Source organism: Oncorhynchus kisutch, linkage group LG18 (genome assembly GCF_002021735.2).
Source record: "Oncorhynchus kisutch isolate 150728-3 linkage group LG18, Okis_V2, whole genome shotgun sequence".
Classification (NCBI taxonomy): Eukaryota; Metazoa; Chordata; class Actinopteri; order Salmoniformes; family Salmonidae; genus Oncorhynchus; species Oncorhynchus kisutch.
The window spans coordinates 73113326-73250825 of record NC_034191.2 but is presented as its reverse complement, the minus strand read 5'-3'; the positions used below and the strand labels follow the sequence as shown (position 1 = coordinate 73250825).

General features: G+C 43.4%; 1 protein-coding gene across 1 annotated transcript; it reads left to right on the top strand.

Moving 5' to 3' along the window:
* Nucleotides 1-62400: 62400 nt before the first annotated feature.
* On the top strand, nt 62401-116314 carry LOC109909823 (activin receptor type-2B). Its single transcript, XM_031796750.1, has 11 exons — nt 62401-62841; nt 94468-94675; nt 97356-97462; nt 103460-103608; nt 106059-106205; nt 106288-106431; nt 110008-110156; nt 111439-111553; nt 113221-113359; nt 113569-113699; nt 113864-116314. Exons 1-11 carry the CDS (start codon nt 62790-62792, stop codon nt 114056-114058), a joined length of 1536 nt encoding a protein of 511 aa, XP_031652610.1. The 5' UTR covers nt 62401-62789; the 3' UTR covers nt 114059-116314.
* Nucleotides 116315-137500: the final 21186 nt, after the last annotated feature.

The following is a 137500-nucleotide window of genomic DNA, read 5'->3' as shown; positions in this document are numbered from 1 at the left end:
GAAGTCACATGAACATTTGTTGTGTGCTGCAATCCTTATTGGTTAGGTAAGAGAAAGACACTGACAAATGTGTTTTCTCATAAGATAGAAATAACACCAGAAACGCAAATCACATATTTTTTTGTGGAATTATTAAATATGTTCTGTTTGAATTCCTATCTAATTGAAGTGTATAAATCATCATATTTTACCATCAGGTTAAGAGCAGTGATATCATCTTCTGTCTCGTAGACCTAAATCATCTTTATTAACAATAATTTGAAGCCAACTCATAAAAAGACAGAGTGATATTGTGAAAGTACCGTATGTGTGGACAAATCTCAGAGTAGATCATTGCAATGGTGGACACCACAGGAGGTTGGTGGGCCCTCAACTGGGGAGGACGGGCCCATGGTAACGGCTGGAGTGGAATAGTTGGAATGGCATTAAATAGATTAGACACATGGCTTCCATTATAATGAGCAGTTCTCCCCTCACCAGCCTCCTGCCCAAGCCCCTGCTCATCTCTCATGAGAGCTTTATCTGATGTGGAGTCATGGACCAGTAGACATGTGCTTCTACTATGTGCTATCAGATTATGTCATGGGATCTTCTCATGTGTGGGGACAGACATCCACCATAATGACAAATGACATCTCCATGAGTGATGACCCGGGCTCAGTGAAGCTGCTGCTCATTCCTCATCATTCGCACCCATTAACAGAGCATGTCTGTGACTCACGTCGCACAGCCCAGTCACCTGGCTGATGTGTACTGTACAGGCATGACACCCCTGTCATATAACGAGCCCTTAACATGTAGGGTTGGCCGCCGGTTCTCCAACACGCTGACGATTGCTGTGAATGTAAATCTTCCTCACTACTAAGCCCCGCATTTCTCCGTTTCACCGTCGTGCCTTCTTTTTATGAGTCAACGGTGTGGTGTCGATGACTCTCGGGATGCGGGCGCGCCGGGGCATGAAACGCCAAGCACTTCATTACGTACCATCACTATTCATCTGTGATAGGGTTTCCATCACACACTTGGCCACGAAGTAAAGCGGTCCCTGAGGGCTACCTGGTGTAAGTCAATCTATATTTGACTGCTGTATTAAAAGCATAGAATGGGCACCATTCATAGCCAGTAGACACCATTGTATCTATAAAGAGATCTAAGGACCATATAGAACAAACCCCACTTAGAGACTCACTCTACTGACCAATCACAATGCTCCTACCCCCCTTTGTAGAATCAGATCTGACAGGGTTTCATAAGCCAGGGCTCCCGAGTGGCACAGCGGTCTAAAGCACTGCATCTCTAGTGCTAGAGGCATCACTACAGACCCTGGTTTGATTCCAGGCTGTTTCACAACCAGCCATGATTGGTAGTCCCATAGGGCCGTGCATAATTGGCCCAATGTCATCCGGCGTAGGCCGCCATTGTAAATAAGAATTTGTTCTTAACTGGCTTGCCAAGTTAAATAAAGGTTCAATTAAATATCTGTAAGCAATATGGTAAAAACTCCCCTTATTGAAATATTTCTTATAGATACTGTACCTGATATTCTATAAAATATATTGCTGACTGTCTAGTATTCATGCTGACTATTTACAAAATATTGTGTCGTTGCCATGTGTGTTCCGCTGTGTTGCAATGTCTGTTCTTGTACTCTGACTGTTCTGTATTGAATTTGTGTTTGTCATCAGGCCCTGTCCTTCTGGGTTGTCATGTCTATCTTGTCCTGTGATTTCAATGATTATTTGTTATTTAATTTATTGCACCACACTTCCCAGTCGTCACTGGCCAGGCCCTCATTGTGAATAAGAATTTGTTCTTAATTGACTCACCTCTAATTACAGGTAAAATAAATCCAAAATATTAGAGGGCATGGGGGAAGAATATTACAATATAGTGTATAGCTATCCATTCCTCCCAGATCTCCACAAGTGCATAGGGGCTAGGGGCTAGGGGCTAGGGGATAGGGGATAGGGGATAGAGGGTAGGGGATATGGGGTAGGAGGTAGGGGTAGGCGGAATAGTGGCTAGGGGCTAAGGGATAGGGGTTGCTTTGAGATTGGACGTACAGTACAGAGGTAAAAGAGAGAGAAAGGAAGAGGGAAGGAGAAAGAGGGGAGGAGAAAGAGAGAGAGTAAAATAGAGAGAGGAAGAGGGGAGGAAAAAGAGAGAGAGTAAAATAGAGAGAGGAAGAGGGGAGGAGGAAGAGGGGAGGAGAAAGAGAGAGAGTAAAATAGAGAGAGGAAGAGGGGAGGAGAAAGAGAGAGAGTAAAATAGAGAGAGGAAGAGGGGAGGAAGAGGGGAGGAGAAAGAGAGAGAGTAAAATAGAGAGAGGAAGAGGGGAGGAGAAAGAGAGAGAGAGAGAGAGATGTTTCTATGGCATGGGAACAGTGGGAGGTGGGCAACCCTATTAGGAGCTCCTCCATGCTTATGAAACAGCCCCGATATACCTGTCTGTACATTCTCGCCATTTAGGTTTTTTGCATCAGCAAACCTTGTAAGCACTGACATTGTTTTCGTTTCCCCTTCAAGGCTTGATAAATAATGAATTTTCAATCATGCGCTGGACAGGAATGTGACTGCAGGGAATGTGTACTTGACCCTCAGACCTTACATACAGCATGTGCTGAGCTGAGCTGTTAACAACATAGATCTGTCTGTGCCTCCTCCTCTTGCCTCTGCACTCAGTGCACACTGTACTGTACACATTCTCCATGTCCCTGTCACTGGGCCCCAGCAGCACATCTGGGTGCTATTCATTTGGCACCAAATGAGACGAAAAAGCACTGAAACACAAATGAACTACCTGGATTTTTCCAAAAAGAAACACAAATGTTACTTTTCTTTACAAAACCTTTTTAAATGTTAAAAAAAATGTCTGCTGCATTCTCTAATGAATACAACCATGGTTTTGGCACCCATGTTCGTTACCACATGAAGTGTTGTTATAAATTGGTAGGAACATAGAGGGATGAGAGGGTGGGTCAGAAGGGAAGAGTGTGGTGACACGTCACCATAACATGTTCGCAGGAAGTGTCTCTCACCATTTAACATTTTTTATTTCACCTTTATTTAACCAGGGAGGCAAGTTGAGAACAAGTTCTCATTTACAACTGCGACCTGGCCAAGATAAAGCAAAGCAGTTCGACACATACAACAACACTGTAACGCTCCGGGTGTCGTGGGTGTGGAGTCAGATGCAGGAAACAGAGAGTTCACTACTGTGCTATTTAATGCACTCACGAAACACTGGGTGCTCCAAAACAAATGCCCCAAACACGGGGGACGAAAACAGTACAGCAGAATACACGACCAGGAACAAACACGTTCGTCTACTACATACACGAAGGTTACAATAATTAATCCCGCACAAAGAAACTGGCGGGCCGGCTGTCTAATAAAGCCCAACTAATTACTAACTAACAGGTGCTACAATAAACATACAAGGAGGGGAGGAAAGAAAATCAGTGGCAGCTAATAGGCCGGCGACGACGACCGCCGAGCGCCACCCGAACGGGAAGGGGAGCCACCCTCAGTCGGACTCGTGACAAACACAGAGTTACACATGGAATAAACAAGCATACAGTCAATGAAACAGTAGAAAAAAAGTATATATACAGTGTGTGCAAATGAGGTAAGATAAGGGAGGTAAGGCAATAAATAGGCCATAGTGGCGAGGTAATTACGATATATATATAGTTACCGTGACATGTTAGCAGGAAGTGTCTCTCACCATGGTGGTGTGCATGACACGTTATCGTGACATGTTAGCAGGAAGTGTCTCTCACCATGGTGGTGTGCATGACACGTTATCGTGACATGTTAGCAGGAAGTGTCTCTCACCATGGTGGTGTGCATGACACGTTATCGTGACATGTTAGCAGGAAGTGTCTCTCACCATGGTGGTGTGCATGACACGTTATCGTGACATGTTAGCAGGAAGTGTCTCTCACCATGGTGGTGGGGCGTTCTCCCGTTTGCATGGTGAGGTTGCCTGGGTACGTGGAAGTGAAAGTGGACCATGACACCTTCCCCGTGTATCTTTCTAACACAGGTCCGAGACCTTATTCTGGAAATGTTCAAAAAGTTCTTCAAGATGATATATACACATCCATCCAATATATTCCACAGTTGTAGGATGCCAGTCATATTCTGAGAACCCCCCCCCCCCCCCACCACCCATGAATAATTTGTACTTTTTAAAATGTATTTAACCTTTATTTAACTAGGCAAGTCAGTTAAAGAACAATTTCTTATTTACAATGACAGTTTACCAAAATGGCAAAAAGACAAAATAAAAATATAGGACAAAACACACATCACAACAAGAGAGACAACACTACACCACATAAAGAGAGACCTAAGACAACAGCATGGTAGCAACACAACACCACATAAAGAGAGACCTAAGACAACAACATAGCAAGGCAGCAACACATGACAACACAGCATGGTAGCAACACAACATGACAACAACATGGTAGCAACACAACATGACAACAACATGGTAGCAACACAACATGACAACAACATGGTAGCAACACAACATGACAACAACATGGTAGCAACACAACATGACAACAACATGGTAGCAACACAACATGACAACAACATGGTAGCAACACAACATGGCAGCAGCAGAACATGACAACAACATGGTAGCAACACAACATGGTAGCAACACAAAACATGGTACAAATATTATTGGCATAGACAACAGCACAAAGGGCAAGAAGGTAGAGACAACAATGAATCATGCAAAGCAGCAACAACTGTCAGTAAGAGTGTTTGATTGAGTCTTTGAATGAAGAGATTGAGATAAAACTGTCCAGTTTGAATGTTTGTTGCAGCTCGTTCCAGTCGCTAGCTGCAGCGAACTGAAAAGAGGATAATAATAATGAAGAGTATAGTTCATTACTGTATGCCAGTGTATAGTTGTTTTCTAAACCAATATATTAGAATGAATGTCATGTAGGTCTATAGTATATGTTTATATAGGATTTATGATCATGGTTGCATGTTTGGGAGGTTCCAGAGCTATTCGACGTACTAGATTTTTGTTCCGAGAAACTCGGGGCCGGGAACCCTTTTTCATGATTTTTTCATCACGTGGCCATCGGTGACGTCACACCGGAGTAGCCAGGTTATATCCAATAGCTCCACAAGGCTCCCGAGTGGCGCAGCGGTCTAAGACACTGAATCTCAGTGCTAGAGGTGTCACTACAGATACCCTGGTTTGAATCCAGGTTGAATGACAACCGGCCGTGATTGGGAGTCCCATGGGGCGGCGCACAATTAGCCCAGTGTCGTCCGGGTTTGACCGGTGTAAGCCGTCATTGTGAATAAGAATTTGTTCTTTACTGACTTGCCAAGTTAAATAAGAAAAACAGAACTCTGTATCTTCTCCCGGCTAGCACATTAGTGCACGTGTCTGGCAGCTTAGAAATAGCCAGAAGGAACAGTGCATCACTCCCTTTTCTTCATAGAGCCAGTTTCTGTTTCTCTGTTTGAGGACTTATAGCTACTGTGTGATCCTTCATGTGTAAAAGCAAGGCGAAGGAGAACACACACAGAGGCCAAGCCCTACTGCCCTAGTCATTATGTAGTCACAATAGATGCAGTTTGCAGGAAAAACTACATTTCCAGTAGATTCCTCCTTGGTTCAAGGGAATTATGGGAGATTTCCCTAGGGGGCTGTTCTAGGCCTATCATCTAAGGGAGGAGGAGAAATATGGATATCTCCCCCATAAACCTTGATTGTTATTTTTGAGCGAATGGGGACAGCGATTAAAATGGTTGACATTTCAAAAGCATAATTACAATGTGGCCATGATTGACTGTGACTGATCTGTGACGGGCATGCTGTTATTGCTACTTGACGGCTTACTAGAACCTGGGAGAATGATATGTACTGATATTTCATATTTCCCTGTTGGAATAGTTGTTTGTTTTTTTGTCACAAATGTAACCAGTATGATATGAACATAAATGAGTTACCTGATCCTTAGTGCCACTTCAATATCTATATTGAAGGAGTTTTCCCCCTTCCATTACACGTCTGAAATGCTATCATGTAGACTCCTTGTTTCAGTGGAGTGCTGCTATCTCTCTATGGGAAGATAAGAGATCCCCTGAAACCCTTATCTGCTCAGAGGGAGGACTGTCCCTTAATGAAGTGCACTGCACACACACACACACACACACACACACACACACACACACACACACACATACGCACACAAATACTTGTTTACTTGATGTCTTAATGCCTTTATTCAAGTTGTAATCTGAAAGGCAGGTGTATTGAGGGAGGAGGGAGCACTTTGTAAAAGGTTGGAGCAGAGGGGCCCCAGCTAGTTTCATGGATGAATGGACAGTTCTTATTTGTGTCTTTATAAACCTGTCAAGAACCCGTTAGGAATCGTTATGGCTAATAGAGGAAACAGAAAAAGAAATGAGTAAGATGTCATTTCAATTTATGTTATTGTAGCCAGTATTTACCTTGTATTTAATCAGGCGTGTCTCTTGAGGAATGGATAAAAACTAAGTATATCAAACGTTAGGAACACATTCGGAATATTGAGTTTGCCCTCAGAACATTCTCCATTTTCCGAGGCACGGACTCTACAAGGTGTCGAAAGAGCTCCACAGGGATGCTGGCCCATGGCTAGAGCAGGTGTTCCTAATGCTTTGTCCATATATATATAAAATGAGCAAAAAAGAAACATCCTCTCACTGTCAACTGCATTTATTTTCAGCAAACTTAACATGTACAATATTTGTGTGAACATAACAAGTTTCAACAACTGAGACATAAAGACACAAGTTCCAGACATGTGACTAACAGAAATGGAATAATGTGTCCCTGAACAAAGGGGTGGTCTAAATCAAAAGTAACAGTGGCCACCAGCTGTATTAAGTAATGTAGTACATCTACTCCTCGTGGATTGCACCACATTTGCCAGTTCTTGCTGTGAGATGTTACCCCACTCTTCCACCAAGGCACCTGCAAGTTCCCGGACATTTCTGGGGGGAATGGCCCTAGCTCTCACCCTCCGATCCAACAGGTCCCAGACGTGCTCAATGGGATTGAGATCCGGGCTCTTCACTGGCCCTTGCAGAACACTGACATTCCCGTCTTGCAGGAAATCACGCACAGAACAGGCAGTGTGGCTGGAGGAATTGTCATGCTGGAGGGTCATGTCAGGATGAGCCTGCAGGAAGGGTACCACATGAGGGAGGAGGATGTCCTCCCTGTAACGCACAGCATTGAGATTGCCTGCAAAGACAACAAGCTCAGTCTGATGATGCTGTGACACATCGCCCCAGACCATGATGGACCCTCCACCTCCAAATCGGTCCCGCTCCAGAGTACAGGCCTCGGTGTAAAGCTCATTCCTTCAACGACAAACGTGAATCTGACCATCGCCCCTGGTGAGACAAAACCATCACTCCTCAGTGAAGAGCACTTTTTGCCAGTCCTGTCTGGTCCAGCGAGGGTGGGTTTGTGCCCATAGGCGACGTTGTTGAAGGTGATGTCTGGTGAGCATCTGCCTTATAACAGGCCTACAAGCCCTCATTCCAGCCTCTCTCAGCCTTTTGCGGACAGTCTGAACACTGATGGAGGGATTGTGCGTTCCTGGTGTATCGGGCAGTTGTTGTTGCCATCCTGTACCTGCCCGCAGGTGTAATATTCGGATGTACAGATCCTGTGCAAGTGTTGTTATACGTGGTCTGCCACTGCAAGGACAATCAGCTGGCCGCTCAGCAAGGAAGAAGCCACTGCTCCAAAACCGCATAAAAAAGCCAGACTACGGTTTGCAACTGCACATGGGGACAAAGATCGTACTTTTTGGAGAAATGTCCTCTGGTCTGATGAAACAAAAATAGAACTGTTTGGTCATAATGACTATCGTTATGTTTGGAGGAAAAAGGGGGATGCTTGCAATCAGAAGAACACCATCACAACCATGAAGCACGGGGGTGGCAGCATCATGTTGTGGGGGTGCTTTGCTGCAGGAGGGACTGGTGCACTTCACAAAATAAATGGCATCATGAGGAAGGAGAATTATGTGGATATATTGAAGCAACATCTCAAGACATTGGCCGCAAATGGGTCTTCCAAATGGATAATGACCCCAAGCAGACTTCCCAAGTAGTGGCAAAATGGCTGAACAAAGTCAAGGTACTGGAGTGGCAATCACAAAGCCCTGACCTCAATCCTATAGAAAATATGTGGGCAGATTTGAAAAAGCGTGTGCGAGCAAGAAGGCCTACAAACCTGACTCAGTTACACCTACTCTGTCAGGAGGAATGGGCCAAAATTCACCCAACTTACTGTGGGAAGCTTGTGGAAGGCTACCCGAAAAGTTTGTGGGTTCGATTACAGGCTCAAATTGGCCAGAAACAAATAACTTTCTCCTGAGACTTGTCAGTCTGTTCTTGTTCTGGGAAATGAAGGCTATTCCATGCAGAACAGCGCAAACTGGCTCTAACCAGAATAGAAAGAGAAGTGGGAGGCCCCGGTGCACAGCTGAGCAAGAGGACAAGTACATTAGAGTGAGAAACAGACACCTCACAAGTCCTCAACTGGTAGCTTCATTAAATAGTACCCGCAAAACAACCGTCTCTACATCAACATAGAAGAGGCGACTCCGGGACGCTGGCCTTCTAGGCAGATTTGCAAATAAAAAGCCATATCTCAGACTGGGAAATAAAAATAAAGCTTCACTATGGCCAAAAGAACACAGACACTAGACAGAGGAAGATTGAGAACAAGTGTTATGGACAGACTAACCTAAGTTTGAGGTGTTCGGATCACAAAGGAGAACATTTGTGAGATGCAAAAAAAATGAATGAATGCTGAAGGAGTGCTTGACGCCATCTGTCAAGCATGGTGGAGGCAATGTGATGGTCTGGGGGTGCTTTGGTGATGGTATAGTGGGAGATGTGTACAGGGTAAAAGGGATCTTGAAGAAGGAAAGCCATCACTCCATTTTGCAATGCCATGCCATAGCCTGTGGACGGCGCTTAATTGGAGCCAATTTCCTCCTACAACTGAACAATGACCCATAGCACAGATCCAAACTATGCAATAACTATTTAGGGAAGAAGCAGTCAGCTGGTATTTTGTCTATAAGGGAGTGGCCAGCACAGTCACCAGATCTCAACCCTATTGAACTGTTGTGGGAGCAGCTTGACCATATGGTACGTAAGAAGTGCCCATCATGCCGATCCATCTTGTGGAATGTGCTTCAGGAAGCATGAGGTGAAATCTCTTCAGATTACCTCAACAAATTGGCAACTAGAATGCCAAATGGAGGATTCTTTAACGAAAGTAAAGTTTGAAGGTCAGATGTATTATTTCAATTAAAAATCATTATTTATAACCTTGTCGACATTTTGACTATATTTTCTATTAATTTTGCAACTCATTTCATGTATTTTTTCATGGAAAACAAGGACATTTCTAAGTGACCCCAAACTTTTGAACAGTAGTGTATATATGTATATGGACCTGGCAAGAAATCTAGTACTATAGGAATATATTTACAGTTGAAGTCGTAAGTTTACATACAGTTGAAGTCAGAAGTTTACATACACCTTAGCCAAATACATTTATACTCATTTTTTCACAATTCCTGACATGTAATCCTTAGGTCAGTTAGGATCACCACTTTATTTTAAGAATGTGAAATGTCAGAATAATAATAGAGAGAATTATTTCTTTCAGCGTTTATTTCTTTCATCACATTCCCAGTGGGTCAGAAGTTTACATACACTCAATTGGTATTTGGTAGCATTGCCTTTAAATTGTTAAACTTGGGTCAGACATTTATAGATGTTTATACATTTATAGATTTCTATCCTATAGAAAATATTTGGGCAGAACTGAAAAAGCGTGTGCGAGCAAACCTACAAACCTGACTCAGTTACACCAGCTCTGTCAGGAGGAGTGGGCCAAAATGAACCCAATTTATTGTGGAAAGCTTATGGAAGGCTACCCGAAATGTTTGACCACCCAAGTGAAACAATTTAAAGGCAATACTACCAAATACTAATTGAGTGTATGTCAATTTCTGATTCACTGGGATTATGATGAAAGCAATACAAGCTTAAATAAATTATTCTCTCTACTATTATTCTGACATTTCACTTCTTAAAATAAAGTGGTGATCCTAACCTAATAAAGTGGTGATCCTAACCTCACCTAAGACAGGGAATTTTACTAGGATTAAATGTCAGGAATTGTGAACAACTGATTTTAAATGTACTCGGCTAAGGTGTATTTTAACTTGCGACTTCAATGTTATATTCTGGGCAACAAAATACTTCACAAAAATTATCTTAGCTTCTTGGCATCCTAACTGAACCCTAGTGACTTGTGTCAAAACAGTCCGCACATATTTTAATGTGAGAACGTGCTCTATGTCAAATGAATGTAGTGAAATGGTAAGAATAAACTGTCAAATATGCCCATCGTCAGTGCTAGAAGTCGCTATTGAATAACGCACTCTTATTCAATGTCTTGCAGTCAAGTCACACCATATCCTTCAGTAGGAGCCAGCTCCTTGAAAATATAACTCTAGCTGGACCAACACACGCTATAACGCCTCAGAAAAAGCCAACCACTGTTTTCTCCAGCATCGTGATGTCGCAAAAGGCAGACCCTGCTTTGCTAACATTGTATTTATAGAGCCAGTAAGCAGACCACATTCGATTGCTTACATCCTAGCATACATCTTAAACATGTTACGCAATATTGCGGTTATGTAACAATTCTGGGAACATAGGGGTTAGCGGGTGCAGCCCATCTATGAGCCTACTGTGATGCACGGGCATTCTGGGTTTTACCGGCAACCTCTGATACCTCGGGATGGAGAAAGGAAGGAAGACAATATCAGCATAAACCCCTGCGGTGTAAACACATGTAAATCCATATGGACCAACCGTTTATTTATAGGCTCATATAAGGACATATGGAGACTAGGGCGGCAGGTAGCCTAGCGGTTAGAGCTGGTTCAAAAACCCGAGCCAACAAGGTGAAATAAATCCCTTAGATGTGCCCTTGAGCAAGGCACTTAACCCTAATCTGCCCCAGGAGCGCCGTAGTATTATGGCTAAACCTGTAAAACAACACATTTCATCTATCTGGTGTATGTGACAATAAAACATTTATACAGTACATATATCATTTTTTAGGGACTATCTGATTCTGGCAATAATATGGAGGAGATGACTGCAATATGTTCATGTGTTTGTCAGTGCGTCTGTATGCGATTTCACTGGCACACAACCAACCCGAGGTGTCTCAGATGATAGAGCACGATAAAGTCATGTTGGAACTGATATACTGTATGAGCAAAACTATGGGTTCGAAAGTAATATAATTATGCCTGCTAGGATACGAGAGACCCTATTCAATAAAAAGCCGGATTAAGTCAACAATAATATTTACCTGGTGATATGAGGGAGGGTTGTTCTATATTTCTAGTGGTAAACATTGTTTTGTAGAAAGCATAACTCCATTGTGCCAAGCACAAACAAATGCTCCCCTGCAGCACATGAAAAAATATCTCATTAACTTTTTTCCCTGAAGCCCAACTCTGCCGATTGATTGAATAGGGCATTGTCTATTTTTAATTCCTCTTCTCCATTTCATAGGCCTACTAAAAAAGGTGCCTGGAGGACGCAAAGCGGCTCTCGATTCCTTAACCCTCCCCAGTATTAAATATTCAATCAATCAGGCAGTCGGGCAGAAAGTATGTCCTACCAATTGAATGAGATTAGGAGGAGGACAAGGAGAACTGGGGAAGCCATTATTTCACAAGGCAGGCAGGGTCAAATAAACACTCTCACATATGAGTTTCAGGCCCCGTTATATTAAAAGTGTATTTTGGGTATGATGGTGAGGAGGGGGGTGGCTAAGCCTTTGTTGTATATACAGATTATCTTTATAGCTCCTCACAAGGATGATGAAGCTGTCTCATCAAATGTGGAAGAAATTCAAGACTACACACACATACACACACACAAACAAACAGACACACACACACAACCAAACACACTTACTATACACACACACACACACAAACACAAACAAACACACATACTGTACACACACACACACACACACACACACACACACACACACACACACACACACGCACACACACACACACACACACACGTATCCTAGAGGTTAGAGCATTGGGCCAGTAACCAAAAGGACATTGGTTCGAATACCCAAGCTGAGAAGGTGAAAAAATCTGCCGATGTGCCCTACTTAACTCTAATTTGTTCCAAGGTTGCTGTACTACTAAAACAACACATTTTACTGCCCCTATCTGGTGTATGTTACAATAAAACATATATGCACGCACACACAGGCACAGACAAGACTTACTGTCTCTAAGAATGATGGGGAATGGATATTTTGAATGTTAGACGACACCTTCCCTTATGAAAGAAGATTCATAGTGAGGTTATAAAATGAGGAGTACGTGCTGCTGTGTGGAGACTGCATTAGCATAGCCATTGAGTGCATCTCACCTTCATTCTAATGCAATTCCTCCTCATAAATCGTTCTTTTTTTACCCTTGTGCAGGCGTAGTACAAAAACACATACGTCCCCTCTTATGAAAGTCTAAAACATGCCCTATCCACTCTCCCTTGACTCTCGGTGAATATTTAACCTTTGAGAAGGTCATTTTATAGGTCACATTATCTGAAAACTGATCAACCCACCGTGACGCAAGAAAAGGAACACATATGTTTTATATCCAGTAGGTGTCACTACATGGAACACAAATTAGTTTGATTCTGTAGTTCTTTTTGAATGGGAGAGTTCTGAGGTGTGTTCGTAATGATCACAGATTACTGCACCTGTATATAGCCCATCTATAATTTAGCCCAAACAACTACCTCTTTCCCTACTGTATTTATTTATTTATTTATTTATTTTGCTCCTTTGCACCCCATTATTTGTATCTCTACTTTGCACATTCTTCCACTGCAAATCAACCATTCCAGTGTTTTACTTGATATATTGTATTTACTTCGCCACCATGGCCTTTTTTGCCTTTACCTCCCTTATCTCACCTCACTTGCTCACATTGTATATAGACTTATTTTTCTACTGTATTATTGACTGTATGTTTGTTTTACTCCATGTGTAACTCTGTGTTGTTGTATGTGTCGAACAGCTTTGCTTTATCTTGGCCAGGTCGCAATTGTAAATGAGAACTTGTTCTCAACTTGCCTACCAACTTGCCTACCTGGTTAAATAAAGGTGAAATAAATAAAAAATAAAAAAATAAATAAAAATGTGAAACGTTCTGAAAGTTGCAGATAGAAAAATAATGAATAGAGCTGTTTTACCCCATTCCTCCTGAACTGGCCCCAGTTTCAACTCTGTGTTCATGTGAGATACTATAGTGTCTCCTTTTAGTTTCAAAATGAGCCTCTTTGTACTTAGTATGTATGTTTCAATTGGGATAAAGGGGATATAAACTGAACAATATCGGGAAAATACATCAACTTTAATTGCCCAAACAATATGAGACACATACGTAGGATAGCTATACTCTTAGGTGCCTTTTTTACACAGCAATACATAACACAGAATATATTAACATAATACCTGCATTCTATGTTATGGCTTGTTTTCTAGCAGACTCAACAGAATACATCACCTGTACCATCAAACCCCCTAAAACATCAAGTCTCTAACGCTTTACTTCAACCTTGCAGGCATAATGCTTTATAACTTGTTAAAAGCATGAATAAGTATTTATAATGGCTTATGATATGTCCTTCTATTAATGTAGGTGTTATTTAGTCAGGCTATCACAACTCAGGATATGACAGATGCAGACACAGGAGGCAGATTATTATAACAAAGGGGCAGGCAGAGGTTCTTAATCCAAGGCAGAGTCAATCAGGGACAGAACGGCAGGCGGGCTCAGGGTCAGGACTGGCAGAAAGGTCAAAACCAGGAAGACTAGAAAACAAAACTTGGGAACAGGAGAAACAGGAAACACCCTGGTAAGACCTGACAAAACAAGACAAACTGGCAACAGACAAACAGAACACGCAGATATAAATACACAGGGGATAATAGGGAAGAATAGGACACACCTTGTGGGGGGTGGAGACAAGCACAAGACATGTGAAACAGATCAGGGTTTGACACAGGATCATTATAAGATGACTGATTATAAGACATAAGGAGGCGATACATGCTTATGACAAGTCAATGCGTTACAACTGCAACAGGTTATCTACAAGTCTCTGCTCGGTAAAGCCCCGCCTTATCTCAGCTCACTGGTCACCATAGCAGCAGCCACTCGTAGCACGCGCTCCAGCAGGTATATCTCACCGGTCACCATAGCAGCAGCCACTCGCAGCACGCACTCCAGCAGGTATATCTCACTGGTCACCATAGCAGCAGCCACTCGCAGCATGCGCTCCAGCAGGTATATCTCACTGGTCAACATAGCAGCAGCCACTCGCAGCACGCGCTCCAGCAGGTATATCTCACTGGTCACCCCCAAAGCCAATTCCTCCTTTGGTCGTCTTTCCTTCCAGTTCTCTTCTGCCCATGACTGGAACGAATTGCAAAAATCTCTGAAGCTGGAGACTCACATCTCCCTCACTAGCTTTAAGCACCAGCTGTCAGAGCAGCTCACAGATCACTGGACCTGTACATAGCCTATCTGTAAACAGTCCATCTATCTACCTACCTCATCCCCATACTGGTATTTATTTATTTTGCTCCTTTGCACACCATTCCAGTGTTTAATTGCTATATTGTAATTACTTCGCCACCATGGCCTATTTATTTCCTTAACTTACCTCATTTGCACTCACTGTATATAGACTTTTGTTTTCTTTTGTTCTACTGTATTATTGACTGTATGTTTTGTTTATTCCATGTGTAACTCTGTGTTGTTGTATGTGTCGAATTGCTACGCTTTATCTTGGCCAGGTCGCAGTTGCAAATGAGAACTTGTTCTCAACTAGCCTACCTGGTTAAATAAAGGTGTTCTCAACTAGCCTACCTGGTTAAATAAAGGTGTTCTCAACTAGCCTACCTGGTTAAATAAAGGTGAAATAAAAAATAAAATAAATAAAACAACTGCATCACAATGCATTATACCTGAAGGCTTGAAGTAATTACCAAGTTACCCAAGTTTTTTCCCCATACTAAGTCACACGGCAGTCTTTACAGTTTTTCCCAATTGCTAAAACACAATTTTGCAAACTAGGCTGGTTTTATCAAAATACTTAACACAACTCACAAACCCCCCCCCCCCAAACTGCAAAATACCTCTTATATCCTACAACATGAAGCACTGCAACCAAAACTACAGATAGCATTATCAAAATCAAACATTAGCATGAAATGGCCCACACTTCATTCATATTACCAGATGTTTGTCTAACCAACTACACACTGTTGGGCATAATGAAAAGCACTCTCATCTTTGGTATGCTTTGCCATAATACTACAATAGTTCAAATTGTCAAAAATTCTTCAGATGCACAGAAATATTTGCAGATACACACACTGCTGTTGAAAAATGTATTTCTTTATTTTTCACCAAACAAGGCAGCATATGCACAGCAGATATATTTACATTGGACTGAACAAAAATATGCTCACAAAAAACAGTAAACTGAAAAAGAAAATAGCTGAAAAAAATGTGCAGAAAAAATATATAGAAAAAAAGAGGCAAGAAAAATAATTAGGCAGCATCTTGCCGCACAGCTGGGTCTGGCCACAACGCCTCGTCCACATCACAGGCAATATCTTCCCTTGCCAGACATCGAGGGAAGAAGCGCCTTGAGTACCTTAACCATCCCTGAATCACGCCCACATCAATCTCATCACATGCCTCTTCCATAGCCTGCACAAGAGGCACAAGGGCGCACAAAGGGCTGCCGGTCGTATACCTTCCACCGCCATGCCGAAAATAACTCTTCTATGGGGTTCAGAAATGGTGAGTATGATGGGAGGTATTGCACAAGAAATGGTGGGTGGTCAGCAAACCAGTTTTGGACTGGGGCTGCACGATGAAAGCTCACGTTGTCCCATACTACAAAGTACCGGGTTCTTTGATGGTCTGCATCATTCATACGCTCTGGTGGTATGCAAATGTTGTGGAGTCTGACCAGAAATGTGAGAATATGGGCTGTGTTGTATGGTCCAAGGTTGGCATGACGGTGGAGGACACCATGCGTATTGGAGATGGCAGTGCACATTGTGATGTTCCCACCACGTTGGCCAGGAACATCTATAATGGCTCTGTGGCCAATGACGTTTCTCCCCCTTCTTCCGGTCTCTGCTAGGTTGAACCCAGCCTCATCTATAAAGATGAACTCATGTAGGATTGCATGAGCATCCATTTCCAGTACTCCCTGAAAACAAAGAACAAAAGCAGTCAATATGGTGTTATCCAGTACACTGGGAAACAATGTTGTGTGTAGTGTACTGCAGTCAATATGGTGTTATCCAGTACACTGGGAAACAATGTTGCAGTCAATATGGTGTTATCCAGTACACTGGGAAACAATGTTGTGTGTAGTGTACTGCAGTCAATATGGTGTTATCCAGTACACTGGGAAACAATGTTGTGTGTAGTGTACTGCAGTCAATATGGTGTTATCCAGTACACTGGGAAACAATGTTGCAGTCAATATGGTGTTATCCAGTACACTGGGAAACAATGTTGCAGTCAATATGGTGTTATCCAGTACACTGGGAAACAATGTTGTGTGTAGTGTACTGCAGTCAATATGGTGTTATCCAGTACACTGGGAAACAATGTTGTGTGTAGTGTACTGCAGTCAATATGGTGTTATCCAGTACACTGGGAAACAATGTTGTGTGTAGTGTACTGCAGTCAATATGGTGTTATCCAGTACACTGGGAAACAAGGTTGCGTGTAGTGTACTGCAGTCAATATTGTACTTACATCCACATATGCTCGTCTGACCTCTTTGTTTCTTTGAGAGTTTCTCTCAAACGGCACCTTATAAAGTTGTTTCATTCTGATTTGGTTCAGCTTGAGAATGCGAGCCAATGTGGACAGACTGACTCGTTGAATGTGGTTTATTATGATGTTGTCTTGGATGATGTGGCTTTGAATTTCTCATAATCTGAATCCATTCTTTTCCAAAAGTTTACAATGGCAGCTTCCTGTACCCCGGTGAACATTTGGCCCCTTCCTCCACCATGGTTGGCCCCTTCCTGTACCCCGGTGAACATTTGGCCCCTTCCTCCACCATGGTTGCCTCTCTCAGACCTTTAGAAAAACAAAAAAACTAAAATATAGGGCTTGGACAATGCAGCCTAAAGATATTTCCCCCACAGTAGAGAAAATTCTACAGGAAATTTGTGCAGTTAGTGTATGACATCAGCCATTCATGAAGTAAACAGGTGTCACCCAACTGATACACTATGACATGGGGTGTACTACATAGTGTGAAAGAAATGTTGGTTACATACCTGTACTCCAGTCTAAATGTCCGGATGACACAGGCGACAGTACAACGGCTCAAGTTGGGCTGCACTCTCTGTCCAGCCTCTCACATTGTCAGCCCATGGTTGATGACATGATCAACTAAGGTTGATTTCCTTTGAAAGTTGTTGTCTTCTTTGGCCATGAACTCCTCTACCAGCTCTACCCCTACCTCTCACTCTTCCTCCCCCTCTCATTCTCATTCTCTCCCTCCCTCTTCCTCTTCCTCTACCTCTCTCTGCAACGGCTTCCATTGTTGTTGTAAACCAAAAGGTGCTCACCTGTGGTCTTTTCATAGTGCTTACTTCCTGATTGAAGTGGTAACAATTAACCATTGAAGTGTTTGGCCAGGTGGCACATTTGGCCAGGTGGCACAGGTGGCCATTCAAAATGTAGTGTAATTTTGAATGGCAGTGTTTTGAAATGGCAAACATGTGACTTTATGTCAGATTGTTGTGTTATGCAGAGAACCGTGTGCAGTACATTTTAAAAGTGCCATTTTGAATTGCAAAATGTGTGTAAAGCAGAAAATGTGTTTAGACTTTTGGAGACTCGAGAAGAGGTTTTGCTCTCTGTGTGTCAGTTTACAGTTTTTTCCAACTGCTTACACACTTTTTCAAAACTGTCTCCTTTTTTTCAAAACTCTACACACAATTCCCAAAACTGCACACACAAAATGCAAAATGCCTCACATCTCCTTCAAAATGTAACACTGCATTCAAAATGCCATAAACATGTGTCAGAATGAAGCATTTGCATCAAATGGCAAACACTGCTTTCATAATAGTACATTTTTGGATATACCATGTAAACACTGTTGTTCTAAATCTAAAGCTCTTTGGTCTTTCATAGGCTTATATCTACATTTCAATACAATGTTCTACAGTGAAAGTAATCTGCTGAGAGGGGTAACAAGTGCACTGTAAACACCAATGCAATGTAGAAACAGAAAATATTTATTAGGCCAAACATTACTGTTGTATACGGTAGCATACAACACAACCATAAACATATGTAAACCAAAAGTATATTCTTTAGAATAGGGTAAAGAACATAATTGTGTGTGAATGGGGTCCCGGGGGAGCAGTCCAGGAATTGGTAGGGCCGCTTCTCTTCTCCGGCCTGGGTCTGGCCACAATACTTCGTCCACATCACATCACGTTTTCTCTTGCCAAACATGGAGGGAAGTATCTCCTAGCATGGCGTATCCAACCTTGGACAGAGGCAACCTCTATGTCCCCACATGCGTCCTCCATTGCCTGGAGAAGCGGCATGCGGGCATAGGGGTTGGCGATCATACACTTTCCAGCGCCAGGCTGAGAACAATTCCTCTATGGGCTTTAGAAAAGTGAATATGGGGGTAGGTACAAAACTACAAATTGTGGATGGGTGGCAAACCAGTTTTGGACCAGAACAGCCCGGTGAAAACTAACATTGTCCCATAAAACCCCAAATCTAGCAGGCTCCTGATCTGGATCAGGGACAAGCATTGTGTAAATTGCATCCAGAAAAGTGAGCATATGGCCAGTGTTGTACAGACCCAGTGTGGCATTGTGATGGAGGACTCCGTTTTGAGTGATGGCAGCACACAGTTATATTACCCCCACGCTGTCCAGGGACATTGGTAATTGTCCTCTGTCCTATTACATTTCTTCCGCGGCGCCTAGTTTTGGTGAGGTTGAAGCCAACCTCATCCACATAAATAAATTCATGGCGAATTACATGGGCATCCAGCTCCAATACTCTCTGTAACAGACAAAAGGATATACAGATGAGTAAATATAGTATGTCTGAAGTACTGGAAGTAGTGTTGCATACATACCTCTACAAAGTCATGTCGCATATTCTTGACTGTCAGAGTATCTCTCAAATGGCACCTTGTAAAGTTGTTTCATCATCACTCAGTGCCGTTGAAGGATGCGTTGTATGGTCGACAGGCTTACAGCATTGATGTTGTTACATAAGGCGTCATTATTCAAGATATGCTCTCTTATCTCTCGAATCCTTATTGTATTGTTGGCCAAAACGTGGTTGATAATTGCAGTCTCTTGTACATCTGTAAACAAGTGTCCTCGTCCTCCATGATGTCTTTGCCTTTCCACTCTGTACAGACTTCAAACACAGTATGTGTTCAGCAACAATGTACAAAAAAATGTAGTACAGCATGATAACCAACCTCATTCATTCAATGCAGCACAGTAAATGGATGGCTTAGAGTTACAAATGTTTATGCAATACTATGGAGTCATAAGTATTTTACACTACATTACTGTAATGCTAAAATAGTCATTAGATAGTTGCATAACTGTTCTCATGTCTGAAGGTTCGAATTATGGACGCCACTGTAAATCGACTCAAGTTGGGCTGGACTCTCAGTCCAGCCTCTCTCATGGTCAAACCGTGGTTGATCATATGATCAACAAGTGTTGCCCTAATCTCATCAGAGATGGCTCTCCTTCCTTCTCTTCTTTGCCCTCGTCCTCTTCTTCCACTTCCTCTCTATTAGTGTTTGCACATGTGAGGAGTGTGTGTGTGACCTGCTGAATAAGTGTAGCATTTTGATTGGTTGTGTTTGGAAAAGGAAAGCAAGTCACTTCCTGTTAGATTTTTGTGTTTTAGGTAGAGAATTGTGTGTATTGTTTTGAAAAAAGTGTTTTATGCAATTGACAACTGAGTCAAAGGCTGAGAAATAGCTTATGGTTTTAGATATTTGGTGTGTAGTTTTGCACTTTGAGTGAGAGGTTTCAAAAATCGTGTGACATGAAAAGATTTTGTGTGTAAGCAGTTGGAAAAAACTGTAATGGCTAAATCATGTAGCCTCCTCTAACAGTGCACACGGCAACGGCCAGGCGTAAGCAGCATTAGCAGTTAATTAGAACATTAATGAAGGGAAGCCCATCAAACCGTGTCTGGGCCAGGGTCGGTGAACACCTCTCCACCCATATCAAAATGGGATTCATTGCCTGAACTTTCCTGGTCCTGACACATCGGCTTCTGCCGCTGTCTACCATGACAGCAGGTTACATGCCTGTTGCCTGGGGGCTTTCAGAAGTGTGTGTGCTGGAGGGGGTAATGTGTGTGTGTGTGTGTGTGTGTCAGTGTGTGTGTGTGTGTGTGTGTGTGTGTGTGTGTGTGTGTGTGTGTGTGTGTGTGTGTGTGTGTGTGTGTGTGTGTGTGTGTGTGTGTGTGTGTGTGTGTGTGTGTGTGTGCGTGTGCGTGCGTGTGCGTGTGTGTGTGTGTACGTGTAGAGTGTGTGATGTTAGTAGAAATACCTTAGATATATACAGTATAGTATGTGTACCACCTCCAGTACTACCCTTCACTCCTACATTCCTGCCACCACCCTACGGAAATTAGTCTCCTTGATGACTGGTGTCACATACAGTAAGTCATGAATGGTGATTCTGTGCTCATGTACCTTGTGTCATTCCTCGTTGACATTGTCAAAGGAGCAATTTTGAAGGGTTAACATAGGAGGGATGATGGTGTGTCTGTCTCTGTTCTGATGGGGTTGGTGATGGTGTTACCAAGGAGGTGAACTGTTGTTTAGAATAGACCATTTCTCCCAGCTCCTTCCAGATCAGATGTCATGGAGGACACACAGACGATTAGTGAAATGATGACTGTTGTGAAGGTTGCTGTAGATCCCTCACTCTCTCTCGTTCTCTCTCTCTTTCTCCCTCTCAGCCTCCAAATGGATGATGTATGGGCAGCGGTCTCGGCTGATTCCTACCTTCTGCTGAGGAGAGATGGATTGGACAGCCTGTTGTGCGGGAGCCAGATGTGTGTGTGTGTGTTTGTGTGCGGTGTGTGGTGTGTGGTGTGTGTATGTGTGGGGTGTGTGTGTTTGTGTGTGTGTGTGTGTGTGTGTGTGTGTGTGTGTGTGTGTGTGTGTGTGTGTGTGTGTGTGTGTGGTGTGTGGTGTGTGGGGTGTGGTGTGTGTGTGTGTGTGGGGTGTGTGTGTTTGTGTTTACAACAGAGACACTATGTATCCCAGTCCTTCTCCACTGTGGAAAACATGCAAACTGTGGTATGGAGATACAGACACAGTCTCTATTGCTGGGCTCCCCGGCCATTCTTGTCCTCTGCCATTCATCCACTGCCATCCAAAGAAAAAGAAAAGGTTGGGATGTGATTTAAGGGTGGGTTATCTAGGTGACTTATATTTCTATGTTGGCCTAATATGGTTCCCAATCAGAGGCAGCTGTTTATCGTTGTATCTGATTGGGGATCATATTTAGGTAGCCATTTTCCCATTGTGCTTTGTGGGATCTTGTCTATGTTTAGTTGCCTGAGAGCATTATTTATAGCTTCACATTTCGTCTGTTCGTTTTGTTGTTTTGTTCTTTGAACTTTTCTATTCCATAATAAAGGATGGAAACATATCACGCTGCATCTTGGTCTACTCCTTATGACGAACGTGACAACTTCCTTATTTAAATAAAGGTTAAATAAAAATAAATAAATAAATCACTATACTCTGATTCTGAGATCTAACTGCTTGTTTTTTTCTGTCAACCATGTCCTTGGCTGATACTGAAAGAGAAAGAGGAGCGTACTGCATCTCCGGAGAATGTCAAACCACAGAAGTAATTGCATTTATCATAGCAACGGATCATTGATTGGCAACCTTTTTTCCTTTTGTTCTCCTTAGCAGATGAATGTGGAGGACAGGTTGCATAGCAGGCCTTTAATAAACTATCCTTCTCATTCATGCTGACAAAGGAAGCGTCAGCTCCGGCGTGAGAAAGGACGGATATTTATTGACAAGCTGAAGAAGAATACTGAGAAAAACGACTGGGTTTTCGTTCTACTGCAGCCATGGCAGATCTGTCTGGTCGTCACAAACATCACTTTAAAGAATATTACTGTCTCAATCTAAAATATATATGGATGACGTCTAAGATATACAGCAGAATATCTTCTCTATTGTACTTTATTCAATAACTCTTTCCCTTTTTTCCCTTTCTTAAAATTCTCTAACACCATGGAATAAGCATCAAGTTTGTATATAATGGAGTGTTATTCAGTGTTTTGTTGCAACTGCGGAAATATGGAGCAAATAAAACTGAAAAAAAGTAAGAAATGTAAGGACTCTCTTGACAGTTTTAAGTTACAAGTTATAACCTGCTTCACTATTTACTTGTTTTTGTAACAGAAACTGCAACATATCATATAAATATAATAAAACTACATATCACATAAATATAATAAAACTACATATCACATAAATATAATAAAACTACATATCATATAAATATAATAAAACAACATATCATATAAATATTATAAAACTACATATCACATAAATATAATAAAACTACATATCACATAAATATAATAAAACTACATATCACATAAATATAATAAAACTACATATCACATAAATATAATAAAACTACATATCACATAAATATAATAAAACTACATATCACATAAATATAATAAAACTACATATCACATAAATATAATAAAACTACATATCACATAAATATAATAAAACTACATATCACATAAATATAATAAAACTACATATCACATAAATATAATAAAACTACATATCACATAAATATAATAAAACTACATATCACATAAATATAATAAAACTACATATCACATAAATATAATAAAACTACATATCACATAAATATAATAAAACTGTCACAACTTCCACCGAAGTCAGTGCCTCTCCTTGTTCGGGCGGCGCTCAGCGGTCGGCGTCGCAGGTCTACTAGCCATCGCCGATCCACTTTTCTTTTTCCTTTGGTTTTGTCTTTGTTTTCACACACATGTTTTCCCTTTCACAATGATTTGTTTCTGTTTTTAAACCCTCTGTTTCCCCCATTGTGCTGTGGGGATTATTACATGTTCAGTTAGGTTTATTATGATGGCTGAGTTTTGGTGCTGTGTTCACCCGTGCGTTATCTTTACCGTCTTGTTTTGGTCAAGGGTAATTGTTTACCTTGTGCCTTGTTGAGTAAAGTACGTTGCTCACTGATTCTGCTCTCCTGCACCTGACTTCATGCACCAACTACACTCACCTTCTGACAAAAACAACATATCACATAAATATAATAAAACAATATATCACATAAATATAATACAACTACGTTCAACCGTCACAACAGGAGTAAAATACCAGTTGAAGTTTAATTTCTGAGAATCAAGGCATCAATGTATTTGTCCAATATGTCATTAGCAATTGTTTGGTGACACAAAAACATCTTCCCACCAGCCCTTTGTTTTCTTTCAACTACTTTCGCTCAACGATACAAATCCATTGGTGTGTGGGCTGAGCATTCTCCATGCATTCTCATACCAAGTGACCAGTCAAGACTGTCTGATTGCTCACATTCAACACGCCATGCCTTTCAGTATGTTGTGTCACTTAGCAGCTTAATGGTTTCACCATTGCCACGCTACAATGGCAGGCTGGATGGACGGGCTAAACATAGGTACCGTGGCTGTCCGATGGGGATATCAGCAGAGGTGTAATTCCACTATTGATTTCACACACTGAAATGAAAGACCATCTCCTCCAGGTGTTAAGCAACATGCTTAATGGATGTGTTATTCGTATCAATCACTGAATACCACGCACATGCTTGTATGTACATACACTCACATGTACATACAGTGCATTTGGAAAGTATTCAGACCTTAGTTTTCCCCCCTCATAAATCTACACACAATACCCCATAATGACAAAGCAGAAAGCGATTACAGCCTCGAGTCTTCTTGGGTATGACTCGAGGCTGTATATGAGGAGTTCCTTCCCATTATTCTCTGCAGATCCTCTCAAGTTCTATCAAGTTGGATGGGGAGCGTTGCTGCACAGCTACTTTAAATCAAATCAATACACATGTTTAGCAGATGTTATTGCGGGTGTAGCGAAATGCTTGAGTTTCTAGCTCCAACAGTGCAGTAATATCTAACAAGTAATATCTAAAAATTTCACAGAAAGTAAAGGAATGGAATTAAGAATATATGAATATTTAGACGAGCAACGTCGGAGCAGCATAGACTAAAATACAGTCGAATAGAATAGAAAACCAGTTGAAGTTTTTTTCTCGTTTTTTTAAAAAGGAATTTTCTTAAAATTGCCTTGTTGGATAAGGGTTTGTAAGTAAGCATTTCACTGTAATACCTGTTGTATTCAGCGCCAGTAATATATAACATTTGATTAGTATTCCAATTATTAAAGTGTCCAGTGACTTCAAGTCTATGTATATAGGGCAGAAGCCTCTAACGTGCAACTGATGGCTATTCAACAGTCTGATGGCCTTGAGATAGAAGCTGTTTTTCAGTCTCTCTGTCCCAGCTTTGATGCACCAGTACTGACTTTGCCTTCTGGACAATAACGGGGTGAACAGGCATTGGCTCGGGTGGTTGTTGTCCTCGATGATCTTTTTGGCATTCCTGTGACATCGGGTGCTGTAGATGTCCTGGAGGGCAGATAGTTTGCCCCTGGTGATGCATTGGGCAGACCGCACCACCCTCTGGAGAGCCCTGTGGTTGTGGGAGGTGCAGTTGCCGTACCAGGCGGAGATACAGCCTGACAGAATGGCCTCAATTGTGAATCGGTAAAAGTTTGTGAGGGTTTTGGGTGACAAGCCAAATTTCTTCAGCCTCCTCAGGTTGAAGAGGCACTGTTGCACCTTCTTCACCACACTGTGTGTGGGTGAACCATTTCAGTTTGTCAGTGATGTGTATGCCGAGGAACTTGAAGCTTTCCATCTTCTCCACTGCTGTCCCATCGATGCTCCCTCTGCTCTTTCCTGAAGTCCACGATCAGCTCCTTAGTTTTGATGACGTTGTGTGAGAGGTTATTTTCTTGGCACCACACTCCCAGGTCCCTCACCTCCTTCCTGTAGGCTGTCTCGCCATTGTTGGTAATCGGGCCTACTTCTGTTGTGTCGGCTGCAAACTTGATGATTGAGTCGGAGGCGTGCGTGGCCAGGGAGTGAACAGGGAGTACAGGATGGGGCTGAGAACGCACCCTTGTGGGGCCCCTGTGTTGAGCATCAGCAAAGTGGTGTTGTTTCCTACCCTCACCACCTGGGGGGGGCGACCCGTCAAGAAGTCCAGGACCCAGTTGCACAGGGCTGGGTTCAGACCCAGGGCCCCAAGCTTAATGATGAGCTTTTAGGGTACTATGGTATTGAACGTTGAGCTGTAGTCAATGAACAGCATTCTTACATAGGTATTCCTCTTGTCCAGATGGAATAGGGTAGTGGATCTATTGGGGCAGTAAGCAAACCGAAGTGGGTCTAGGGTGACAGGTAAGGTAGAGGTGATATGATCCTTGACTGTTCTCTCAAAGCACTTCATGATGACAGAATTGAGTGCTACGGGGAGATAGTCATTTAGTTCAGTTGCCTTTGCTTTCTTGGGTACAGGAACAATGGTGGACATCTTGAAGCATGTGAGGACAGCATACTGGGATAGGGATAGATTTAATATGTCCATAAACACTCTAGCTAGCCGGTCTGCGCATGCTCTGAGGACGCGGCTAGGGATGTCGTCTGGGCCGGCAGCCTTGCGAGGGTTAACACGTTTAAATGTCTTACTCACGTCGGCCACGGAGAAGGAGAGCCCACAGTCCTTGGTAGCGGGCCGTGTCGGTGGCACTGTGTGATCCTCAAAGTGGGCAAATAAGGTGTTTAGCTTATTCAAAAGCAAGACATCTCTGTCCGCAAAGTGTCTCTGTACTGACGTTTTGCCCGTTTGATTGCCTAAGGGAGGGAATAACTACACTGAGAGGTGTTTAGTCCCAGGGTCCTTAGCTTAGTGATGAGCTTTGCGGGCACTATGGTGTTGAACGATGACCTGTAGTCAATGAACAGCATTCTCATGTAGGTGTTCCTTTTGTCTAGGTGGGAAAGGGAAGTGTGGAATGCAATAGAGAAGGCAGTGTGCAAGGGCAGTGTGGAATGCAATAGAGATTGTGTGTGTGAGAGAGAGAGAGAGAGAGAGAGGGGGGGGGGGGGAGAGAGAGCGAGAGAGAGAGAGAGAGAGAGAGAGACTGATGTGACCAACTGGTCTGGACCGATACACTGGTTTTTGTGCATAGTTAATAATTTACCATTTCAAACTTCTTTCTCTTTTGAAACTTTTGTGGTAACTGTTAGTTTGTATTTGTTTATTTGCCTTGCTTTGGAAATGTTAACATATTTTTCCCATGCCAATAAAGCCTGAATTGAATTGAGAGAAAGAGAAAGATCGTGAGAAAGATCAGAAGGTATATCAAATTCGACATCCCAATTAGGATCTGGATAAAAATACTTGAATCAGTTATCGAACCCATTGCCCTTATGGTTGTGAGATCTGAGGTCTGCTCCCCAACCAAGAATTTACAAAATGAGACTGCATGGAAAATTGTGCAAAAACATCCTTGGTGTACAACGTAAAACACCAAATAATGCTTGCAGAGCAGAATAAGGACAATACTCGCCAATTATCAAATTCCAGAAAATAACTCTTAAATTCTGCAACCAACAAAAATGAAGCGATTCCCAGACCTTCCATAACAAAGCCATCACCATACAGAGAGATAAATCTAGAGAAGAGTCCACTAAGCAAGCTGGTCCTGGGACAAACCCCACAGAGCCACAGCACAGCAACACAATTAGACACAACCAAATCATGAGAAAACAAAAAGATAATTACTTGACATATTGGAAAGAATGAACCAAAAAACAGAGCAAACTGGAATGCTATTTGGTCCTAAACAATGTGCACAGTGTCAGAATACCTGACCACTGTTACTGACCTAAAATTAAGGAATGCTTTGACTATGTACAGACTCAGTGAGCATAGCCTTGCTACTAAGAGGCCGCTGTAGACAGACCTGGCTCTCAAGAGAAGAAAGGCTATGTGCACACTGCCCATAAAATGAAGTGGAAACTGAACTGCATTTCTTAAACTTCCTGCCAAATGTATGACCATATTCAGTGGTGAAAAAAGTCCCCAATTGTCATACTTGGGTAAAAGTATAGATACCTTAATAGAAGTGACTCAAGTAAAAGTGAAAGTCACCCAGTAAAATTCTACTTGAGTAAAAGTGTATTTGGTTTTAAATAAGCTTCAGTAACAAAAGTAAATGTAATTGTTAATATATATTGTTATATTGTTAATATAATTAAGTATCAAAAGTTAAAATAAAAGTATAAATCATACCACATTCCTTATATTAAACAAACCAGACGGCACCAATATCTTTTTTATTTCTTATTTACGGTTAGCCAGGGGCACTCTTCAACACTCACACTGTTTAGAGAGTTCTCCAGATCAGAGGCAGGGGATGGCCAGGGATGTTCTCTTGATAAGTGTGTGAATTAGACCATTTCCTGTCCTGCTAAGCATTCCAAATATAACGGCCACTTTTGGGTGTCAGGGAAAACATATGGTGTAAAAACACATTATTTTCTTTAGGAATGTAGTGAAGTAAAAGTTTAAATAGTAAAGTAAAGTAAAGTACAGATACCCAAAAAACTACTTATTAAGTAGTACTTTAAAGTGTTTTTACTTACTGTAGGTACTTTACACCACTGAACAAATTAGAGACACATTTCCCTCTGATTACACAGACCCACAAAGAATTTGAAAACAAATCCAATTTTGAAAAACTCCCATATCTACTGGGTGAAATACTACAGTGTGCCATCAGAGCAGCAAGATTCGTGACCTGTTACCACAAGAAAATGACAACCAGTGAAGAATAAACACCATTGTAAATATAACTCATATTTATGTTTATTTTGTTTTTACTTTTCTACTTTAACTATTTGCACAATGTTACAACACTGTACACAGCCATAATATGACATTTGAAATAAATAATAATAATGATACAAAAATAGTGACATGAGAGGAATAAAGAATGGAGCTAGATACAGGAAGTACCAGATCACTGTCCAGGGGTACAGTATATACAGGGAGTACCAGTACAAGATCACTGTCCAGGATACAGTATATACAGGGAGTACCAGTACCAGATCACTGTCCAGGGATACAGTATATACAGGGAGTACCAGTACCAGATCACTGTCCAGGGGTACAGTATATACAGGGAGTACCAGATCACTGTCCAGGATACAGTATATACAGGGAGTACCAGTACCAGATCACTGTCCAGGGGTATAGTATATACAGGGGCTACCAGTACCAGAACCCTGTCCAGGAGTACAGTATATACAGGGACTAGCAGATCACTGTCCAGGGATATAGTATATACAGGGACTACCAGATCACTGTCCAGGGGTACAGTATATACAGGGAGTACCAGTACCAGATCACTGTCCAGGATACAGTATATACAGGGATAACCAGTACCAGATCACTGTCCAGGGGTACAGTATATACAGGGAGTACCAGATCACTGTTCAGGGGTACAGTATATAAAGGGAGTACCAGTACCAGATCACTGTCCAGAGGTACAGGATATACAGGGAGTACCAGTACCAGATCACTGTCCCTGGGTACAGTATATACAGGGGCTACCAGTACCAGAACCCTGTCCAGGAGTACAGTATATACAGGGACTAGCAGATCACTGTCCAGGGATATAGTATATACAGGGACTACCAGATCACTGTCCAGGGGTACAGTATATACAGGGAGTACCAGTACCAGATCACTGTCCAGGATACAGTATATACAGGGATAACCAGTACCAGATCACTGTCCAGGGGTACAGTATATACAGGGAGTACCAGATCACTGTTCAGGGGTACAGTATATAAAGGGAGTACCAGTACCAGATCACTGTCCAGAGGTACAGGATATACAGGGAGTACCAGTACCAGATCACTGTCCCTGGGTACAGTATATACAGGGGCTACCAGTACCAGAACCCTGTCCAGGAGTACAGTATATACAGGGACTAGCAGATCACTGTCCAGGGATACAGTATATACAGGGATAACCAGATCACTGTCCACGGGTACAGTATATACAGGAAGTACCATATCACTGTCCAGGGGTACAGTATATACAGGGAGTACCAGTACCAGATCACTGTCCGGGATACAGTATATACAGGGAGTACCAGTACCAGATCACTGTCCAGGATACAGTATATACAGGGAATACCAGTACCAGATCACTGTCCAGGGGTACAGTATATACAGGAAGTACCATATCACTGTCCAGGGGTACAGTATATACAGGGAGTACCAGTACCAGATCACTGTCCGGGATACAGTATATACAGGGAGTACCAGTACCAGATCACTGTCCAGGATACAGTATATACAGGGAATACCAGTACCAGATCACTGTCCAGGGGTACAGTATATACAGGGAGTACCAGTACCAGATCACTGTCCAGGGGTACAGTATATACAGGAAGTACCAGTACCAGATCACTGTCCCTGGGTACAGTATATACAGGGAGTACAAGATCACTGTCCAGGATACAGTATATACAGGGATAACCAGTACCAGATCACTGTCCAGGGGTACAGTATATAAAGAGACTACCAGATCACTGTCCAGGGATATAGTATATACAGGGACTACCAGATCACTGTCCAGCGGTACAGTATATACAGGGAGTACCAGTACCAGATCACTGTCCCTGGGTACAGTATATACAGGGGCTGCCAGTACCAGATCACTGTCCCTGGGTACAGTAAATACAGGGGCCACCAGTACCAGATCACTGTCCGGGATACAGTATATACAAGGAGTACCAGTACCAGATCACTGTCCAGGGGTACAGAATATACAGGAAGTACCAGATCACTGTCCAGGGGTACAGTATATACAGGGAGTACCCGTACCAGATCACTGTCAAGGATACAGTATATACAGGGAGTATGGTGTAAAAACACATTATTTTCTTTAGGAATGTAGTGAAGTAAAAGTTTAAATAGTAAAGTAAAGTAAAGTACAGATACCCAAAAAACTACTTATTAAGTAGTACTTTAAAGTGTTTTTACTTACTGTAGGTACTTTACACCACTGAACAAATTAGAGACACATTTCCCTCTGATTACACAGACCCACAAAGAATTTGAAAACAAATCCAATTTTGAAAAACTCCCATATCTACTGGGTGAAATACTACAGTGTGCCATCAGAGCAGCAAGATTCGTGACCTGTTACCACAAGAAAATGACAACCAGTGAAGAATAAACACCATTGTAAATATAACTCATATTTATGTTTATTTTGTTTTTACTTTTCTACTTTAACTATTTGCACAATGTTACAACACTGTACACAGCCATAATATGACATTTGAAATAAATAATAATAATGATACAAAAATAGTGACATGAGAGGAATAAAGAATGGAGCTAGATACAGGAAGTACCAGATCACTGTCCAGGGGTACAGTATATACAGGGAGTACCAGTACAAGATCACTGTCCAGGATACAGTATACACAGGGAGTACCAGTACCAGATCACTGTCCAGGGATACAGTATATACAGGGAGTACCAGTACCAGATCACTGTCCAGGGGTACAGTATATACAGGGAGTACCAGATCACTGTCCAGGATACAGTATATACAGGGAGTACCAGTACCAGATCACTGTCCAGGGGTATAGTATATACAGGGGCTACCAGTACCAGAACCCTGTCCAGGAGTACAGTATATACAGGGACTAGCAGATCACTGTCCAGGGATATAGTATATACAGGGACTACCAGATCACTGTCCAGGGGTACAGTATATACAGGGAGTACCAGTACCAGATCACTGTCCAGGATACAGTATATACAGGGATAACCAGTACCAGATCACTGTCCAGGGGTACAGTATATACAGGGAGTACCAGATCACTGTTCAGGGGTACAGTATATAAAGGGAGTACCAGTACCAGATCACTGTCCAGAGGTACAGGATATACAGGGAGTACCAGTACCAGATCACTGTCCCTGGGTACAGTATATACAGGGGCTACCAGTACCAGAACCCTGTCCAGGAGTACAGTATATACAGGGACTAGCAGATCACTGTCCAGGGATATAGTATATACAGGGACTACCAGATCACTGTCCAGGGGTACAGTATATACAGGGAGTACCAGTACCAGATCACTGTCCAGGGGTACAGTATATACAGGGAGTACCAGATCACTGTCCAGGGGTACAGTATATACAGGGAGTACCAGTACCAGATCCCTGTCCAGGATACAGTATATACAGGGAGTACCAGTACCAGGTCACTGTCCAGGGGTACAGTATATACAGGGAGTACCAGATCACTGTCCAGGGGTACAGTATATACAGGGAGTACCAGTACTGTCCCTGGGTACAGTATATACAGGGAGTACCAGATCACTGTCCAGGGGTACAGTATATACAGGGACTACCAGATCACTGTCCAGCGGTACAGTATATACAGGGAGTACCAGTACCAGATCACTGTCCCTGGGTACAGTATATACAGGGGCTACCAGTACCAGATCACTGTCCCTGGGTACAGTAAATACAGGGGCTACCAGTACCAGATCACTGTCCGGGATACAGTATATACAAGGAGTACCAGTACCAGATCACTGTCCATGGGTACAGAATATACAGGAAGTACCAGATCACTGTCCAGGATACAGTATATACAGGGATAACCAGTACCAGATCACTGTCCAGGGGTACAGTATATAAAGGGACTACCAGATCACTGTCCAGGGATATAGTATATACAGGGACTACCAGATCACTGTCCAGCGGTACAGTATATACAGGGAGTACCAGATCACTGTCCCTGGGTACAGTATATACAGGGGCTACCAGTACCAGATCACTGTCCCTGGGTACAGTAAATACAGGGGCTACCAGTACCAGATCACTGTCCGGGATACAGTATATACAAGGAGTACCAGTACCAGATCACTGTCCAGGGGTACAGAATATACAGGAAGTACCAGATCACTGTCCAGGGGTACAGTATATACAGGGAGTACCCGTACCAGATCACTGTCCAGGATACAGTATATACAGGGAGTACCAGTACCAGATCACTGTCCAGGGGTATAGTATATACAGGGAGTACCAGATCACTGTCCAGGGGTACAGTATATACAGGGAGTACCAGTACCAGATCACTGTCCAGGGGTACAGTATATACAGGGAGTACCAGATCACTGTCCAGGAGTACACTATATACAGGGACTACCAGATCACTGTCCAGGGATACAGTATATAGAGGGATAACCAGTACCAGATCACTGTCCAGGGGTATAGTATATACAGGGACTACCAGATCACTGTCCAGGGGTACAGTATATACAGGGAATACCAGATCACTGTCCAGGGGTACAGTATATACAGGGAGTACCAGTACCAGATCACTGTGCAGGATACAGTATATACAGGGAGTACCAGTACCAGATCACTGTCCAGGGGTACAGTATATACAGGGAGTACCAGATCACTGTCCAGGGGTACAGTATATACAGGGAATACCAGTACCAGATCACTGTCCCTGGGTACAGTATATACAGGGTCTACCAGTACCAGATCACTGTCCAGAGGTACAGTATATGCAGGGACTACCAGTACCAGATCACTGTCCAGGGGTACAGTATATACAGGGAATACTAGTACCAGATCACTGTCCAGGGTACAGTATATACAGGGAGTACCAGTACCAAATCACTGTCCAGGGGTACAGTATATACAGGGAGTACCAGTACCAGATCACTGTCCCTGGGTACAGTATATACAGGGAGTACCAGATCACTGTCCAGGGGTACAGTATATACAGGCAGTACCAGATCACTGTCCAGGGGTACAGTATATACAGGGAGTACCAGTACCAGATCACTGTCCAGGATACAGTATATACAGGGAGTACCAGTACCAGATCACTCTCCAGGGGTACAGTATATACAGGGAGTACCAGTACCAGATCACTGTCCAGGATACAGTATATACAGGGAGTACCAGTACCAGGTCACTGTCCAGGGGTACAGTATATACAGGGAGTACCAGTACCAGATCACTGTCCAGGGGTACAGTATATACAGGGAGTACCAGATCACTGTCCAGGGGTACAGTATATACAGGTAGTACCAGTACTGTCCCTGGGTACAGTATATACAGGGAGTACCAGATCACTGTCCAGGGGTACAGTATATACAGGGAGTACCAGTACCAGATCACTGTCCAGAGGTACAGTATATACAGGGAGTACCAGTACCAGATCACTGTCCCTGGGTACAGTATATACAGGGGCTACCAGAACCAGATCACTGTCCCTGGGTACAGATTATACAGGGGCTACCAGTACCAGATCACTGTCCAGGAGTACACTATATACAGGGACTACCAGATCACTGTCCAGGGATACAGTATATAGAGGGATAACCAGTACCAGATCACTGTCCAGGGGTATAGTATATACAGGGACTACCAGATCACTGTCCAGGGGTACAGTATATACAGGGAATACCAGATCACTGTCCAGGGGTACAGTATATACAGGGAGTACCAGTACCAGATCACTGTGCAGGATACAGTATATACAGGGAGTACCAGTACCAGATCACTGTCCAGGGGTACAGTATATACAGGGAGTACCAGATCACTGTCCAGGGGTACAGTATATACAGGGAATACCAGTACCAGATCACTGTCCCTGGGTACAGTATATACAGGGGCTACCAGTACCAGATCACTGTCCAGAGGTACAGTATATGCAGGGACTACCAGTACCAGATCACTGTCCAGGGGTACAGTATATACAGGGAATACTAGTACCAGATCACTGTCCAGGGTACAGTATATACAGGGAGTACCAGTACCAAATCACTGTCCAGGGGTACAGTATATACAGGGAGTACCAGTACCAGATCACTGTCCCTGGGTACAGTATATACAGGGACTACCAGATCACTGTCCAGGGGTACAGTATATACAGGCAGTACCAGATCACTGTCCAGGGGTACAGTATATACAGGGAGTACCAGTACCAGATCACTGTCCAGGATACAGTATATACAGGGAGTACCAGTACCAGATCACTCTCCAGGGGTACAGTATATACAGGGAGTACCAGATCACTGTCCAGGGGTACAGTATATACAGGGAGTACCAGTACTGTCCCTGGGTACAGTATATACAGGGAGTACCAGTACCAGATCACTGTCCAGGATACAGTATATACAGGGAGTACCAGTACCAGATGCTGTCCAGGATACAGTATATACAGGGAGTACCAGTACCAGATCACTGTCCAGGGGTACAGTATATACAGGGAGTACCAGATCACTGTCCAGGGGTACAGTATATACAGGGAGTACCAGTACTGTCCCTGGGTACAGTATATACAGGGAGTACCAGATCACTGTCAAGGATACAGTATATACAGGGATAACCAGTACCAGATCACTGTCCAGGGGTACAGTATATAAAGGGACTACCAGATCACTGTCCAGGGATATAGTATATACAGGGACTACCAGATCACTGTCCAGCGGTACAGTATATACAGGGAGTACCAGATCACTGTCCCTGGGTACAGTATATACAGGGGCTACCAGTACCAGATCACTGTCCCTGGGTACAGTAAATACAGGGGCTACCAGTACCAGATCACTGTCCGGGATACAGTATATACAAGGAGTACCAGTACCAGATCACTGTCCAGGGGTACAGAATATACAGGAAGTACCAGATCACTGTCCAGGGGTACAGTATATACAGGGAGTACCCGTACCAGATCACTGTCCAGGATACAGTATATACAGGGAGTACCAGTACCAGATCACTGTCCAGGGGTATAGTATATACAGGGAGTACCAGATCACTGTCCAGGGGTACAGTATATACAGGGAGAACCAGTACCGGATCACTGTCCAGGATACAGTATATACAGGGAGTACCAGTACCAGGTCACTGTCCAGGGGTACAGTATATACAGGGAGTACCAGTACCAGATCACTGTCCAGGGGTACAGTATATACAGGGAGTACCAGATCACTGTCCAGGGGTACAGTATATACAGGTAGTACCAGTACTGTCCCTGGGTACAGTATATACAGGGAGTACCAGATCACTGTCCAGGGGTACAGTATATACAGGGAGTACCAGTACCAGATCACTGTCCAGAGGTACAGTATATACAGGGAGTACCAGTACCAGATCACTGTCCCTGGGTACAGTATATACAGGGGCTACCAGAACCAGATCACTGTCCCTGGGTACAGATTATACAGGGGCTACCAGTACCAGATCACTGTCCAGGAGTACACTATATACAGGGACTACCAGATCACTGTCCAGGGATACAGTATATAGAGGGATAACCAGTACCAGATCACTGTCCAGGGGTATAGTATATACAGGGACTACCAGATCACTGTCCAGGGGTACAGTATATACAGGGAATACCAGATCACTGTCCAGGGGTACAGTATATACAGGGAGTACCAGTACCAGATCACTGTCCAGGATACAGTATATACAGGGAGTACCAGTACCAGATCACTGTCCAGGGGTACAGTATATACAGGGAGTACCAGATCACTGTCCAGGGGTACAGTATATACAGGGAATACCAGTACCAGATCACTGTCCCTGGGTACAGTATATACAGGGGCTACCAGTACCAGATCACTGTCTAGAGGTACAGTATATACAGGGACTACCAGTACCAGATCACTGTCCAGGGGTACAGTATATACAGGGAATACTAGTACCAGATCACTGTCCAGGGTACAGTATATACAGGGAGTACCAGTACCAAATCACTGTCCAGGGGTACAGTATATACAGGGAGTACCAGTACCAGATCACTGTCCCTGGGTACAGTATATACAGGGAGTACCAGATCACTGTCCAGGATACAGTATATACAGGGAGTACCAGTACCAGATCACTGTCCAGGGGTACAGTATATAGAGGGACTACCTGATCACTGTCCAGGGATATAGTATATACAGGGACTACCAGATCACTGTCCAGGGGTACAGTATATACAGGAAGTACCATATCACTGTCCAGGGGTACAGTATATACAGGGAGTACCAGTACCAGATCACTGTCCGGGATACAGTATATACAGGGAGTACCAGTACCAGATCACTGTCCAGGGGTACAGTATATGTATCTCACTGATCATCCCTAAAGCCAACACCTCATTTGGCCTCCTTTCGTTCCAGTACTCTGCTGCCTGTGACTGGAACGAATTGCAAAAATCGCTGAAGTTGGAGACTTTTATCTCCCTCACCAACTTCAAACATCAGCTATCTGAGCAGCTAACCGATCGCTGCAGCTGTACATAGTCTATTGGTAAATAGCCCACCCTTTTCACCTACCTCATCCCCATACTGTTTTTATTTATTTACTTTTCTGCTTTTTTGCACACCAATATCTCTACCTGTACATGACCATCTGATCATTCATCACTCCAGTGTTAATCTGCAAAATTGTAATTATTTGCCTACCTCCTCATGCTTTTTGCACACATTGTATATAGACCCCCCCTTTGTTTTCTACTGTGTTATTGACTTGTTAATTGTTTACTCCATGTGTAACTCTTTGTTGTATGCTCACACTGCTATGCTTTATCTTGGCCAGGTCGCAGTTGCAAATGAGAATTTGTTCTCAACTAGCCTACCTGGTTAAATAAAGGTGAAATAAAATAAAAAAATATACAGGGAGTACCAGTACTGTCCCTGGGTACAGTATATACAGGGAGTACCAGATCACTGTCCAGGATACATTATATACAGGGATAACCAGTACCAGATCACTGTCCAGGGGTACAGTATATAAAGGGACTACCAGATCACTGTCCAGGGATATAGTATATACAGGGACTACCAGATCACTGTCCAGCAGTACAGTATATACAGGGAGTACCAGATCACTGTCCAGGGGTACAGTATATACAGGGAGTACCAGATCACTGTCCAGGGGTACAGTATATACAGGGAGTACCAGTACCAGATCACTGTCCAGGATACAGTATATACAGGGAGTACCAGTACCAGATCACTGTCCCTGGGTACAGTATATACAGGGGCTACCAGTACCAGATCACTGTCCCTGGGTACAGTAAATACAGGGGCTACCAGTACCAGATCACTGTCCGGGATACAGTATATACAGGGAGTACCAGTACCAGATCACTGTCCAGGATACAGTATATACAGGGAGTACCAGTACCAGATCACTGTCCAGGATACAGTATATACAGGGATTACCAGTACCAGATCACTGTCCAGGGGTACAGTATATACAGGGAGTACCAGATCACTGTCCAGGGGTACAGTATATACAGGGAGTACCAGTACCAGATCACTGTCCCTGGGTACAGTATATACAGGGGCTACCAGTACCAGATCACTGTCCCTGGGTACAGTAAATACAGGGGCTACCAGTACCAGATCACTGTCCGGGATACAGTATATACAGGGAGTACCAGTACCAGATCACTGTCCAGTATACATTATATACAGGGAGTACCAGTACAAGATCACTGTCCAGGGGTACAGTATATACAGGGAGTACCAGATCACTGTCCAGGGGTACAGTATATACAGGGAGTACCAGTACTGTCCCAGGGTACAGTATATACAGGGAGTACCAGTACCAGATCACTGTCCCTGGGTACAGTATATACAGGGGCTACCAGAACCAGATCACTGTCCCTGGGTACAGATTATACAGGGGCTACCAGTACCAGATCACTGTCCAGGAGTACAGTATATACAGGGACTACCAGATCACTGTCCAGGGATACAGTATATAAAGGGATAACCAGTACCAGATCACTGTCCAGGGGTATAGTATATACAGGGACTACCAGATCACTGTCCAGGGGTACAGTATATACAGGGAGTACCAGTACCAGATCACTGTCCAGAATACAGTATATACAGGGAGTACCAGTACCAGATCACCGTCCAGGGGTACAGTATATACAGGGAGTACCAGATCACTGTCCAGGGGTACAGTATATACAGGGAATACCAGTACCAGATCACTGTCCCTGGGTACAGTATATACAGGGGCTACCAGTACCAGATCACTGTCCAGAGGTACAGTATATACAGGGACTATCAGTACCAGATCACTGTCAAGGGGTACAGTATATACAGGGAATGCTAGTACCAGATCACTGTCCAGGGGTACAGTATATACAGGGACTATCAGATCACTGTCCCTGGGTACAGTATAAACAGGGACTACCAGTACCAGATCACTGTCCAGGGATACAGTATATACAGGGACTACCAGATCACTGTCCCTGGGTACAGTATAAACAGCGACTACCAGTACCAGATCACTGTCCAGGGATACAGTATATACAGGGATAACCAGTACCAGATCACTGTCCAGGGGTACAGTATATAGAGGGACTACCAGATCACTGTCCCTGGGTACAGTATATACAGGGAATACCAGTACCAGATCACTGTCCCTGGGTACAGTATATACAGGGGCTACCAGTACCAGATCACTGTCCAGAGGTACAGTATATACAGGGACTATCAGTACCAGATCACTGTCCAGGGGTACAGTATATACAGGGAATGCTAGTACCAGATCACTGTCCAGGGGTACAGTATATACAGGGACTATCAGATCACTGTCCCTGGGTACAGTATAAACAGGGACTACCAGTACCAGATCACTGTCCAGGGATACAGTATATACAGGGACTACCAGATCACTGTCCCTGGGTACAGTATAAACAGCGACTACCAGATCACTGTCCAGGGATACAGTATATACAGGGATAACCAGTACCAGATCACTGTCCAGGGGTACAGTATATAGAGGGACTACCAGATCACTGTCCCTGGGTACAGTATAAACAGGGACTACCAGTACCAGATCACTGTCCAGGGATACAGTATATACTGGGATAACCAGTACCAGATCACTGTCCAGGGGTACAGTATATAGAGGGACTACCAGATCACTGTCCCTGGGTACAGTATAAACAGGGACTACCAGTACCAGATCACTGTCCAGGGGTACAGTATATACAGGGACTACCAGATCACTGTCCCTGGGTACAGTATAAACAGGGCCTACCAGTACCAGATCACTGTCCAGGGATACAGTATATACAGGGATAACCAGTACCAGATCACTGTCCAGGGGTACAGTATATAGAGGGACTACCAGATCACTGTCCCTGGGTACAGTATAAACAGGGCTTACCAGTACCAGATCACTGTCCAGGGATACAGTATATACAGGGATAACCAGTACCAGATCACTTTCCAGGGGTACAGTATATAGAGGGACTACCAGACCACTGTTCAGGGGTACAGTATATACAGGGAGTAACAGTACCAGATCAATGTGGATTGGTACGAGTGTATTTGAGGTAGATATGTACATAAAGTTAAGGTAAAGTGACCCGGCATCAGGATAGATAATAAAAAGGTATTTGAGGTAGATATGTACATAAAGGCAGGGTGAAGTGACTAACCATCAGGATAGATAATAATAAGGTATTTGAGGTAGATATGTACATAAAGGCAGGGTAAAGTAACTAGGCATCAGGATAGATAATAATAAGGTATTTGAGGTAGATAAGTAAATGGTGATTCTCTGATCAACCTCTACGCAGACGACACCATTCTGTACACTTCTGGCCCTTCTTTGGACACTGTGTTAACAAACCTCCAGACGAGCTTCAACGCCATACAGTACTCCTTCCGTGGCCTCCAAATGCTCTTAAATGCAAGTAAAACTAAATGCATGCTCTTCAACCGATTGCTGCCCGCACCTGCCCGCCCGCCCGTCTAGCATCACTACTCTGGACGGTTCTAACTTAGAATATGTGGACAACTACAAATACCTAGATGTCTGCATAGACTGTAAACTCTCCTTCCAGACTCATTTTAAGTGTCTCCAATACAAAATTAAATATATAATCGGCTTCCTATTCCGCAACAAAGCCTCCTTCACTCATCATGCTAAACATACCCACGTAAAACTGACCATCCTACCGATCCTTGACTTCGGCGATGTCATTTACAAAATAGCCTTCAACACTCTACCCAACTCAGGATGTAGTCTATCACAGTGCCATCCGTTTTGTCACCAATGCCCCATATACTACCCACCACTGCGACCTGTATGCTCTCATTGGCTGGCCCTCGCATCATATCGCTTCCAGTCGCCAAACCCACTGGCTTCAGGTCGTCTATAAGACTTTGCTTATCTCCACCGCCTTATCTCAACTCACTGGTCACCATAGCAGCATCCAGCCACAGCACGCGCTCCAGCAGGTATATTTCACTGGTCATCCCCAACGCCAACTCCTGCTTTGGCCGTCTTTCCTTCCAGTTCTCTGCTGCCAATGACTGGAACGAATTGCAAAAATCACTGAAGCTGGAGTCTTATATCTCACTCACTAACTTTAAGCATCAGCTGTCAGAGCAGCTTACCGATCAATGCACCTGCACACAGCCCATCTGTAAATAGCCCACCCAACTACCTCATCCCCATATTGTTATTTATTGTTTTGCTCCATTGCACCCCAGTATCTCTACTTGCACATTCATCTTCTGCACTATCTATCACTCCAGTGTGTAATTGCTCAATTGTAATTACTATCAGTGCAGATAGTCTAGGTAACCATTAATTAACTATTTAGCAAACATATGGCTTGAGGGTAGAAGCTGCCTCGGAGCCTGTTGTTCCGAGAGCTGATGCTCGATACGGTTTCCCAGACGGTAGCAGAGTGAACAGTCTATGGCTTGGGTGGCTGGAGTCTTTGGCAATTTTTCTGGCCTTCCTCTGACACCTGATTTAGAGGTCCTAGATGGCAGGGATCTCGGCCTCGGTGATGTACTGGACCGTCCGCACCACCCTCTGTAGAGCTTTGTGGTCGAGGGTGGTGCATTTGCCATACAAAGCAGTGATGCAGCCAGTCAAGATGCTCTCGATGGTGTTGAACCTTTTGAGGATCCGAGGGCCCATGCCAAATCATTTCAGCCTCCTGTGTGTGTGTGTGTGTGTGTGTGTGTGTGTGTGTGTGTGTGTGTGTGTGTGTGTGTGTGTGTGTGTGTGTGTGTGTGTGTGTGTGTGTGTGTGTGTGTGTGTGTGTGTGTGTGTGTGTGTGTGTGTGTGTGTGTGTGTGTGTTCCAGGCCAAGTGGACTGGTAATAGGAAATTAAATGTCAAAGAAACAATGATAATATTGGATTTTCATCCTTTTTGCTGCCTCATTAGAGAGAGAAGGGCCGTTGGAGCGGCTTGACTTCACTCAAACTTTAGCCGTCTCTATTGTTAGCCCTGCTCGTTTTCCGATGGTCAATGGTGGAATGGGGACATTTTGGAGCCACCTCGTTTGAGCTGGTCCCCTTGTTAATAAGTCAAATCAAGGTCGGATTTGAACACACATTCAATGTGTTAGCGAGATGTTCATCGTTCTGATCACATAACTACAGTAGAACATTATGTTGTATTTCTTAAGGTTCTGATCCTGATAGACCTGCAGTGCAGTCTAAGGTGGGATCTAGACCAGAGTCCACAATTGCAATTATTCATGTATGCTGTTCTTTCTGGTTTTCCTATGTTATGTCCTGCATTTGCCAGTGTTGTTGATTTTTTTCCCCTCACAGCTTTTTTGACTCTTGACTCCATGCTGGCATGCCTACCTCTCCCATCACCTCGGCAACAGTATTTCAACATCTGCCTCTGCCCGGCCACTGCTGGGTTAGAGTAGAGGTTTCATACTGAACTGGACAGACACTTCTCTCTCTCTCTCTCTCACACACGCACGCACGCACACACACACCTTTATTCCTCACTTTTGTTCTCTTTGTCTTTTTTCTTCCCCCATCTAGGTCTTTCTCTGTCTCTCTGTCTCTCTCTATCCTCTTTCAATCCCGACCCTTCTCTACTTCTCTGTCTATGTCTCTCTCACTCTATCTCTCATTTCTGCCCTTCACTCTCTTTTCCCCTCTCTATTCCTCCCTCTCCTTTGTCAGTGGTGTGGATTTTACCTCAGATGATCTTACCTACACCTTCAAAAACAAAGAAACTAAAATAATGTCTTTCACACAGGAGACCACTGGTCATTCAAATACAGTTATCAATTACTTTATCATACTCTATATTGCAGGTACTAATCCATGGATGTTTTAAGTCAAATTACACTAATATTACTGTAAGAGATTTTAAATACTATGTCCCGATTGCCATTGGATATTGATGGGGGCTTGATCAAATCTCTTCTGACTCTTCATAATACTGGATCTCTTAGACCAACCTGAAATGCCACGCAAATGACCGATGTTATGTCAAATTTGATATACTACAGTATTTCTACTAAACGGACTCAGAGTGAAACCAACTGTCAGTTTCTTCCCCTATCTTTTTGTTTGAAATGTCTCCCTATCAAATAATTAAAGTTTAATTGGGTATTTTTATATATTTTTTGTTATCTTCCCCCTGATTTACGAGACTCTAGAGGTTAATAAACTCAAATTAAACCAGATAGAAATCTGTTCTGGATGTTAAATAAAACAACCCAGGCTTTTCTAGAACAATGGCCTCCACAATACCTGTTCCCGCTGCAGGAGTGAGGCTTCTTGTAGGAGATATGCATCTAGTGAGTTAGTGAGGCTTCTTGTAGGAGATATGCATCTAGTGAGTTAGTGAGGCTGTATCGCCATCAAAAGCGGATGCATTGTTTGTGTGTATATGTTTACTGGAATAGAGACATGACGATGGAGGCACACAAACATGCAGTGCTGGAGGAACCCTCTGCCTCTACTTGGGAGCTAATTTGCTGACACAGGGTTGACAGATAGACCTGGGGCATACACACACTCATGCAAGTGCGCATGCATACACAAACCCACACAAACACATGCACACGCACACATGTACACACGCATGCATGCACGCTTGTACACATTCACATGCACAAACACACACACACCCCAGTTAGCACATGTGGTTCCTTGGAAGTTGGGGTAATGTACGTTTTTGGTTTCTCATTGGTTCTGGGAACGAAGCCATAAATTTGCAGACATTTTTTTTTTTTTAGTTCTGAGATTGGAAGTGAAAGTGTCGGCCTGTTCTGGAAACGTGCATTTTTAGGTTGCAGGGAGGTTCTGGGAAGGTTTTACAATGTTTCCCTGAAAGTTTTCCTTCAAAGTTTTATTAACGTTCTCAGAATGAAAATGATTGGTTATTTGAAGGCAATTAAAGTTCTGAGAACATGGTTAAATAACACTTTCAATAAGACTACTAGTTTACATGAACTGTTTTGAACTCCAGGCACAGATAGGACACATGGAAATTCATTTTCGTAGGCATTATCATGCAAACACATTTATTTATTTTTTATGGGCACTGTCACGTCCTGACCTTAGTTCCTTTTTTATGTCTCTATTTTAGTTTGGTCAGGGCGTGAGTTGGGGTGGGCATTCTATGTTTTGTGTTCTATGTTTTCTATTTCTATGTGTTTGGCCTGGTATGGTTCCCAATCAGAGGCAGCTGGCAATCGTTGTCTCTGATTGAGAACCATACTTAGGCAGCCTGTTTTCCCACTATGGGTGTGGGTAGTTATTTTCCGTTTCAGTGTTTTCACCATATGGGACTGTTTCGGTTTTCCTTTATTCTCTTGTTCGTTTATATTCAGTGTTCAGTTTATTAAAGGCATCATGAACACGTATCATGCTGTGCTTTGGTCTACTCCTTCTTCCACCAACGAAAATCATTACAGGCATATAATTAGTGAGATTCAAACCTACGCTCTTCTGTTAACAATCCACTACGCCACCAGGATGGAGCTAGCATGACATGTCTTTAATTAACTCAAACAAAACTGTTGATATTAGTCTATTCCAACAGACACAATTTTGAAGTATTCGGTGTGGCCAATCAGCGGGCACAGCCAACACACATGAACACAGTTAACAAGAGAGCATAGAGACAGTTTTGTTGGTGCTGTGAATGGAATCTACATGTTTTATTTACCTAGGCAAGTCAGTTAAGAACAAATTTGTATTTACAATGATGGCCCACCCCAGCCAAACACTGGGCCAATTGTGCGCCGCCCTATGGGACTCCCAATCACAGCAAGTTGTGATACAGCCTGGAATCAAACCCGGATCTGTAGTGATGTTTCTAGCATTGAGATGCAGTGCCTTAGACTGCTGCGCCACTAGGGAACATAAATAGAACAATGAGGAAACCTGTCAGAAACATTATGATGAAGTACTAAAATTCCCACAGAAGAGCATTGTTTCTTAACGTTCTTGGAACACATTTCTTAAAAGGGAAATGTCAAAATCTCCAGCACCAACCCAACATCAACATATGTGAACAAGTCAAGTTTTTATGTTTGGTAGTAGACAAGATAGAAGAAGATAAGTGTTTCCAGGCTCCCTAGTGGCGCAGCAGTCTAATACACTGCATTTCAGTGCTAAACTCGTCACTACCAACTCTGGTTTGATTCCAGGCTATATCACAACTGGCTGTGATTGGGAGTCCCATAGGGTGGTGCACAGTTGGCCCAGTGTTGGGGTTTGGCTGGAGTAGGCTGTCATTTTAAATTATCATTTGTTCTTAACTGACATGCCTAGTACATCATGTGATTTTAACCAATTATGAGTAGGTGTTGCCTACTAATTGGTTTGGCAATTAGCAACAATTTGTAAGGAGAGACACATGGAGATGAGGAGCAAGTACAGGGAGTAAACATTTAATTTAAGTAAACATTTAACAGACATGAAACAGGACAAGACAGCGTCTGGATATGAAAAACATAACGACATTAATGCTGACACAGGGATGAAAAAGAGGAACAGACAGATATAGGGAAGGCAATCAAACTGTGAAGGAGTGCAGGTGAGTCCAATGAAGCACTGATGCGCATAACGAAGGTGAAAGGTGTGCGTAATGATGGGCGGTGCCCTTGAGCACCAGGGAGGGGGAGTAGGCGTGACACAATTATCTTCTGCTATCTTTTTTGTTTTTACAGAAAACACACCATTTTCACATATGTTAATGTTGGGGTGGTGTTGGCCTGGAGATGATGAACATGAAGTTGAAATTTTGGGGAATTTTCATTTAATGTTCTCTGAACTATTTGATAGCATTCCCAGTGTCAAACAGGTTGGGAAACGTTCCTAGAACATAACCAAAGTTGAAATGAAATGTAGTCATGTTTGAACTTTAAGGAAACCTTCTGTTAAAGTAATTACATACCAAGAAAATAGTAGCATGTCCAGGTAAAGAAAGGATTGTTTACTGGCTATATAGGCAATTTATTGCATTATTTTTGTTTCCATCCGTTTTAGTTTTGCTACATAAAAAGTGTGCTCACCTGAGTCATAGAACCTACAAGATCTTTAGCTCAAAAGTTAAAACATGTTACTGAGAGAACATTTGTGTGATTGGTAAACAATTGAAAGGTCAAACATTTCTCCATTATTTCCACAAAGAGCTTCACACAATGGCCCCCATGTAACCGTTGTTTGCCGTAACCTGTTCTGTCTTTTCTAAAGAGGCTATGATATTTCATCTCCATAGGAAGCCCATCCCCTGAACTGCGTATAGATATTTCTCCTCTGTGCTCTGGCTGTTCTTTGTTTCTCTCACCGGAGCAGCTTTGCAGTATTTAAAGTAGCCACATGTGGTGTTCCCTTCCTCCCTCCTTTCTCCTCTCTCTCTCTCTCTCTTTCTCTTTCTCTTGCTCTCTCACTCTCTGTCATTTGCTTGCTCTTGGACTCTCACTCTCCTTCTCTCTCTCTCTCTCTTCTTCTCTCTCCCTCTCTCTTTTTCTTGCCCATTCACTCTCTCTCTCTCTCTCTCTCTCTGTGTTCCCTCTTTATCTTTCTCTCTCTCTCGCTCTCCCCCTACACATGATACACTGAAAATGCATTGTCACAATCGACATTCCGGTCCGCTGAAATCGCTCTCCTCAACTGATAACAGGATGAATCAGATGACAATAACATTAACATGCTTATCATTTAGGAAGAAGGCCAGACAGTGGGACAAAAGTTCAAACACCAGCTACGGTATATGTCTTTGGTGTGAGGATGGGGCCGTAACACATTTCCTCCAGGACTAAGTCGCATATTCATTTGGTGAAGCACTAATACTTGTATGTGTGTAATATCCACTCATTCCATTTTATGACACTGTCTGCGACATTCTGAAATGCCAGAGCAGCGGTTAGCACTTCATTAAACCCTCGCCTCACCTTAGCCTACCTCTGACATACAAGGTGTTCCGAATCATGAACATAGACTACTAACACACTGGCTGCTGATTGATGCCTGTTGGCTAGCACCTATTACTGTCATTAATAATATAAGGAAAGATAACACGTATGTATCCATAAAGCAAATTTGGTTGTAAACTAGTTGAAGTCAGAAAAAAGGCTTTAACCAGGTAATGAAAGATATCTGGAAAATATATCACAAAAGACATCACGTAACATCAGAAAATGTCAGTTTTGCCCGTTGAGTAACTATAGGCTATGTGCTTATCACATCTTCGTCACATCTTTGTCCTACACCAAAAGAGCATGATAGCTGTGTACAATAAATGCAACATTCAAACCCTGTTCTCTCTCTCTCTCTCTCACTCTCTCTCTCTCTCTCTCTCTCTCTCTCTCTCTCACTGTACCTCTCTCTCTCACTCTCTCTCTCATGGTTAATGGGGTGCACCAAAGCACTGATGATAATTTATTAAACCCCGGAGTAACCGTTTTACTGTTTGCAGGGGGGTTCTATAAATTGGTAAGCTGTTGATAATCTCGTGGTGGAGACAGCAGGGGACTGGGAGCATCAGGTTTGGCTATTAGAGGCAATGGCTGGGGCACTGCCTGTAGGCCCCAGAGGATGTGACAGGGGGTTATGAATCAGTCGCTGCCTGCTCAGACTGGTGATCTGCTCTGCAGGAAGGAAGAGAGGAAAAGACCGTAGTCACCCTCCCCTCCCTGCCCTCTCCACTCCTCCTCTGGGCCCATCCAAGCCCATTATGCAGATGGTGACCTGGAAGACCGTCACCTCGGCCAGGGAGTGTCAAGCAGGGAGGGCTGAGCGGGTAGTGGAAATTCTGGGCAAGACACACACACACACACACACACACACACACACACACACACACACACACACACACACACACACACAGGGGAGGAATCGTGCCATTTGTAATAGTGGCCACAGGGCAGCATTTTGTGTTTTTCATGAGGAAGATGACCCCGCAGTGCCTTTCACTCTCAATTGCTTGGCTCCTCAGCCAGAAAGAAATGGGTTTACGTTTTCAAGCCCCAGTACCACAACTCTCTGTCAGCTGTCATCTTTCCCCATATTATGTCTGTTCTGGGCTTTACATGATCAATTCTCAAATATGGATATCGTTTTAAACACCCCCCAAAAAATGTTATACTGATGATTTACGACAATCCTCTGAGGTATCAACAACTTAGTTTTCTTTGTTTGAATGATCATAATTTAATCCACAATCTCACAATGAGATTTAAAAACATCATATGGTTGTTGCAGACAGGATACTTACATTTCTAGATTTATCGCATGTAATTGCTATTCTATCTTCATCTCCATTCCTGCTTGCAAATAGTGAAAGAAATCATATGTTGAAATTCAGACCAACAATCCATTTAATTAGGATTCATGTGGAATTACGCATTTTAAATGGCACCAAAATGTATCCATACAGTGCATTCGGAAAGTATTCAGACCCCTTCACCTTTTCCACATTTTGTTACGTCCCAGCCTTGTTCTAAAATGGATTCAATAAATAACAATTCCTCATCAATCTACACACAATACCACATCAGGACGAAGTGAAAACAGGTTTATAGACATTTTTGCAAATGTATTAAAAATAAGAAGACAGAAATACCTTATTTACATAAATATTCAATACTGTTTCCTGTTTCCATTGATCATCCTTGAGGGGTTTCTACAAATTGATTGGAATCCACTTGTGGTAAATTCAATTGATTGTAAATTATTTGGAAAGCCACCTGTCTATATAAGGTCCCACAGTTGACAGTGAATGTCAGAGCAAAAACCAAGCCATGAGGTCAAAAGAATTGTCTGTAGAACTCCGAGACAGGATTGTGTCAAGAAACAGATCTGGGGAAGGGTACCAAAACATTTCTGAAGCATTGAAGGTCCCCAAGAACACCGTGGCCTCCATCCTTCTTGAATGGAAGAAGTTTGAAACCAGCCAGACTCTTCCTAGAGCTGTCCGCCCGGCCAAACTGAGCAATCAGGGGAGAAGGGCCTTGGTCAGGGAGGTGACCAAGAACCGGATGGTCACTCTGACAGAGCTCCAGAGTTCCTCTGTGGAGATGGGAGAACCTTCCAGAAGGACAACCATCTCTGCAGCACTCCACCAATCAGGCCTTTATGGTAAAAATCAAATTAAGTCAAATTTTTGTCACATGCCCCGAATACAACAGGTGCAGACTTTACCATGAAATGCTCATTTACAAGCCCATAACCAACAATGCAATTCAAGAAAAAGAGTATTTAATAAATAAACTAAAGTTAAATTATTTTTTTAAATCAATAAAAAAGTAACACAATAAATGCACATAACAATAACGAGGCTATATTCAGGGGGTACCGGTACTGAGTCAATGTGCGGGGTTACAGATTAGTCGAGGTAATTTGTAAAGTGCCTATACATAGATAACAAACAGGGATTAGCAGCAGTGTATAAACTAGGGGGAGGGGTGTATTTAAATAGTCCGGGTGGCCATTTGATGAGTTGTTCAGCAGTCTTATGGCTTGGGGATAGAAGCTGTTAAGGTGCCTTTTGGTCCTAGACTTGGCTCTCCGGTCCCGCTTGCAGAGATAACAGTCTATGACTGTAGTCTTTGATAATTTTTTGGGCCTTACTCTGACACCGCCTAGTATATAGGGCCTGGATGGCAGGAAGCTTGGCCCCAGTGATGTACTTGACCGTACGCACTACCCTCTGTAGCGCCTTATGGTCAGAAGTAGTTGCCATACCAGCCGGTGATGCAACCGGTCAGGATGCTCTCGATGGTGCAGCTGTAGAACTTTTTGAGGATCTGGGGACCCATGACAAATCTTTTCAGTCTCCTGAGGGGGAAAATGTGTTGTCGTGCCCTCTTCACAACTGTCTTGGTGTGTTTGGACCATGATAGTTTGTTGGTGATGTGGACACCAAGGAACTTGAAACTCTCGACCCATTCCACTTCAGTCCCGTCGATGTTAATGGGGGCCTGTTCGGCACACCGTTTCCTATAGTCCACAATCAGCACCTTTGTCTTGCTCACATTGAGAGAGAGGTTGTTGTCCTGGCACCACACTGTCGGGTCTCTGACCTCCTCCCTGTGGTCTTATCTTTGTCAGTGATCAGGCCTACCACTATTGTATCGTCAACAAATGAATGATGGTGTTGGAGTCGTGCTTGGCTACGCAGTCGTGGGTGAACAGGGAGTACAGGAGGGGACTAAGCACGCACCCCTGAGGGGCCCCAGTGTTTAGGATCAGCGTTTTTGCTTGTAAGCAGGATTCAGGAGGATCGAATTTTGGTCAGATTTGCCAAATGGAGGGTGAGGGAGAGCTTTGTATGTGTCTCTGTGTGTGGAGTAAAAGTGGTTTAGAGTTTTTTTCCTCTGGTGAGACATGCAAGTAGAAATGAGGTAAAATAGATTTGTTTTCCTGCGTTAAAGTCCCCGGGCACTAGGAGTGCCGCTTCTGGATGAGTATTTTCTTGTTTGCTTATGGCTTTATACGGCTGGTTGAGTGCGGTCTTAGTGCCAGCATCGGTTTGCGGTGGTAAATGGATGGTTGCGAATAATATAGATGAGAACTCTCTTGGTAGACAGTGTGGTCTACAGCTTATTATGAGGTATTTAACCTCAGGCGAGCAAAACCTCAAGACTTTTTTAATATTAAACATTGCGCACTAGCAGATTTGACAAATAGACACACACCTCCACCCCTCATCTTACCAGACGTAGCTGCTCTGTCCTGCCTAACCACGGAGAAGCCAGCCAGCTATATATTATCCGTGTCGTCGTTCAGCCAAGTCTTGGTAAAACATAAGATATTACTGTTTTTAATGTACCATTGGTAGGAAAGTCTTACTTGTAGATCGTCCAGTTTGTTTTCCAATGATTGCACGTTGGCCAATGATACAGAGGGTAGTGGTGGTTTACCTACTCAACTGCAAGTTCTTACAAGGCACCCAGCCCTCCTCCCCCTTTTTCTCAGTCTTTTTTTCACACACATGACAGGGATTTGGGCCTTGTCGCAACAAAGCATTATATCCTCATTAAATAAAAAATCTTCATCCAGTTCGAGGTGAGTAATCACTGTTCTGATGTCGACGCTCTTTTTGGTCATAAGAGACAGTAGCAGCAACATTATGGACAAAATGAGTTACAAACAATGAGAAAAAACTATCAAAATAGCACAGTTGGTGAGGAGCCCGTAAAACGGCAGCCATCCCCTCCGGCGCCATTATAGAGTGGCCAGATGGAAGCCACTCCTCAGTAAAAGGCACATGACAGCCCGCTTGTGTCACGTCCTGACCTTAGTTCCTTTTTTCTGTCTCTATTTTAGTGTGGTCAGGGCGTGAGTTGGGGTGGGCATTCTATGTGTTGTTCTATGTTTTTGTATTTCTGTGTTTGGCCTGGTATGGTTCCCAATCAGAGGCAGCTGTTTGTAGTTGTCTCTGATTGAGAACCATACTTAGGCAGTCTGTTTTCCCACTATGATTTGTGGATAGTTGTTTTCTGTTTTGTGTTGCTGCACCTTACAGGACTGTTTCGTTTTCGTTTCACTCATTTTGTTTTGTGTTCAGTTTAAATAAAATACCATGAACACTTACCATGCTGCGCATTGGTCCGATCCTTCATACTCCTCGTCAAAAGAGGAGGAGAACCGTTACAGAACTACCCACCACCAAAGAAGGACCAAGCAGCGTGGTAACCAGGAGCAGAGGGTTCTGGACTCCTGGACTTGGGAGGAGATACTGGAAGGCAAGGGACCCTGGGCACAGGCTGGGGAATATGAGGTAAGGCCCGTCAGTCAGGAGCTGCCAGAGACGCCCGTCAGTCAGGAGCTGCCGGAGTCGCCCTTCACTCCGGCGCTGCCGGAGTCTCCCGCCTGTCCGGCGCTGCTGGAGTCTCCCGCCTGTCCGGCGCTGCCGGAGTCTCCCATCTATTCGGGGCCCGCTGCAAGGGTCCCCAGTCCGGGTCGGCGGAGAGGGTCGCCGCTCCAAAGGCACCACTTAAGTGGGCCAAGACTATGGTGGAGTGGGGTCCACGTCCCGCGCCAGAGCCGCCACCGCGGACAGATGCCCACCCAGACCCTCCCCTATGGGTTTAGATTTTACATCCGGAGTCCGCACCTTGGGGGGGGGGTACGTCCTGACCTTAGTTCCTTTTTATTGTCTCTATTCTAGTTTGGTCAGGGCGTGAGTTGGGGTGGGCATTCTATGTGTTGTTGACCAATTAGACAATTTTGCTAGGTTGTCTTCAGGTTACCTAAACTACAAGCACCACCAACCCAGACCTACTAAACTAAAGCCTTCTCATTTATCAAAAACATGATACTCTGTGAAACATTTTCGTGGTGCAAAGGAGCAGAGATTTGTGCAAAAATCACTGTCAGTGGTGTATCATTCAAAAAATGTCTTCAACAATGTGCAATTTATAACATGCTTTCTAACTATTTATAAACACTGTAACAATTTATATAACTTTATAACAATTTATAACAGTTTAACAAGCCAGAAAATAATGAAGTGCACAGTATTTATTTCTCACAGATCTGGGGTCGTTTGCATCACAAAAATAGTAATAAAATAATATTATGTCCCAAATAAAATACAAATATGAGTAGAGTGAGTAGATAACTTCACAGTTCGCCCACAGATTTGCAGAAGAAAATGTATTTGTCTCATTGAGGATGCATACAGATAGGTTTAAGACATTAAGTAGCTGAATAGGTTTCGCCTCCACTGGATTGCTCGTGATTAGTTTCATGTTTGCCAGAGATATTGTTTTGCTGGAAAATGATTTCCACCACTCCATCAAATATTGACACAGTTCCAGCTCTGTGAGTCATACGAGATGCTTCCTTGAAGCATACAGTAGCAATCACTGCAAAACGTAGACGACAGATTTGCCTCTGCTTAGATCTTATCAAATGCTAGATTTGTACAGCAACGTATCATATATTTTCCGTGGGTAAAGCGTACTTATAGATCTGTGGCCCGAGAGTGCCATGTTCTATATGATGATCACCTGTCATTATGAAACATAATGGGGCGCATTAATCATTGATGGACATCAGGAACACATTGTGATCTTATGTAGAGGACTTACATTATGTTCTTTACCTATGATCAGAGGCACATGAGGCTCTGCTGATGACGGGGCACTGATGCAAGGCCGCCGTGTGATGCTCCCTGGACTTGCATTAAATCCTCCAGCCTCACAGAGAAATAGTGCTGGTGCCTACCTGCCGGCGGTTGAGGGAAGGACGGCTCATAACAATGGCCGGAATGAAGTGAATGGAATAGCATCAAACACATGGAAACCATGTGTTTGATGTATTTAATACCATGCCACTAATTCCACTCCAGCCATTACCATGAGCCTGTCCTCCCCAATTAAGGTACCACCAACCTCCTGTGACCTGCACATACTTTTTCTATCAATACATTAACTGAATGTGCAGTAGAGTGTGCGTGTGCGTGTGCGTGTGCGTGTGTGTGTATGTGATACAAGCAACACCAAGAGAAAACAAACAATATGTTGTCAGAGAGATTCACATCACTTCTATCATATTGTCTCTCCTTCAACAGAACACTATTACACACCTACATGCTGTTCAAAGAGCACTGCCGGGTTGGCCACTCATTTTTTTATTTTATTTCACCTTTATTTAACCAGGTAGGCTAGTTGAGAACAAGTTCTCATTTGCAACTGCGACCTGGCCAAGATAAAGCATAGCAGTGTGAGCATACAACAAAGAGTTACACATGGAGTAAACAATTAACAAGTCAATAACACAGTAGAAAACAAAGGGGGGGTCTATATACAATGTGTGCAAAAGGCATGAGGAGGTAGGCAAATAATTACAATTTTGCAGATTAACACTGGAGTGATAAATGATCAGATGGTCATGTACAGGTAGAGATATTGGTGTGCAGAAGAGCAGAAAAGTAAATAAATAAAAACAGTATGGGGATGAGGTAGGTGAAAAGGGTGGGCTATTTACCAATAGACTATGTACAGCTGCAGCGATCGGTTAGCTGCTCAGATAGCTGATGTTTGAAGTTGGTGAGGGAGATAAAAGTCTCCAACTTCAGCGATTTTTGCAATTCGTTCCAGTCACAGGCAGCAGAGTACTGGAACGAAAGGCGGCCAAATGAGGTGTTGGCTTTAGGGATGATCAGTGAGATACACCTGCTGGAGCGCGTGCAACGGATGGGTGTTGCCATCGTGACCAGTGAGCTGAGATAAGGCGGAGCTTTACCTAGCATAGACTTGTAGATGACCTGGAGCCAGTGGGTCTGGCGACGAATATGTAGCGAGGGCCAGCCGACTAGAGCATACAAGTCGCAGTGGTGGGTGGTATAAGGTGCTTTAGTGACAAAACGGATGGCACTGTGATAGACTGCATCCAGTTTGCTGAGTAGAGTGTTGGAAGCCATTTTGTAGATGACATCGCCGAAGTCGAGGATCGGTAGGATAGTCAGTTTTACTAGGGTAAGCTTGGCGGCGTGAGTGAAGGAGGCTTTGTTGCGGAATAGAAAGCCGACTCTTGATTTGATTTTCGATTGGAGATGTTTGATATGAGTCTGGAAGGAGAGTTTGCAGTCTAGCCAGACACCTAGGTACTTATAGACGTCCACATATTCTAGGTCGGAACCATCTAGGGTGGTGATGCTAGTCGGGCATGCAGGTGCAGGCAGCGACCGGTTGAAAAGCATGCATTTGGTTTTACTAGCGTTTAAGAGCAGTTGGAGGCCACGGAAGGAGTGTTGTATGGCATTGAAGCTTGTTTGGAGGTTAGATAGCACAGTGTCCAAAGACGGGCCGAAAGTATATAGAATGGTGTCGTCTGCGTAGAGGTGGATCAGGGAATCGCCCGCAGCAAGAGCAACATCATTGATATACACAGAGAAAAGAGTCGGCCCGAGAATTGAACCCTGTGGCACCCCCATAGAGACTGCCAGAGGACCGGACAGCATGCCCTCCGATTTAACACACTGAACTCTGTCTGCAAAGTAATTGGTGAACCAGGCAAGGCAGTCATCCGAAAAACCGAGGCTACTGAGTCTGCCGATAAGAATATGGTGATTGACAGAGTCGAAAGCCTTGGCAAGGTCGATGAAGACGGCTGCACAGTACTGTCTTTTATCGATGGCGGTTATGATATCGTTTAGTACCTTGAGTGTGGCTGAGGTGCACCCATGACCGGCTCGGAAACCAGATTGCACAGCGGAGAAGGTACGGTGGGATTCGAGATGGTCAGTGACCTGTTTGTTGACTTGGCTTTCGAAGACCTTAGATAGGCAGGGCAGGATGGATATAGGTCTGTAACAGTTTGGGTCCAGGGTGTCTCCCCCTTTGAAGAGGGGGATGACTGCGGCAGCTTTCCAATCCTTGGGGATCTCAGACGAGATGAAAGAGAGGTTGAACAGGCTGGTAATAGGGGTTGCGACAATGGTGGCAGATAGTTTCAGAAATAGAGGGTCCAGATTGTCAAGCCCAGCTGATTTGTACGGGTCCAGGTTTTGCAGCTCTTTCAGAACATCTGCTATCTGGATTTGGGTAAAGGAGAACCTGGAGAGGCTTGGGCGAGGAGCTGCGGGGGGGGCAGAGCTGTTGGCCGAGGTTGAAGTAGCCAGGCGGAAGGCATGGCCAGCCGTTGAGAAATGCTTATTGAAGTTTTCGATAATCATGGATTTATCAGTGGTGACCGTGTTACCTAGCCTCAGTGCAGTGGGCAGCTGGGAGGAGGTGCTCTTGTTCTCCATGGACTTCACAGTGTCCCAGAACTTTTTGGAGTTGGAGCTACAGGATGCAAACTTCTGCCTGAAGAAGCTGGCCTTAGCTTTCCTGACTGACTGCGTGTATTGGTTCCGGACTTCCCTGAACAGTTGCATATCACGGGGACTATTCGATGCTATTGCAGTCCGCCACAGGATGTTTTTGTGCTGGTCGAGGGCAGTCAGGTCTGGGGTGAACCAAGGGCTGTATCTGTTCTTAGTTCTGCATTTTTTGAACGGAGCATGCTTATCTAAAATGGTGAGGAAGTTACTTTTAAAGAATGACCAGGCATCCTCAACTGACGGGATGAGGTCAATGTCCTTCCAGGATACCCGGGCCAGGTCGATTAGAAAGGCCTGCTCACAGAAGTGTTTTAGGGAGCGTTTGACAGTGATGAGGGGTGGTCGTTTGACTGCGGCTCCGTAGCGGATACAGGCAATGAGGCAGTGATCGCTGAGATCCTAGTTGAAGACAGCGGAGGTGTATTTGGAGGGCCAGTTGGTCAGGATGACGTCTATGAGGGTGCCCTTGTTTACAGAGTTAGGGTTGTACCTGGTGGGTTCCTTGATGATTTGTGTGAGATTGAGGGCATCTAGCTTAGATTGTAGGACTGGCGGGGTGTTAAGCATATCCCAGTTTAGGTCACCTAACAGAACAAACTCTGAAGCTAGATGGGGGGCGATCAATTCACAAATGGTGTCCAGGGCACAGCTGGGAGCTGAGGGGGGTCGGTAGCAGGCGGCAACCGTGAGAGACTTATTTCTGGAGAGAGTAATTTTCAAAATTAGTAGTTCGAACTGTTTGGGTATGGACCTGAAAAGTATGACATTACTTTGCAGGCTATCTCTGCAGTAAACTGCAACTCCTCCCCCTTTGGCAGTTCTATCTTGACGGAAGATGTTATAGTTGGGTATGGAAATCTCTGAATTTTTGGTGGCCTTCCTGAGCCAGGATTCAGACACAGCAAGGACATCAGGGTTAGCAGAGTGTGCTAAAGCAGTGAGTAAGACAAACTTAGGGAGGAGGCTTCTGATGTTGACATGCATGAAACCAAGGCTTTTTCGATCACAGAAGTCAACAAATGAGGGTGCCTGGGGACATGCAGGGCCTGGGTTTACCTCCACATCACCCGCGGAACAGAGAAGGAGTAGTATGAGGGTGCGGCTAAAGGCTATCAAAACTGGTCGCCTAGAGCGTTGGGGACAGAGAATAAGAGGAGCAGGTTTCTGGGCATGGTAGAATATATTCAGGGCATAATGCGCAGACAGGGGTATGGTGGGGTGCGGGTACAGCGGAGGTAAGCCCAGGCACTGGGTGATGATGAGAGAGGTTGTATCTCTGGACATGCTGGTAGTAATGGGTGAGGTCACCGCATGTGTGGGAGGTGGGACAAAGGAGTTATCAGGGGTATGAAGAGTGGAACTAGGGGCTCCATTGTGAACTAAAACAATGATAACTAACCTGAACAACAGTATACAAGGCATATTGACATTTGAGAGAGACATACAGCGAGGCATACAGTAATCACAGGTGTTGAATTGGGAAAGCTAGCTAAAACAGTAGGTGAGACAACAGCTAATCAGCTAGCACAACAACAGCAGGTAAAATGGCGTAGACTAGGCAACGGGGCCAACAGATAAAACAAACAAGCAGAATGGAGTACCGTGATTAATGGACAGTCCAGCGTGCATCAGCTATGTAGCCAAGAGATCAGTGTCCAGGGGGCAGCGGTGGATGGGGCAGGGAAGCTGGACTGGCGAGTGTTATCCAGGTTAAAAAAAAACTAACAATGACTAAATAGCTTGTAGCTAGTTAGCTGGTTAGCTTCTGGAGGTTCTTGAGTGTGTTCTAAAAATAAATAAAAAATAATAGCGATTCCGTATCACATTGGGTGAGGCAGGTTTCCGGAAGGTATAAACAAATTAAAAGTCAAAAGAGATAGAAAGTAAATATGGGTCCGGTGGGCGTTTGGGACGCGGCGATTCAGGCAGTTAAGCAGGCCTGTGCTAACAAGCTAACAGTTTGTAGGCCCGGGCTAGACAAGGTAGCAGTTAGCGGACCGGAGCTGGACAAGCTAGCAGTTAGCAGGCCGAATTAGCAAGCAGGGAGATAGCGAGGGCTAGAGAGTTAGCCTTTGGGGGACGTCGCGATGGGGTGAGTCTGTTTATTCCTCTTCATGCGGTGACATCGATAGACCGGTCGTCGGCCCGGGTATTGTAGCTCAGGAGTATGCTACGGTGGTAGCGCAGGCCGGGCTAGCTTCAAGCTAAGTGGGTGGAAACGCTAGCCAGGGGTAATCATCCGGGGTTGCGGTTTAGCTAGATAGCTAGTTGTGAAGATCCAGCGTATTTGGAAGCTTAGGTTTAGCAAAATGTTTTTAAAGGGATAGCTATGTAAAAAAACGAAAAATAAACGAAAAATAAACGAAATATACAGGGACAGGACGACAGGACGACTTACTGCTACGCCATCTTGGATATTTGTTTCCACGTCGGAAAACTAGCCGTCTGCTAATCTGATGGCTAACTGCCATAGGAAACCCTGACATAGACGAGGAGCCCATTGTCACCATAACCCTGCCATTCTCCCAACTGATAAGCACAGTAGTGAAGTATGAAAACCGCCCCTAAACGGAACAGGCCTACAATCCAAACTTCATGTTGATTAGTGTGTGCTTTAAGTTGCGTCTGATGTATGTCCGTTTGTTATCCAGCTTCGCTTGTTGTCCATCATCATCGCCTGCAATACAGCAAGCCGAGTAATTACACCACAGTTGTAGTGGATTATTATGGGTTGTCTGAGGGAGGTCATTAGGGCTGCGTGTTGACTAATGATAGTTTTGCACCGTTTAGTATTTTTATAAAAGCTACAGAGCTTTTTGAAACTGAGCTGTCGTGCACCATGCCATTTTATTAAGTGAGATGAATGTTTCATACAAACATGACAGAATAAACTGAGTGGCTTTAACCACAAAGGCTGTGTTGGCAGGTTCAACAAAAGGTGCCGCAACGATCAACCACTGTCTTAAGGAAATGTTAAGGAATCGTAACCTTTCCTCCTGTTCCCATGGCAACCATTAAGGGTGGAGAGATATCATATATGAACAACATGAATGTAAAGAGGGAGCATTTTACACATTACTGCCTGTCAATAATATACCTCTCCCAACTGACATCACCCTTGCAATTTACACTGTTTTGATCTCACATAAACTCACTCTTGACACCAAACGTCTTTTGTTTCAAGAATGTCTGAAGCTTAAAGTTTTGCTTTTAAGTCCCTCTTTCATGATATGTCTCTTTGCAGGATATTTGTGTGATTCTGTAGAGCAGGACAGAGCTGAAGGAAAAAGAGAACCCAAAAAAAAGAACACATTAGTGGTGTCAGATGATATTTTTAGACATCACTGACAACTTTTTGTTTATCCTGGAAAGTCAGTTAAGAACAAATCTTTTTTTTTTCCAATGACAGCCTACCGGGGAACAGTGCCCCTTGTTCAGGGGCAGAACGACAGATTTTTACCTTGTCAGCTCAGGGATTCGATCCAGCAACCTTTCAGTTACTGGCCCAACGCTCTAACCACTAGGGTACCTGCCGGCCTGGTAGGAGGTTATGATTATAGGAGGCTATGATGCTTAGAATAGATGTATTTCACACAGAATTCTTTAGTTTACGCATGTGCATATTTTAGCACGATATCTCTGACACTTTGTACACTCATTCACTACAAGTGTTACCTGGGACATGCACACTGAGCTGAGGGACAATCCATCAAACTCTGCCTCTCTCTCTCTCTCTGTCTTTTTAATCATTACAATTCTTTCCACTTGGCCAACATTCCAGTAACTTACTAACTAACACAAATACTCCAGTCTCAAACTAAAACAATGAGACTGGATGATAATTTACTATTTTGGAGGCTAAAACCTGTCAGCTGCTATATTTTCAAAGCTCATTACAGAATACACCTAACGTTAATTATCCACATGTTACTACCTTGCTATATGCAGACAATTAATCTGGCTAATTCATTCAAGCAGTGATCACTTTTTACAGTTAAGCCATAGCGCATGGCATCCAGTCTTACAATGTGCTACAGGCTTGAGCTCCAGACAAGAGGAGATATTTCATTGTTAGGTTTCAATGTTCTCCAAATCTTCAGCTCCTGGCAAGATGAGGCTCTGGATCGATATTTTCACACACACACACACACACACACACACACACACACACACACACACACACACACACACACACACACACACACACACACACACACACACACACACACACACACACACACACACACACACACACACACACATACACATACACACACAGAGACAGAGACAGGGACAGAGACAGAGACAGAGAGAGAGAGAGAGAGAGCAAGAGAGAGAATAACAACCAAGAATAAAGGGGAGAGAATGAGAGAGAGAGAGAGTGTGTGGGAGCAGGAGATGCGCAATGAAATGAATAACTGTCACATATTTCGTTGGGTGCGGTTAGCTTTGCTTGAATGATTACGATGATGATCTAATGACAGTACACAGCTTTTCATATTCTTCATTTGGCTGAGTGCTCCTTGGCAGACCTACTCAACAGATTTGTGGATGAGGCACAGAAATACTCATCTCTCCTTCTCCGGCTAAGAGAAGGTGTGTGTGTGTGTGTGTGTGTGTGTGTGTGTGTGTGTGTGTGTGTGTGTGTGTGTGTGTGTGTGTGTGTGTGTGTGTGTGTGTGTGTGTGTGTGTGTGTGTGTGTGTGTGTGTGTGTGTGTGTGTGTGTGTGTGTGTGTGTGTGTGAGAGAGAGAGAGAGAGAGAGGGAGAGAGTTGGAGGCCAGCTGCTATCTACTACTGTAAAATGTATCCTGTCACTATGAGAAATATCTAGCCAGTGGGTAAAAAACTTCAGAAGACGAGGCTACGTTTGGGGACCATCCCTTTGTGTTGTTACAAATATGTTTCTGTAGTAGCATATGTTCATAACATTTCATTACATAACTTCACTAAAATATTATGTCTCACTCAATGTGACAAGACTCCTTGGCCTACATATTCTGCGTAGTTCTGGAAAGCTGTTCTGGACCAATTCATAATGAACGGCAATTATCTTTGTACAATGTCCATTGTGTACACTGTGTAAAAACAATGTTGCTGACAGGTGTATAAAATCAAACACACAGCCATGCAATCTCCATTGACAAACATTGACAGTAAAATGGCCTGTACTGAAGAGCTCAGTGACAAAAAGTCAGTTTGTCAAATGTCTGTCCTGCTAGAGCTGCCCCGGTCAACTGTAAGTGCTGTTATTGTGAAGTGGAAACATCTAGGCGCAACAACGGCTCAGCCGCGAATTGGTAGGCCAAACAAACTCACAGAATGGGCCCGCCGAGTGCTGAAGTGCGTAGCGCGTAAATATTGTCTGCCCTCGGTTGCAACACTCACTACAGAGTTCCAAACGGCCTCTGGAAGCAACGTCAGTACATAAGCTGTTCATTGGGAGCTTCATGAAATGGGTTTCCATGGCGGAGCAGCCAAACACAAGCCTAAGATCACCATGCGCAATGCCAAGCGTTGGCTGGAGTGGTGTAAAGCTGGCCACCATTGGACTCTGGAGCAGGGGAAACATGTTCTCTGGAGTGATGAATCATGCTTCACCATCTGGCAGTCCGACAGAAGAATTTGGGTTTGGCAAATGCCATGAGAACGCTACCTGCCCCAATGCATAGTGCCAACTGTAAAGTTTGGTGGAGGAGGTATAAAGGTCTGGGGCTCCTTTTCATGGTTCGGGCGAGGCCCCTTAGTTCCAGTGAAGGGAAATCTTAACGCTACAGCATACAATGACATTCTAGAGAATTCTGTGCTTCCAACATTGAGGCAACTGTTTGGGGAAGGCCCTTTCCTGTTTCAGCATGACAAAGCAAGGTCCATACAGAAATGGCTAGTTGAGATCGGTGTGGAAGAACTTGACTGGCCTGCACAGAGCCCTGACCTCAACCCCATCGAACACCTTTGGGATGAATTGGAACGTAGACTGCGAACCAGGCCTAATCGCCCAACATCCGTGCCCGACCTCACTAGTGCTCTTGTGGTTGAATGGAAGCAAGTCCCCGCAGCAATGTTCCAACATCTAGTGGAAAGCCTTCCCAGAAGTGGGGAGGCTGTTATTGCAGCAAAAGGTGGACCAACTCCATATTAATGGCTATGACTTTGGAATAAGATGTTTGACGAGCAGGCGTCCACATACGTTTGGTCATATAGTGTATGTATGGCTCTATATAAGGGTATTTGGCTTTATATATGGCTCTGATCACATACAATATGTAATTGTAATATGCTGTTAGAACTACAATAACCAATTGAACTTGCTACTTATAGCAGGTATTCATAAAGATTCATTATATGTGGATAGGCTTATAAGTACCTAATTCAGAGACGTACATAGCATAGGCTATATTAGTAACCTGCCATTGGTCATTTCACCTTTTTTAATATGGTTTAATTAACTCGATCCCCCGGATGCCTAAGATAAATAAACATATTGTAATGAAAGCATACTTACCTTTATAAAAAGCAGAACATAGTGTGCAGCATTTTCCAAAAATCAAACCAGGTTTTCTTTCCAACCACTTTTGTTAAGCCAAAAATAGGTTGCTGTTTAGATGTAGGCATCAGCAATTCCCTCCACATATTATATATTTGTGCCTGTTGACCTTTATTATCAACGTCTAGTAGCCTCTGATTTAATTCCCTCTGTGTCCTACTACCTGCCTAGTATTTAGGTCCAGGATTGCTGCACTGCACTCCACCCCATGCCTCTTTGATTGCATTCCTGTATTTTATTTAAACATCCGGGTTTTCCCACTGACTGTGCTTACTCTGGCTTACTCCCCTCTCAGAAGCCATCTTGGACTCAGTTCAGTTTCTTGCATGTGAATGTCGGACCCTGTCCTCAGCGACTCACGACAACAGAGTAGAAACGGTTAACGCGCACCGTGACATTTGTTTATTTTAATCATCGAGTTTCTTTTACCTTGTCGATTTTACATCCTGGAATCGACCGATCCTTTCCCGATGGATTTGTTTATATGTAAAACTTACTTCTAGCCCGTGCAATTTTGTTGCATTGGGGGACTGTACACACAAAAGCAACGCGAACTCTTGGTGCTGTGGACATCGAAGGCCTTGGGTCATTTGGCTCGTTGTGTAATGCCGATCATCTTTTTAAATGTTCGCAAAGGAAAAGAGGTTAAAAAGGAGAACATCTGGTGTGTTTCTTTTTAATTAAAGGAATATGTTTGCTTCCTGGCTGACTTTTGCACTTCTTCTGGGAACTTTTTGTGCAGGTAAGCAAGCACCCTATTATGTCATATCGCTTATTGAGGTTAGTGTCTTGTCAATCAGTTATAGACTGTATCCAGTGATTTGAAATTGCAAGAGAGTCGCAAAACACCAATTCTGATGATTCTAATAATGTAGAGACAATCCAGGGATAACATGCTGTAGGTAGTCGCCTGGCTATTGATATTGCCTTAATAAGATACAAATATAAATGATAGTTGTCAAATGGCATTGAATAGCTAATGCAGTAATTCAATAGTTGACATCTTGTTTTATGTTATTTTAATAAGGGACGATGCGAGAGGTTATTTCGGCTTCTCGATGCAGTGATTCATTGTCTATAAAGATCAATAAGTAGATCGCAACCACATATAATTCCCGAATTATTTCGATTATTTTGTCATATCAATTGTCAAGGCTCAGTGATTTAAAATAGATGTATCGTTTTTATTAGACTATATATGTTATTTACGTATGGCAGCTCGTAATTCATATTTCTGCCAAATATGTGGCCTCATAATGTTTAAAAGATCATTTAAATATAGAAGTGTGGTACTCTATTGGAAAATACAGAAATATGAAAGAGATCCACAAGCTAATTTGAAGTGTTTGCACGTTTATAAGACACATTTATCCGTGTAGTTTGTCCTGTGTAGACAACATTTTTTTTAAGCATGAGTGAAGATTTCTCTCCCCATTGAAGCGCATGACAGGGAGGTGTTGATACTGGAATGAATGATACTTATTTAAGATCACAACAAGTAGTGGAATTCCACACTTATTTCACAGAGCCCATTATCACGAAGCCTAGCCTAATAGTTTTTGTTGTAACAACAAATAATGTATGCTTTGGCTTTGGGGTTTTCCAAATAGGTTTTTTATAAGTATTCTACTCAGGATTTCCACGCAAAATGGAATGAATTAAATGCATTATGTGATTGTTCTGTTGTGTAGTTCCCTCCTCTAAAATGGCTCTTGTCTTTTTGTTTTTGTTGAAATAAAATGATTTATGTCACATATCTTTAAAAATGTATCAAGTTAATGAATCACTTTGTGTATGATTACCATTCATTCCAAAGCACAGACACAAATTATGCTTGTTGTCAAACACTATCCTAATGTCTTGATACTTTGGTAATTGGTTACAAAGTGGCAATTCTGGATATTTAGCCAATACAGTGATGCCTGGCTCCCTGTACTGCTTTCTCCGGCCAAATGCGGAAGATTCTATTGTGAGTCGTCAGGCTAAATGCAGTGTAGGTTCAATGCATTCTACAGTTTTTTTTGGTTAGCCTACATAAAAGTTCACAAGGCCGCGGAGCTAGACATATTACCATGTTCGGGCATCCGAACATGCCCTGACAAGCTAGCAAGTGTCTTCACTGACATTTTCAAGCTCTCCCATTCTGTAATACCTACATTTCAAGCAGACCACCATAGTTCCTGTGCCCAAGAACACCAAGGTAACCTGTCTAAATGACTATCGCCCCTTAACACTCACATCTGTAGCCATGAAATGCATTGAAAGGCTGGTCTTGGCTCACATCAACACCATAGACACCCAGGACTCACTCCAATTCGTAAGCTGCCCAACAGATCCACAGATGATGACAATCTCTATTGCACTCCACACTGCCCTCTCCCTCCTGGACAAGAGGAACACCTAAGTGAGAATGCTGTTCATTGACTACAGCTCAGCGTTCAACACCATAGTACCCTCCAAGATCACAAACTCAGGACCCAGGGACTGAACATCTCGATCTGCAACTAGATCCTGGACTTCCTGGCGGGTTTCCCCAGGTGGTGAGGGTAGGCAACAATCCACCACGCTGACCCTCAACACAGGTGCCCCTCAGGGGTGTGTGCTTAGTCCTCTCTAACACCAATATTAAGTTTGCCGACAACACAAGTGGTTGGCCTGATCACCATGATGACGGTGAGACCGCCTATAGGGATGAGGTCAGAGACCTGGCAGTGTGGTGTCAGGGAAAACAACCTCTCCCTCAATGTCAGCAAGACAAAGAAGCTGATCTAGGACTACAGGAAACGGAGAACCGAGGACGTCCCCATTCACATCAACAGGGCTGTAGTAGAGCGGGTTGAGAGCTTCATGTTCACATCACTAAGTATCTATCATGGTCCAATCCCACCAGCACATTCGTGAAACAGAAACGACAACGCCTCTTCCACCACAGGAGGCTGAAAGAGGGTAGTGCGTACGGCCCAGAACATCACTGGGGCTGAGCTACCGATGCACTAAGTCTGGAACCAACAGGATCCTGAACAGTTACTGCCCCCAAGCCATAAGACTGCTAAATAGTTAACCAAATAGCTACCTGGGCTTTTTAACTATCTGCTTTGAACTGTTTTTTGACTCCTCACACGCTGCAGCTACTGTTTATCTATCCTGTTGCCCAGTCACTTTTTATCCCCAGCTACATGTACATATCTACCTCAATACCAGAAACATAGTCCTTTCAACCATCCAAGTCCTAAAGATAACTAGGGATTTGATAGGTCAATGGCAATACTCTTGGTTTCTTGTAAGCAACAGAAAGATATGTCTTCAAAACATTTGGGCTACTATTGAACATGTATTTTCCCTTTTCTGAGCCAGTCCGTGGGAAGAGAAAAGTAATTGTAATGCAACATGCCAAATCATCGCTGCCACTCAGATCATTAGCAGCCAGAATATTAAAATGGTTTAGCAATGCTGTAAGAAGGGTCCCGTAAAATGATCTGTTTTGGCTGCTGGATGCATTGTGTAATGGCCTCACTGATTCCGTGGCTCCCTGGATAGCAGCAGAGGTAGTAAATATGCAGCTTCGCTGTGCTCTGCTCTTTTCAGCTGATCATCCACTCTGTTGAGACAAAGGAACGCCAGATCCCTGCCCATGCTCTCTCCCTCCTCTACCTCTCTCTCTCCTCCTTTACTGCTCTCTCCTCCACTTCTCTCTTTCTCTTTCTCGCTTTCTCCCTCCTACCTCTCCCGTCTCTACCTCTCTCTCTCCCTCCTCTACCTCTTTCTTTCTCTCTCTTTCTCTCTACCGCTCTTTCTCTCTCTCTACTAGCAGGAGAGGCTGACCTGAGTCATAGCATCTCTCTCCTCACTCACTCCTGTCAATTCATTGGCTTTTGCTGAGTGGAGGAGAGACTGTGATTGTCCTGTATCGTCTATGACAGCACGGCGTCAGCCGAGGCAAGGGCTGCATGTCCCGGTGTCGATTGACCTTGCCCACCATATGTGTGTGTGCATGTGTTGTGTGAGAGCAGGACATGGGGTTTGGAATGCTTTTAGTGCTCTCTCATTGTAAAGTCACTGAATCAGTAACAATGTGGTGTGTCTGTGTGTGCTGTGCTGGATTTTCAAAGGTTTGGCCACATGGTGTAGTGGGGGAGGGTTGCTCCTCTGGGCTATAATGGCCACTGCTTTAACCTCTCTTCTCTACCTGAGAAACAACATCTAGCCTATATTTCTGCACATAGTCCCAAGATTTGCAGTTGAATGCATTTAACATTTTCATATGGATACATTTTATAGTACATTGACAGAGAATTAGGGAGGGGTAGTGTAAGAGGGGGACAAACACTGTGGGGGATGGGTAGCCTCTAGCAGGCGTAGAGATTTAAAGTGACAGGGTCTATTTTTTTCCCCCCCTGCCAAGAAACAAAGATGTTGAGCTGTAGGAGATTCATGGCATAGGTGTTTTGGAGAGAATCGGTCAGTTCCTTTTCCAAAAAGGATGAATGTGTGAGCCCACAGAAAAGGTTGTGATTTTGTTTTGAGCTTTTCCCTCAATGAAATCCATGAGTCAATCTTCCTCATAAAGATGGCAGGCACCTTGTAGTTTTTGTGTCATCCCCCCCCCCCCCCCCCCCCCCCCACACACACACTTTAACATGAGAGACTGGCTGGAATTCTGCCCTGAAAATCCCAACCCCATGCGTGACTCCATGCTGTTCATTCATCAACACTTGTATTCGTTATCATGTTTGCTCAGTCATTTCCTAGAATGGAACAAAACAAGCCGAAATTAATCTCATTGCATAGAAATGTGGCCCCCGCAGCAAAAGCATTCTCAATGCTTGTTGTGAAAGCAAATCTCACATAGAAAAAGCAGTGATTGTTCAATAGCAAGTACAAATGGGCCTATTGTAAAGAAATAGGCTGTGACCATGATCGAATTAATACACATCAGCTTCAGTTGAATGTGACAACGTGGCTAACTGACGCAACGTGAAGGTAAACCTTTCTTCATCACCTCTGTGCAAAAGTCTTCGTTTTTGAGAGTGGGGTTCAGAATCTGACACATTTACAGCAGCCAGCCTAGAGTGAGAGAAGAAGGAAGCAGCGAGTTTGGTTGGAGCAACGAGGGAGATCTGCGCTGGCTGTGGAATTTCCTTGTCGTCCGCCTCACGCTGTGAGAGGCTTAGCACGCTCCTTCATAACATGTTGCGCAAACACGGTAAGAAATGTATACAATGCACCACTTGCATGCCTTCCTTATGTGATTGGCTTCGGTCCCTGAAAGTGAAGTAACGCTGCTTCCATTAATCTGTCGGTTTACAATGGCTTCTTTCCTAATTCACCTGCAGATCTCCAAAACCCACAGAAAGAATCAGGGGCTAATTTGAGCACAGATCAAAACTCTGGTTACAACATGGATGTGCTTTGGGCTCCCTTCTCCCAGTTTATGGGAAACATGAGCCGTCCATGTTTGACTCAACTGCTGCGGCTTGGCACAAATCGCGACTCATGGCAGGTTTGAACCCAACCAAATGTATTCAATGAAGCACAGCGGCCCAGTGAGCGATTACATTTTCTCGCCCACAGCAAAGACGCTGTGCGAAAGGAAATGGAACATGATTGCATTGACTGTGTATTGACAGAGTGGCTGAATTGATGATTGTGTAGGAGTAAATGTATGATGTGCTGCCTATTTGAAAAAGCACACAAACACTGATTTACTCTTGATAGACTAATGCAAGAACAGTTAGTGACTACAGGCTTATTTTGCTGTATTTGCCAGATGTTCCAGCTATTTGCTAAACTGAAGCATTAATAGAATCTCTCCTAACTGCTATTAATATCGGTTGTTACAGGAGACAGAAGATCATAAGCCAGAGCGGATTGCAGTTGTCATCTTTAGTGCACTGGCTGCTCCATGGTTTCTAAGTTCAACTTTATCCTAATGCTCCCATGTCTTCATTCTTGCCGTTCCTGGTGGGGCAATGTTGACTCCTTTAGCTAACTGCTATGATGAGGCCTCATGCATAGTTGTTTGCCTGCTGAAAACTGTCATTGACCGTGCTCATGCTTGATGCTTGGGGATGGGCAACCCTTAAGCCTGTACGCCTATAGAGATGGTTGAGATTAGTTTACTTTTAAGAGAGCGGCACTTCATTTGCACTGTTTATCACCGCCCTTGTGAACTTTTTTCCTCTGCATGGGCCTGGGATACATGCTGAGTGCTGACAAACAGGCATTGCTTGCCAAACCTTGGATAATGTCTCAGGTTAGTTATATCCTGTGTCCCCAATTGTATTATTTCTGCAGTGTGTGTTTGAGTGCAGTGTTTGAAGTGGGAAGGCTTGTGAGCGTCCCAGCTCGGTTGTGTGCTGCTGAGAAGCCACAGTGTTCTGGCCCCAGCGTTTGTTTACCTATGCCGATAACACGTATCTGGGCAAAGCCGCATGGGTGGAATGCGGTACATAAACAATGATATTTGGCAAGGCCTTATCTTGCAGGGGGCCGCGTCGTACATCATACGCAGCACTCAAAGTCCTCCTGAACATGCAGTGGGATGGGATTAGCCAAGTGTTTGCTGTTCGACGATACGTGCCACGTTTCATAGCATGATAATGTATTACCAATGTTTACTGTTTAGCACAAAACGCAGAGATCAAGCTTTTAGAGTCAATTTCATATCCCGCTTGGGAAATGCATGGACAGCATCCAACTATCTAGATTCTACCCATATCCACTTTCATGGTTTTTCTCTTCAGAAAACAAATGAGATTCCAATCTGGCTCTTTTATCTCTGTTGCCTAACTGCAGATTATATGGTACCCAAATTCTTATAAAATGATGGGATATTCTTGACCATAAGGGGCCACGGCAGAAGCCTCTAGTTAATGAAATATTGTAAGAACTGATGCTGTGTTCTTTGCCTTGGAGCTGTTCCGTAGCAGGAGTACCGTGCTGTGCTCTGTCCTTATAGAAAGTTGCCAGAACATTCTCTTCTTTACATTTTGAGTTGAACACCAATACCAGACCGATACCATAACTTCAACACTCTAGCCCCAGCCGCTAGACACTTTGATCTACAGGAATCAAATGAGTCTAAGCAATATGGTGGAAACTCAACCTGACCTGCAAGATAGATTGGGTAGGTGGAACTATTTCCCTATACTACTTCCACCAACCCAGTCCAACCAGAGCCACGGGAAATGTCTAGAGGATTTGGCTATCAATCAATCAAATATATTTATAAATCCCTTCTTACATCAGCTGATGTCACAAAGTGCTGTACAGAAACCCAGCTTAAAACCCCAAACAGCAAGCAATGCAGGTGTAGAAGCACGGTGGCTAGGAAAAACTCCCTAGAAAGGCCAGAACCTAGGAAGAAACCTATAGAGTGACCAGGCTCTGAGGGGTGGCCAGTCGTCTTCTGGCTGTGCCAGGTGGAGATAATAACAGAACATGGCCAAGATGTTCAAATGTTCATAAATGACCAGCATGGTCAAATAATAATAATCACAGTGGTTGTAGGGTGCAACAGGTCAGCACCTCAGGAGTAAATTGGCTTTTCATAGCCGATTGTTCAGAGTATCTCTACCGCTCCTGCTGTCTCTAGAGAGTTGAAAACAGCAGGTCTGGGACAGGTAGCACGTCCGGTGAACAGGTCAGGGTTCCATAGCCGTAGGCAGAACAGTTGAAACTGGAGCAGCAGCACGGCCAGGTGGACTGGGAACAGCAAGGAGTTATCAAGCCAGGTAGTCCTGGGGTTTGTTTTTGGCTAGGGTTTGGTTTTGCACTGGGGCATAATTATCTTTCCTTCTGTCCTCTGATTTTCTGCTCCACCCATTCTGCCCATTTCAGAGAGAAGTGGTTGCAACAACTTTAACTCACTGTGAGTGCTAGGGGGGAGGGGGGTGGCTGCTGGTTTTGGAGCTCCTTTCATTGTGGGATTGATGGCCCTCATGCTCCCGTGTCTGAAAGAAGCCTCCTCTTCCCCCAGAGGACCTACGGGGTGGCTCCCCCCTCCTAGGTCTCTCCTCTCTAGAGGCCATTTGTCTAAGAATCTGGGTCCCCTTTCTGGTGGGGCAGACCCAGCCCCTATCTAGGGCCCCCCATCTGCTTTTGTGTCCCACGCACTGACCCACCCCTCCTCCTGTGCTGAGATGTCACGCAGGCTGCTGCTGAGGCCTGTTTGTGGAGCCCGTGGGCCCCATACTGGGGGTGGGACTGGGAGAGGAGGCAGGGGGGATGGGGCATGGTGGTCAGTCACCCATTCCCCTTTTGAGTTTAGTAGGATATTGACACCACCTCCCTCAGATCGGGGGGGGGGGGGGGGTGAGAACAAAGATTCCCATTTTACGTCTGGGTTGGCCTCTGGAGGACGCGGACGTGTGAAGGACTGTCCTGCAATGTGTGGATTAGGGATGTTAACTTTAACCGCGTGAATATTTAAACAATAGGGCCAAGAAAGGTGGGTTATTTAGGACAAACAGTCTGAGTTGGCTAAGAATCAAAGGATTGTTGACATGTAAAATATTTTTCCTCTCCAAATGTTTATTGAAAGCATCAATTAATTTGCACAATGATCAGTTGTCTAGGGAAGCTCACTTCTGCCACAGATTCCTCTCTCTCCATACCAGCTCAAAAATGTCTATGTCCTAACTCAACATTTCCAGGTAGTTGAATATGCATTAGAGGTCGACCGATTATGATTTTTAAACACTGAATCTGATTATTGGGGGACCAAAAAAGGCTGATACCGATTAATCGGCCGATTTGAATTCTTTGTTGTTGTAATAATGACAATTACAACAATACTGAATGAACACTTATTTTAACTTAATATAATACATCAATAAAATCACTTTAGCCTCAAATAAATAATGAAACATGCTCAATTTGGTTTAAATAATGCAAAAACAAAGTGCTGGAGAAGAAAGTAAAATTGTAATATGTGCCATGTAAAGAAAGCTAATGTTTAAGTTCCTTGCTCAGAACATGAGAACATATGAAAGCTGGTGGTTCCTTTTAACATGAGTCTTCAATATTCCCAGGTAAGAAGTTTTAGGTTGCAGTTATTATAGGAATTATAGGACTATTTCTCTCTCTACGATTTGTATTTCCTATACCTTTGACTATTGGATGTTCTTATAGGCACTTTAGTATTGCCAGTGTAACGGTATAGCTTCCGTCCCTCTCCTCGCCGCTACCTGGGCTCGAACCAGGAACACATCGACCACAGCCACCCTCGAAGCAGCGTTACCCATGCAGAGCAAGGGGAACGACTACTCCAAGTCTCAGAGTGACTGACGTTTGAAACGCTATTAGCGTGCACCCCGCAAACTAGCTAGCCATTTCACATCAGTTACACCAGCCCAATCTCGGGAGTTGATGGGCTTGAAGTCATAAACAGCGCAATGCTTGGAGCATTGCGAAGAGCTGCTGGCAAAACGCGTGAAAGTCCTGTTTGAATGAATGCTTACGAGCCTGCTGGTGCCTACCATCACTCAGTCAGACTGCTCTATCAAATCAGACTTAATTATAACATAATAACACACAGAAATACGAGCCTTAGGTCATTAATATGGTCGAATCCAGAAACGATCATCTCGAAAATGAAACGTTTATACTTTCAGTGAAATACAGAACCGTTCCGTATTTTATCCAACGGGTGGCATCCCTAAGTCTAAATATTCTTGTTACATTGCACAACCTTCAATGTTATGTCATAATTATGTAAAATTCTGGCAAATTCATTCGCAATGAGCCAGGCGGCCCAAACTGTTGCATATACCCTGACTCTGCGTGCAATGAACGCAAGAGAAGTGTCACAATTTCACCTGGTTAATATTGCCTGCTAACCTGGATTTCTTTTAGCTAAATATGTACGTTTAAAAATATATACTTCTGTGTATTGATTTTGAGAAAGGCATTGATGGTTATGGTTAGGTTAGAGCAACGACAGTCCTTTTTTGCGAATGCGCACGGCATCGATTATATGCAACGCAGGACATGCTAGATAAACTAGTAATAGCCTAGTGGTTAGAGCGTTGGACTATTAACAAGAAGGTTGCGAGTTCAAACCCTCGAGCTGACAAGGTACAAATCTGTCGTTCTGCCCCTGAACAGGCAGTTAACCCACTGTTCCCAGGCCGTCATTGAAAATAAGAATTTGTTCTTAACTGACTTGCCTGGTTAAATAAAGGTAAAAAAAAAAAAGATAAGTTTAATGCTAGCTAGCAACATACCATGGCTTCTTTAAAAAAAAAAAAAGGGGTGGATCAGCTTAATATTGCCTTGGCTTCTTACTGCATTCGCGTAACAGGCAGGCTCCTCGTGAGGCAGGTGGTTAGAGCGTTGGACTAGTTAACCGTAACCGACTAGTTAACCGTAAGGTTGCAAGATTGAATCCCTGAGCTGACAAGGTAAAAATCTGTTGTTCGGTCCCTGAACAAGGCAGTTAACCCACAGTTCCTAGGCCATCATTGAAAATAAGAATGTGTTCTTAACTGACTTGCCTAGTTAAATAAAGTTGTAAAAAAATAAAAATAATAGTCGGCACAATCGGCGTCCAAAAATACAGATTTCCGATTGTTATGAAAACTTGAAATCGGCCCTAATTAATCGGTCATTTCCATTAATCGGTCGACCTCTAATATGCATATAGGATATGTTTCTTCATTTGTAGTATTATGTGCCGATTTCCATCTATCCATGTTGCAGAGAGTTAAGGCCAAAGAGTTGAATCTTTGTTTCATCAGACCAGAGAATCTAGTTTCTCATAGTCTGAGAGTCCTTTAGGTACCTTTTCACAAACTCCAAGCAGGCTGTCCTGTACCTTTTACTGAGGAGTGGCTTCTGTCTGGCCACTCTACCATAAAGGCCTGATTGGTGGAGTGCTGCAGAGATGGTTGTCCTTCTGGAAGGTTCTCCCATCTCCACAAAGGAGCTCTGGAGCTCTGTCAGAGTGACCATCGGCAACATAGTCTGACTGAAGGCCATGTTACATTTGTCCTGGATGCGGCCTACATTTTTCAACTTCCCAAGCAGTTTGTCTGTCGTTAAACTAGTTCAAATCAAAGTTTTGGTATTAAAAAAAAGATGCCAATCGTCTAGATGGGGCCAACCCTTTCCATTAAATTGGGCTCCCGAGTGGCGCAACGGTCTAAAGCACTGCATCTCAGTGCTAGAGGCGTCACTACAGACCCTGGTTAGATTCCGGGCTGTTGTATCACATTCGTCCGTGATTGGTAGTCCAATAGGGCGGCGCACAATTGGCCCAACATCGTCCAGGTTAGAGTTTGGCCGGGGTAGGCAATTTATTGTAAATAAGAATTTGTTCTTAATTGACTTGCCTAGTTAAATAAAGATGAAATAAAGTCCTGTGTGGCTCAATTGGTGGAGCGTGGCACTTGCAACGCCAGGGTTGTGGGTTTGATTCCCACTGCGGACCAGTAAGAACAAGTATGAAAATGTATGCACTCACTACTGCTCTGGATAAGAGCGTCTGCTTACTGACTAAAATGTAAATGTATGTCGGCCTGCATATTTGGCTAATACATAGGTTACTCTGAACCAGATTGCATGGAATATGAGCACAACGTAACTTCTGGACTGCTTCTGAAAACAAAAGGAAGGACTATCCCCTTTAGCTTTCTGGATCTAGATGCAGTGGTGTTTTCTCTCAGATGGATGGGTCAGGCCCCCCCCCCCCCCCCCTTCCTCATCCCCTCACGCCCCATGTCTGTGCTGTGTGTAGACAGGGGAGCGAACTCCCTATTCTCTCCTGCTCTCTCTCCCTTGCTCGACCTTTTCTTTTTGTTGAGTTTTTTTGATGGAGATGACGGAGGCAGCTGCTCGTCTGGTTTCTTCCTCATACGCCGTCTCCAGATGGAGGCGTACACTGGTTCACGTAGACTCCCAGGCTCCTCTGGTGACCCTCCCGTCTCGGGCCCAGCTGTCGCAGACCGTCAACACACACTTACAAGCAGACTTCTGTTTGACCATTTCTCTGATGTCTTCGGCATCCTGTTCCAGCACGGCCTTGATCTGGCTGAGAGAGAGCAAAAGGTTAAAAAAAAAGAATATTTCAGACCTTGAAGCCATTTTTCTATGCCTTTTTTAAAAACTGATTCCTTTATATGACGTTGCCTGTGACTCAGCTCCATCATACATTTGTATCATATTGTAAGCCAAGGCCACAGTCAAAACGTTGCTGTTCTATTCTTGTTTAATGTCACCGTGACCGTCTAGAGAACATACATTCACTATTGATGGACAATGGAGATTTTGGAGGAGTGTGTGAGAGGGTCACATATTCCCCCAGTCCTGAGTGGGGTAGCAGGCCGAACCATAGACATGGTGATGGGCAAGATCCTCTCGAGTGGTTGGGGGAGGGAAGGGGGGCGGGGCAGCGACAGAGGGAGAGGGTCACAGGGGGCGCGTCTTTGTCATGGTAAACCCAGTGACTTGACCACCTGCTGTGAATAAGGCTCCAACAATGGCTGTCTACAGCTGCATGGGAAATGGACAGCCCCCAAGGATGTAGACTGACTCTGAAAACTTTATCACACCACTGGGGGAACTGTAAATATTACAGGCTAATTTTCAGAAGTAGCATTTACAGCGCTAACATTTCCTCTGAGCTTAATTTGAGAAAATAGTGAGTGGAGGTCATGCTTCAGGCTGTGTGATTATTTTAAATATAGGGTAGACTAACACAAGCTGGCTAATAGGGGGCTCATCATGTTCCTATTGGCTATTTGTTAAGGTTACTTTCAGGTCTAGGAAACTTCCCCCACGGCCAAATCCTATGACAAAATATTTACACAACTCATACTTTTGCGTCAGTAAGGATTTTGCCCTTAACATTTCTGTCTGGCAGTTGTGAGATGCTTTGAAAGAGAACCTCGGGAGTTATCCCCATCTCTCCCTGGTGCTGCTGAGGCTCAGTTGGTGCTTTGTGGGTCCATTGTCTAGGGTCCTTTTGTACTGTCACTGAGGGCAAACACTGATTGATCGCCACACATTAAGCAATAGGCTAATATTATGCTGTCACTGTCAGATGGGCGGCAGTGTATTCCGAGCCACGCAGACTGATAAATGAGGCTGAAACATTTCAGAGTCCTGGAACGAAGTAAATCCTAACCTCATTTTGAAAACTGTGCAGCTGAGTTGCCAGAGTTCTGTATGACTGTGTTACTGTATTCTGTTGCTTTTTGTTGTGGTTGGTGAACACAGGGTGTTTCCCCACCCGCACAACACACACAATGCCAGCTGGATTCATTGATTTCGATGGTTTATATTGTGACGGAGAGGGCCTTCAGAAGGTCAGACCTTTGTAAACGGACCTTGTAGACAATACTGAATGTGCTGTGCAGTACATTCAGGCCTATGCTATGCCACCTCTGCATAAGGTATGTGGTTCAGGCCTTGTCGTGACCTAGTTTTGGAGCCCCCCATTAAGATTCCAGCGTTCCTGTCGGAAGGTGCCCTCTGCAGACCCTGTTGGTTTGGGATGAGAATGAGAGAATCGTCTGCTCCAATGGCTGTAGCCTGCCTGTACCCAGTCTTCACTCCGAATCCCTCACACACGGCCTCCCATCTGCTCCGTTTCCCTCTCTTTTATATATGTATTCTTGTCCCCGATTGTTATTATTTTTGTTTTGCTCCGTGGTTATGCGGTCGAGTTGTGGTTGGTGTTTTTCCAGTATCTATAAATAGCAGAGTATTTGAGTTAGTATCTGAATGAGTGGGAGCAGCGCAGCACAGAAGAAAAAGCCCTTTTTGGCATCCAGCTGGCGGCCTGCCAAGGCCTGGCCGAGTAGCGTGGCGGCGGATCCTGCTTTTGGAGGTTTTGTAGTAAAAGGGAGTGAAGAGCTGTTTAAAAAAAAATATATACGTCTTCTCTCTCGTCTGGTGTGTTTTTCTTTTCGATAAATGTAGGCAGCGTTGTGACTGTGAAGAGGCACTGTCTTGTTTTTGTATTTTGGTTGCTGATTGATTATCGTTTGGGGTTTCCTAGAGTAGGCCGAGGTTATGTGAATTGATTAGGGCTGGCTTTAATGCTACGACAAAAGTATTTTTTGCTTATAATTTTAAAGATACCAATGTTAACTCAGAACCTTCACCCAGAGGACATTTGACTAGTGCTATATTAAGAATTTAAAAAACAATCTGATAAAATAAATGCAATTTGTTCAGAATTAAAGACCATGTCTCTCTTATCAAAGATTGAATCCCTTGACACTTTTGTCTAGAATATGAGGCTGTTCTTTGATAAACCTTTGGACTGCATTTAATGTCCAGACATAGCCATCAAACATATATGGTTGGTTTGCCAGATATTTGTGTGTGTCTGAGATGATCATTAACACTCTTGGTGATAATCTAACACGTAGTGACTCAGATATGCAGAATGCCCCAATGTGATCATATGGATTTGAAAATGAACTGCTCAATGAAACCTCATTATGGCCCAAAACTTGTAATTGGCCTTGGTTTTTGAGACACAACAGAGCACCTGTCTTATTGACGTAAGGAATGCCAGCTCAAAGCCTGTTTACTTGAATGGATCTGGCAAAGGTGAATCTGACACTTTGATGGTCTGTGTATAGCGTAGTTTGAGTCTTGTTGTTTTCATTTGTGGGAAACATGCATGCACCAGAACAGCATCTCGCCATTGTCATCACGCACCGTGTGAGAAAGATGACCTTGCCTCCCTCACCAGCTATAGGCTTCCATTCAGGGGTATAGTCAAGCCTCCATTCAGGGACATGGAGTGTTTTAAAAAAAAATGTAGGCCTGTCTCCATAGTGATTAGAGAGGCCTTCTGTCTTAGAGGATATTGAAAAACAGAATAGGGCTTTTGTGAGTGGAGCTTAAATCAGCTATTTCATAAATTAACCACAATGTTGCTATTTCCCAATCCCACAATCTGATTGATTTCTCTTTTCCCCAGCACAACAACCCTTTTATTGCACCTATACAAAACTTGCATAATATCTTGCTGAAAAATAGAATGTTAAGATAATGATATGGTTTGTTTGAACATGGGTGTTTGGAGCTCATGCTAATGTTCAAAATAAATGTTGCAATGGATGAAGTTTACCGTCTTTGTTACCAAACTTTGCATCTGCACTGTCCTTCAAGTAAATGTGTTTTTGTCAAATATACAGTGGGTCAAAAAAGTATTTAGTCAGCCACCAATTGTCAAATGTTTTCTGTAAGTCTTCACAAGGTTTTCAAACACTGTTGCTGGTATTTTGGCCCATTCCTCCATGCAGATCTCCTCTAGAGCAGTGACGTTTTGGGGCTGTTGCTGGGCAACACGGACTGGCTAGGCCACTCCAGGACCTTGAAATGCTTCTTATGAAGCCACTCCTTCGTGTTTGGGATCATTGTCATGCTGAAAGACCCAGCCACGTTTCATCTTCAATGCCCTTGCTGATGGAAGGAGGTTTTCACTCAATCTCATGATACATGGCCCCATTCATTCTTTCCTTTACACGGATCAGTTGTCCTGGTCCCTTTGCAGAAAAACAGCCCCAAAGCATGATGTTTCCACCCCCATGCTTCACAGTAGGTATGGTGTTCTTTGGATGCAACTCAGCATTCTTTGTCCTCCAAACACGACGTGTTGAGTTTTTACCAAAAAGTTATATTTTGGTTTCATCTGACCACATGACCACATTCTCCCAATCTTCTTCTGGATCATCCAAATGCTCTCTAGCAAACTTCAGATGGGCCTGGACATGTACTGGCTTAAGCCGGGGGGATATGTCTGGCACTGTAGGATTTGAGTCCCTGGCGGCGTAGTGTGTTACTGATGGTAGGCTTTGTTACTTTGGTCCCAGCTCTCTGCAGGTCATTCACTAGGTCCCCCCGTGTGGTTCTGGGATTTTTGCTCACCGTTCACCTTGTGATCATTTTGACCCCACGGGTGAGATCTTGCGTGGAGCCCCAGATTGAGGGAGATTATCAGTGGTCTTGTATGTCTTCCATTTCCTAATAATTGCTCCCACAGTTGATTTCTTCAAACCAAGTTGCTTACCTATTGCAGATTCAGTTTTCCCAGCCTGGTGCAGGTCTACAATTTTGTTTCTGGTGTCCTTTGACAGCTCTTTGGTCTTGGCCATAGTGGAGTTTGGAGTGTGACTGATTGAGGTTGTGGACAGGTGTCTTTTATACTGATAACAAGTTCAAACAGGTGCCATTAATACAGGTAACGAGTGGAGGACAGAGGAGCCTCTTAAAGAAGAAATCTGGCTCTCTGTGAGAGCCAGAAATGTTTTTTGTTGTAGGTGACCAAATACTTATTTTCCACCATCATTTGCAAATAAATAAATAAAGAATCCTACAATGTGATTTTCTGGATATTTTTTTTCTCATTTTGTCTGTCATAGTTGAAGTGTACCTATGATGAAAATTACAGGCCTCTCATCTTTTTAAGTGGGAACTTGCACAATTGGTGGCTGACTAATTACTTTTTTGCCCCACTGTAGTTTTGAAGTAGTCCTTGTGCATCGAGTTAAAGCAACTCCTACAACTTTGCAGTCATTGGTTTTTGTTTGGCATACATTTTAACATGAACAATCTGAATATCAGCATCACTCTGTTACCGTGGAATTTCCCCGGTGTTGTTTTGGTAACCTGCTTTCCCTGACTCGAATGGCTCCCAAGAAGCCCAGTGTCAGTATTCCAAAGTTCTATTTGTACACTATCAGTATAAACCTTCACTCTCTAGGCACAGCAAACAAACGGTTCAAGATGCCCTATGCCCATTTATTTTTCATAGTCCTTTTTCCTTTCACTGGCCCTTGCTGACATCAATGTATAGAAACTGCTAGAACGTAGTTTCTTGCTTATTCCCTCTACACTATTTTTATGGAAAGGTTGCACTCTAGCCTTGACATGAATGTACAGGAAGCTGTTGACAGTTGCTGTGCCTACGTCATAGACTAGGCTTACTTTTAGCTTTTCATTTCTAATGACAAAATTCAAAAAGCACTCGCACACCTATCTCTGTTGCAGGTGTATTGTAACAGTTGGATAAGATGAGAAAAAAGAAACCCACACACTGCTCTTGATAGTATCACAGATCTTTAATAAGCTTCACGTATCGGCCTCACGGCCTTCGTCAGAGCTTTTGTGAGCTTTTAAAATGTACACCCTTATGTAGACATTTCTAATGACACGAAAGCCAACCTTCTGGTTCATTAACTCTTATACCTAGCATTATATGGAAATATTGACAGACATTCTGTGTACAGTCTCGTATTCTACAGAAGGCCTGAAGGTTGCTGCTCTTCCATGTTGTGGAACTTAATCTTATGTTGTTTTCTTTATCTTACTTTTGTAACTTGACAGGAGTGTCAAAAGATTCTGGAACATTATAAATGCTGGTCGGTTCAATGAACTAGTTAGACCCGCAGCGTCTGGTAACTTGCTCAAGAGGCTAGTCTTACTCCTCAGTAGCTTTTTTTGAAATCTTGGATAGATGTCAGTTTCTTGTTACATCTCTCCAGGTTGTGGTCATTAATACCATGTATATATCCTTTGTAAAGCTGTCACCCCATCAGCTATAGCTATGTTTGGTTTGGATGAGTTTGTTCGGTCCACTCAGGCGCTTGTAAAAACTGACGTCAACACTTAGATAGAAGAGAAGTCTGTGTCATTTCTTTGGATATTGAATTAGTTCAAAGATTTTAAATGAATACTGTGTACAGTTTTCTAGATCACTGTTGGTGAATGACCTGTTGTTCAGGTATTTTACAAGTGCTACCACTCTACTTCTTGTTAAGTACCCCCAGCTTCCCCAAGCTTTAGAGTCAAAACAAGTATTTATTCATTCAATATTATTGACCTGTGAAACCAGCATATTAAGCTTTTTAGTGATAGAAATGGATCTTTCCTGGCAGTGGCCTCATCCTTTATAGCAACTCTGCATTTACAGTGTGCATGTTACCTCAAACACTTGCAGCGAGGACACATTTTGCAGCTCATCTCTTTTTGCCCAAGGCAAGCCGGACTTGCCTTTTGGACTTTGCTGTTTTCATGGAGAGGCACTTACTTGAATGAAATGCTTTCTTTTTTTTGTGCCGAGTTCTTTTTGAAAACCTGAAATTCTCCCTTCCTTGCTTCTGAGAACCAGTCAATTTGGATATTTGTTTTGGTGCAGGGGAGCTCCTTGGCTGTGATGGTGATGTATTGGTAGTCATCCACAATGACTGACCTGCCTAGCTTGACCTATGCATTGAGTCTCATGTTGGCTCCTATCTGACAGTAAAACAGTTTGACAATTTGGTATTGCTAAAATCAAATTAACCAAAGCATTGCTTCTTGGGCAAAATGGAATGACGCCATACTGATTTCAAAATAGTTGAATCCCCTCAAACTCTGGATCCTGAAGCCAATTCCACTGCATTTATTCTATTGTTCCCCCCTAACCAGGGACTGATTTTAGACCTGGTACACTAGGTGGGTGTAATATAATATTCAGGTAGAATAGAAAACCTACAGGCTCGGGACCTCGTAGGGTCAGAGTTCAATACCCCTGGACTAGACTGTATAATGTTTGTCTTTTGATGTCATACATGGTGTGATGCAATTTCCAACATTTGTTTTCTGTTCTTGCAATAGTTGCCTTAGGCAACTGTTTTATTAGCTAGGCACACAGATGTGCAAAAGTGAACACACGCTGGTGTGACTCAAGTGAATGCCCTTTGACCTCATCCAGTGGCCCAGTTTCCTCTGCAGGAAGCAACTGACTTAGTGTGGGGCTCAAAGGAGGAAGTGTTCTCTGTTCAGGTAGCTGCATATGCCAACGACGAAGTTGAGTCTCGCCAGTAGCTCGGACAGGGCCAAACGAGTCCCCGTGCCAGGAAGGTGTGTGTGGGAGGGTGTAGGTGTTGGGGGTGTGTTGTAGGTGTGGGAGTGTGTCTGTGGGAGGGTGTTAGGGTGTTGGGAGTGTGTTGGAGTTAGGTAGGTGGGTATTGGGGGTGTGATAGGGTGGGTGGGAGGGTGTCTGTGGTAGGGTGGGAGGGTATGTGTGTGTGTGTGTGTGTGTGTTGGGGGGGGGGGGGGGGGGGGGGAGTGTGCGTGTGTTAGGGAGTGCAGGGCAGAGTTTATGGAGCGCTTTATTTACATGGCCGGAGGGGGGAATGAGAGCGGAGGATCTCCCCTTCACGCCCTGCAGGACCCACTAACTGGAGCGGAAAGACCCGTTTTCTGCAAACCCACCTGGAGAAAAGACATTATTTTAAATGGTGCCCTCTGCTTCTCCTCCTAGACCTAGAAAATATGACCCTGCGGCAATGCCAGATTACATGACCAAACTGATGTGGTGTTGTGCCTCCTACCCTTGCTTTACAATACCACTGGGATGGAAATATAGAATTTACAGGACTGATATAAGACACATTGTAGGATTTTTGTGCTTTATATAAGAACCAACAATATGTGCTCACTATAAGATATCACCATTTTGGACATATCTAGGCCAGCCTTTCTTAAATGATGGGTCGCAGACCTGTTAATGGTGTGTTGCTACATGTCACAGTCCATTTATAATTATTTCATGAATTGTTTTTGGCCAAGTGCAACTGCACTCTGTTCAGTGCGCTCTCTGCTTTGACAGATGCGCGCGTGTGTGGAAGATGCCGTGTGCTTCAAGGTTTACCAGATATTTTTTCATCAGTTTTCTTGAAGATAACTGCGCAACCCACACGCTGCAGTGCTGTTGTTCAGCAGTAGATGATGCGCTGTTAGCCACTGGCTTGTCATTCCCACTCGCCATCACTCACCGTTGTCATCGAATGGACTCAAGCTAGCCACAAGTTCTGACTGAGTTCAATTGTCATGAAACACAAATACAGCGATGAGTTTCTCTCTCTTGGTTTGATACAAACTTTGAGAAATAACGAGGAAATCCCATAATGTGTTTTGAGTAGGGAAGTGCTTAGTAACAAAACAAACAAATGAAAACGACAGGTCCTGACCAAACATCCACAGCATGACGGTAAACCCAGAGAGTTCTGTCAGAACAGGGCAGAATGCTTCAGGAAACAAGGCATTGTTGTCATGTAATAACAGGTGACGATAAGCAGAAATAAGGGAGTACCATCTCTCATTGTAGCCGATGTGAGTTTCTCTTTCAAACAATCCCCTTGTACACAACCAATAGCTAACTAGCTAACGTTAGCCAAAGCAAGCTATCTAGCTACTGATAGGGCAACCCGAGCAACGGTACAGATGAAGATGGAACAAAAAAAACTGTTGCTGTTAAAATACAAGCAATCATTTTTATTCTGGAGTACACTGATTGACACAAGTTGCTTTTTGAGGCTGAGGAGCTGACTGAGAAAGCAGTGATGTTCTGATCCAGTTTGGCACCAGTTCTCTACTGACAAAAACTGAGCCCAGAATAAACCTGCTTGTTGAAAACTTCAAACAGTCACACACCTATCATTAGGACTGTGTGTTTGTTTGTTTGTTTGTTTTTCTGGTCTAAATGTGTGTGATCATTCAGTTTATTCCAGTTCAGAATATTTTTTATTTTATTGTACACTGCTCAAAAAAATAAAGGGAACACTTAAACAACACAATGTAACTCTAAGTCAATCACACTTCTGTGAAATCAAACTGTCCACTTAGGAAGCAACACTGATTGATAATAAATTTCACATCCTGTTGTGCAAATGGAATAGACAACAGGTGGAAATTATAGGCATTTAGCAAGACACCCCCAATAAAGGAGTGGTTCTGCAGGTGGGGACCACAGACCACTTCTCAGTTCCTTTGCTTCCTGGCTGATGTTTTGGTCACTTTTGAATGCTGGCGGTGCTTTCACTCTAGTGGTAGCATGAGACGGAGTCTACAACCCACACAAGTGGCTCAGGTAGTGTAGCTCATCCAGGATGGCACATCAATGCGAGATGTGGCACGAAGGTTTGCTGTGTCTGTCAGCGTAGTGTGCAGAGCATGAAGGCGCTACCAGGAGACAGGCCAGCACATCAGGAGACGTGGAAGAGGCCGTAAGAGGGCAACAACCCAGCAGCAGGACCGCTACCTCCGCCTTTGTGCAAGGAGGAGCACTGCCAGAGCCCTGCAAAATGACCTCCAGCAGACCACAAATGTGCATGTGTCTGCTCAAACGGTCAGAAACAGACTCCATGAGGGTAGTATGAGGGCCCAACGTCCACAGGTGGGGGTTGTGCTTACAGCCCAACACTGTGCAGGACGTTTGGCATTTGCCAGAGAACACCAAGATTGGCAAATTCGCCACTGGCGCCCTGTTCTCTTCACAGATGAAAGCAGGTTCACACTGAGCACATGTGACAGACATGACAGTCTGGAGACGCCATGGAGAACGTTCTGCTGCCTGCAACATCCTCCAGCATGACCGGTTTGGCGGTGGGTCAGTCATGGTGTGGGGTGGCATTTCTTTGGGGGGCCGCACAGCCCTCAATGTGCTCGCCAGAGGTAGCCTGACTGCCATTAGGTACCGAGATGAGATCCTCAGACCCCTTGTGAGACCATATGCTGGTGCGGTTGGCCCTGGGTTCCTCCTAATGCAAGACAATGCTAGACCTCATGTGTCTGGAGTGTGTCAGCAGTTCCTGCAAGAGGAAGGCATTGATGCTATGGACTGGCCCGCCCGTTCCCCAGACCTGAATCCAATTGAGCACATCTGGGACATCATGTCTCACTCCATCCACCAACGCCACGTTGCACCACAGACTGTCCAGGAGTTGGCGGATGCTTTAGTCCAGGTCTGGGAGGAGATCCCTCAGGAGACCATCTGCCACCTCATCAGGAGCATGCCCAGGCGTTGTAGGGAGGTCATACAGGCACGTGGAGGCCACACACACTACTGAGCCTCATTTTGACTTGTTTTAAGGACATTACATCAAAGTTGGATCAGCCTGTAGTGTGGTTCTCCACTTTGATTTGTGAGTGACTCCAAATCCAGACCTCCATGGGTTGATAAATTTGATTTCCATTGATAATTTTTGTGATTTCGTTGCCAGCACATTCAACTATGTAAAGAAAAAAGTTTTTGAGAATATTTCATTCATTCAGATCTAGGATGTGTTATTTTAGTGTTCCCTTAATTTTTTTGAGCAGTGTATTTTAACAGCAAAAGTTCCAAGCTAGACCGATATGGAAGAGTGTTTTTAATGGGGACACACATTAATAGGTGGGTTTCCATTGTTATTTGTTTATGTTGCATTTGTTACTGGGTATAAGGGCAATGAAATGTACCAAGCTTGGGTCCCAGGAAAAAACAGCATTTCTCATTTGGGTCCCAGGCTAATAATGTGTAAGAACCCCTGATCTAGGCTATGTCACATTGATTATACAAGGATATAGCACTGGCTGCATAAGTGATGGACCTGCTTCGTCAAGCTATTTTACCTGTCAATATGTGACCTGTAGCCATTTCACAGTGTTTGTTTGCAGCGGGGGGGCTGATCTCTCAGTAGGGGGCCCCTCTCTTATGGCAGCCCATTTCCCATTCTGAGCCACCTGGCGCCATTTTCCGGCTCTCCGTGGCAAGGAAAAGTAATCTGGTTCACGTTTTTAAATTCCGGATCCGCAGAGAGTTGTGGCTGGAGCAGGATCTTTTAATGCTTAGATGGCCTGCTAGTGAGCCAGCTGAATTATTAGCATGTCTTGCATTGATGTTTTGGGGCTAAAACTCTCCTTGGGGCTAAAACTACCTCGGTAGTGACGTGACCTTTTGAGGTAATGGATGACTCTTGAACGTTCGTTCTTTGGGTAGCTAACGTTGGGTAAGTCTAGTCTGCTGTACCTGCGCCAAAACTCTGGTATTTCTCTCTATAGTTTGACCTCAACCCTTTTAAATAGTGAACCAACGTGTTTTCAGCACTTTTATTTCCATGACTGATCAAAACAACTTGTTTTTTTTAATGGCTCTCTTGTCCTCTCTGCAGCAGACATACAGTGAGAAATATTCAAACACAAAATTAAATCGCAATATATAGAATCATGAGTCGTGATACATATAGAATTGTAATACATATCGTATCGGCACCTAACTATCGTGATCGCATCGTGATATTACCGTATCGGGAGGTCCCTGGAAATTTCTAGCCAAGTTGAGCTCATCCAATAACAACAGAGAGGCCTAATTTTATTTTTAAGTTACATGTTTTTCTACAGTTTGCCCTACTGAATGTCACCCAGATATTTAAGCCTTAGGCACGCTATCATTAAGGGTTGGATATGGGCTTCACCTTATAGGGCCTACAAGTTTAGGCCAGGTCAACATTACATTGTGTACAGATTTCAGAAAAGGCTGTGGATGTACAACAGGATAGAACATAAACAGAGTAGCAGCAGTGTGTGTGTGTGTGTGTGTGTGTGTGTGTGTGTGTGTGTGTGTACAGTCACTATAAATGTATGTGCATATTATGTGTGAGTGAACAGATGATGGAGTGAGTGTGTAGGGCTCTGAGAGTGTGCATAGAGACAGTGCAAAACTGAAAGGTCAGTAAGGATACTGCCTGCCGTGCGGAAGCACAGATAATAGTCTTTGGCTTGGGTGGTTGGAATCTTTAACCATTTTCTGGGCCTTCCTTCCACACCGCCTGATAGAGATGTCTTGGATGGCAGGTAGCTTGGCCCCAGTGATGTACTGGGCTGTCCGCAATACCCTCTGTAGCGCCATGCACTCGACGGCGGTGTTATTGCCATAACAGGCAGTGATGCAGCCAGTCAAGATGCTCTCAATGGTACAGCTGTATAACTTTTTGAGGATTTGAGGGCCCATGCCAAACTTGTTCAACCTCCTGAGGGGGCTGAGGCGCTGTCACACCTTCTTCACAACTGTGCACATGTGTTTAAACCATTTTAAGTGTTTATTTTTGTTTAAAGTACCGAGGAACTTGAAGCTCTCGACCTACTCCACTGCAGCTCCTCGATGTGGGTGGTGACGTGCTCACAGTTTCCTGTAGTCCACGATCAGCTCCTTGGTCTTACTGATGTTGAGGGAGAGGTTGTTGCTTTGGCACCACACTGTCAGGTCACTGACCTCCATGTAGGCTGACTCATCGTCGCCGCTGATCAGGGTCAGCAAACTTGGTGTTGGAGTCGTGTATGGACACGCAGTCGTGGGTGAACAGAGAGTACAGGAGGGGACCAAGCACACACCCCTGTGGGGGCCCCTGTGTTGAGGTGATGTTGCCTACCCCCACCACCTGGGGTCGACCCATCAGGAAGTCCAGGATCCAGTTGCAGGGGGAGGTGATCAGTCCCAGTACTAAGCTTAGTGATGAGCATGGAGGGGACAATAGTGTTGAATGCTGTAGTCAATGAACGGCATTCTCACATATGTATGTATTCCTCTTATCTAGGTGGGTGAAGGCAGTGTGGAGAGCAATTGAGATTGCGTAATCTAATCTCTTTTGGGGTGGTATGCAAATTGGAGTGGGTCTAGGGTATCTGGGATGGTGGAGTTGATGTGAATCATAACTAACCTCTCAAAGCACTTCATGACTACAGATGTGAGTGCTACAGGGTGGTAGTCATTGTGGCATGACAAGCATTTCGCTACATCCATAATAACATTGGCTAAATATGTGTGTGTGACCAATAAGATTTGATTTGAAGCCTTAGAGTACTTGGGAACAGGAATGATAGTGGTCATCTTAACATGTGGGCATTACCGACTGGAACAGTTGGTTAAGTGCCAGCGTGTTATTTTTCTGGATTGTTTATAGCCTTGTACAGTTGGTTAAGTGCCAGCGTGTTATTTTCCTGGATTGTTTATAGCCTTGTACAGTTGGTTAAGTGCCAGCGTGTTATTTTCCTGGATTGTTTATAGCCTTGTACAGTTGGTTAAGTGCCAGCTTGTTATTTTTTTTGTCCTGAGGTGGAATGTACACAACAGTTATGGTAGTTGACGTAGAGGCAGCTAATGACTTCATCTTTACAGGAATTTATGGGCTTGATAAAAGTTGCCTTTTCCCCTGTGTTTGTTGTCTCACACATTTGCTTGATGAATGAGATTTCACATTTTAAGTAAGAATGAAGTTGGAAGCCTACTATGTTTTGATTGTTTTGATACAAATGTTGAGACATTTCCCTCGAAGCATGATTCAGTGTCGTCTTTGTATTGGCTATGTTGTATGTTTCTCATACATTGTGATGTTTTCTTTTATGTAGGCCTATTATCAAAATGAACAGTTTAGTTCAGAAATGTCTCCTATACTGTTAGTTCGAAAGCTTCGAGTACCCAGCCACAGAACGGACCAAAAAATGTCCAATTCATAGCTCATTCTGGGGTTGCAGATATCCCAACAAAATAAAGATGCAACATAATATAATTCCTTTGTTGTTTATACAGCAAACAAGCCTCGAAGGCAAGTGGAGAAGACCTCAATTTGTTTTGTGTGATAAAGCCGCTGTGTTCTTGCGGTAGGCCAAGTTCTGCTTCTAATTACAGACCAGGGTCCTTGGAACAAATGCGGGTGCACCGCTCGCAGTTGTGCCTCGGTCTGTTCCTGTGGCCCCGTGTGTGTGCACAGTAGTGCAGACAGATGCCGTTTATGGGCCATATGAAATGACTTCCAGACTTTTTTTCCTTTCTCCGTCTTTATGAAAGAGTCTGCTTCGAAGATCCACTGCTTTTTCTTCCGCTTTGAATCGCTGCCATGGTGCAGGGTTCCTGGGAATAGGCCTCTATAGCTGAAAAACCTCTTATTTCGAGCTCAGTTTTTGGGACTGCCTTTTGGTTTGCGATAAACACGCTTGGTTCATTTCACTCGGTGATATCTAGATTGATCTGCTCTTCTCGCGCTTTAACAATTATTTGGAAGGTGAGGGAGCATGGGTGACATGCTTAGGCCTAGATTGTTGTGCCAGAGTCATCTTAGTGTAATGTTCAGTGAATTTAAACTGATGAAACTATTGTTTGTTGTCAGACATCTACCCATAATGAATCAAGCAAAATGGTTTGAAAATCGAATTAAATCGCAATCACTTAATATAAAAAACTTTGAACGTTTCTTTTTCTGCATTGACTGACCATCTCTTAAACCTCTCTAGGGTACGTGGGATGGTAGCGTCCCACCTGACCAACATCCAGTGAAATTGGGGGGCGCGAAATTCAAAAATAATTCTTACAAATATGTGTTATACATCAAAATAAAGCTTAACTTCTTGTTAATCCAGCCACTGTGTCAGATTTCAAAAAGGCTTTACGGCGAAAGCAAACCATGTGATTATCTGAGGACAGCGCCCCGCATACAAAAGCATGAAAATATTTCATATTTCAACCAGGCAGTTGCGACACAAAAGTCAGAAATGGCGATATAAAAAATGCCTTACCTTTTGATCTTCATCTGTTGGCACTCCACAAGGTCCCAGTTACATCACAAATGGTCCTTTTGTTCGATAATGTTCTTCTTCATATCCTGGCACGCTTCAGTCAATAATCCACCCAGTTTCCCTCCATCAAAATGAATCCCAAACGTTACTAATACACTTTTCCAAACAAGTCAAACAGCGTTTATAATCAAACCTTTAGGTATCCTTATATGCAAATAAACTATCAAAATTAAGACGGAGAATAGTATGTTCATTACCGGAGATAAATAAGAAAGAATGCGCTTTCCTCCACGCGCTTAGAAACACTACAGCCACAATGGGAGCCACCTAGAAAAACTACAATTTCTGGGTCATTTTTCCAAAACCCATCCTGAAACTCTTTCTAAAGACTGTTGACATCTAGTGGAAGCCATAGGAACTGCAATCTGGGAGGACTTGGCCTTATTATTAAAATACTAGCCATTGAAAATAGTGGTAAGCTGAATTTATTTTTGGGGGATGGTTTTTCCTCTGGGTTTTGCCTGCCATATCAGTTCTGTTATACTCAGACATTATTGTAACAGTTTTAGAAACCTTAGAGTGTTTTCTATCTAAATCTACCAATTATATGCATATCCTAGCTTCTGGGCCTGAGTAGCAGGGAGTTTACTTTTGGCACGCTTTCCATCCGGATGTCAAAATACTGCCCCCTACACCAGAGAGCTTAAAGTAGTGATTGACTGCCATTTCTTTTTGATTATTTGAGCTGTTCTTTCCATAATGTGGACTTAGTCCGATTTGGTAAAAGACCATCTTCTGTAAACCACCCCTACCTTGTCACAACACAACTGATTTGGCTCAAACGCATTAAGAAGGAAAGAAATTCCCACAAATTAACTTTTAACAAGGCACACCTGATAATTGAAATGCATTCCAGGTGACTACCTCATGAGGCTGGTTGAGAGAATGCCAAGAGTGTACAAAGCTGTCTTTAAAGATAGGGTGGCAACTTTTAAGAATCTCAAATATAAAATCCATTTTTATTTAAGACTTTTTTTGTTGTTGCTTACTACATGATTCCATATGTGTTATTCAATCATGTTGATGTATTCACTATTATTCTACAATGTAGAAAATAGTAAATATAAAGAAAAAGCCTGGAATGAGTACAGCCGTGGCCAAAAGTTTTGAGAATGACACAAATATTAATTTTCACAAAGTTTGCTGCTTCAGTGTGTTTAGCTATTTTTGTCAGATGTTACTATGGAATACTGAAGTATAATTACAAGCATTTCATAAGTGTCAATGGCTTTTGTTGACAATTACATGAAGTTGATGCAGAGTCAATATTTGCATTGTTGACCCTTCTTTTTCAAGACCTCTGCAATCCGCCCTGGCATACTGTCAATTAACTTCTGGGCCATATTCTGACTGATGGCAGCCCATTCTTGCATAATCAATGCTTGGAGTTTGTCAGAATTTGTGTGTTTTTGTTTGTCCACCCGCCTCTTGAGGATTAACCACAAGTTCTCAATTGGATTAAGATCTGGGTAGTTTCCTGGCCATGGACCCAAAATATAGATGTTTTGTTCCCCGAGCCAATTAGTTATCACTTTTGCCTTATGGCAAGGCGCTCCATCATGCTGGAAAAGGCATTGTTCATCACCAAACTGTTCCTGGATCGTTGGGAGAAGTTGCTTTCGGAGGATGTGTTGGTACCATTCTTTATTCATGGCTGTGTTCTTAGACAAAATTGTGAGTGAGCCCACTCCCTTGGCTGAGAAGCAACCCCACACATGAATGGTCTCAGGATGCTTTACTGTTGGCATGACACAGGACTGATGGTAGCGCTCACCTTGTCTTCGGAAAGGGGATTCATCAGAGAACATGACTTTACCCCAGTCCTCAGCAGTCCAATCCCTGTACCTTTTGCGGAATATCAGGCTGTCCCTAATGTTTTTCCAGACCATCCTCCAAAAGTCTTCTCCTCACTGTGCGTACAGATGCACTCGCACCTGCCTGCTGCCAGTCCTGAGCAAGCTCTGTACTGGTGGTGCCCTGATCCCGCAGCTGAATCAACTTTAGGAGACAGTCCTGGCGCTTGCTGGACTTTCTTGAGTGTCCTGAAGCCTTCTTCACAACAATCAATGATGACGGCACGTGTTTCCTTGCAGATAACCATGGTTAACAGAGGTAGAACAATGATTCCAAGCACCACCCTCCTTTTGAAGCTTCCAGTCTGTTATTTGAACTCAATCATCATGGCCAGAGTGATCTCCAGCCTTGTCCTCGTCAACACTCACACCTGTGTTAAAGAGAGAATCACTGACATGATGTCAGCTGGTCCTTTTGTGGCAGGGCTGAAATGCAGCGGAAATGTTTTTGGGGGGTTCATTTGCATGGCAAAGAGGGACTTTGCATTTAATTGCAATTCATCTGATCACTCTTCATAACATTCGGGAGTATGTGCAAATTGCCATCATACAAACGGAGGCAGCAGACTTTGAAAATGAGTAGTTCTGTCATTCTCAAAACTTTTGGCCACGACTGTAGGTGTGTCCAAACATATGACTGGTACTATATATATATATATTCTTTTTTCTTTTCTTTTTTTCTTCTTTTTATAACATACAGGGGTCCTAAAATTCAAAATGAATGATCCATGCTATGACCACATTAAAACTTTTCCATATTTAAGCTTACGATAAACAACAAAGTCTTAGAGTTTGAGGTTGATTTATCAAGTCTTGATGATTCATAGTTTGTAGTTCATAGTCATTGTTATGTGGAAAACAAGAGGGAAATAAGTATTTGGTGTTGCTGTGCTTTTGGATAACTGAATTAGGAGTTTCTCCTTTAGCTTGATGAAGGTGTGGCATGTGAAGGGAATTTGCCTCATTTGAATGTGAATTGGTTGCTGATTGAGTATTTGCTCTGGAACCTCTATTTAGCCCCAGAGCTCACCAACTGCTGTGGATAAATAGCAGTGTTTGGTTTGGCCAGTTCAGATTGAAATGTCGCTTGTCAGCTAAGATTGAACATTGTACTGACATTTCCTCTTCTTGGGAAAGTTTTTTGTTGTTGTTGGGGGGGGCTAAGTCATTCCCCGCTCTTGAGGCAGTTGGTACTGAACAAGATGTGCTGTATGAAGTGCCGAAGATCTGCTTGCTCCTGAGTGCTAGATACAGATGGTTCCTCTTTTTTAAATCTTGTGCCTGAAGCAGGATAAAGCTGTTTGAATGGCTATGATGATCCACTGCCTTTTTCCATCAACTAGGAAGCGGCTTGCCTCTCTCTGACATCTCCTCTAGTGAGGCCTGGGATTGGTTTACTTGCCTTTTATGGCATCTGAATTAAGTGTCTTTTTTAAGACCACCAATGATCATAAGCACACTTTTCTTTTTTCTTTTCATAGAGGGGTTGGTTATGTCGTGAATTAGCCCATTCAAATCATTGTCGCCAGCCATACTCTATGTGGGCCAGTAAAACTCTGGTAACAGACTAATTATATTGCCCAATGTGGTTGTAACATGCACCTGAAACAATGGCTTTTTGAACACACATTTCCTTTTGGTTGCTCCTGACATCCGCTGTCGCCATTAGCTTTAATATTCCCATGGAACCCTGCAAATTCAGCTCCTGATCATTGAGAAGTGTCCATTGCTGAGGCAGCAGGGTTTTTAGTATTCAAGCCGTCGTGCAGCAACATGAGCAGGACATTGGCACCAAGCTCCCTGTTCCCAGTCTGACACTGCTGCTGGAGTGTGTGTGTTTCTGCTGTAGGTGTTTATGTACACCAGGTGTGTGTGTGTGGATGTGTTTAACTATACTTGTGGGGACCAAAATCCCCACAAGAGTAGTAAACATTTTGGGGGACATTTTGTTTGTCCCCACAAGGTCAAATGCTATTTCTAGGGAGTTTAGGGTTAAAATGAGTTTTAGGGTTACAATTAGGTTTAGGGTTACGAGCTTGGGTTAGGTTATGGGGTTAGGGTCCGGTTTTGAGGTTAAGGAAAATTGGATTTTGAATGTGACTGAATTCCTCCTCCACAAGGTGAGTTATACAAGGCTTTGTCTGGGAGAGCAGGGTAAAGGTGTATACTCCCACATTTCCCATTGCCTAGTGATGGTTAATGCACAGATTGGCCATGGTCGGCGCTGTCAAATTTGTGTTCACCTTTTCTCACTCCCTCATGCACCCTCTTTCCCCCGTTCACCCTCTCTCTCTCCCTCACTCATCTTGTCTCACATTTTCCCACTCCCTCGCTCACCTCCTCTCTCACTCACTCTCCTCAGTCACTCAGCATCTCACTCCCTCGCTCACCTTCTCTCTCACTCACTCTCCTCAGTCACTCAGCATCTCACTCCCTCGCTCACCTTCTCTCTCACTCACTCCTCAGTCACTTAGCATCTCACTCCCCCGCTCACCTTCTCTCTCTCACTCTCCTCAGTCACTCAGCATCTCACACTCCCTTGCTCACTTTCTCTCACTCACTCTCCTCAGTCACTCAGCATCTCACTCCCTCGTGCAACCGCTCATTCACCCTCATTCTCTCTCATGCTCTTTCACACTTCCTCGCTCACCCTCTCTCTCTCACCTATATTACTCTCTCGATCAGCTTCTCTCTCTCTCTCACTGTGCCGCTCATCCTCTCTCTCTCTCTCTCTCTCACTGTGCCGCTCATCCTCTCTCCATTGCTCCAGCAGGGAGGGGAAGAGGAGCTCTTCTTCAGGCTGTTATTTTAGGCAGTTTTTTTTGGAACAAGGAGTGTTTTTCTCTCTCTTTTGTCTCTATTCACACACATCACCAAGGTTATCTCCCTGATGACCTTTCTCTCCTCTGCCATGGCAAGGATATGCTGCCCTTGTCAAGCTGCCATTGTAATATTCCAGGAAATGCAGAGATAGCCTAAGGCCTGTATGGCTCTGGGGATTGTTGCTATGGACTCCCACTAGCTGTTAAACCTTTGAGCTGAAAAGGTTGGTCAAATGGCTTTTGGGTGCTGAAAAGGTAGATTTTTTTCCCCCCTCAAGCTCATTTGGTTTGCCACAGGTTTTTAATGTGTTCTTCCTCCAGCATGTCTTTCTTCTGTCATGGAAAACTGTTCAGTGCTGATGCTTCTTTGTGAGCTGGCAAACGCTGCAGTCGACATGCCTTCAGTCTGTGTACAATCCTTCCTTACCATAAACATCCTCTCTCCCCCTTCCCCACCATTTCTCTCACTCCCGCTCTCTCTCTCTCGTCTAAACTACTCTACTTCTCTTTCTCTCTCCTCTAAACTACTCTACTTCTCTCACTCTCTCTCAACTCTCTCTCTCAACTCTCTCTCTCAACTCTCTCTCTCTCAACTCTCTCTCTCTCAACTCTCTCTCTCTCAACTCTCTCTCTACTTCTCTCTCTCTTCTCTCTACTTCTCTCTCCTTCTCTCTCTCTCTCTCTCCTTCTCTCTACTTCTCTCGCTCTCTCTTTCGGCACGTACTCTGGTTTCATCGTCAGAAAATATCACCTCCCTGTTCCCTGTTATCAAAATAAGGCATGAGTAAAGTCTCGAGTGGTGTTTTGACAAGAGTAAAGCAAGCCGAGTTTCTGTTGCGCTGCAGGGAGGCGTCTATGTGCTTCTATTTGCGATGCCGTGTGCCATGTCTTCGTCAAACACGCTGCCACTCACCACACCAATCACCGCTACTTTACCACACTACGCCATACAGGAGAATCCCCTCCTTTCGGTTGTGCTTCAGTATCAAACTGTTCTTTTCCCAAACCCCTTGACACACAGGGATTGAGGTGTTTGATACGTCATCTGTGATTCTTGATTGGTCCTGATCTTTTAGTTCATTTCTCAATCTTGACTTGCATATTTGGTTGTATTTAAAGGAGAGCATATTTTGTGATTGTTTACGTCTAGATGTGGAACTTCTGAGACGACAGTTGTACCAAACACAGCTCTGGGTTTTGAGTGCGTAAATGATAGGTTATAGTGTGTATTTAATCTGGGCTAATGGTATTCTTCTAATGCTTGACTAAACTAGTGCATCCTCATCTTTCTCTCTGTGACAGGACCAAGCCATGGCGAGGTGGACACACGGGAGTGCTTGTTCTATAACGTGAACTATGAGATCGAGAAGACCAACCAGAGCGGGGTAGAGAGCTGTGAGGGTGAGAAGGACAAGAGGTTGCACTGCTACGCCTCCTGGCGCAACAACTCTGGTACCATCGAGCTGGTGAAGAAGGGCTGCTGGCTGGACGACTTCAACTGCTACGACAGGTCAAATCTCCTACCGTTGTGCCCTTGAGCAAGGCCCTATATAATACTGTTGAGTTGTAGATTAGATGAGCTGCCTTCCTCTGCCTTAAAGACTGGAGTCCTGGGATGTATTCACAAAGTCTGAGAGTAGGAGTGCTGTGCTGGCATCCAGCACTCCTACTCTTCCGCTCTTTATGAATATGGGCCCTGCTGTGGCCAAGAGTGGGAATCAGTGTGTTCCCTATGGTTGTATAGGTGGGTTTCTGCTCAATGTTTTCATTTCCCGAGTGGGATCAATGCCTCAACAAGTGTTTAGAATGAAGCTCATTGGGGTCCCCATACGTCACTGATCGATAATGACTATGTTAATCTAACCATCAAATATGACCGTATATACAACTTTAACAATCACAGTTGGATTTGTCACTCAAGCATTACTGCCTATTGACTTCACATCTGGAATGTGTGTGTGTGTGCAACCTCACACGAGCTTGTCTTCGACATTTCGCTTGTGTTATCGAACATTTTTAGTTTCCATTTCATCTATCGGACGTGTTACTCATCAAATGTTTTTCTAAAGCCCTTTGTACATCAGCAGATGACAACATCTGGAAAGCCTCAAATCCCAAACAGTAAGCAATGCAGACGTAGAAGCATGGACTCCATATTAAATGTCTCTCTGTCAAACTGGAATATACAGTTGCCCTGCGCCCGGCGGGTCCCGTAGGTGCTCCATAACCAAGGCTTCGCTGTCGCTGGAAAAGTCAGGCGGAGTGGTGCTGTAGATTTTTCAACCGCTTGCCGTTGCCATCTATTTCCGGCCTCTCTCCCAAGACCCAGATAAATCGTTGAATAGATGGATCCGGATGGGAAGCTTGAATACAGTCGCTTCTCCCCACATAAACATTATAGAGGAGAAAAAAGGTTTTGAAACCAATCCACTGCATTGTTGTTTACAGAGTGAGACACGTGTACATGGGGTTTAAATGATCAACTTGGAAAGAATGAACATTGTTGTGTTTTATAGTGTTGAATGAGAAGAGCCAAGGTAACATAAAGGGCTTTTGTTTCGGGGTATTTAACCAGAGGTTTTCTACAAGCTCAATCCTAAAGCTGCGTGAGTTCTCACCATGAAAAGGCTGTGTATGAAACCATTCCCTCATCGAGACTGCCAGTGAGAAAGTGGGCCAGCAACAATGACTGATCTTGAAACGCAACGCCAGCAATCCCAGGTTGCTTAAACTAGAGGTCGCCACTTCTTAAAATAGCAGACGAGCAGATCCTCTGGTGCATGTTGGAAATACCAAACATCGAAGTGCGTGACGGGCTTAAGTTGAAAAGCTTTTTTGAAACGCTCGAGACTGTTGAAGACGCTCGAGACTGTTGAAGACGCTCGAGACTGTTGAAGACGCTCGAGACTGTTGAAGATGCTCGAGACTGTTGAAGACGCTCGAGACTGTTGAAGACGCTCGAGACTGTTGAAGACGCTCGAGACTGTTGAAGACGCTCGAGACTGTTGTAGATTAGACTTGGGTAAAGATATGTTATCTTGCCACCACCGGTGAGGAGGTCTGTCCTGTTCTGAATGAACTGTGCAACATATAGTGGGGCAAACAAGTATTTAGTCAGCCACCAATTGTGCAAGTTCTCCCACTTAAAAAGATGAGAGAGGCCTGTAATTTTCATCATAGGTACACTTCAACTATGACAGACAAAATGAGAAAAAAAATATCCAGAAAATCACATTGTAGGATTTTTTATGAATTTATTTGCAAATTATGGTGGAAAATAAGTATTTGGTCAATAACAAAAGTTTATCTCAATACTTTAAGTGGGAGAACTTGCACAATTGGTGGCTGACTAAATACTTTTTTGCCCCACTTTATTACCCTGCGGGAATCCAGGTTCCTTGAATGCATTGATGTAAATGCTTTCATATCGTGTGTAAGTTGATCCTGGAAGCAACAGTTGTCAGTGAACCCTCTAGTCTAGACATACAGTGGATGTCTTTAAAATCTCAATCTTCAAATTTGCATCATGATCACAACCATCCTACTGTTGGGAGTTGGTGTTCATATCGGGACAGCTTGAGGAGACTCCTCCATTTCGCCTGGGCCTCCTTCCAGTGTTGTCAGGGTCGACTGGCTGGCTTCGCCATTGGCTCTGGCTCTTTGAGGGGAGAGGACACTGCTCAATGACCCGCCAGGCTACCACATCGCTGACCCGGGCCGATGTGCTCGGCGCCCCATCAGCAGTATGATGGCGACACTGCCAGTCCTCTCCCTCCTCCTGTCCTCCACAGTGGTCAAGAAGTCAATAGTGTGAGCGCTGCATGGCGATGGATGGGAACGGAAGGAGGAGGAAGGAGGAGCTAAGGGTTAGTTAGGTGTCTGAGCAGGTCATAGGCCCTAATTCTGTTGCCAGGTCGTGTTCATTAGGGTACACACTGGCAAAGCTTTTCTGAACGTCTTGTATCGGAAAACGATATTAAAACAGAGTTTCTTATTGAGCAGTTTCTGGTAGAACCTTCCTGTTTCACTGCTTTTCATAACGGAACCTTCTGAACACGACCCAGCGTAGGGAATAACCACAGGCCCTCTTAAGCACTGAAGTCAGCAGAAAGCTGAGGTGCTCCCTTCTCTACTCTAGACTAAAGTGTTTCCCTTTGACAGTCGCTACAATGTTGTCTTTCTTTTCTCAGGCAAGAGTGTGTGGCGACAGAGGAGAATCCTCAGGTCTTCTTCTGTTGCTGCGAGGGGAACTTCTGCAACGAGAGGTTCACCCACCTGCCCGATGTCAATGGACCAAGTAAGTAGACCTGTAGGACGCCGTCTCTTTGTTACATCCATAGAAAATAGATCTGTCCGCCGGTCCACCCAACACAGAACACGAAGTTGAGTAGTAACATCTCTTCTAATTGTTATATCTCTATGGCTAGGCTACATCTCAATTGCAACGTTCACTCCCATACTCAGTTTTCAAGGGCTAGTCAGATGTACAGTTTATATTGACCTGTATCTGAATGGGCTTTTGTCGTCATTTTGGAGTATTTGATTTTCCCAATCACTGCTTCTTCCATTCGTTTCAGAGCAAATATCATATGCTTTGCTATAGTATCATACTATTATGATATCTTGGTATTCCAACCCCTGGCTGGTGTGAAGTGAAACTCAGTAGGTTGATATTATATTTGACATCAGTGTAAAACCTATACCAGCTGGAAGTTGGTATATGTTGAGTTGGAAGCTCCGCGGGCCTCACCCAGGGTTAACTATTGACTTTGTTCCCAAACGGTCCACAGAAGGGAATTGTAGGGTCTTAAACATGATGGACTGAAATGTGCAAGAGGCCACGAGTATTGAATTACAACCCTTGTTTGCAGACTGCAAGTCTTGAAAAGGTAGGGGCAATTCTGCCCAGGATAACAGCACAAAAATGATATTATTGAGCACACAGACATCTAGACAGCAAACCTTTTTGTCCATTGAAGTCAAAGCAGGGCTTAAAGGAGAAAACAATACTGTGTCCCTACCTATTCATATACCTGCCTAATAGTGTACCTACCTAATACTGTACCTGCCTAATAGTGTACCTACCTATTCATATACCTGCCTAATAGTGTACCTACCTAATACTGTACCTGCCTAATACTGTACCTACCTATTCATATACCTGCCTAATAGTGTACCTACCTATTCATATACCTGCCTAATAGTGTACCTACCTATTCATATACCTGCCTAATACTGTACCTACCTATTCATATACCTGCCTAATAGTGTACCTACCTATTCATATACCTGCCTAATACTGTACCTACCTAATCATATACCTACCTATTCCTATACCTACCTAATACGCTACCTACCTATTCATATACCTACCTAATACTGTACCTACCTAATATTGTACCTACCTAATACTGTACCTGCCTATTCATATACCTGCCTAATACTGTACCTGCCTAATACTGTACCTACTACCTACCTAATACTGTACCTGTCTAATACTGTACCTACCTATTCATATACCTGCCTAATACTGTCTCTACCTATTCATATACCTGCCTAATACTGTCCCTACCTATTCATATACCTGCCTAATAGTGTACCTACCTATTCATATACCTGCCTAATACTGTACCTACCTAATAGTGTACCTACCTATTCATATACCTGCCTAATACTGTCTCTACCTATTCATATACCTGCCTAATACTGTCTCTACCTATTCATATACCTGCCTAATACTGTCTCTACCTATTCATATACCTGCCTAATACTGTCTCTACCTATTCATATACCTGCCTAATAGTGTACCTACCTATTCATATACCTGCCTAATACTGTCTCTACCTATTCATATACCTGCCTAATAGTGTACCTACCTATTCATATACCTGCCTAATACTGTACCTACCTATTCATATACCTGCCTAATACTGTACCTACCTATTCATATACCTGCCTAATACTGTACCTACCTATTCATATACCTGCCTAATAGTGTCTCTACCTATTCATATACCTGCCTAATAGTGTACCTACCTATTCATATACCTGCCTAATACTGTACCTACCTAATAGTGTACCTACCTATTCATATACCTGCCTAATAGTGTACCTACCTATTCATATACCTGCCTAATACTGTACCTACCTATTCATATACCTGCCTAATACTGTCTCTACCTATTCATATACCTGCCTAATACTGTCTCTACCTATTCATATACCTGCCTAATACTGTCTCTACCTATTCATATACCTGCCTAATACTGTCTCTACCTATTCATATACCTGCCTAATACTGTCTCTACCTATTCATATACCTGCCTAATACTGTCTCTACCTATTCATATACCTGCCTAATACTGTCTCTACCTATTCATATACCTGCCTAATACTGTCTCTACCTATCATATACCTGCCTAATACTGTCTCTACCTATTCATATACCTGCCTAATACTGTCTCTACCTATTCATATACCTGCCTAATACTGTCTCTACCTATTCATATACCTGCCTAATACTGTCTCTACCTATTCATATACCTGCCTAATACTGTCTCTACCTATTCATATACCTGCCTAATACTGTCTCTACCTATTCATATACCTGCCTAATACTGTCTCTACCTATTCATATACTGCCTAATACTGTCTCTACCTATTCATATACCTGCCTAATCATATACCTGCCTAATACTGTACCTACCTAATCATATACCTACCTAATACTGTACCTACCTATTCATATACCTGCCTAATAATGTACCTACCTAATCATATACCTACCTATTCCTATACCTACCTATTCATATACCTACCTAATACTCTACCTACCTAATACTGTACCTGTCTAATACTGTACCTACCTATTCATATACCTGCCTAATACTGTCTCTACCTATTCATATACCTGCCTAATACTGTCCCTACCTATTCATATACCTGCCTAATAGTGTACCTACCTATTCATATACCTGCCTAATACTGTACCTACCTAATAGTGTACCTACTATCACTCTCTACCTATTCATATACCTGCCTAATACTGTCTCTACCTATTCATATACCTGCCTAATACTGTCTCTACCTATTCATATACCTGCCTAATACTGTCTCTACCTATTCATATACCTGCCTAATACTGTCTCTACCTATTCATATACCTGCCTAATACTGTCTCTACCTATTCATATACCTGCCTAATACTGTCTCTACCTATTCATATACCTGCCTAATACTGTCTCTACCTATTCATATACCTGCCTAATACTGTACCTACCTATTCATATACCTGCCTAATACTGTACCTACCTATTCATATACCTGCCTAATACTGTACCTACCTATTCATATACCTGCCTAATAGTGTCTCTACCTATTCATATACCTGCCTAATAGTGTACCTACCTATTCATATACCTGCCTAATACTGTACCTGCCTAATAGTGTACCTACCTATTCATATACCTGCCTAATAGTGTACCTACCTATTCATATACCTGCCTAATACTGTACCTACCTATTCATATACCTGCCTAATACTGTCTCTACCTATTCATATACCTGCCTAATACTGTCTCTACCTATTCATATACCTGCCTAATACTGTCTCTACCTATTCATATACCTGCCTAATACTGTCTCTACCTATTCATATACCTGCCTAATACTGTCTCTACCTATTCATATACCTGCCTAATACTGTCTCTACCTATTCATATACCTGCCTAATACTGTCTCTACCTATTCATATACCTGCCTAATACTGTCTCTACCTATTCATATACCTGCCTAATACTGTCTCTACCTATTCATATACCTGCCTAATACTGTCTCTACCTATTCATATACCTGCCTAATACTGTCTCTACCTATTCATATACCTGCCTAATACTGTCTCTACCTATTCATATACCTGCCTAATACTGTCTCTACCTATTCATATACCTGCCTAATACTGTCTCTACCTATTCATATACCTGCCTAATACTGTCTCTACCTATTCATATACCTGCCTAATACTGTCTCTACCTATTCATATACCTGCCTAATCATATACCTGCCTAATACTGTACCTACCTAATCATATACCTACCTAATACTGTACCTACCTATTCATATACCTGCCTAATAATGTACCTACCTAATCATATACCTACCTATTCCTATACCTACCTATTCATATACCTACCTAATACTCTACCTACCTAATACTGTACCTGTCTAATACTGTACCTACCTATTCATATACCTGCCTAATACTGTCTCTACCTATTCATATACCTGCCTAATACTGTCCCTACCTATTCATATACCTGCCTAATAGTGTACCTACCTATTCATATACCTGCCTAATACTGTACCTACCTAATAGTGTACCTACCTATTCATATACCTGCCTAATACTGTCTCTACCTATTCATATACCTGCCTAATACTGTCTCTACCTATTCATATACCTGCCTAATACTGTCTCTACCTATTCATATACCTGCCTAATACTGTCTCTACCTATTCATATACCTGCCTAATACTGTCTCTACCTATTCATATACCTGCCTAATACTGTCTCTACCTATTCATATACCTGCCTAATACTGTCTCTACCTATTCATATACCTGCCTAATACTGTCTCTACCTATTCATATACCTGCCTAATACTGTACCTACCTATTCATATACCTGCCTAATACTGTACCTACCTATTCATATACCTGCCTAATACTGTACCTACCTATTCATATACCTGCCTAATAGTGTCTCTACCTATTCATATACCTGCCTAATAGTGTACCTACCTATTCATATACCTGCCTAATACTGTACCTGCCTAATAGTGTACCTACCTATTCATATACCTGCCTAATAGTGTACCTACCTATTCATATACCTGCCTAATACTGTACCTACCTATTCATATACCTGCCTAATACTGTCTCTACCTATTCATATACCTGCCTAATACTGTCTCTACCTATTCATATACCTGCCTAATACTGTCTCTACCTATTCATATACCTGCCTAATACTGTCTCTACCTATTCATATACCTGCCTAATACTGTCTCTACCTATTCATATACCTGCCTAATACTGTCTCTACCTATTCATATACCTGCCTAATACTGTCTCTACCTATTCATATACCTGCCTAATACTGTCTCTACCTATTCATATACCTGCCTAATACTGTCTCTACCTATTCATATACCTGCCTAATACTGTCTCTACCTATTCATATACCTGCCTAATACTGTCTCTACCTATTCATATACCTGCCTAATACTGTCTCTACCTATTCATATACCTGCCTAATACTGTCTCTACCTATTCATATACCTGCCTAATACTGTCTCTACCTATTCATATACCTGCCTAATCATATACCTGCCTAATACTGTACCTGCCTAATACTGTACCTGCCTAATAATGTACCTACCTAATCATATACCTACCTAATACTGTACCTACCTATTCATATACCTGCCTAATAATGTACCTACCTAATCATATACCTACCTATTCCTATACCTACCTATTCATATACCTACCTAATACTCTACCTACCTAATACTCTACCTACCTATTCATATACCTGCCTAATACTGTACCTACCTATTCATATACCTACCTAATACTGTACCTGCCTAATACTGTACCTGCCTAATACTGTACCTGCCTAATACTGTACCTGCCTAATCATATACCTGCCTATTCATATACCTACCTAATACTGTACCTACCTATTCATATACCTGCCTAATACTGTACCTACCGAATACTATACCTGCCTAATACTGTCTCTACCTATTCATATACCTACCTAATACTGTACCTACCTAATTCTGTACCTACCTATTCATATACCTGCCTAATACTGTACCTACCTATTCATATACCTGCCTAATACTGTACCTACCTAATACTGTACCTACCTAATACTGTACCTACCTATTCATATACCTGCCTAATACTGTACCTAGCTAATAATGTACCTATCTAATAATGTACCTAGCTAATACTCTACCTACCTAATACTCCACCTACCAAATACTGTACCAGCCTATTCATATACCTACCAAATACTGTACCAACCTATTCATATACCTAACTAATACTGTACCTACCCAATACTGTACCTACCTAATACTTTACCAACCTATTCATATATGTGCCTAATACTGTACCTACCTATTCATATACCTGCCTAATACTGTACCTACCTAATACTGTAGCTACCTATTACTGTTTTCTCGCTCCTCTCGGTAACACTGTGTTCTCTCTGTCCCTCCAGTGATCAAGCCGCCTCCCCCCACGCCCACCCTACTCAATGTGCTGGTCTACTCACTGCTGCCTATCACCATGCTCTCCATGGCCCTGCTGCTGGCCTTCTGGATGTACCGCCACCGCAAGCCGCCCTATGGCCACGTGGACATCAACGAGGTCGGCCAGTTTCCCCCGACCATCTCATTAGCTCTGTCTCGTTCAGTTTTGCTTCCCGTCGCTCTTCTGTACTCGTCTTTGAATTAATGAATTTATTTGAAACATTTAAAATGCGTGCCGACTTGCTTCAGCCAAGTACATCAATACTACACACAAAAAAGTCATTGAGGGTTAAAAACACAAAGTCAACACTTATGTCCATTGTGGTCCTCCTGTCTGTCAGTGGTATTGGCTCTCTCTGTCTGTAGAGATAATGTAGCTGTTGAATTATCTTATGTGGTGCCACCTCTTTCCTGTTTGTGATTTCTCACTCCTATTCTTTCACTTCCTCGCTCTTTTATCCCTTCTTCTTCGGAGGCCATCTTGTTAGCAGCCCCTAAGCTACCGTGCAAAGCCTCTATTAATGACCACCGCCATCTAGAGGTAGTCGGCTGCCACTGCACTGTGATATAGATCCCTCTTATAGGACCACTGCACTGTGATATAGGTCCCTCCTATAGGACCACTGCACTGTGATATAGGTCCCTCCTATAGGACCACTGCCCTGTGATATAGGTCCCTCCTATAGGACCACTGCCCTGTGATATAGGTCCCTCCTATAGGACCACTGCCCTGTGATACAGGTCCCTCCTATAGGACCACTGCCCTATGATATAGGTCCCTCCTATAGGACCACTGCCCTGTGATACAGGTCCCTCCTATAGGACCACTGCCCTGTGATACAGGTCCCTCCTATAGGACCACTGCCCTGTGATATAGGTCCCTCCTATAGGACCACTGTGATATAGGTCCCTCCTATAGGACCACTGATATAGGTCTCCCCTATAGGACCACTGCCCTGTGATATAGGTCCCCCCTATAGGACCACTGTGATATAGGTCCCCCCTATAGGACCACTGTGATATAGGTCCCCCCTATAGGACCACTGTGATATAGGTCCCCCCTATAGGACCACTGTGATATAGGTCCCTCCTATAGGACCACTGTGATATAGGTCCCTCCTATAGGACCACTGTGATATAGGTCCCTCCTATAGGACCACTGTGATATAGGTCCCTCCTATAGGACCACTGTGATATAGGTCCCCCCTATAGGACCACTTCCCTGTGATATAGGTCCCCCCTATAGGACCACTGCCCTGTGATATAGGTCCCCCCTATAGGACCACTGCCCTGTGATATAGGTCCCTCCTATAGGACCACTGTGATATAGGTCCCTCCTATAGGACCACTGTGATATAGGTCCCCCCTATAGGACCACTTCCCTGTGATATAGGTCCCCCCTATAGGACCACTGCCCTGTGATATAGGTCCCCCCTATAGGACCACTGCCCTGTGATATAGGTCCCTCCTATAGGACCACTGTGATATAGGTCCCTCCTATAGGACCACTGTGATATAGGTCCCCCCTATAGGACCACTTCCCTGTGATATAGGTCCCCCCTATAGGACCACTGCCCTGTGATATAGGTCCCCCCTATAGGACCACTGCCCTGTGATATAGGTCCCTCCTATAGGACCACTGTGATATAGGTCCCTCCTATAGGACCACTGATATAGGTCTCCCCTATAGGACCACTGCCCTGTGATATAGGTCCCCCCTATAGGACCACTGTGATATAGGTCCCCCCTATAGGACCACTGTGATATAGGTCCCCCCTATAGGACCACTGTGATATAGGTCCCTCCTATAGGACCACTGTGATATAGGTCCCTCCTATAGGACCACTGTGATATAGGTCCCCCCTATAGGACCACTGTGATATAGGTCCCCCCTATAGGATCACTGTGATATAGGTCCCCCCTATAGGACCACTGTGATATAGGTCCCTCCTATAGGACCACTGTGATATAGGTCCCTCCTATAGGACCACTGTGATATAGGTCCCTCCTATAGGACCACTGTGATATAGGTCCCTCCTATAGGACCACTGTGATATAGGTCCCTCCTATAGGACCACTGTGATATAGGTCCCTCCTATAGGACCACTGTGATATAGGTCCCTCCTATAGGACCACTGTGATATAGGTCCCCCCTATAGGACCACTTCCCTGTGATATAGGTCCCCCCTATAGGACCACTGCCCTGTGATATAGGTCCCCCCTATAGGACCACTGCCCTGTGATATAGGTCCCCCCTATAGGACCACTGTGATATAGGTCCCTCTTATAGGACCACTGTGATATAGGTCCCCCCTATAGGACTGTTAGTATATTGCTGGTAGTATATTAGTGTTAGTCTTTAGCATGTGTAGAATCTTGGGCTTATTTGTTTTTCTTAAAGTTCGACTGTTTTGCAACAGAGTTTTAGAAGTTTTTCATTTGATATCAAAGCTCCAGTTATTATAGAAGTCGTAAGTGTGTTGTGAGCCGCACTCGGTCCTCATAGGCTTGTTGAGTGTAATGTCCCAGTGTTTACCTGTACTGACCTCTGAACTATTTATCTACCAGGATCCTGGCCTAGTTCCCCCTCCTTCCCCCCTGGTGGGGCTCAAACCCCTGCAGTTGCTTGAGATCAAGGCAAGGGGGCGCTTCGGCTGTGTGTGGAAGGCCCAGATGATGAACGAATACGTGGCTGTCAAGGTCTTCCCCATTCAGGTAAGTGGCTGAAGCGTTGATGTAACGTTCCCTCTGTGTACCCTCTGAAGCGTTGATGTAACGTTTGTGTGTCCTCCCACAGGATAAGCAGTCATGGATGAATGAGCGGGATGTGTTCCTCACGCCGGGGATGAAGCACGAGAACCTGCTGCGCTACATTGCAGCCGAGAAGCGCGGGACCAACCTGGAGATGGAGCTGTGGCTCATCTCTGAGTTCCACCAGAGGGTGAGAAGGAGGAGTAGGGCAACGGGGGTGGAGGGAGAGGTGTTAAGGCGCTAGGTTCTCTAACATCTCATCTGGTCTGGCTTGACTGCATCAAATTGATATAAAGAAGCAATCTAGCTACACTAGCCAGCTAAGCTGGCCAGCTAGCTAGCTAACAAGGCTAATTGTGGCTATTTTGCTGCACTCCTTGTCTACATCAACTCTATTCATATTAAACAACAGCCTACCTGTTGGTTGATCATTGCAGCCTACTACTTCTCATTTAGCCAACTTAATTCCGTGATTGAAATTCCAGTTTGCGTTGATTAGAAATCTCCCACTTCACTTTCTACACATGTTGCCTCTGACTGTAGCGCCACTGTCATTGACCGACAATAACAACAAGCTACAGGCATGAAATGTGTGTAGGTTACCGGGCACTACTTTTTTATGGGGCGCACTCAGAAAAACAAAAAATACATTAAAATAGGCATGTGTGTATGAGACATAAACTGAGACACAAACTGAACAAGTTCCACAGACATGTGACTAACAGAAATGGAATAATGTGTCCCTAAACAAATGGGTGATCAAAATCAAAACTAACTAAGTCAGTATCTGGTGTGGCCACCAGCTGCATTAAGTACTGCAGTGCATCTCCTCCTCATGGACTGTACCAGATTTGCCAGTTCTTGCTGTGAGACGTTACCCCACTCTTCCACCAAGGCACCTGCAAGTTCCCGTACATTTCTGGGGGGAATGGCCCTAGCCCTCACCCTCAGTCCGATGATGCTGTGACACACCGCCCCAGACTATGACGGACCCTCCACCTCCAAATCGATCCCGCTCCAGAGTACAGGCCTCGGTGTAACGCTCATTCCCGTGATGATAAATGCGAATCCGACCTTTTGAAAGTCCTGTCTGGTCCAGCGACGGTGGGTTTGTCCCCATAGGCGATGTTGTTGCCGGTGATGTCTGGTGAGGATCTGCCTTACAACAGGCCTACAAGCCCTCAGTCCAGCCTCTCTCCGCCTATTGCGGACAGTCTGAGCACTGATGGAGAGATTGTGCGTTCCTGGTGTAGCTCGGGCAATTGTTATTGCCTTCCTGTACCTGTACCTGTTGATCCTGTGCCGATCCTGTGCAGGTGTTGTTACACGTGGTCTGCCACTGCGAGGACGATCAGCTGTCCGTCCTGTCTCACTGTGGCGCTGTCTTAGGCGTCTCACAGTACGGACATTGCAATTTCTTGCCCTGGCCACATCTGCAGTCCTCATGCCTCCTTGCAGCATGCCTAAGGCACGTTCACGCAGATGAGCAGGGACCCCGGGCATCTTTCTTTTTGTGTTTTTCAGAGTCAGTAGAAATGCCTCTTTAGTGTCCTAAGTTTTCATAACTGTGACCTTAATTGCCTACCATCTGTAAGCTGTTAGTGTCTTAATGACTGTTCCACAGGTGCATGTTCCTTAATTGTTTATGGTGCATTGAACAAGCATGTGAAACAGTGTTTAAACCCTTTAGAATGAAGATCTGTGAAGTTAATTAGATTTTTACGAATTGTCTTTGAAAGACAGGGTCCTGAAAGGGGGACGTTTATTTTTTTGCTGAGTTTATATAAACCACACTCACTCTACCGGTCAAAAGTTTTAGAACACCTACTCATTCAAGGGGTTTTCTATATTTTTACTTTTTTCTACGTTGCAGAATAATAGTGAATACATCAAAACTATGACATAACACATATGGAATCATGTAGTAAGTGGGAAAAGTGGAAAACAATTCAAAATATATTTTTGAGATTCTTCAAAGTAGCCACCCTTTGCCTTGACAGATTTGTACACTTTTGGAATTCTCTCAACCAGCTTCACCTGGAATGCTTTTCCAACAGTCTTGAAGGAGTTCCCACATATGCTGAGCACTTGTTGGCTGCTTTTCCTTCACTCTGTGGTCCAACTCATCCAAAACCATCTCAATTGGGTTGAGGTTGGGTGATTGTGGAGGCCAGGTCATCTGAAGCAGCACTCCATCACTCTCCTTCTTGGTTAAATAGCCCTTACACAGCCTGGAGTTGTCTCATTGTCCTGTTGAAAAACAAATGATAGTCCCACGAAGCGCAAACCAGATGGGATGGCGTATCGCTGCAGAATGCTGTATTAGCCATGATGGTTAAGTGTGCCTCGAATTCTAAATAAATCAGACAGTGTCACCAGCAAAGTACCTCCACACCATCACACCACCTCCTCCATGCTTCACAATGGGAATCACATGTGCGGAGATCATCTGTTCACCTACTCTGCGAGGCTGTTGGAACCAAAAATCTCAAATTTGGACTCATCAGACCAAAGGGCAGATTTCCACTGGTCCAATGTCCATTGCTTGTGTTTCTTGGCCCAAGCAAGTCTCTACTTCTTAACGGTGTCTTTTAGTAGTGGTTTCTTTGCAGCAATTCGACCATGAAGGCCTGATTCACGCAGTCTCCTCTGAACAGTTGATGTTGAGATGTTTCTGTTACTTGAACTCTGTGAAGCATTTATTTGGGCTTCAATTTCTGAGTCTGTTACCTCAAATGAACTTATCTGCAGCAGAGGTAACTCTGGGTTTTCATTCCTGTGGTGGTCCTCATGAGAGCACGTTTCATCATAGCACTTGATGGGTTTTTACAACTGCACTTGAAGAAACGTTCAAAGTCCAGGAAATGTTCCGCATTGACTGACCTTCATGTCTTAAAGTAATGATGGCCTGTCGTTTCTCTTTGCTTATTTGAGCAGTTCTTGCCATAATTTGGACTTGGTCTTTTACAAAATAGGGTTATCTTCTGTATACCACCTCTACCTTGTCACAACACAACTGATTGGCTCAAACGTATTAAGAAGGAAAGAAAATGTACTTTTCACAAGGCACACCTGTTCATTTAAATTGCATTCCAGGTGACAAAAGCTCATGAAGCTGGTTGAGAGAATCCCAAGAGTGCGCAAAGCTGTTATCAAGGCAAAGGGTGGCTACTTTGAAGAATCTCAAATATAAAATATTTTTACTTCATGATTCCATATGTGTTATGTCATAGTTTTGATGTCTTCACTTCTATTCTACTATGTAGAAAAACATTGTTAAAAAAAAATGAGTAGTGGCGTCCAAGCTTTTCACTGGTACTGTATATACAATACACACAATGCCTTCGGAAAGTGTTTAGACCCTTTGACCTTTTGGTTGTTTGGCTATTCAAATAACTATGCCCATCCCCTACCCGAGAGGTATTGCCTTTTTATTTCCCTCGCTGTTGAATGTTCAATTCCGCAAAAGTTGTTTTGCTACAGTTTAATAGCACTCGATTTGACAGACCTCAGTGGCTGGCCTTCATTGATCTCGGACAATAAACTATGTATGAATGATAGCAACCCTGTCTCTGCGGTCAAATACACTTATATTTTCCCCAGTTCAATCATTGAAAAGTTATTTAGTGTGCTCTCGGGATGTCTTACTTTATCTTGTTGTTAACAGCTCCACTTCTCATGTTCTTTTTTTCTCTCTCTCGCGCTTCCTTTCTCTTTCGCTCTCTCTCTCTTGTGCTGTGTATGTCTGCCTGTGTGTATACTCCAGGGCTCCCTGACAGACTATCTGAAGGGGAACGCGATCAGCTGGACTGAGCTGTGTCACATCTCTGAGACCATGGCCTGCGGGCTGGCCTACCTGCACGAGGACGTTCCTCGCTACAAAGGAGAGGGACCCAAACCTGCCATTGCTCACAGGTAAGGGCACATGAGGTCAGCACTGGCTTTTGTGAGAGAGAATGCGAGACATTAGACTTGGGGTCTGGTTCGAGCAGCGTTTCTGATTTCTCAATGACCTATTTGGTAAATTAAGGTAATCCTATACCTTAGCAATGATTATGCTACATTTTTGTTCACATTTTTGTTCACTCTGCGGGCCCCTGTGTCGTACAATCCAGAGGGATCTATCCTTGAGGGCATCTTTTCTTTTAACAGCACTCAAACCTCTTGACTGCAATTGTATTTGACCGCAGGAAATCAAAATTGTTTACACTTTATGCCATTGGGAAAACACTTTCAACATTCAGTTCTGATTTAAACTGTGCTATAAGTCTAGACAGGACCGTTCTGTGTCTCTCAGTTCTGATTTAAACTGTGCTACAAGTCTAGACAGGACCGTTGCCTGTGGGCAGCGGGTCTCTCAGTTCTGATTTAAACTGTGCTACAAGTCTAGACAGGACCGTTGCCTGTGGGCAGCGGGTCTCTCAGTTCTGATTTAAACTGTGCTACAAGTCTAGACAGGACCGTTGCCTGTGGGCAGCGGGTCTCTCAGTTCTGATTTAAACTGTGCTACAAGCTAGACAGGACCGTTCCCTGTGGGCAGCGGGTCTCTCAGTTCTGATTTAAACTGTGCTACAAGTCTAGACAGGACCGTTCCCTGTGGGCAGCGGGTCTTTCTTCTTTATTTGTGTGTAGTTCATGATAAGACCGATCATGACAAAGGGCCAACTGATCCCAAACCAGTTGTGGGGCCAATCCTATCTCTCTAAGCCAGGGTTATTCAATGAAATATTATATGGTCCTTTTCAGGACACCAGGCAAGGAAACTCTCAGGCCAATCACTGATGTTAATTGAACTGGTAGAAAAGAAAACCAGGGTCTGGTTCAGTGGGCAGGCAACGTTTTGAAATGGGGAGGTATTACCTGAACTTGTCTGATAAGATGACGCTTTTCTGTTTTCTGCCGCAACAGTTTTTGCTACGTTGTGCCCTACTAAACATGACCCAGTTTTGCCCTCGAGCCATATAGTTCAATAGCCCTGCTGCTGTGTCCTTCAATAGCCATGCTGCCGTGTCCTTCAATAGCCATGCTGCCGTGTCCTTCAATAGCCCTGCTGCCGTGTCCTTCAATAGCCCTGCTGCCGTGTCCTTCAATAGCCCTGCTGCCGTGTCCTTCAATAGCCCTGCTGCCGTGTCCTTCAATAGCCCTGCTCTACACCATCACTGACCCCCCCCTGTCCTCTTTTCCTTTTCCCCTCCAGGGACTTCAAGAGTAAGAACGTGATGCTGCGGACGGACCTGACGGCCATCATCGGAGACTTTGGGCTAGCGGTGCGGTTCGAGCCGGGCAAGCCCCCAGGGGACACTCATGGCCAGGTGAGTGAGTCACCATCAGTCTGTCCCAAATGGCGCCCCGTTCGTGTTGAGTTAACTCCTTTTCATCCGTAAACAGGAATCAGGGAGCTATTTCTGACGAGTAAATCGATCGTACTATCTATGAACAAAGACCATTATGGAGACACTGCTTTAAAGATCATACGAACTATGAACAAAGACCATTATGGAGACACTGCTTTAAAGATCATACGAACTAAACTCAGGAAAAAAAGAAACGTCCTTTCAGCAAACTTAACGTGTAAATATTTGTATGAACATAACAAGATTCAACACCCGAGACATAAACTGTACAAGTTCCACAGACATGTAACTAACAGAAATTGAATTTGTCCCTGAACAGAGGGGGGGTCAAAATCAAAGTAGCAGTCAGTATCTGGTGTGGCCACCAGCTGCATTAAGTACTGCAGTGCATCTCCTCATGGACTGCACCAGATTTGCCAGTTCTTGCTGTGAGATGTTACCCCACTCTTCCACCAAGGCACCTGGAAGTTCCCGGACATTTCTGGGGGGAATGGCCCTAGCCCTCACCCTCCGATCCAACAGGTCCCAGACGTGCTCAATGGGATTGAGATCCGGGCTCTTCGCTGGCCACGGCAGAACCCTGAGATTCCTGTCTTGCAGGAAATCACGCACAGAACGAGCAGTATGGCTGGTGGCATTGTCATGCTGGAGGGTCATGTCAGGATGAGCCTGCAGGAAGGGTACCGCATGAGGGAGGAGGATGTCTTCCCTGTAACGCACAGCGTTGAGATTGCCTGCAATGACAATAAGCTCGTTACACCGAGTATAGGCCTTGGTATAATGCTCAATCCTTCGACGATAAATGCGAATCCAAAACGGCAACTCGTCAGTGAAGAGCACTTTTTGCCAGTCCTGTCTGGTCCAGCGATGGTGGGTTTGTCCCCATAGGCGACGTTGTTGCCGGTGATGTCTGGTGAGGACCTGCCTTACAACACGCCTACAAGCTCTCAGTCCAGCCTCTCTCAGCCTATTGCGGACAGTCTGAGCACTGATGGAGGGATTGTTCGTTCCTGGTGTAACTCGGGCAGTTGTTGTTGCCATCCTGTACCTTATTCGCAGGTGTGATGTACGAATGTACCGATCATCTGCAGGTGTTGTTACACGTGATCTGCCACTGCGAGGACGATCAGCTGTCCGTCCTGTCTCCCTGTAGTGCTATCTTAGGCGTATCACAGTATGGACATTGCAATTAATTACCCTGGCCACATCTGCAGTCCTCATGCCTCCTTGCAGCATACCTAAGGCACGTTCACTCAGATGAGCAGGGACCCTGGGCATCTTTCTTTTGGTGTTTTTCAGAGTCAGTAGAAAAGCCTTTTAGTGTCCTAAGTTTTCATAACTGTGACCTTATTTGCCTATAGTCTGTAAGCTGTTAGTGTCTTAACGACAGTTCCACAGGTGCATGTTCATTAATTGTTTATGGTTCATTGAACAAGCATGGGAAACAGTGTTTAAACCCTTTACAATGAAGATCTGTGAAGTTATTTGGATTTTTACGAATGTATCTTTGAAAGACGGGGACCTGAAAAAGGGCCGTTTCTTTTTCGCTGAGTTTATGAACAAAAAACATAATGGAGACACTGTTTTAAAGCTCATGTACTCACAGTGTCTTGTCCGTCGTGCAGGTGGGTACCAGGCGCTACATGGCGCCGGAGGTCCTGGAAGGGGCCATTAACTTTCAGCGGGATGCCTTCCTCAGGATAGACATGTACTCCATGGGCCTGGTGCTGTGGGAGCTGGTGTCGCGCTGCAAGGCGGCCGACGGTGAGTCACACACTAACACCCAAACGCACACACGGGATCATACTTGCTGATTTATCGTCAATCATACCACATTGGAATCAGGCTGAAAACTTTTAATGCAGTGTAATTGACAAATTAGTACACATGAATGTTGATAGCTTGTGGGTAATGACGTAGCATAGCCTGTTGGGGTTCCATGCTAAGATGTTGCTGTTGTGTTGTATGGTCAGGCCCAGTGGATGAGTACATGTTGCCGTTTGAGGAGGAGATCGGTCAGCACCCGTCCCTGGAGGACTTACAGGATGTGGTGGTCCACAAAAAGATGAGGCCGGTCTTCAAGGACTGCTGGCTCAAACACGCTGTGAGTATTCTCGCTTTGTCTCCAACGCAGAGAGCAGTGGGTCAATAGTGGGATGTCCTTACAGCAGTATAGTTTTAGATTCACATTTCCCACAATATGTCATCCTACCTGCAACATGATGGTTAGTTAAGTGCTGAGATGTTCCTGTCCTCTGTGTCTCGCAGGGCCTAGAGTCGATGTGTGAGACGATAGAGGAGTGCTGGGACCATGACGCCGAGGCGCGGCTTTCGGCCGGCTGCGTGGAGGAGCGCATCTCGCAGATCCGCCGGCTGACCAGCCCCCCTACCTCAGACTGCTTGGTCTCCATGGTTACCTCTGTCACCAACGTGGACTTGCCACCCAAAGAGTCCAGTATCTGAGCCCCAACCTCGCCCTACCAACACCCACTCACCCAACGCAGAGCGACAACATGCAAGCAAACAAAACAGCCGTGTCTTGTTCTTCTTCAGCTTCAGCCGATCTCAGAAGAAGAAAAAACATGAATGCAGCTGCTGTTTTATCCTGACATCTTTTTTTACATTTAGTTTTATTGTTATTTTCTTTCCAATCGGATCAATATTACCAGCACACTTCTTCTCTACTGTGTTTTTATCAAGAGAGGACAAGAAAAACTAAATTGACATCTCAAAAGTGCATTCAGGTGCCGACTTATGAATGCTGACAAGGTGCAGGTACCTCAACCGTTTTCAGCTCTCAGCCGTTTATTTGGGTTTAGTTTATTCCTCTTTCTGTCTTCTGGACAGGATTGCCTGTGACAAAACCAACCAACTAAGCAACCATCTACCATGTTGGACAATACATCAATGCTGCAAAAACCTTATATGAACATTAAGACTTACACACAACTAACCTTCCTCAAGGGATTTTAGTTTTCAGAAAACTTTTCCTTTTCCGACAGCGTGCTATACAAACCTTCGGAACTAACGGGTGTCTCTAGAACACAGAGAAAAGTGGAAGGCAACTGGACTCGTTTCATTTTGGATTTTGCTATGTTCATACTGGTGACTCTGAATGGGGTTGACTATAGCATATGACTATAGCAAATGGCTTGCTTCCCACAGCATCTGGATAGTGCATTTTGTTTGGTACGGAGCTACTTCTCAGGTAACCAGTCTCAAGGGGGCAGGAGATTATGATTAAAGGTGATATCACAATGCGTCCCGTAAAGTAGAGCGAGAGCCACATCCGCTGCCTTTGATGGGTAGGGTGGGGGCAGACTTTGGTGAGAGGGGCTTTTCTGACATGGTTCAAACCTTTTTAGCTGAGATCAAAATGGTCTAAACATTGAAGGTGCCCAAACAAACTACAAAGACAACAATAGGTGCAAGACCATGGTGAAGATTTGTATGCATTTCGGGTGTGAGAATGAATGCATGTGTGTATGCTTGTGACTATTTGTGCAGTGAGAGTGACTGAATGTGTAGCGGAGAGGGATGAAAAGAAAGTTTCAGCCGTAAACAGCTGAAGATGAGTTAAATGGTTTCCTTTTTTGTCTTTTTGTTCTGTTATTTCTTCATATTTTGTTTCAGTGAGTGTATTGGACATTGGGAGCTAAGGACCTAGACTCTATCCACAGAAGGCCCATCTTAGGCCTCAGCAAAAGCCTATATCCTTCACTAGCGTCGAGAGGGAGGGCAGAGTACAGTTGAAGCGTCACTGCCTGGTACCTTCGTTATTTACCTCTTTCTCACATGGACCAAACTTAGAGTTTTGACCGGGTAGGTCCTGCATTGTAGAAAGGTTTTCGACAGGGCACCAAGCGTAACAACCAATTTTAAACTTCACTTCATTCAGATTGGTTACACGTTCTCGTTCATTAGAAGAGAAAAGTGACACGCAACATTTCCGTATGCCATAATGTAACAGTGAATGTCTACAATGCTGCTGTTTCAGCTCAAAGATGAATATGTGTTCCATCCCCCCCCCCCCCCCCCTGTGCATTACACATACAAGTCTCAGTAGATTTAACCTAACGTGCATACAAGAGCAAAAGTACGTTGGTAGGGATGACAAGGCTTCCGATGTGAAAGAGAACAACGCAAACAATAAAATCGAGTATAAATAAATCAGAAAACTAAAACACAAAAAAATATATATATTGTTCATGAACCACAGACCACCTCAAACCAGAAATACCTCAGATTTTTCAATGTATATGAGTTCTGTTATATATTTTGTTAGTTGTGTTGACTTGTAGTATGTTTTAATGTGATTTTTTGGGGGGGGGCTTTTGTGATTAAGGAATTTTGGAAGATAAAATGTACCATGTCATGTATAAATGAAAGAAAATCTTGTAAATAGCGCTATACAGTTGTAGAATTCTACCTATATACAGTATGACACCTGAGAATTATTCATCATTTCTGCTGACTTTTCCCAACTTGTCTTTTCCTCTCCGTTACCTAAAGGGACATTGAACCTGTATTTGGTTTTTCCTCCCAAAAAACAAATATCCACCATCATCGTGTCCGACCTGTAATATTTGTTGCATACCCCACGATATATGCTACATCGCTACAAAAGTATGTGGACACCTGGTCGTCAAACATCTCATTCCAAAATCATGGGCATTAATATGGAGTTGGTCCCCACCTTGCTGCTATAACAGCCTCCACTCTTCTGGGAAGGCTTTCAACTAGATTTTGGAACATCTATGCGGGGACTTGCTTCCATTTAGCCACAAGAGCATTGGTGAGGTCGGTTTTTCCAATTCATCCCAAAGGTGTTCGACGGAGTTGAGGTTAGGGCTCTGTGCAGGCCAGTCAAGTTCTTCCACACCTATCTCAACAAACCATTTCTGTATAGACCTCACTTTGTGCATGCGGGCATTGTCATACTGAATCAGGAAAGGGCCTTCCCCAAACTGTTGCCACAAGTTGGAAACACAGAATTGTCTAGAATGTCATTGTATGCTGTAGCGTTAAGATTTCCCTTCACTGGAACTAAAGGGCCTAGCCCGAACCATGAAAAACAGCCCCAGACCATTATTCCTCCTCCAAACTTTACAGTCGGTACTATGCATTCGGGCAGGTAGCGTTCTCCTCGCATCCACCAAACCCAAATTTGTCTGTCGGACTGCCAGATGGTGAAGCGTGATTTATCACTCCAAAAAAAACGCGTTTCCACTGCGCCAGAGTCCAATTACGTCGAGCTTTACACCACTCCAGCCAACACTTGGCATTTTGCATGGTGATCTTAGGCTTGTGTGCGGCTGCTCGGCCTTGGAAACCCATTTCATGAAGCTCCTGACGAACAGTTATTGTGCTGACGTTGCTTCCGGGGAGCTGGTAGTTTGGAGTTTGGTTGTGAGTGTTGCAACCAAGGACAGACGATTTTTACGCACTTCAGCACTCGGCAGTCCCATTCTGTGAACTTGTGTGGCCTACCACTTCGCGGTTGAGCCGCTGTTGCTCCTAGATGTTTCGACTTCACATTAGCAGGGCAGAAAACAACTGATTTGTGCCACGATTAAAAGTCACTAAGCTCTTCAGTAAGGCCATTCTACTGCCAATGTTTGTTTATGGAGATTGTATGGCTGAGTGCTCGATTTTCTACACCTGTCAGCAACAGGTTTTGAAGGGGTGTCCACATACTTCTGCCTATATAGTGTACCTTGGGTTTGTCATCGCTTTTAAAATGTATTTAATGACTTATCCCATTCCGTGATGAAAAAAAGAAAGCATTTATACGGAAAAGACTAAATGAGTACCAAGAGATACCATTGAATTTCATTATACAAAGCAACGTGTCTCCAAATTAGTTTCTCTCTCGATTTTAGAGCATTCTAACTTTTTAAAGCATAGCGTAATATTTTCTTGATTGATGTTTGATTTGCTAGCACCTTGGGGGCTGTGGGGGTTATTGTCCCCGGATTCTCATCACACATTGGCTGACAAGGGGCACCGCAGCGGCCTCAGCTCCTTAACCCTACACCTTACAGAGGAGAGCTATTGTTATAAGTTATTGTTCACTGTGCCATATGTGTTAAGGTTTGACATCTCTCAGCAGCGTTACACGTGTGTGTATAAGCAGAGGGTTTCAGTGTGTTTTAGTTGCACTCATGGAGAGACTCATGACTTCAACCTCTTGTCATCATGAACCCCAGTGTTTGACGTGGGCCTGCGGATTTCTGCGATCCCAGTTGCTTTGAATAAGTGAAACCATAGCTAGCATCATTTTAAGCTTTTGTCGTTAGAGAACTTTAACAAGTATTTGGGTGTATAAAGGGACTACTGTTCAAGGAGCCCCACTTTCACTGTGTTATAGAGCAAGAAAACAATAAGGAAGCACACTCGTATAGCACTTTTCATTTTCTCTGGATTGACTTCACACCATTTCATCATTAACCAGGACGGAGCTATTATTGGTTTGATTTCAATGCCTTGTTAGCAAATCAAGGTTATGCCTGTGTCAAATGATTAGGTTAGTGTTTTATGTAGAATCTTATTGTAAAACACTTTTTAACTGTATTAATGCTATAAATGCAACGGGATCAAGAAATTGCCCGTTTGGATATAAAATGTAGCAAGCAATATCTACAGCAATAGTTCTACATATTCTTTCTGACCTCATAGATACTGTAATAGGCCCTTGAGCTAGTGACCAACAAAAACGTCTGGTTGAAAAATGCTCTTTGTTGTTAAGAGGAAGGTTGGTTTGTCGATCCCCAGTCATTGTCTTGGTCATAGTGTTCGTTGAGTTTTGATAGGCCTTCACCTTTTATTCAGTCACAGACTTTTAAACATGAGAAACATGTAGCCAAATCCCTTGTACCTACTAAGTCTGCAAGAGGTGGAACCAAAATCTTTCTTTTTGAATATTTTTTTGGGGGGGTTGTAATGTGTCCCAATTCTCTCTCAGCCTGGTCTCATTACCTAGTTTTAACATAGTAAATGTATATATGGACACTCAAATTAGTATGATATGTTACATTTGGTATGGTTACATAAGACAATGAAAGTAGGATGGGTGGGCGTGTAATATGAATGCCTAGCAACCCAAAGGTTGCGAGTTTTAATCTCACATCATTTTAGCTAATTAGCAACTTTTCAACTAACTACTTTTTAGCTACTTTGCAACTACTTAACATGTTAGCTAACCCTTCCTTTAAGTTGAACCCTTTTAGCTAACCCTTCCCCTAAACCTTTAACCTAACTCCGAAACTTAACCCAAACCACAAAACTAGCTAACATTAGCCATCAAGCTAGAGTTCGTAACATATCATACCTTTTGCAAATTCGTTACATATAATACGAATTGTAGTTAGTAATGGATCATATGAAGTGGGTAATGGACATCCACAAATTTACCATACGAAATGTAACATATACTAAATGTATGTCTTGGGTTTACATAAAGAATAATACGAAATGCTCTGAGACCAGGTTGTCTCACTTTGCTGTTAACATTTGTAACCTTTGACTTTGATTTGAGAAGCTAGAGAAAATCTGACATTTTTGCCGTTTATTTGACCTGCTAGGACCTTTTTACCACCATTTTTTCAAGAGTTAAGTGGATGCATTTGATGAGGAGGGAGAGCAAGGTATGCAAAGTGAGCTATTAGAATTCAAATTGTAAATCTGTTTCTTTCCAAATAGTGATCTTGATGCACACTGAGCATCACATGCTGTGCAGTGTTACCTTAAGGGTTTAATTCTTTCTATTTTGTTGGTCAGTGTTATGAGTTATACAATACCAATCTGAGTTTTAAAGTTTTAGCCACGATGGGAAAGGCAAGTATTAGTCTGTTTTTTCATCATTGTCTGTTTGTTTTTTTACTCTGGTGCCATTTTAAGGATTCCACCATCTCTAGTTGAGTCTTAAATCTCAGAGATTAGGGCCAGGATGAGATTGAATGGGAGCTGGACTTAACACAGGTCTTTTCAAATGAATATTTTAGCTTTAGTGCATTGGATCAGAGGAGGCTGGTGGGAGGAGATATAGGAGGATTGGCTCATTGGAATTTAATAAATTGAACAGAGTCTCAAATGCGTTGTTTCCATGTGTTTGATGTGTTTGTTACCATTCCAGTCATTACAATGAGCATGTCCTCCTATATCTACTCCCACCAGCCTCCTCTGCATTGGATATCAGGTCAAATCTATTCTTACCATTACTCACATTGTGGTTCATGATGACAAGGGTGACGTTTTGGAATATTAACAGCATGTGATATCAGCAACATTGCTATCTTGGAGCGTCGGACGGAAAACCTGAGGTGTTCTGATGTTGTTGTGCCTTTATTTTCCTCATTGTTGTTGCTGAAGCAACCACTGTGGTGCCCCTCTTTGTTTATTTGTTATTAGTACCTGACAACAAAAAAAAATCTCATATAAATATATATATAATGTAATGTAAAAACTCTTACGTGACCAGCTGTAATTCTGGATGCAGTCTTAGATCCAGGTTGTTCAGGAACCAATTACCTCAGACCTCACGTGAAACAGTGTTGCTAGCTGGATAGTCATCGATACTACAGAATAATGGTGTACACTTTCGTCATGCCAACAGGTTACCTCGTTTGTACTGGTGTAACATGTATCATGCACCCCTTGACAATGTGAAAACCCTCTTTGTTGCTGAGCAGCTCACCTCTTCTTCTTTTTTTCAATAGCAAAGAAATTGTATTGTATGGAAAAGCGTTTTAAGTGCTTTGTCTGCTACTTTCCCCAACTGAAATTGTTAGTGTATAGAGGTTTGACAGCTCACTTTGTCATCAGGCAGAACTGAAACAAAATGGTTCTGGTGATTGTTACTGACTGAGGATTTTTTTTCAGACTGTTAAAAGATTCAGTTGGCTGAGATTTCTTGCTCTCTCTCAAAAAAAAACCATAACACTAATTACCATTGTACTCTAAGATTGGTTATCAATCCCTCTTTGATTCTTCTTATTTTTACTCAACTCTGAGCATCTTTAAGTTTTATTACGTTGCTTATTTACTGTGCATGGACAGTGGCTCAAGCTATCTGAACATTACCTCATGTTTTCCCAGAAATCAGTTGGTTCAAGTCTTGCGTCAATCAGCAGCAGCGAGCTGTGAGCCCGGGCAATCGACTTATCCTCTTAAAATATTAAGACCTTCCCCAGCTGGAGAGAACTATTGACTCTGCCAATTGCTAAAAACTTCCATAACTTTTTTAGCCTCTGGATGAGAATAGCTTGCTGCTCTACACTTTAAAAAGCCATTATTCCATAAAGTGACCGTTTATTTTGCTTCTTTAAAAAGAGGTGGGATTTGCTGTTGGTAGACATTGTCAATGGTGAATGTTTGTTTTTTCCTCTTAAGAGCTTGCCAGTGGCTCCTTGCATTGTTTGGAAATGTTCAACCAAACAAAACCGAAAAACAATTCCACCGCAAGGACTGATTCACAATGTCTTTCTTCCAAGACCCACCAAAACGAGGGGGGGGGGTTCTTGTTTTGTCAAGGGGTCTTATTTAAAAGTGTTGTTTATATACCAGGATTCGTGAAATGTAAATGTTGTAGGTTATGTTTCACTATTGTAGCTAAATTGTAGAACAGAGATGGCTTGTACTACTGATTTTAACATAAATATCCTAAAATAATCTGTATAAGACTAAATGTATACAGAGAGTTGAGCTTGTTGCTGTAACCCCTCTTTTGGATTGAAGAACATGTCGAAAAGTTTCATATATATATGAAAATCCCAGAAAAAATCCAACATCCATTGTATTGCTGTAATGATGAGGAATTATTTTGAACGATCATTGTAACATAGTTCTTTAATTTGCAGTGGATCCTTGTTCCTTTTTTACTGTGGTAATTTTAGATCTCAGTATTCAGAGTTTGAAATAGATTTGCCTAGTTGTTGAGGTGTGGCTGTTTCGACTCTGCACTTGGTGCCAGAATAAACCAGTATGAATGTAGTATTTGCCCAGTGTAAAACAACTACACCCAGACTGTTAGAGAAAAAAAATACTAGAAAGGAATATTTCAATTTTATCTTTTTGTATATGAAAGTAAACAATTAAAAAAACTGTTAAAAAGCATTTGATTGCCGCATCATGTGTTTACTTTCTTGCGTCTACTTTCTTGTAACAACTGTCGTCATGGACAACGTAGGCACATTACTTTTCATTTAACAGACACACTTATCCAGAGCAACTTACTGTAGTTATTGTATACATTTTCATACTTTTTTTTGGTACTGGTCCCCCACGGGAACTGAACCCTTAACCATGTTGTTGCAAGTGTCATGCTCTACCAACTAAGCTACAACAACCTTTTTAAAAAAATTAGAATTATAGACAAGTGTATTTACAGTATGTGTGTGTTCATGTGTTTTAATAGAGTGCTAGGATGTTGATCACCGCAGCATAATAAAGAACCTAACGTTTTTATGTGATAATGTGTTGTATTCCTTGTACTGACTGTTGCTTCAACCGTGAAGTGCCTCTACTACTGATACTTAATATCAGCTAACCACTCCTCCACACGACGCCCTACACATGGCCTGCGGTTGTGAGGCTGGTTGGAGGTGCTGACAAATTCTCTAAAATGACGTTGGAGGCGGCTTATGGTAGAGCGATGAACATTCAATTATCTGGGAACAGCTCTGGTGGACATTCCTGCAGTCAGCAAGCCAATTGCATGCTCCCTCAAAAGTTGAGACAACTGTAGTGTTGTTGTTACTAGCTACCCAAATACTCAATGAATTATGAAAAAGTAGCCACAAATACAGCCACTAGCTAAATGTGGATGTATTTTCATTTTGCTTTCAAATAGCTAACTAGATTGGTAGAATTTTGCCCTATTATTGTCTGCCTGAATAATACCAATGCTTTGTTACAGTTCGGCAAGTCCAGCAGGACATAGGGCTGTATGGCTTCACATTGTCCTATGACTAAGCCAGGAAAAATACTGAGATGGGTCGCAGAGCACCTGTCACACGAAACTATTTGGAAATAATTTAGTGGTAGGCTAATGTTAGCAATGAGAGCGACAGTTAGAGCGAGATCCTAGATGTGCCTCTTCGTTTTGCTGCCGCAGGGAAAGCCGACTGGAAGCACTAAGTTAAAGCCAGACCACAGTATCCCAGAACCCTTCACTGCACACAATGCAGACTACCTGGGCAGTGTCTGGTACAGAGGTACCCCTAGATGTTCCCAAACTTTTTCACTCGGCACCCCCCTTCCAGCATTGGGGAACATCCCGCACACGCCACGTCTATATCTACGGGCACAAGCACTGGTCATGACCCTAACTGTTCACACACTTCTTGTCGGTGGAGGGAATTTGGCAAGTTTAAAACTTACTTCCTGAAATGATTCACATTTTGTCATGGGCTGCAAAGAACATGTTGCAGTTTAAAGCACATTTTCTTGCAATTCTATACATTGTGCCATGTCTGTGTATTCATCTTTTAGTTTTGTTCTATTTCACCTTTATTTAACCAGGTCGGCTAGTTGAGAACACCTTTATTTAACCAGGTCGGCTAGTTGAGAACACCTTTATTTAACCAGGTCGGCTAGTTGAGAACAAGTTCTCATTTGCAACTGCGACCTGGCCAATATAAAGCAATGCAGTTTGACACATACAACAACACAGAGTTACACATGGAATAAACAAACATACAATCAATAATACAGTAGAAGTATCTATATACAGCATGTGCAAATGAGGTAGGATAAGAGAGGTAAGGCAATAAATACGCCATGGTGGCAAAGTAATTACAATATAGCAATTAAACACTTGAATGGTAGGATGTGCAGAAGATGAATGTGCAAGTAGAGATACTGGGGTGCAAAGGTAGATTAGATGGGCTATTTACAGATGAGCTATGTACAGGTGCAGTGATCTGTGAGCTGCTCTGACAGCTGGTGCTTAAAGCTAGTGAGTCTCCAGCTTCAGAGATTTTTGCAGTTCGTTCTAGTCATTGGCAGCAGAGAACTGGAAGGAGAGGATATTTGAGTGAAGGAAAACAATGCTATCTATGAACAAAAAAAAAAAAGCTGGCATGGGCTAGTTGATCTGGACATTTCTGACAAGTTATAAATATCTCTCTACAGTATGCAATGACTGACATGACAAGAGGAACTGATGATGCACTTCCCAATTTAGAAATTGCACCTTGTGCATTCTTCTATTTCAATATTCTAGAGTCAGTTTAAAACCGGACTGAGTTACTTTCTCGTGCCCCACATTTTAGGAACCACTGCCCTACCCTCCCAACACACAAGTCCAAAACAGTGGTGTCATTCCAGGTCATCGTTACAGTTGAGATGAATTCTGTTTCCAGTTTCACATAATGTTTGACGAGGCTGTCATCTTTTCATTTAGAATAGTAAGCTGACCTTGTTGTATTGTCTCGTCCTCGGCTGATGGCATTTACACCAGTGACTTCAGTACTTTTGTTTTGAAGGTATGTGATATGAATCCCTCTCACAGAATAGTCTCAGTTTCTGTCCCTATCAACAGCAGTCAATAGCCGAGACCTTATAGCTGTCCAACATTGTGCCCCACAACTATAAACATAACACCGGCTACTGGAACAGGTAGATGGGAACCCCTTTTAAACATTGTTATATTCATTGCATTATTCCACACGTTAAGTGATACTACTTGGTCCTAATGCTGTATATAAATGGAATGACCTATGCTGAAATTAAACTCTGTCAATCTAATCTACCTGAAAGCTTACTTTACTTTGAAGTCTGTTGAACGTGTGTGGCCCCAGTATAATAGAGACTGTTTTGTATTCCAGACTGGAGATGTACTGCAGGGACCTGACCAAGTGCTTTGACAACGTGTGGCTCATATCAGGACCTTGGGTTCTTCCTGAAGAGTGGGCTGATGGGAAAACGACAGAGTCCTACCAGGTAACTCAAGCTGTTAGGCGGACCACACTGTACGGTCCAGGTTGAAGTTTCCCCTAGGTACAGATCTAGGATCAGCTTCCTCTCCCCGTTAATCATTTGTAGGGGAAATGCAAAACTGACCCAAGATCGGTGTCAAGGGGCAACTTCTCCCTATATGGCACGGTACAGTGTCCATATAATGTCACTGGTCCTAGTTTTTCTGAGAGCTCCAAAAGAATTGTACTGGTGTATATATATACAATTGGAAGTAAATAATCTGGAAGAGGCAGTGTAATTGTTATTTCCTGGAAATGTCAGTGCAGCCTCATGGCCACTAGATGTCATTGTTGAACAAAGAATTCCCTCATGTGGATGTTGCCCATCTTATTTATATGTTATTTTAATTCAGATTTTTCAGGGGGTGCTGCAGCACCCTCAGCGACCCTACTTCCTGCCGCTATGCTTCCAACCCTCAGGAAACACAAGTACTAAGTTGTTGTTTTTTCAAGGACAATCTTGACCACCACCCCTATTGTCTCATAAAATAGGCTTGCTCATTCGTAATATTACACTTGCTAGATTCTGCCAGTGGTTGTTCAGTAGCTTTAACATCTGAAAGAAAAACTAAATACAGACTATCAAGATGCTGTGTCATCGTGCCATCAGGTTACAGTTTGTTTTCTTGTGCGTTGGATTGGCATCCTAGCTTTGCCCCCCTGTGGCTGGCCTATCATAGGTGGAGTGCTATGAGTGTTTTTGCGTCCTCCAGTGAGGCCCAGAGTGGAAACAGACAGACGGCTGCCCTTGGGGCTGTTACCTCGACACACAGATCAACCACGACATGGGGTGTGTTCCACCCATTGAAACCCCCAAGCCACCTGGTGCCTGAGCTACAGCAGTGATCACATACACACACACACACACAAACACACACAGTTTATGATTTCCTTTTGCTACCTCTCAAGTTGCCGTGGCAATGCCCTCTGGGTAGTGCCAGGCGGTCCTTGTTTCCTGTGAGGGATTGGGATGTTTAGAGGGGTCTCTCGGGGAAGCCCGCCTTAGGTTGGCACTGCAAGCCTTTAACAGCCGCAGGCGAGCAGGGCAGAGGCCTGGAGTGCAGTCTCTTCATCCCAGATTATACCCTCTGGAGTGGGGTCTCCCTGTTGTTTGTCAGGGGCTAACACACTGTCCTCCCATCAACAGGAACAGGACTCCCACCTAGAGAGGAAGAACAGAGAGAAAGAGGGAGAGAGAGTGGGGAAGAGAAAGAACCAAGACAAGAAGGGATGGAGCGGAGAGAGACCAAAGAGTGCCTATCTTGTGTCCTTATGGGGAATTACTGTAGGACAGAGTTTGTGGAAGACGGTATTGTTTTAACCAGATTTATATCTCTTCCACCTGGTTTGTCACTCTGGTTGACAGTAAGAAATCTCCAACATTGCTCATCCCTGTCCAGTTCAGGCATCCCCCCACACCTCTCTGATTCAGAGGTTGGGTAAAATGCGGAGACACATTTCAGTTGAAGGCATTCAGTTGTACAACTGATTAGGTACCCCCGTTTCCCTATGTTGCTGACATGTCTTACAAACAATACTGTCTAAGCCTATAGATGTTATATGTTGGGTACTTTCCTTCACAACCCCAGTTTCGTTGTATTGAACCTTTATCTAACAGTTAAGAACACATTCTTATTTACAATGACGGCCTACCGGGAAACTGCTTTGTTCAGGGGCAGAATGACAGATTTTTACCTTGTCAGCTCGGGGATTCAATCCAGCAACCTTTCGGTTACTGGTCCAACACTCTAACCACTAGGCTACCTGCCACCCCGTATAACCTTAGGAAGGGAAATGTAATCTTAGTGTACAGTCTGTACTCCCCTTATTTAGAGTAATCTAACCCAGTGAGAGGTCTTTGTATCTATCAAGTCCTTAGTCGGAGCCCCGGGTACTGGGCAGTTGTGGTGACTGAATGGTTATTGCCCCTCTAACACCCAGTGGGTGATGTCCATCTTCAAAGGAAGGAATCCACATACACCTGTCACTGTCAGTGACTCTCCGTGGCATGAAGACTGTTGTATACCATCTCACAACAAGTTGTTCAATGTGTGCATTACTGTGTTTCCTCAATAGCAGCCTGTTTTATGGTCTAGGCTCTATGGGCTCAACATTTGTTGTATTATTTTGCATGTAAAATCAGAGAAGAAAAAAAGACCAACATGAGCAGTGAAGTGAAACACTTCATAAGGACTTATGATAGTGTCCCAACCCAAATGATCACATAAAGAATGAATTCAAATAAAATCAATTAAAACAGACCTACTACTGTAATTCTATGATATTTTCTGAAATAATTGTACTTTAATGAACGATAACGGGCTGGCTCCTGGTCTTTGGTTTTGGATTATTTGATGTGGTGATTAGAGGCTACTTTAATCTCGAGAAAACAACTTTGACTATACAGTACCATTCAAAAGTTTGGACACGCCTACTCATTTAAGGGATTTTCTTTATTTTTTTACTATTTTCTACATTGTAGAATAATAGAAAATATATCAAAACTATGAAATAACACATTTTGAATCATGTAGTAACCAAAAAAGTGTTAAAAGAATCCAAATATATTTTATATTTGAGAGTCTTCAAAGTAGCCGCCCTTTGTCTTGATCACAGCTTTGCACATTCTTGGCATTCTCTCAACCAGCTTCCAGGTGGTCTCCTGGAATGCATTTCACTTAACAGGTGCGCCTTGTTAAAAGTTAATTTGTGGAATTTATTTTCCTTCTTAATGTGTTTGAGACAATCGGTTGTGTTGTGACAAGGTAGGAGTGGTATACAGAAGATATTTGGTAAAATACCAAGTCCATATTATGGCAAGAAAAGCTCAAATAAGCAAAGAGAAATGACAGTCCATCATTACTTTAAGACATGAAGGTCAGTCAATGTGAAAATGTTCAAGAACTTTGAACGTTTATTCAAGTGCAGTCGCAAATACCCATCAAGCGCTATGATGAACCTGACTCTCATGAGGAGCGCCACAGGAAAAGAAGACCCAGAGTTACCTCTGCTGCAGAGGATAAGTTCATTAAAGTTACCAGCCACAGAACATGACGGTGTCTGGTTTCCTTCCACTCTGGTCTGATAAGAGGATAATTTACTAGTCAACAAAATCAAAGCATCTTGTGATTTATCATAATGGAAAACCAGTTCCTACTACGGCTGGGTCATATTCATTAGACATGAAATGGATAAAAACCAACTGAAATAGGATGCACTACTTGTGCTTGTCCAATAAGAAACACATTTTTGTCTTCCGTTGCAAAATATTTCCTCTGCATTCCATAATGATGTTGACAGATCAGAGAGATGAGGTTTCAGCCCCAGATCGATGACATCCGAACCGGGGGGTCTTATGTCCTACGAGGGGCCCCTCCCTCTAACTCAATCAGTTTATCAGGCTTTTACGGGTAAGTACGCTAATCGCAAATAGGGACCCAGACAGAATAATGCGTTTCCTGATAGTTGTCATTACTAATTGCATTGAACGTTTCAATTGGACCACAGGAAAAGCAAAGCACATGTATCGCTAGTGTAATGCCTCGTTAGGTTACAGAGAAGCACTATTGGTCGCTTTACTGCTTGTGTTATTATTATTATTATTATCTCTTTGCCGACTTCTGGACACTACCAGTCATCCACTGCCGCTCGCCCGCCAAATGGACCAGGCGGATATCAGATACACAGTAGTACCACACCGCTAATGACCAGCCTAGCCCCCATCACTCGCATTATCCAGTTTACCACACACACACTGTCTGTCTGGCAGACAAACTGCATCTCAATAATATAACGCAGTGTCCTGTCCTCGTGTTCTCTCCTTCATCTGCATTGATTTTGGGAACTTGCTTGAACCTATCCAGTCTTTTCACATGGGATAGGTACAGGGGATAGGTAGCCATTTAAACCAGGATTTCCCGAACTCGGTCCTGGGGGCCACCCTGGGTGTACGTTTTGGTTTGTTCCGTAGCACTACACAGCTGATTCAGAGGTTTATGATGAGTTGGTTATTTGATTCAGCTGTGTAGATCTGGGGGGGTGCACTCGGGGGGGTCCCAGGACAAAGTTTGGGAAACCCTAAGATGCTGGAAATGATAGATTTGTCATAGGTCGTCTAGCTGTAATGATTATGCCATCATTACGTAATGGGTGACAGTAATCCAGTCTGAGCTCAGCTGGCACTGCTTTACTGGGTAGCGTGCCATTGTGCCAACCTGTTTGTCAGGGATCACCAGCCACAGAAGGTCAGGAGAAGGGGTGGGGACGACATGATGATTTGTTGAAATACGTTTCCAATGTATGAATTTATTAATAATAAACTGTCACAGGATTGTTCATTAGAATCAACTTCTCCCAACAGATAATAAATATGGGGAGCAGAGAAGTTCTCATTTGGAAGATGGGACCTTGTGTGTCCGCTTTACATAGACCAACCTATTTGCGTGGGAAATCTATATGGGGAGAGATGAATCTAGGATGTAGAGTACAGACTGGGATAATCCTTTTATCACCTAAATACTCTTAACCCTATTAAGGCCAACACCATAAAGGGAATTGAATGCAGCTGGATCAAATGTAATCACATTTCTTTGTGTAATCCAACTCATTATGTTGTAAATTACACCGAACAAAAATATGACCACAAAATGTAAAGCTGATGAAACTGGGTTCGCACAACCAAAGAATTTATGCAGCAACTGTCTGCAGTTGTCCTCAACAGGCTCGTCGTCCTCACCAGGGTCTTGACCTGACTGCAGTTCGACGTCGTAACCGTCTTCAGTGGGCAAATGCTCACCTTCGATTGCCACTGGCATGCTTGGAGAAGTGTGCTCTTCACAGATTAATCCTGGATTCAACTGTACAGGGCAGATGGCAGACAGTGTATATGGCGTTGTGTGGGTAAGCAGTTTGCTGATGTCAACGTTGTGAACAGAGTGCCGCATGGTGGCTGTGGGGTTATGGTATGGGCAGGCATAAGCTACGGGAAAAAAACACAATTGCATATTATTGATTGCATTTTGAATGCACAGAGATACCATGACGAGATCCTGAGGCCCATTGTCATGCCATTCATCCACCGCCATCACCTCATGTTTCAGCATGATAATGCACAGCCACATGTCGCAAGGTTCTGTACACAATTCCTGGAAGCTGAAAATGTCTCAGTTCTTCCATGGCCTGCATACTCACCAAACATGTCAACCATTAAGCATGTTTGGGGTGCTCTGGATTGACGTGTATGACACAGTGTTCCAGTTCCCGCCAGTATCTAGCAAACTTGGACAACATTCCACAGGCCAAAATCAACGGCCTGATCAACTCTATTCGAAAAGATGTGTCGCGCTGCATGAGGCAAATGGTGGTCACACCAGAAACGGACCATTTTTCAGATCCACTTTTTTTTTTAAAGGTATCTGTGACCAACAGATGCATATCTGTATTCCCAATATTGTGAAATCCATAGATTAGGACCTAATGAATTTATTTAAATGTAATGATTTCCTTTTATGAACAGTAACTCAGTCTTTTAAATTGTGGCACGTTTATGTTTTTGTTCAATGACATGAGAAATTTCATATCCTCACGTGCCCTTTTGGGAGAATGCCAGAATATTCAAAGGTATTGCTACAGATGTTTAGAATTTGAATGGAAGGATGTATCATAATAAATTGGCTATTGAGAGTAATACCTGATTCACACAATAGGGCAGATCCAAAACGTACTGTGCTGGCTCGGTTGTTTCCATTTCACATGGTCCTTTCCAGAATGGTGCAAGTAAATATGGTATAGGGTTTATTCAATTACTGTAGACATACCTTACAATTGGAGGCAGTGCAAATAGTATCTTACTGCCCTGTTTGGAGGCATTGTTATTCATATTAGAACACATTTTGTAGCTCACAGCCCACTGGGCAAAAATGGTTGGATTCAATGTTGTTTCCACATCATTTCAACCCCCAAAATCTATGTGATGATGTTAAATCAAGGTGGAAAATAGATTTGGATTTGCAAAACCATATCACTTTTTAACCCAAATCCAATTACATGGTGACATTGTTGTTGATTTCACATTGAATTCACAATTAGTTGCCAACTCAACCAAAACTAGACGTTGAATGTCTATACCCAGTGGGAGTGCTCTATCAAGCAACTTTGGGACATGTGCATTAAACATAAAATGAACTCTCTACTTTTCACAGTGCAGCGAGTCACCTGAAACTCATCAAAAGCCGCTAACTGTGGGTCTTGAGTGCTACTGACGCAGGAACACTTTATCTGGTGGCTTTCCATGCTGAGAGCAATCAGAAAATTGATGCACAAACCACTAGTTGCTGCCCACGACCTCCACAGGATTTCCAATCTCCCAGAGCAGGAAGTGGTGGGAGCGAGTGGCGGGCGTGGGTGGTTTTGACACAGTGTGACTGAGTGGCGTTTATTTCAATCGAGATGTGCTAGTCTCTGCTGTGAGTGTGTGTGTCTGTCATACCTGAAATTGAATGTATGCGTGCATGTGAAAGTTTGTGTCCTTGGGCTCCTTTTATGCTGTGTGTGTGTGTGCACACGCGTGTGTATGTTACGGAGCATTGTTTCTCCTGCCCATGCAAACCTGTGCTGATTCTGTGTGGAGCAGGTGCGTTGGCCAACCCTAGGCTGTAATTAGCAGGCCCAGTCTGCCACGGTGTTGGAGTGAATTCCCCCTCAAAACAACATGCCATGTTAGCAATTAGCCTATCTTTGCTCTGCTATAGTAAGGCCTCGCACGGTATGAACTGTCCTCTAGTTTACAGCACAGTAGGAGTTCCGTTCCCGCTTGGGCAATGTATGTAGGGTGAGAAAAAACTTCTCTCTCACTTCCTCTGTGCCCCTTCATAGACCAAGCAACAGCAAAAAATGCTGTAAAATGATTTAACCATTGTCTTTAATCCACGATTTTCAAAGCTTGGCAACCCTATAGGTAACACCACTTGGGGCTCTCAATATAACTTCCTCATCACAGTCCTTTCTATAGTCTGCTCAGATACTGAGCACTAACTCTCGGTCAAAACAGATATGAGGAAAACTGTTGGCGTTTCCTTCAATGGCATGTCTCCTTCAGCAGAGAGCAGGTACATTAAGCTGTGTTCAGGACACTCTTGGTTCCTAACCATAGAAACCAGCAGGTGGGGATGTTCGACAGTATCAGTGAGCTGATTACCCCACGTCTTTAGAGCTGATGGTAATGACAGTGCAGTTTATTACCAGCAGGTTTAGGATCTCGCTCTGGAGCACAGAAGTCAGGCTTGAATTGTGCGTGTGTGCGTGTGTGTGTGTGTGTGTGTGTGTGTGTGTGTGGACACAGACTGCAGGAGCGGCAGATGTGGGATGGAGGGAGATGAAGAGAAGGAGAGCGAGGGGGTAACGAGCCAGACTCCTGAGGGGATTGAGGTCAAAGGATCTGTGATTAAGACTAGCCTTTTCTCACGATCCTGTAAATTAAACTGGCTTTGCCCCCGTCCAAACATGATCTCCTTATATCATCCTCCTAAAGGTGCTTAAAGAACCACATGGGAAGAAGAACTGGTTTCTAGTTTACTAATGCCTGAGTCGTATTCATTAGGGCACACCGTAGCAAAACATTTTTTAACGGAAAACAAAAATGAGTGTTTCTTATTGGGCAAAGTCACATACAGTAGTCCCTCCCTGTTTCAGTCTGTGGCCTAATGAATACGACCTAGGTGTGTCTGTCCACACAGACTAAAGGTGCAATATGTAACTTTTTTCGGTGACCTGACCGAGTTATAAATCTGTCATTCTCATTGAAAGCAAGTCTAAGAAGTGGTAGATCTTAAGTTTAGTTTTTGCTTCTTTTAATTTCAGTTTTGTACACCAGCTTCAAACAGCTAAAAGTACAATATTTTTGCTTATGGAAAATATATTTCACAGCGGTTTAGATGGTATAGTGGTTCACTACACTATACTTGCTTGTTTAGTCACATTAACTGACATTTTAGCAACCAGGAAATGGCAGAAAGATTTTTGCATAGTGCATCTTTAAACAGTGGTGAAATGAGTTCATGAATATTTATAGCTTAGCCCTACAACTGACTTGTTCTGCTTACTGGAATATTTTTTTTAGGCCACTTTTATCTCCTTTGTCTTATTCTTAAAACTAGACCTGTCAAAAATAGAAACAATTAACTTTTTTAAGTGCTGTGAAGTAGGTCGGATAATATTATGCGTTGTGTATCCTGGGCCTCCAATAGAAGTTAAGGCCAGCTGATAAACTATTATCTCTCTCTCTCTCTCTCTCTCTCTCTCTCTCTCACTCACTCACTCACTCACTCACTCACTCACTCACTCACTCACTCACTCACTCACTCACTCACTCACTCACTCACTCACTCACTCACTCACTCACTCACTCACTCACTCACTCACTCACTCACTCACTCACTCACTCACTCACTCACTCTACTCTCTCTCTCTCATTGTCTTTGTTTTCAAATGATTTGTGTATCTAACATGGTCATATATTTGACAGGAGTTTAGGAAGTGCAGCTCAATTTCCACCTCATTTTGTGAGCAGTGTGCACATAGCCTGTCTTCTCTTGAGAGTCAGGTCTGCCTTCGGAGGCCTTTCTCAATAGCAAGGCTATGCTCGCTGAGTCTGTACATAGTCAAAGATTTCCTTAATTTTGGGTCTGTCACAGTGGTCAGATATTCTGCCACTGTGTACTCTCTGTTTAGGGCCAAATAGCCTTCTAGTTTACTCTGTTTTTTTGTAAATTCTTTCCAATGTGTCAAGTAATTATCTTTTGTTTTCTCATGATTTGGTTGGGTCTAAATGTGTTGGTGATTCAGTGTTGCTGTCCTGGGGCTCTGTGTGGTCAGTTTGTGAACAGAGTCTCAGTCTCAGTCTCAGTCTCTCTCTCTCTCTCTCTCTCTCTCTCTCTCTCTCTCTCTCTCTCTCTCTCTCTGTCTCTGTCTCTGTCTGTCTCTGTCTCCCTCTCTTTTGTCTCTTTTGTTTCTCCTGGCCCTCATTAGTCGACAGAATGAACTTCAGAACGAGTTGCTCTCTCTTCCTCACTCCCTCTTTCTTTCTCTCTTTCCCCTGACCCTGGCGAGCTGTCTCGTTGAATTAGCAAGACAATGCCACCCTTAAAGACGCAGCAAAACACAGAGACGTTCTGAGGTCAGGCATCCTAGAGGACAACAGGATCGGCTCTGAGGACCACTCGCATTAAGTCTGAGTGAGGAGGGCTGGGGCTGACATGCTGTCGGAGGGGGTTCCGGTATTATTGTTTTTGTGGCTTTGGCCTCCCAGAGCACACTCACTGCTGGCTTGACTTTCCTGGAAGCTCGTCAAGGAGAGGCAATTGCCACACAATTCGGCAGTGGCTTGAATTGTTTACTCTAGATCTTCTTAAACTCCAGGGGGTATGTGGGATGGTCTTTGAGAAAGGCGATTATTCAGCACTTGAACAATTTTTTGATGCTTGAACACTATCCAACACCGAGAAGAGTGTATGATCATTGAAAACCTTTCAAAACGTCCCTTGTTTTTGCATCTTTAGGGGGTCCTTGAGAAACAATCACCCAGGGTCCCATTTTGACAATCGAAGTAAGTAGTGTTAGCATCAATATAAATACAGTGCCATAAGAAGCTGTGGTAGCATCTAAATAAGAAGTGTTAGCATCTAAATAAGAAGTGGTAGCATTTAATAAGAAGTGGTAGTATCCAAACAAGAAGTGGTAGCATCTAAACAAGAAGCGGTAGCATCTAAGTAAGAAGTGGTAGCATCTCAAAAAGAAGTGGTAGCATCTCAATAAGAAGTGGTAACAACTGAATAAGAAGAGGACGCATCTAAATAAGAAGTGGTAGCATCTAAATAAGCAGTGGTAGGATCTAAATAAGAAGTGGTAGGATCTAAATAAGAAGTGGTAGGATCTAAATAAGAAGTGGTAGAATCTAAATAAGAAGTGGTATGATCTCAAAAAGAAGTGGTAGCATCTAAATAAGAAGTGGTAGGATCTAAATAAGAAGTGGTAGGATCTAAATAAGAAGTGGTAGCATCTAAATAAGAAGTGGTAGCATCTAAATAAGAAGTGGTAGCATCTAAATAAGAAGTGGTAGCATCTAAATAAGAAGTGGTAACATCTGAATAAGAAGTGGTAGTATCTAAATAAGAAGTGGTAGCATCTCAATAAGCAGTGGTAGGATCTAAATAAGAAGTGGTAGGAACTAAATAAGAAGTGGTAGCGTCTAAATAAGAAGTGGTAGGATCTAAATAAGAAGTGGTAACATCGAAATAAGCAATGGTAGCATCTCAATAAGAAGTGGTAGCATCTCAATAAGAAGTGGTAGCATCTAAATAAGAAGTGGTAGCATCCCAAAAATAAGTGGTAGTATCTAAAAAAGAAGTGGTAGCATCTAAATAAGAAGTGGTAGCATCTAAATAAGAAGTGGTAGCATCCCAAAAAGAAGTGGTAGTATCTACAGTGCCTTGCGAAAGTATTCGGCCCCCTTGAACTTTGCGACCTTTTGCCACATTTCAGGCTTCAAACATAAAGATATAAAACTGTATTTTTTTGTGAAGAATCAACAAGTGGGACACAATCATGAAGTGGAACGACATTTATTGGATATTTCAAACTTTTTTAACAAATCAAAAAATGAAAAATTGGGTGTGCAAAATTATTCAGCCCCCTTAAGTTAATACTTTGTAGCGCCACCTTTTGCTGCGATTACAGCTGTAAGTCGTTTGGGGTATGTCTATCAGTTTTGCACATCGAGAGACTGACATTTTTTCCCATTCCTCCTTGCAAAACAGCTCGAGCTCAGTGAGGTTGGATGGAGAGCATTTGTGAACAGCAGTTTTCAGTTCTTTCCACAGATTCTCGATTGGATTCAGGTCTGGACTTTGACTTGGCCATTCTAACACCTGGATATGTTTATTTTTGAACCATTCCATTGTAGATTTTGCTTTATGTTTTGGATCATTGTCTTGTTGGAAGACAAATCTCTGTCCCAGTCTCAGGTCTTTTGCAGACTCCATCAGGTTTTCTTCCAGAATGATCCTGTATTTGGCTCCATCCATCTTCCCATCAATTTTAACCATCTTCCCTGTCCCTGCTGAAGAAAAGCAGGCCCAAACCATGATGCTGCCACCACCATGTTTGACAGTGGGGATGGTGTGTTCAGGGTGATGAGCTGTGTTGCTTTTACGCCAAACATAACGTTTTGCATTGTTGCCAAAAAAAGTTCAATTTTGGTTTCATCTGACCAGAGCACCTTTTTCCACATGTTTGGTGTGTCTCCCAGGTGGCTTGTGGCAAACTTTAAACGACCCTTTTTATGGATATCTTTAAGAAATGGCTTTCTTCTTGCCACTCTTCCATAAAGGCCAGATTTGTGCAATATACAACGGATTGTTGTCCTATGGACAGAGTCTCCCACCTCAGCTGTAGATCTCTGCAGTTCATCCAGAGTGATCATGGGCCTCTTGGCTGCATCTCTGATCAGTCTTCTCCTTGTATGAGCTGAAAGTTTAGAGGGACGGCCAGGTGTTGGTAGATTTGCAGTGGTCTGATACTCCTTCCATTTCAATATTATCGCTTGCACAGTGCTCCTTGGGATGTTTAAAGCTTGGGAAATCTTTTGTATCCAAATCCGGCTTTAAACTTCTTCACAACAGTATCTCGGACCTGCCTGGTGTGTTCCTTGTTCTTCATGATGCTCTCTGCGCTTTTAACGGACCTCTGAGACTATCACAGTGCAGGTGCATTTATACGGAGACTTGATTACACACAGGTGGATTGTATTTATCATCATTAGTTATTTAGGTCAACATTGGATCATTCAGAGATCCTCACTGAACATCTGGAGAGAGTTTGCTGCACTGAAAGTAAAGGGGCTGAATAATTTTGCACGCCCAATTTTTCAGTTTTCGATTTGTTAAAAAAGTTTGAAATATCAAATAAATGTCGTTCCACTTCATGATTGTGTCCCACTTGTTGTTGATTCTTCACAAAAAAATACAGTTTTATATCTTTATGTTTGAAGCCTGAAATGTGGCAAAAGGTCGCAAAGTTCAAGGGGGCCGAATACTTTCGCAAGGCACTGTAAATAAGAAGTGGTAGCATCTAAATAAGAAGTGGTAGCATCTGAATTAGAAGTGGTAGCATCTGAATTAGAAGTGGTAGCATCTGAATAAGAAGTGGTAGCATCCCAAAAAGAAGTGGTAGCATCCCAAAAAGAAGTGGTAGCATCTAAATCAGAAGTGGTAGCATCTGAATTAGAAGTGGTAGCATCTGAATTAGAAGTGGTAGCATCTGAATTAGAAGTGGTAGCATCTAAATAAGAAGTGGTAGCATCTAAATAAGAAGTGGTAGCATCTGAATTAGAAGTGGTAGCATCTAAATAAGAAGTGGTAGCATCTAAATAAGAAGTGGTAGCATCTCAATAAGAAGTGGTAGCATCTCAATAAGAAGTGGTAGCATCTAAATAAGAAGTTGTAGCATCTGAATTAGAAGTGGTAGCATCTAAATAAGAAGTGGTAGCATCCCAAAAAGAAGTGGGAGCATCTAAATAAGAAGTGGTAGCTTCTCAATAGAATGTATCAGGGTCGTTCCACCATTTTGTTGCCTTCTGGGATGTGTAACTTGGTGAAAAAAAAACATTTGATTTCACCATATTTTTACATTCTGTCATAAAGAGCACATGTTCAATTTCATAAAAAACATGCTTCCCATCTGAAGAGGTTAATTTAAACATTACTATCGTAAGTGCCTATTATGTGCTAAATAAAATTACAGCATTGACCGTAACAGGCTTGACAATTTTGTCTTAAATCCTTAATAGTCTATTTATGGCTGATTTAAGTAACATAATAAAAAAGTCCCCATCAAACTCTGTCAGTTTAAGCTATTGATGGCTGTTTTTGCATGG

What these genes read in the sequence shown, in the direction of transcription:
- LOC109909823 (XM_031796750.1), top strand. Translation starts at nt 62,790, where the DNA reads ATGTTTGCTTCCTGGCTGACTTTTGCACTTCTTCTGGGAACTTTTTGT. An exon ending in GCCACGTGGACATCAACGAG is followed by an intron (nt 103,609 to 106,058) that starts GTCGGCCAGTTT and finishes TTTATCTACCAG; the next exon opens with GATCCTGGCCTAGTTCCCCC. An exon ending in GCGCTGCAAGGCGGCCGACG is followed by an intron (nt 113,360 to 113,568) that starts GTGAGTCACACA and finishes TTGTATGGTCAG; the next exon opens with GCCCAGTGGATGAGTACATG.